This window comes from Carassius gibelio, chromosome A22 (genome assembly GCF_023724105.1).
Source record: "Carassius gibelio isolate Cgi1373 ecotype wild population from Czech Republic chromosome A22, carGib1.2-hapl.c, whole genome shotgun sequence".
NCBI lineage: Eukaryota > Metazoa > Chordata > Actinopteri > Cypriniformes > Cyprinidae > Carassius > Carassius gibelio.
In genome coordinates this window covers 13,877,266-14,021,444 of record NC_068392.1, presented here as the reverse complement: position 1 = coordinate 14,021,444, position 144,179 = coordinate 13,877,266, and the positions used below count along the sequence as shown (strand labels likewise).

At 38.1% G+C, this 144,179-nt stretch overlaps 2 protein-coding genes and 4 long non-coding RNA genes across 20 annotated transcripts in view; 2 read left to right on the top strand and 4 right to left on the bottom strand.

The window, feature by feature from the left end:
- Window positions 1-2,713, bottom strand: part of LOC127943191 (uncharacterized) — a 4,925-nt gene extending 2,212 nt beyond the window's left edge. The window contains exon 1 of the long non-coding RNA XR_008149594.1: window positions 2,453-2,713. This is a non-coding gene — a long non-coding RNA (uncharacterized LOC127943191). The remainder of the gene's footprint in view (window positions 1-2,452) is intronic.
- Window positions 2,714-23,628: 20,915 nt separating this feature from the next.
- On the bottom strand, window positions 23,629-106,972 carry LOC127943188 (uncharacterized). 3 transcript variants are annotated; one of them, XR_008149591.1, is made up of 6 exons: window positions 106,780-106,972; window positions 103,916-104,153; window positions 103,674-103,774; window positions 76,558-76,793; window positions 76,337-76,435; window positions 23,629-23,967 (listed from the first exon to the last, which is right to left on the bottom strand). It is a non-coding gene; the product is annotated as an uncharacterized LOC127943188 (long non-coding RNA). The 3 variants fall into 3 exon arrangements; XR_008149592.1 differs by lacking the exons at window positions 76,558-76,793; window positions 103,674-103,774; XR_008149590.1 differs by lacking the exons at window positions 103,674-103,774; window positions 103,916-104,153.
- Window positions 28,863-104,093, top strand: LOC127943178 (CD276 antigen). Of its 12 annotated transcripts, none has more exons than XM_052539399.1 (6): window positions 29,194-29,215; window positions 90,837-91,052; window positions 91,936-91,976; window positions 92,132-92,464; window positions 93,082-93,136; window positions 103,983-104,093. In XM_052539399.1, the coding sequence occupies exons 2-6, from the start codon at window positions 91,021-91,023 to the stop codon at window positions 104,011-104,013; spliced, it is 492 nt and encodes a 163-aa protein (XP_052395359.1). In that variant the 5' UTR covers window positions 29,194-29,215; window positions 90,837-91,020; the 3' UTR covers window positions 104,014-104,093. The 12 variants fall into 12 exon arrangements, 11 of the variants coding, with proteins under 11 accessions (XP_052395363.1, XP_052395361.1, XP_052395356.1 ...); XM_052539398.1 differs by lacking the exon at window positions 29,194-29,215 and adding an exon at window positions 39,079-39,100; XM_052539397.1 differs by lacking the exon at window positions 29,194-29,215 and adding an exon at window positions 89,527-89,684.
- On the top strand, window positions 61,290-68,083 carry LOC127943195 (uncharacterized). The gene is made up of 3 exons (XR_008149598.1): window positions 61,290-64,618; window positions 64,777-64,889; window positions 65,043-68,083. It is a non-coding gene; the product is annotated as an uncharacterized LOC127943195 (long non-coding RNA).
- Window positions 106,973-114,593: 7,621 nt separating the features above from the next.
- Window positions 114,594-120,086, bottom strand: LOC127943184 (CD276 antigen homolog). 2 transcript variants are annotated; one of them, XM_052539420.1, is made up of 4 exons: window positions 119,717-120,086; window positions 117,300-117,340; window positions 115,621-115,947; window positions 114,594-115,433 (listed from the first exon to the last, which is right to left on the bottom strand). In XM_052539420.1, the coding sequence occupies exons 1-4, from the start codon at window positions 119,722-119,724 to the stop codon at window positions 115,291-115,293; spliced, it is 519 nt and encodes a 172-aa protein (XP_052395380.1). In that variant the 5' UTR covers window positions 119,725-120,086; the 3' UTR covers window positions 114,594-115,290. The 2 variants fall into 2 exon arrangements, with proteins under 2 accessions (XP_052395380.1, XP_052395379.1); XM_052539419.1 differs by having other exon boundaries at window positions 114,594-115,428.
- A 16,371-nt stretch (window positions 120,087-136,457) lies between these two features.
- LOC127943193 (uncharacterized) lies at window positions 136,458-137,857 on the bottom strand. The gene is made up of 3 exons (XR_008149596.1): window positions 137,736-137,857; window positions 137,449-137,660; window positions 136,458-137,373 (listed from the first exon to the last, which is right to left on the bottom strand). It is a non-coding gene; the product is annotated as an uncharacterized LOC127943193 (long non-coding RNA).
- Between the last annotated feature and the right edge of the window lie 6,322 nt (window positions 137,858-144,179).

Below are 144,179 nucleotides of genomic sequence, written 5' to 3'. Positions count from 1 at the left end.
ACTGACTTTAGACTAGGTTTTTTCTGGTCAGTGGCGCAATTGTTTAATGGAACAGCAAAATAGCACCAGGGATTGTTTGCGCCGGAACACGCCTCCTTTTTTGCGCTGAACCGCCCAGGGAGCGCAAGTTCATTCACTAGTTTAGCGACGTGCTTCTGTGGAGGGAAAAGCGCGCTTTGCGCAGGTGCAAAATAGGAATGACACATGCGTCGGTGTACAAAGTCAATTGCGCTGGGTGCAAGATAGGGCCCGAAGTGTTCAAGGTGAATGCATACCTTGACTCTAGGGGTCAAACAACTAAAAATCAAGTCAGGAATATTGGTGTGATTCTGGAGACAGACCTTAGTTTCAGTAGTCATGTCAAAGCAGTAACTAAATCAGCATACTATCATTTAAAAAACATCGCAAGAATTAGATGTTTTGTTTCCAGTCAAGACTTGGAGAAACATGTTCATGCCTTTATCACCAGCAGGGTGGACTATTGTAATGGGCTCCTCACTGACCTTCCCAAAAAGACCATTAGACAGCTGCAGCTCATCCAGAACGCTGCTGCCATGATTCTGACTAGAACCAGAAAATCTGAGCATATCACACCAATCCTCAGGTCCTTACACTGGCTTCCAGTTACATTTAGGATTGATTTTAAAGTACTTTTACTCGTATATAAGTCACTAAATGACCTAGGACCGAAATATATTGCAGATATGTTCACTGAATATAAACCTAACGGAGCACTCAGATCATTAGGATCATGTCAGTTAGAAATACCAAGGGTTCACACAAAACAAGGGGAGTCTGCCTTTAGTTACTATGCTGCCCGCAGTTGGAATCAGCTTCCAGAAGAGATCAGATGTGCTAAAACACTAGTCACATTTAAATCTAGACTCAAAACGCATATTTTTAGCTGTGCATTTGTTGAATGAGCACTGTGCAATGTCCGAACTGATTGCACTATATTTTCACTGTTTTATGTTTTATTATTGTTTTATTATTATTATTTTTATGTAAAATCATTTTCTAACTGTTTTTAAATGTTTTAATCATTTTAAAAAAATTTAAATTACTTGTTTTATTTTTGTTATAATTTTTTTCTTCATGATTATTTTACTTTCTTTTATGTAAAGCACTTTGAATTACCATTGTGTACGAAATGTGCTATATAAATAAACTTGCCTTGCCTTGCCTTTTATATTTAGTTATTAAAATGTGGTGTGTAGCACCTATTCAGATAAACTCATTAACTCAATAATTCAATCTGAACTCATTGATCGTTTGACAAAAATCCATCAGTTTACAAGTAATCATTCAGTATCTATTTATTGCCCTTAATAATATACAGGATGCATCATTAGGGGACCATCTACCTGTTAACTTAACTTTAAATTGTAATATTTCTTGAAAGACAGCATCTTCCCTATCTTACCCTACATGGGTGAAATCTTATAAACACAATTAGATTAAGAACATCAAATTAGCCTACTATCCAATGAAGCTAACTACACATGGGACACAAACGAGGGCAATAAAAATAGCTAATGCTAATAGCTAATGCTAATAGCTAATGACTTAATCAAACTAAGTTATAACAGGTCAACCATGAAGATAGACCTGGTAATAATTAGTTATCCAATTCATGTTTAATGCATCATTGATGCTTAAAAAGTTCCCATTGTCCAGTTTAAATAAAGCATTTGTTAACTAAGCAGGCCGTAACAAATACGAGCAACAAACGTAATCAGATCTTCAACAAGGAAGCATGTGGAGTTTGTCCAAACAGCGTTTCATTCAGAATTCCTAAAACGTACCTGAAAATCATGTTGGCCAAGTATTATCAATATGTTTTGTTTGAATATATAAAATATAAAGAACTCTTAAAGTTGGTTGAAATACTACTTTTCAATGAAGTATCGTAGCTCTTCCGCTTTGATATGCCAAGTTACGTACTACGTCAGACGTAGTGACATCAGCAGTCACATTATCAGACATGTGCACCAGATATTCGTTAAACATTCTGAAATTTACTTCAGTGTATTCAAGACTCCTGAGAGACCAGCTGACTTTCACACGTTTTCACATTATTTTCGGATATTCTCTGATCTTCTAATAAATGTTCACCATTAGTATTCTCGAACATGTTTATGATCTCAGTTGTTGTATCTCCATGATCTGGACTTTAGTTCATCGATAAAAGACATGGCAAAAGCTTAGTTTAATTTCTCTTCTTCATTGTTTAGACTATAAAATATTGTGTTACAGTTTTGCACAAAAAAAAATAAAAAAAATAATAATAATCATCATCATCATAATAAATAAATTATATATATATATATATATATATATATATATATATATATATGATTGTTTTAAATAACAATACAAATAAGCTGGTAGCTATAATTGTCCTAACGTCTTAAGTAAAATGAACAGAAGTTAAGAAAAAGCATGAACTTACAATCGTATGAGAGTGAAGGTTTCTGTCGTGACTTCTCAAAGCCTGATCCTCAAGTGAAACATTTCTCTGAATGATGTCGCATATATTCCTGATACCATCAGATTTTCTTTTCTTCATCTTCTTTATATATATATTTTTTTTTTTTCAAGAATGCAGAATCAACAGAATTGAGGGCACCCGCATTCTGACCTACAGGAAAAAAAATAAATCAATAAAAAATGAAAACAACAAGGTAATACAGCCTAGCTTTTAAAAATTATTTTAAAAAAAAATTTCTAAAACAAGAAATTATATTTTATATCTGCGCTCAATCCAGAAAGATCTTCCTCATAGCTCATTTCTGCTGTTTTAAATATGACAGACTGTTCAAATGCTCTATAGCGACTCAAGGATAATGATCTATGACGGAAGACAGATTATATCCAGACAAACAGACTACTGGGCAAGTTGTGTGTTATCATATCTAGTCATGTCTCTCTATCTCTCTCTCGCTCTCTCTCACTTCCGTTGTGTTTGCTCTTTGCTCACTTTCCATGGCGTCTAAAAAAAGTGTTATTGTCTAATGTCCTGCCGTTCATAAACAATTAAATGTTATTGAAAATCATGTCTAGATATGGGAAACTGGTGTCACCTATCAAGATGATATCAGCTGGCTGCAAGTCCCCTCTCTTGAAACATTATGTTTCATTTAGCCATTTTTTGTCATGATCTTAAAAGAAGATGAAGAACTAGATTTGTCACTTCATCTTAAAATTGATGATTGTGATTGTTATTTATGCCACAACGGGAAAAATGAAATGTTTCAGTTGCAAGGAGGTGGGCCATTTAATTCGCACATGTCCTAGTAAAAATAATGAAAGCAGGTCAGTGGTTGCCGATAGTGTGAGTAATGTTGGCGAGTTGGCTGAGGCCAGACCATCAAATGCTCCGTCTCAGACAGAGTCAGATAAAAGGAAATCCAGAGATGACATGAGTCTGCCTGCGAGTGAGAGTTTAACAGCTCAGGTTACTGACCCCGAGATTGTGGTTGAGAAAAGCAGTTCAGCCAATAAGACTCCGATTTCTAAATCTGTTATGAAGACAGACATGCAAAGAGATGATGGAAGCATTAATGTTTTGCAGTCGGATTTACTTTGGGATGGTATTGAAATGGAGGCAGAAGAAAGCAAATTTAAAGTGACAACAAAAAGGAAAAGGCCTGGTGGTTTTCAAGGTGTTAAATCAAAGAAAGATCGCAGATCACATCTGACCCTGTGTTCACATTCCAGTTTTTGTTCTCTGTTGACATGTCATGACTCAAATTTGTTCAAAATAAAAATTTAACAGGCAAAATATAAAATAAGTCGGGACCAGCCGAGCTGATTTTATGAGCAGCATTTCACTTGGCCTATTAGGTGAAAACTGTTCAAACGTACTGGCTGTAGGAATCAGTGGAAGTCGTGGCCTAGTAGTTAGAGAGTTTGACTCTTAACCCTAAAGATTTCAGTTTGAGTCTCGGGTCGGCAATAATGTGACTGAGGTGCCCTTGAGCAAGGCACTGAACCCCCAACTGATCCCTGGGTGCCGCAGCATAAATGATGTCCAATGCTCCGGGTGTGTGTGTGTGTTCACTGTGTGTGCACTTTGGATGGGTTAAATGCAGAGCATGAATTCTGAGTATGGGTCACCATACTTGTCTGTATGTCACTTCACTTCAGTGGCCGTGGCTCATTATACCATTAGCAAAACACTATAAATGACGCGCCCTCTGTGCAACCAAAACTGTGTTTTTTTTTACACCGTCATATGGCAGTAAGAACGGCATAAAAAACTGCGTTTTCCATGCACACTAAAACACTGTCAGATACAGCGTCACTGACATATTTTTGCTCACGGTGTTTGTAATCACAACGGCATATTTTGTGGCGCTTATACTGTTTAAAACTCTGTATTTGACAGATTTTTTTTAATTTTTTTTTTTACTTTTTTAATTTCGTTATTTAAGCAATTTAACTCATTTTGTTGTCGAGGCTGCATCCTTTTTTGCAGCTTAAGTTAAATCTAATAAATTAAATTTAAATTTTTATTTTAAATTTTATTTTATGTTATTTTAGCCTTTAAAAACGTTTAGCTAACTATAGCAACACTGACATACAAATGTAATTGTATTAAGTCACCCAACATGCACGTCTATCTGCTATTAAAAAAACAGTTTTTACATTTGACTACCAACGAATCGAAATATGAACAAAAAGTTATAAAGATAAATGACAAATGGTTTTATTTTATAATTATTAGCCTATTGTTGTTGTTTTGATTTTGTTAATTTGTTTTTGTTGTTTGAGAAACAGAAAGAGATTTTTGTTTTTAACACAGAATAAAACGAACCTTCAGGACTCCCTTGAAAAAGAGATTCTGAATCTCAATGGGATTATTTCCTGGTAAATAAAAATTAAAAAAATAAATAAAAAGAAAATAAACAACAAACCTAAATCTATTTACAAGATTAATGATAAACATTTTTAAACACTTTACTGTCATTCCTTTAGCTTTATATATATATATATATATATATATATATATATATATATATATATATATATATATATATATATATATATATTAGGGGTGTAACGATACGCGTATTGGTATTGAACCGTTCGGTACGACGCTTTCGGTTCGGTACGCGGTACGCATTATGTATACCGAACGGTTCGTTGGAGTAATTAATTATATTTGAAAAAAAAAAAAAAAGAGAGAGAGAGAAATATAATGATATGCGTTCAACAAGGTAGCCCAATAACCCAAACAACGTAACAGGCAACGCCCCTGACACTCCCGAAGAAGAAAAAAACACCATCTTATATGTTTATGTTAGGCTACTCAGCAGGCGCTCGCTCACTCAGTACGCGCTGAAGGCTCGTTGCAAAATAGCCAATGCGTTTAACAGACTAGAAATGAGAAGATCCTCCAATAACCAACAGGTCTGGTGTTTGGGTGCACTTTGGATTCCCTTTAAGCTATAATGGTGATGGCAAGAGAGTGGTGGATAAAAAAACAACGGTATGTCGCATCTGCAACATGACAGGGTACACCAGCGGGAATAAAAAAAAAAAAAAAAAACACCAGCGGGAATATCTGGGATATATGCGTCAGTACTATCTGGGAAAAGACGAAAAAAAGGAGAAACATGCACGCAGCAAACTATCCCTGCAGCATTTAGAAACTATAGCTTACAGGGAATCCAACCCAAACACCAGACCTGTTGGTTATTTTAGGATCTTATATTTCTGGTCTGTTAAAGGCATTCGACATTTTGCAACGAGCCTTCAGCGCGTGCTGAGTGAGCGAGCGCCTTAGGGGCCATTCACATATCGTGCCTAAAAACGCATGGAAAACGCTAAGCGCGTCTTTCTCCTCCTTTCCAAAGCGCTTGGGCAGAAGCGCTCATGAGGCGTCTGTCTTTGCTAAGCAACAATGACGTGCTCTCTCCATGAGACGCGGAAATTTCAGCGAAGGATAAATGGATTTGCAGCTCTAAAAATCGCTTGCAGTAGCTCTGCTACTAAATTTATTTCAAAATTGCAATCCATATACAACTATGATCAGCTGATCCTTCATCTTGGCTGAGCTCTCAACGTTGTTACGGGAAAGGATGAAGCTGATTGGTTAGTTCTTGTCACATGACCCGCGGTGCGCTTGCGGCATTCTGAAAAGTTGAGATGTTTTTACATTTTGCTGTATCTAAAACGTATCGAACCGAACCGAACCGAACCGTGACATCAGTGTATCGTATCGAACCGAACCGTGAATTTTGTGAACCGTTACACCCCTAATATATATATATATATGTGTGTGTGTGTGTGTGCGCGTGTGCTTGTGTATGTGTGTGTGTATTATTACAGTCTGTGAATGGGTTTATATATGTATCTCTTATCATCTCAAGAAAACAATCACTAATCAGAAGACTTCCTGTTAATCAAGTATCGGGAAAATATCTACTCTATGAATGATGCATTAAATTACATTAAAGTGTTAGTTCGCCCAAAAATGAAAATTATGTCATTAATAACTCACCCTCATGTTGTTCCAAACCCAGAAGACCTCATTTAATTTTCGGGACACAGTTTAAATTTTTTTTATATTTAGTCCGAGAGCTCTCAGTCCCTCCATTGAAGCTGTGTGTACGGTCTACTGTCCATGTCCAGAAAGGTAAGAAAAACATCATCAAAGTAGTCCATGTGACATCAGAGGGTCAGTTAGAATTTGCCGGAGCATCGAAAATACATTTTGGTCCAAAAATTAGGACTTTATACAGCATTGTTTTCTAGGGTCTGTTGTGAGCACGTTCACAAGACTGTAGTAACACTGCTGACGTACAACGCTGCTGACGTGTTATCTTAGTTATTGGGCGCACCAGAAAACACGTCAGCAGCGCCATACGTCAGCAGCGTCGTGAACGCACTCACAACAGACTCTAGAGGTCCCCTGTTTTCTCTTCTGCCTTAGTTCTTCCTCGTTTGGCCTTGTTAGTGTTATCCAGGTAACCTTTGCCTTGTTTTCCCCAGTGTATTTTAGTAAAAAAGATTTTTCCTTTGGTTCCTTACTTGGTTTCTGAGTCTTTACCCTGTGTTTCCTGTCTGGTCTTGCTTAAGATTTCCTAAAGAGTTCCATTCTTTGGTAGTATTTTTTTTACTGGTTTTGTTTTCTCCCCACGAGGAGTTTTTATTTTCTTGGTTCTATTTTAGAATAATTTTTGATGTATTTTTTTCTTGCAAAGATTTTTTTTTTTATATCATTATTATTATTATTAAATATACATTTCCTGGGAAACTGGCTCAAGGTTTTTTTTTTGGTTTCCAAGGTTACTGCTCCCATGGCTCAGTGGTCGCATGGCTATCACCCACCACACGAGAGACCCGAGTTTGAACCTGACCTGTGCCTGAAAAAAACGAGTCAGTCATGGACCCAGAATCACTTGCCTTCACAGACCTGTTGGCAGTGATTGCCCAACATGAGTCATCTTTCAAACACCATGAAGCTGTTCTTAGCCATCAGGAGGAGCTAATAACCAATCACTCTCAACTCCTGGCCGATGTGATGGATTCTATCTACCAGCTCTTTGAACGGCTCCCAGGTGCTTCACCTCCCTCTGTTTCATCCACAAGTGGCAACAGGCCTACTTCAGTTGCAAAGCCTTGATTACCACCTCCCAAGCCCTTTGCTGGAGATCCTTGTTCCTGCCAGAGTTTCCTCAACCAATGCTCCCCGATCTTCGTGATCCAAACCTAGAGTTTTCACACAGACCGCTCCAAGATCACTTACATAATTATCCTTCTCTCAGACATGGCGCCTAAACAATCGCCTGAGAGAGTGGAGGATGGCTTGTCACAAGGCATTTCAGTCCTAAGTTCCTGTGAGCAGCTCTGTGTCCCCAGTTCATATTCCTGCATCTAGGGATCCTCGGCTCCTGAACAGCCCCATGATTTCCCGGAAGACATGCAGTTGGGTCGTTCCAGGCTCTCTCCCAATGAGAGGGAACACTGGATGAGGGTGCGATGTTGCCTCTAATGTGGTGCTTCCCACTACTTCCGCTCCACTTGTTCCGAGCTCTCGAGAAATGGTTATCCCCACCCAGCTACAGGAGGGCTGTGATGGGGAAAATTAGAGCTCTTCCTTCGCCATCCTAGCTGTTCCAGCCACTCTGACCTGGGAAGACTACCAGTATCCAGTGCAGGCCATGATCGATTCCATTGCTGCAGGTCACTTCCTAGATCTATCCTTGACTAAGGAACTTGGTATCCCTACCCAACTTCTTCCTCATCCAATGTGGTCACAACAAAGGACAACACAAAACTAAATATTGAGCATGAGCATCTGAATTCTTACACTGAACTGAAACCAAACCAGACAGGAGCTTTAAGATCCAGATATCACACTTCAACCACACACAACACACCACACGAGCAGAGTGAAGAGAAGATGTGGAGGTTCAACAAACACAACACAACACACCACACGAGCAGCGTGAAGAGAAGATGTGGAGGTTCAACAATACTAAGCTATTAGAAAAACTATCTAACATGATCAAATATAAAGAGTGCTTAACTTAAAGCAGTGATGATGGTGAGGTTTAATAAGCTGTTGTGGTCAGAACAAATTTGATTTGACTTCCTCTACTTGATGAAGGAAGAGCTTCTTTTGTCTTCCTGTCTATGCTTTAGAGCTGCAGGAGATTCATCGTCAGTGTTGTGTGGAAGAAAACACGACAACAAGATGAAGATCATTCAGCTTCAGTTCTGTGAGTTTTTACATGATATCAGGATATTTACATGCTTTGAAACTTTATTACAATTATAAATAGTTTTAGGTCATGCATCACAGGGGGTTTACATGAGTAATGTTTTATTTTATTTATTTATTTATTTATCTTACAGATGTATTAATCTGTTGTCAAGCTACAGTTTCAGATCTACTGACTGATCTGGGATCAAATGTGATCATAAACTGTGATCTTGATGAAAATGAGGTTTATTGGATTTTACTGAAAACAGCAGATCCTCCGACACTGATTCTACGAACATTATACAACATAGAACAAATAACACCAATACCACCTTTTTACTATAAAAATACATTCAGAAACAAATATTCAGTGCAGTTTAAACATCATCTGGTTATTAATAATGTGACTGCTGATGAATTAGGAGTTTATTACTGTATGAACACACGCACTCCTCCAAAACTCAGCAACAGCACCAGAATATACTTCACCGGTGAGTTCATTTAATAATCCAGTGATCAAGACACTGACGAACACTACTTACATACATAGATGCCATTTTCTGCTTAAATCTTTTAAATGTTTATGAAAACACAATTCTATTCGTAAATTATGTAATCATATCAGTATTTTTGGTGCTACAAATCTGCAACCATTTCACTTACAGTACAGTTACAGTGACAGACTGTGAACATTTTCTTTACAGAACAATTTAATCTAACTGAGTGTCACAATCATACAGTTCTGCAGATTATTGATCAGAATCAGACACAGTGGCAGATTATTAGCATCATATCTGCTCTGATGAATGGACTTCTGATCATTGTGGTGATCGGTGAGTTATTTTCAGCCGTCTGTAAAAATATCACTATGATGCTTTCTCCGTATGCTAAAGTTAATAAAAATTTTTATATTCATTTGTTTAAGCTTTCGACTACATATTTTTTTGCAGAAATGTTTGTAAATACTGTACAGAATCTTATAAACTGCTCCATCTCTAGGTTTATTGAAATGTTCTGCAGAACAATCCCGACTCGAAGCTGATCAGAAGCAGACACAAGTTACAGAACAACATCAGGAGCATTTACACTTCAAAACATGTGAATCCAGCCTCATTACTAAAATTAATTTCAGTCTTGATAATTATTGAGGATTTTTGTTGACCTGTAAATTAGTGTTCCAAAATTCTTCATTTTAATTCATTTGTTCAAATACATCTGAATATATTGATCTTTCAGGATGCTACTGTGGATATTTACAAAATGCGTAAAGATATTTGCTCCAACCAAATCAACAGCACTTCTGCTGCTCTAAACCTGCCGAAATAATGAACACATGAGTATGATTGAATTTATAGTTTGTTTGTTTTTTTCAACAGTGAAACTTCTTTCTTCTGCTTTTAAAGAATAGTTGTAAATCATGAGATTAACAGCTATAATTTTATATTTTCATCATGTACCTGCCTTTGTATTTTAGTGAGTCTCACAAGTCAAATTGTCATATTTTTGTCTCGGTAGCATCAACATTTTTTTGTCATTTCTCTTTGTCATTTGGAAGAATTTGTTTTGGAATCGCTCTATTCATCTGTATCTGCTGAAAATTTTTATGAGTGGTATTCGACATGGACATTTTTTGTCCTACCATTATTATTATTGTTGTTGTTTTTTTTTTGTTGTTGTTTTTTTAAGCCTGATTGGTTGAGTTTTTCTTGCTGTTGGACCAAGAAAAGGCTAGATTTTATAGGATATAGAGAACTATTTATTTAATTTACATTTTGTTTAGTAATCAGTTAAATGACAATAAGATAATAAAGTCTGATAGTGTGAATGTCATGGTTGTCATTTGTGTGTATATTCTTTGCCTGTGTATGAATAAAATCAAAGTGTGTAGAGTTTGTCTGATGGGAATTTTAAAATGTGTTCAAATAGAAATTCAAATAGAAATCTGAAAACAAGTCCCAAAAATGAATGACAGAACAGCTATTACAGTCCGCTAAAAAAATATTACACTTCATCATGAAAACAGCATTTTTCTTCAATACCAAATTTGAAATAATTTTGATTAATTAGGACTTTATGACTATATAAACACAGACCAACCTTTAGCACCATTTCCATATTCATCACAAATCTAATTAAGACAAAAAATGGAGTAAAAAGTGGTTCTTTGTAAATGGCCTGGCATGAGTCACACCTCAAATATGAATTTGCTACTGTTTTGATGTCATAATTTCTAAATTGATATGTATTAATAAACAAAAAAACTAAGTGTGTGTGTGCTTACCCAACTAAACTGAAGTGCTAAACCAAAACCAGAAACATGTTCCACTGGCCTTGGCACTTGACAACCAACTCTCACCTTTGTCTACAGTGGAGGTTTAACTGTGAAACGAGTGCAGTGTTTTTCTATACCTTTATGATTAAGTTCTCACAGTTGTCTTAACCTCAAATGAAAGAGAAACATTGCAGATGGCTGTCTGAAGGGGACTTTGGCTTGGCTACCACAAACAGAGATGATTGTGCTTGGGCTGATTGGCAAGATTTTCAAGCATAAACTAGAATCCCAATCATGAATCATGTATGCCAAGATGAAAGATTTTGGAAGAAACACGAATGGTCATCTTGGTGAATACTTGCATGGCTCAAGGGCTTGTGTGTTTAGTCCTCATTCATCTTCTAAATGTGGCCTGCTCTGATAAAAGCCTCCTCCAAACAAACAAGCAATGTATCTGGATATAATTATTAGTGAAGAGATGATGGGTCAGGGACACACTGATCATTTCAGTGGATCCAGAGGTCAGGGGAGGCCCGAAAATTTATATCTTCCATTCTTGCGTTTATCTTCTTCCTTAAGGACATTTATCAACATCCACACTTCCTTATTTTTCCAGGGCCCGGTCAATATATCCTGACTACAGCCCAGCAGGCACTATCAGCTGTGCCCCATCATTCATGCTTGATGGGGAACAAAATGTTGCCACATTTGAACACCTATAGATCATACAGAATCTGGTTTGTGTGGAAGCACATTCTGACATGAAGAAAATGTAAAAAAATAAAAATAAAAAAAGGAAAAAACAAAAGGAAAAAAAAAGTTCTTAGTGTAAATCTCACAATTTTTAATTACCTTGAATTGAATTGTGAGACGTAAATTTACAAACGTAAAAGTTTGAATAAACAAATATCTAAACTTAGAAACATGAAAAAATGGTCTGAAAAGAGAGATGTTGGCTAAACTCAAATTGTGAGATACAAACTCGAAACAGATAGAGAAATAAAGTCATACTTTTGCATTATTGTGAGATGCGGATTTAAACTATGAGATATATACTCAAAAAAATGTTATGAACTAATTTCTCCGAAAGAAAGTGTAAATTGCAAAATATGGGAAGTCGTGGCCTAATGGTTAGAGAGTTTGACTCCTAACCCTAGGGTTTTGGGTTCGAGTTTCGGGCAGGCAATACTGTGACTAAGGTTCTCTTGAGCAAGGCACCGAACCCCCAACTGCTCCCCGGCCCCCAGAGCATAAATGGCTGCCCACTGCTCTGTGTGTGTTCACAGTGTGTGTGTGTGTGTGTGCACTTTGGATGGGTTAAATGCAGAGCGCGAATTCTGAGTATGGGTCACCATACTTGGCTGTATGGTGGTTTGGGAAGGTTTATGGGTTGGTTAAAAGGTCAACAGTGTACAGGGGTCGATTTGATCAATGCACTCTCAGAAAAAAAATTGTACAGAGGCTGCTTTTCAAAAGGTACACTTTTATACTTCAGGGTACCAATATGGACTCTTTGGGCACAAAGGAGTGCCTTTTGGAAAGATATTGCCCAATAAAAGCTTTTGTACCTTTTTTTTTCTGAGAGTGTATAAGGGAACACGGTTCAGTCTGTTTATATAATATTGTTTTGATAAATTAACGAGTATTTACTTTTTGTTGAAAAAAAAATGTCTTTAGCAAGCATTAAGGTAAACGTAACCAGTTACATAATATACATACTTCACGAGTTCACCCTTACATCTAATCTGAAAGTGAATAGTAAGCATATTTTGGCGTGCTGTCCTGGGGGATGGGTTCGGGAACGGAGCATAGCCCGAACCCAAAGAACTCCCCAAAAGAAGCTTAAAGGCATAGGACAGCAGCCATAGAGCTAAATTTAGTTGCCCCCAAAATATGCATGTGGCGAAGAGAGAAAACCGCAGAGTGACTGGGAGAGCCCGTGCAGAATTCAACGAGAGCTGCGGCTCGCAACGTCTTACTGGTGAGCCCTCCGTGCCGCTATGAGAGGAGCACGATGCCGGATATAAAAAATGAGGGACTCTTGCTCCATCCGAAGGGAGCTGTGGCTCTGCTGCACCGGAAGGGAGAGTCCTTCTTGTGGCGGAATACGAGGCGCTGTTTGATGCATCTGATGGAGGGCTCTCACTGCGACCGAAGGGAGTCAGCGTCTGTACCCCATTGGGAGGGAGATCCCTGGCCACCGTTGAGCATGCGACATGACTAAGACGGGGAGTTCACACTGCGACTGAAATGAGCCGTGGGTCTATAAGTTTGGCACGTTGGATGAAGGGCTCCTAATGCAACTGAAGGGAGCCAGCGGCTCTACTCCACCAGGAGGGAGAACCCTAACCACCATTGAGCATGCAACATAACTCGGAAGAGGGGGTTCACCCTGCAACTGAAGGGAGCCATGGGTCTGCTGCACCGGAAGAGCAGCCCTAGTCCGATGCTGAGAAGGCAAAGAGATGCGACTGATGGAGGACTCCCGCTGCATCCGAAGGGTTTTACGCCTCCGATGGCTCTCACAGCGTCCGAAGGGAGCCCGTGACTCTGCTACATCGGGAGTGGGAGCCCTGTCTGCTGTAGAGCATGCGGCGTGACTCAAAATGACAGAAGGATGGATCACACTGCCACCGAAGGGATCACACTGCGACCAAAGGGAGCCGTGGCCCTGCTGCACCGGAGGGGAAAGCCCTGATTGACGCTAAATGGAACACGACTGGTGGAGGGTGTGTCAGAAGTGAGCTGTGGCTCTGCTGCACCGGAAGGGTCAGTCCACCTTGCGACTAAATGCGAGGCATGGTTTGATGTGTCTGATGGAGGGCTCTCACTGTGACCAAAGGGAACCAGCGGCTCTATTCCACTGGGAGGGAGATCCCGGTCCACACTTGAGCATGCAACGTAACTCAGATTGAAATATGAAAACAAGCGTATGTGCACAGTACCTATAACTGCGCTTTGCATTTTGCGAGATTGACATGCTAAATGGCCAACTGACCCAGTTTACTCTCATTCATTTTATTGTAACATTTATATGTAACAGTTCATTTCATTCACAAACTACATGTATCCGTTCATTCAACTTGTTCACGAACGACATGTGTACCAGTTCAGCCATTTCATTCACGAACGAGATTACTGTATGAACACACGCACACCTCCAAAACTCAGCAAAAAGATGCTATAGTGAACCTCAAGTTTCGTCTTCTGCCACATCAGCTCAGCTTTATAAAACTCCTGAAAGACCAGTTGGCTTTTCATATATACTCTTGATATTATAATGTCTGTCATGTGTGGAATTTTGTTAATCAATAAAATATTGAAAATTTATCTGTGACTGTATGACTCTATTCTGGATCCTGATCCTCAGTTGAAACGTTTTTTTTTCTGAAATGTGTTATATATTCCTGCTTCCATTCAATCATTGTCATTTCCAGTCATTGTCTTGACTTCAGTTTCATTATCATAAAAAGATAAGAAAATCCCATTGCCACCATAAAATCCTTTTGCCGCTTCCACGATATGGGGCTCTTTCTGGCGGCCGACGCATGAGGACCACTTCCAGCAGTAGCACGGGTGTTTTGAGGATTACAGTGGTGGCAAACCCCGCAGGGAACCAACCGTCTGGGGACCATCACTCCTCTTGCACCTCAGGTCTAGTGGAGCAACTCACAGAACATGCTGGGCTCTCTTAAAAGAGCTTAACAGTGGTATCCAGTGGGCCTCTCCCCATCCAGATGTTGATCTCAGCATTGGCGGGAGAGCTGTCTAATGAAGACTCGACTGCGCTGCCAATCTCCGGGATGGTGGCAAAGCCTGAATCAGATCCGGAGATGACTACTATGCTTTCCCAGGCCACAGAGAGGATAGGGCTCGAGTGGAAATCTCCCCTGCAACCCGAGCCCTCGAGGCAGGATTATTGTTTTCACTAAGCGCCCCACCACGGTACCTTTCTTCGTAGAAGTGCATGACGAGCTCACCAGGTCATGGACAACACCTTCTACTACCAGAATCCAGCCGGTGGACTCCTCCCTCACCACCCTCGACAGCGGTGCAGTGAAGTGGTATTTGGAGATTCCCCCAGTGGAGCAGGCAGTAACGACGCAATTGTGTCCCATGTCTGTCTCCTGCTGGTGGGCAGACCCAATGCTTCTTTCCCGGGCCTATAGGCATTTGTCTGGTCTAACCAGCAGTGCCGATATGGCTTGCAGGGAAGGTGCTTCTGCCTTACACACTATGGCATTACTGCAGGTTTACCATGCCAAGGCAATGAAGGACCTGCATGAGGGTTGTCACGATCCAGCGGTTATGAAGGAACTACGAACCACCACTGACCTCGTGCTCTGAGTGTCAAAGGTCACCGTGAGTTCACTGGGTCGTGTGATGTCCACGCTTATAGTCCAGAAATGCCATCTCTAGCTGAGTCTGGTTGAAATGGGGATTGCCGACAAAAATCGGTTTCTTAATGGTTCTTTCTTACAGTACTAATGCATTAGAGCATCTAACAAGAACGGATCTTTGAAGGGACACTATCCACAAGCAGTGACAGAATCAGAAACTCTGTTAAATTTTGTTAAATTCAAAAACTGAATATGTGAAACGTTTAAACAAACAAACAGTGAATGGAGCTATGAAAAGGAGTCAGTTAACCACCTGATTGAAACCATCAGTGCCGTTTTACAACATGGTCTATTTCGGAGGGAAAGACTCTTTGTCTTTGAACATGGTGTTTTGCGTAAGTTACTGGATTTTGTTGATGGAAAAACTGTTAAAGATTCTTATAATACTAATATGTTGCATAGGTATCAACCGGACCATTCAGAACATCAAAACACAAATTCACAGACACCAAACATGCTATGATGAGTATAGGTGAGGGTACTTTAACTAGTATTTCATTCCACATACGAAAGACAATATACAAGAACAGTTATAATACACACAATGATCTGGGGATATGCATATAAAGGTTTGGCTATGAATTAATGAAAGAAGTCCATTCCTATGGGCATTATATGTGTCTGTTTCAAAGTGACTTCCAGTGGGGTGAGGTGAATACCATTGGGCCATAAAAGCAGTCTTTTCTTGTAATGTGTCCTTGACGCTATGGTCTGCCTCTGGTTGTTAGTTGTGGCTTCACAGTTATGCTAGTCATGCACAGTCACAAATAATAATGTGTCTGATTTGTTCAGGTGTTACATCTCTGTTTTTCACATTAGTTCTTCACATCAACATCACACTTACATGCCACATTTAAAGATTCAGCGACATAAAATATCACTTGATCCTCTAGAAGGGCCTATTATTTTGGGAAGTAAATCTGTAAATAATTTCTTTTTAGCAATTACCTGTCTATTATTTTGATTAATTATAATATAAATAATAATATTATAAATAATGTTAAATAACTTTAAAATATAAACAAACACACAAATAACAATAAAAACAGGACGAGAAATGTTTTCAAAAAGTTTCCTGTTTTTTTTTTTTTTTAAATAAACATTTCCCTTTCTCTTAAGTTACAAAACTTGTGGAATCAAAACTAAATTAGATAGAAATTACTTTTTAAAGCATGCATTTTTGTAATCGGTAGTGAAATAAATTTGAAAGGTAACATTCCCAACCCTTTATTTTGTTTCTGTCAGGTCCATTAAGTCAAGAGAACACAGACAACAAAAATAATTTAGAATTTTTATTGAATAGATTGCAAACAGTTTATGTTCCTGAATTGAAATTTGGCGGTATGGCTCTGTTCAGGGAGTCCTCTGACCTTTCATGAGCACCATGAAATAGCAGAGAGTCAGAGGACAGCAGCAGCAGCAGCATTAGGGAACGCTCACGCAGTTTATGTCACGGTTCATGAATTCACTCTCTCTCTCTCGTCTAGCGTGCTGTTGTGTGTGTGTCTTCCTGTATCGCCGGTGGTTCCTGGATCTTCACCCAGCACTGGATTACCGAGCACCGTCACGAGGATTACACATGCACCGGGATTCAAGGGATCATCACGGGACCAAGCACCATCAGCCTTGTGTCTGCCCACCTGTGTTTTCCCTGTGATTCGTCGTGCATATCTGACTTTTGTGCTGTTTGTCAATAAACACGCCTTGCGATTACATCCTGTCTCTGTGTTACGTAACAGTTTAGGACTGTGGGAGCTAAAATATCCCTCGTGAACAGAGCAGGCAACATAAAGCAAATGCCACGTTATGTATAAGGAGGAGCTGGGGAGGTGGTGGGCAGCAGAAGCGAGCAGCAGCCTGTATGAGCAACTGAATGTGCTTTAAATAGGGCGCCTTGTTTGAGCTTTGGCCATTGAGCAGCAAGGGGAGTTAACCAGCTGGAGCAGATCAGCTGGAGCAGATCAGATGACAGGACAGTGTTATTAATAAATAGCATTAGCAGCGTCTTGACTACATGGCCTGCCAGAACTGACGCTGACGCTCAATTTCATGTCGGTTTAACTGCAGCTGAAATGCTTAGTATTTTTACTCATTGCTCTTTCAGTTTTTTCTAGCCTCCATCAAACCAACAGAACATCAATGTGCAATATGATCACCTTGTCACTTTATTTATCAGGACTTTTATAAATGTACTATAACTGGCATGTCAATGTGCAAAACTATATCTGGTAAATAATCACTATTGCCACGTATTCTATTTACAGTTGTACTTTTTGTATATACTTACTGTTCCATGTCGATGTGCAGTATCACTTTACTCAGATTGCTCAGTGTGCAATATTATGACTCACTTGATGTATATACTTTTATAATTTTGTTCATTTTTAACCACAAATGTTCTGTCGTACATGTTTAATAAAGTGATGAGGCCCTTTGTTAATGAGGTCGTGGATCATTGTGTGTAAAAAAAAAAAAAAAAAAAAAAAAAAAAGTGTGAAGAATGTGGTCAAAGACTTCCTCTTCTTCATTTCTTTTGTGTCTTCTTCACACATGTAGTGTGGAGGGAACCAGATTTTATATTGAAGACAACATGGAGATCATACAGCTTCAGCTCCGTAAGTTACATATCATGAATATTTTTTACATACATTCACCAACTTTGCAAATTAAAAACTATATAATAAGTTGTTTTATTCTTCACACAGTGGTATCGATCTGTTGTCAAGCTGCAGTTTCAGATCTACTGACTGATCTGGGATCAAATGTGATCATAAACTGTGATCTTGATGAAAATGAGGTTTATTGGATTTTACTGAAAACAGCAGATCCTCCGACACTGATTCTACGATCATTCACAGCACCGATATCACATTTTTACTTTAATAAAACATTCAGAAACAAATATTCAGTGCAGTTTAAACATGGTCTGGTTATTAATAATGTGACTGCTGATGAATTAGGATTTTATTACTGTATGAACACACGCACTCCTCCAAAACTCAGCAACAGCACCAGAATATACTTCAACCGTGAGTTCATTTACTCCTGTAGTAATTATAAAACAGTCTGTTCACCAGTGTAATTATTTATGTTTGGTATTTATTAATACAGATTTATATATATAATATATATATATATATATATATATATATATATATATATATATATATATATATATATATATATATATATATATATATATATTTATTTATTTTTTTATTATGTTATATATATATATACGTAAGGCCTCTCATTGGTCGCTCCACACAAAGATGAATAAGTTATCGATATTCACTTCAGTTCTACAAATCTGCATCATCGTCACTGATCTCCAGTAAAAGACTGACAGTAACAGACTGGAAACTTTCATTACAGAAACTCAACGGACTGAGTGTCACAATCACACAGTTCTGGAGTTTATTGATCAGAATCAAACACAATCACAGATTATTATCATCATATCTGCTCTGATGAACGGACTTCTGCTCATTCTGCTGATCGGTGAGTTATTCTTCTTGAAGAAAATTTTAATTAGAAACTTAAACACTAGTGGTGTGTTTGATCTGAAAATATCAATATGATGCTCTTCTGCAGAACGGAGGAGAAAATATTTTTCATTACTTTGTCTTTTGACTATTAGTTTGGCATGTATGTCTCTACATTTATTATTACAGTTTAAAAATATTGAATCTGAATATTAAAATATTGAATCTTGAAGTTTCAGTAATTTTTGCTGCTGAAAAAACAGAACAGATGGAAAAATGTGTTTATGAAGCTGATCTGCAGACAGAAGTTATGTTTCAGCCTCGAGACACAAAACCATTACAAGTGCAATAAGGTAAATATGTTAAAAAATTTAAAATTGTAAAATAGTTAATACAATTCATTACTACTATTTCTATAATTATTTAGGGTTTTATTTCTATACGTTATACAAATAGTAGACTTTTGTTCAGTTTAATTTTGGTTTAACTGCGGCTGAAATGCTAACTGTTTTCCTCATTACTCTTTCAGTACACCGCGGTGGACTTTACTTTAACAAATAGTCATCGAGTCAACAGCATCTGTGTGTGATTGTGTAACATATTCTTATATGATGTAAATTTGCCTAAAGATTTATTCTGTAATATCAAGAGTATTTGGGAGAACTGGGGCTAGTTGTCACACGTCTCCAGTAAAAAAATAAAATAAAACATAATAATAATATTTTGGAAATTTCTGTATAGATGTAAAACTTGGAATTATTATTATTTTTTTAAGCCAAAAAAATAAAAAAATAAAATAAAACTATTATTCTAAATATTCAATATTTTTTAAAAATGTAATATTTCCACCATTAGTGGCTATGGAAAATATACAGTTTAGGAGAAAAAAATGGTTATGATAAACTGAAGTGCTAAACCAAAACTATAAATATGTTCCACTGTTCGCTCACTTTGCTCACACACAGAGTCTGTCACCTTTGTCTAGAGAAGAGGTTTTCTAGAATCTTTTATACATTATTGTAACTCAGTTCTCATACATCACATGGAAACATAAACACTGTTGTACTTCATGACATGATGCTTATTGTTTGTGAATCTAGATATACATATTTAATATCAGACTATTAGACAACATGTAAAGCAAATTTGTACTTGATACTAAAAAAATTGATACTGAAGTTTATATTTTTGTGAATGTGCAACGGCTAATAAACTGTTTAAATAACATTTACATGTTATATATGACATTTTCTTTTATTTATAATTCTGGAAACAAGGAAACAAGGAAAGACCCAGATAATGTTCAGTGCAAAACATTCATGTTAAAAATTTTGAATATAACTTTGAGCAAAGCATTGAACCCCCAACTGCTCCCCGGGCACCGCTGCATAAATATCTGCCCACTGCTGTGTGCGTGCATACACACACACACACTTACACACTTTGGATGGGTTAAATGCAGAGCACAAATTCTGAGTATGGGTCACCATACTTGGCTGTATGTCACATCACTTTTTTCAATTCTTTTTGTCTCCTTATCTTGTCCTGTATATCTTCCCTTCCCAAAGCGCAGCTTTAATTGATGCATTCTTTTCATTTTCAACTGCATCAGTGAAATCTGAAAAGCTAGGCAACTAAATAATTATATGAATTCACAAAATGTGCACTTCCATTTCTTAATGTATATTAAACATGCTTAAAAACGGCTCCCTCAAAGTTTATCTTGTCATACTGTCACTTAGGCCTACAAATTACATGAAACATGTAATTTTTAAACATTTGATTTGATTGGTCACCGTTCACGATCATGTTTTATCTTGGTGTTAAGCAATTTCCCTTTAACAAAAAAAATATATATATATATAAAAAAATAAAATACAGGTAAAAGCATTGGTGTGAGTTCTATATATTAATTCGCATTTATTGCTCTGTCGGTGTTTATTGTTCTGCTACTTTAATATAATCTATATTTGTGTATGTTTATGTTTACCATTTGATTCGTTATGTATGGTTTATGTACTGTGGGTTAAAACACATAGAGGTTTAAAAGAAACATCAACCCTTTTGTGTGAGACATTAGTGTGAACATTATATATATATAAGAAATACAGTATAATCAACACAATTATGTCAGAGCTACAATTTCACTTTCATTTTTGTTTTTATCAATATTGCTTATAGATACTTTAGCTAGTCTTTTCAGATGGTTTTTATGGGTGTAGGCATAAATATCCACTCTTTCACGGTATGACTATGTTACTATTTCACATTTAATTCACCCAAGAAATGTCTTCTGTGCACAAGATGAACTTTTACTGTGTTGTGTAACAGCATGTTGTACTTGTCTTAAGGCTGGTTCTTAGTCACATTGATTCAGTTTGCAGAGGTGGAACCTGATGGCATTATACGTTTTTTATTATTATTATTATTATTATTATTATTATTGTTTGTTTTTGTTTTTTATTACTGTAAGGTAGTGTTGTTGTGGTGAAACTCAGCTGAGGATGCTGAAGGTGGAAGAGAGTGCAGCTCATTCACTCATCCTCCTCTTTCTCGGCTCTGGCCTCCAGGGGGCAGTGAGTGAAAAAGTAAGTCAAGATACGAGAATGCAGAAGTGGAATTAAAAAGAAGTGTTGTTTACAATCAAGCAGAAAAGACTTAATCATCTTGATATTATCTGATCTGTTTCATTTACTAGTAATGAGTGGTGCTTCAGGAAAACTCTCAACACCAGGATGTGAGAAGAGCCCAATCAAGTGTTCGTGATTTTCAGGTGCCAAAATACGACTCAGGCCCTATTCCAAATGTGCACACCATTTAAAACAGATTTTATGTTTCCAGGTCATGTGACCTGCAGAGACACTAAAACGACTGAAATGAGTAAACACAATCTAACATTTTTTAACATTCATTAGACATTAAACAATTCAAGTGAATATGTTATTTACATTTCTGTACAAGTAAATAACATAAGACAGCTGTGTATTTGTCTTCAGCTCTACACATTTCTGTCCAAGAAATAACATCAAAAGCAGAGCATTATGTATTATGTCACTGTTATAATCTGTTTTGTATATTAAAGTCCTGGTCAGCCTGGTTCTTAAGTACACATGTTCAGTCTCTCTCTTAGTTTGCAGAGGTGTATCATCTGATCTCATTGTTTGATGTTTCATTTTCACTACAGGATTGTGCTGCTGTGTCACCAGGATGTTGGAGTTAAAACACTGACACAAATAAGAAGAGCCCGATCCCATTTCTCTATAGATTTCTGCTGATACAGTTGAGGTCTCATGATCAAAAGCCTCATTGGACCCTCAAAGAGCCCCAGTGCATGTAAAGAGCCCATTATCATTTCTGTGGGACATTCTGAGCAGTTTTGCAAAGTTCTGTTCAGTCTGTTCTTCTTCTCATTAAGCGGCGGTCACTGTGTGTAAACAGTCATGTGCCAAAATTCAGCAGTTTCTACACACAAGGAAGAAGTAGACTAGGTTGAGTGCAGTGTCAGCAACAACTTTATTGTGGGAGATAAAGATACTGTCTCAAACTGTGCAACTCGATTATTCAAAAACCCATGCAATACAACAGTTAGACAAACACAAGATACAAACATTCAGAAAGATGCTGCGGTAAATGAGAGCAATGAGAAAATTCACTACATTTTATGTATGTTTAATGTGTATATTGAATATTAGAATCCCTCTCTACTTTTGTGAATAAATACTTGAATATTTTGCATACTGATGCATAAAACTACAAGAACAATTCGCTGATGACTTAAATTCAAGTATATTCTCTCAAAACAAGTCTTATCTTTCTCAAATAAATTGATCTTATTTTAAGGATGTTTGATATTTTTTTAGAACTTTTTTTTAGAACATAAAAATACTGTTTGGGTGGCAAAGAGAAGAGTTCGGGACAGTGCATACAGGAGTATATTTGTGACTTCACAGGTAAGATCTGTTCGGATTGTTTTCATAAAACCCAGAAGAGGATTTGCATTTGAGACAGAATCTCAGAAAATGTAAATAAGTCATGTAGAGGATGCAAATCTGTTAAAGGTTAAAGACACATCTCATTATAGTTATTGTAGTGAATAATAATAGAGCTGAACTCACAGCAATTTGATGTATTTATTAACTTGTGTACTAAATAAAAGTATATACAATAAAAGAATATAACTACAAAGAATATGCTGCTGGTTTTCATTCAACATATAGATCATCTGTCAACAGCATTTGTGATGTGATATTTTAGACACTTTCTGGTTAAATCTTTTCTGTGTCTATTACTATTGCTAATAACATTAAATTCAGTCATACTGAACCTCTCTCACCTTGTCACAGTGTTGGACTAGATATCAAAATTCACACAAGTCAACTGCTTCAAAACATCATTCAGTAAAATCTGAAATTGAAGATACATGCCAATAAATATTATTTTCAATGAAGATGTGTGCATGTTTTTATTCAGAAAGGCTCTTAATTAATACTTATAATTACACTGATTTAATTTGATTGATAGTTAACATGATTGGTGGTAAACGTGTTCTGAAGAAGCACAGAAGAAACAGACTAAATGAAAACTCAAAGTAATGCAAAATATTATTTATTTTATCTCCATTTTACTTTTAATCACAGACCTAATCACAAGGAGTAAATGAGACTTATAGAAGATGCTGAAAAAATAATCACACTGAAAAATAAAGATCATTTGATAAGCTTTTAACACTTCAGATTTACCAGTGAACAATGAACATTAGCTGTTAACAAAATTATTTATTTCTTATTCAGTTGATGTAAATATACAGTACTATGCATGTGACAATTATCATAAAATAAGAAAAACTGTGAAACAAAACTGTTTAAGTTAATTTGATTTAGTTAATAGAAATAATTTTCCTTTTCACAAGTGTATAAAACTTTTAATAGTATATACATAACATCTTATCACAATTCTAATAGAGTCACATATTTAACAGCATCATTTTCTGAACTCACATCCCTGCTCTCATTGTGTCTCAGTACATTGTATAGTTTATCATCATTGTCAAGTACATCAATAATTCAGATCTTCCAGTGACGTCCTCATGCTGACCTGAAAGAGAGAAACAAAAGTCAAACATACAGCCTCACATTTATTTGCCATTCAAATTTCATTCATATTCATAACTTATAGTCATATTGGCATATAGGTTTGGCTTTGTGTGTTTCCATTGTGGTTATATTAATCAGATTGAACTCTTTGGCCCACATTAGTTGTAAATCTATTATTTATCATTGTTATCAATCCAACAAATACCTGGCACATAAATAAGAGCATTTTGTATTGTATGGATTATATTATTGTTGTATTGTGTTTCTGTATTAAATGGACGTAATGAATTTGAAGCCTGTTCTAATAGAGATCAGACTGGTTCTCAAATACATAGATATGTGTCATCTAATAGACCACATGCCTAACAATATATAATTTAATTAACATTCTGTCCTCCAAAACGTTTTTAAGCCAGCTGTTCTTCTGAAAGTCATTGTACAAGTAGGATGGTTGGTCAGTGTTGTTTGTCCCGCCCCTCGTCCATAGATTACACAGCTGGGTAAAAAGTAACAGTGATGAGCGCTTCATTTCTTTGGTTTTACCCAAAGTTGAACAGTTTTCAACTCTTAGCAAAAAAACTATATATTTTTTTTTTTTTTTTTTTTTGCATTTTTATTTTAAATGTCATTACAATTCAGTGCCATCAGTTTGTCAAAAAGAACACTGAACATCTTACCCACAATTTACACGTGGTAGGAAGCAGGTGTAAATTTATTTCGTACCAACTAAGATTTTGAAAATACAAACATTTTCATGAATTCTAACGTTTACATCAGAACGGCTTCATGAATGATTTACACTAAAACTCATTTAGCTTGTTTCATTAATGAGGTCCTTTGTCTGTATGTCCTCCTTTCCTACTATTTTCTCTAACCTCCTGACCTCTTCTTCTAGTGAAATTTTCCACTAGATCCCTGGTTTCAATCATTAAGTCAGCCATCTTATACAATATTGTTGAACACTTCCATCTCAGTAGAGTCACAACGGTTTAAGATGAATGCTGAGCAACAGAATTAGCTGGATTTCACCCTCCACGCACAGACAATACAAGTGAGGAAAGTTTCAAGTTCAAGATCTAGTAAAGCTAGAAGACTAACTAAATGCCATACAAATGTCTTGAATAGACACTCCATGTGCAAGTCCAAGAGGAGGCCATGGCTCTGGTGGAGTAGGCTCCACCTGCAATAGGGCATTCCTAGCCATGAGAGCTGTATAACAAAGAGATCAAATCTGTGTTCCAATGGGACAGTCTTTGCTAGATACTGGTAGTCCTTTTGAGTGGCTATTGAAGGACAAAAAGCTGCTCATCTGATCTGAATTGGGCAGATCGCTCAAAAGCATAGTTCATGCATGAGGCAGAGCATCTGATAAACTTCGGAATTCCCCATATTCAATCCTTCAGGGGGAAAATCTTCAGTGTGAGTTAGAGTGCTGTATATGAAATAAGTCAATGGGGTGGACAGTGAATGAACTGCTGCGTGTCGGCTTGCCACTTGGACGAGAACCTTGCTGCTTCAGAAAGGGTTACACTTTGGCCACAATGTCTTGGGTGTCACAGCTGCTCAGGTTTTCTGTGAGAGGAGGTGGATCTACAGTTTTGCCTGTTGGAACGTTGAGTGGAACATTGAGTTGAAGAGGTGAGTGATGAAGTTTTGTGTGAAGACAGCAGCTGACTTTAAGGAGGAAATACCATTCAATACACCTATAGCAGTTCAGAATGCATCTATTTTACATGCTTGAACATCATTGGCCATATTTACTTCACGTTTGATTATTTCGCAAAGAAAGTAGTGTCCCCATAGTGTCAGTTACTGAATCTTGAGAGACTTAGCAACTGTGTGAGCCTTATTTTTTACTTTAAAAATTAAATTAAAACTGTTTTTCAAAATAATAAAAAATAGATCTAATTAAAGAATGTCCTTATGTTATAACATTTACTTTCCATAACATTACCTTGTCGTGAAAATACAAAAAATGATAAATAAATAGTTAACACTCCTGCGATATTTCTGACAAAGAGCTCTTAATGACTTTTTATTTAATCAGAAAACAGCCAACTTCTGTGTTTGTTTGTTTTTTGTTTTAGTTTTTCCTTCAGTCGGGTGGTGCAGTTCCAGCATCTAAAAGGAATCTGGTAACCACCTAGACCCCCTGGTTTCTTATACTATTAAATTTGACATCTTTCTTATCCATCTCTTTCGCTATTTTTTGGAAACTCATGAAAACACAATCGTGATTTTGTTGTTGTTGAAGCAAACAGTTGGAACAAATGATAATTGTCATAGTTTCCTTTTTTTTCTGCAACAGTTCTCTATTTTTAACCCGTGGTTCTATGACGACTTCTGGCTACAGAAAACCCAGAAACGTGTTAAGGTTCAGAGTCTCACAATTTCATTGTTTTTGGACAAAGTTTTACTTTTTTACTTATATCGGGGTACAATGATCTTTGGGTAGGTTCATGATTCCTTAAAGAAAATTGTGTTTTCACAAAACGAGCTGTGCTTCCCACCGATTTGACTTCAGATCTGCCGCTATACAAACAAAAAGTGATCAGGTTCGCGCTCATATTTGCATTTGGCCTGGTTTGTTTTAGTTACTTACACTTAAGAAAAAGTAATATACTTCAAGTTTATTTTACTAAGTATACTTAAGTAAAGTTCAATATATATCAATATATATATATATATCAATATATATATATCAATATATATATATATATATATATATATATATATATATATATATATATATATATATATATATATCTCAAGTAAATATATATATATATATATATATGTTTTTTTTTTCCTTATCTTGACATATTTTAAGACTGATGCGACTTAAACTCAGGTGCGACTTATAGTCCGAAAAATACGGTACTTGCATTAACTGTCGTGTCTGTAACAGCCTATTTAGGAACCGTGGCAAACTGAAGGTTTAAAAAGTTTTAACAGACTCACTTTCTCTCATTTTTATGACTATATTGCAAGTTAAATGTTACCTTTAGCGGAATTTGTAGCACAGCTTTCAATGTTTCTTTCTTGTGCAGAATATTGGTAAGGCCTGTTGCCTCTCCAGTGTCAGCCTCTGAGAAGCATGTTTTTTCTGGCACCCAGAGTAACAAATAAGATTTCATTTTGAAAGCATGAAAGGCACGTTATGATTAATCATTTTCTCTTCCGCAGCTCATGCCACACTCACAGGTGCAGTGTGAATCAAGTATTACACTGTCTGTATTGTTATATTCTCATTGACAGAAATCAGTGTGCACTGTTTGTTCTTAATGCATAAAAATGAGATTTAGTTTTTCAGTTTCCACAAACATGTGAACAACGCACTTTTTTTTTGTTGGCTAAAATTTGATTAAGCAGCCATGTAAAGTTACTACATATCTCAGACGATAAACCATATTTGAGGTCGATGAATGTAAGGTGAGCATATGGATGTCCTGCCCAATGTACTATATTACCACATAAATCAGCCGTAAATGATTTATCCATCACGGACAGTGATTTTGCCACTTTGTCTGTATTTTCATGTGTATTTTTTTTTCTTACTGCAACTAAGCGTTTTGGTAATATGCAAATAAACAGCTTTTTAATTAGCAGAAAAATCATGGCTGATAGTAAGACATGCAAAGATAAAAGAAAATCAAACTGGAAGTGTGAACATATATTTATCAAAATTTGGATTTGGGATAACCTCCAAACCAAAATATTAGAAAAAAAAAACAAAAAAAAAACAATATATATATATATATATATATATATATATATATATATATATATATATATATATTTTTTTTTTTTTTTTTTTTTTTTTTTTTAGTGCTTTGTGAAATACTTAGAGCAAAAATGTAGGAGTCCTAAATTTAGGTCTTACATGCCCACTATTTTTAAGATTTTCTCCTAAATCTGCAAGTTATACAGTCTATGGTTGAGATACTTTTAGCCTTAATATGTTTTGTGAATACAGGCCCTGGGGTCTCTTTTATAAACGTTGCACAAAATGGCCATCTAAAATGCGTACACAATTTTCCACTCACATATTGGGATCTATAAAAAAATTAACTTGCCGTAAATATGAACACAACCAGAGACAATTTATAAGAGACATGCCACTTCCTCAATCCTCAATACAACTATATTAGGAAAACCCGTAGCGGCAAAGATGGCGGTTGTATGCACATGTCCCGCCCCTCCTGCTGGAAAGCCAATCATCTGCTTTTAACAGTCAAACCGAGAAATATTTAAGCCTATCGTCTGGTTCCACTGATGCATTCGCACAGTTGAGGTTTTGCGTCAGCCGAGAAGATTTGGCGACAGCGAGTTGTGGTGTGTGCAAGATCACATGGAATCCACATAGAAGAGGGTGATAACAACGCAAATTCAAAAAAGATTGTTCTGTACACTGATAAAACAAATGACATTGAGCATTTGTTTAAGTGCTTGGCACAACACAGGCCTTCTGCATAGAGACGTAAATGAAGTTGGTGTCGTGTTGGTGTTGTGGTACGCACTCTTTTACCTGGAGTGAGAAAAGTTTTTAATTTTTTGACATTTACATTAAATATTCGACTCTCTTTAATGGAGATGAAATTATATAAAGTCATTACGCAGATGTAAAAAATGTAGGACAATTTAAGAATTTAGGCATGTTTATAGGATGCGCTTGATCACGTTTCCTGTGGTGTGCTGCTTTAATAACAGCAAGAAGTGCTTTAGGTGCACAATAATTAATCTTCAAACTAAACTGCAGATCTCATGTTGAGAGAAAATATTTTTGTGAGAACAGTGATCAAGGATGCACACTTCGATATTGTACGTAGCCATTGGTTTAAAAAAAAAAAAAAAAAAAAAAAAAACTTTTGTGCGTACGCAAAATCTACCATTTGTGCATACGTACACTTTTAGGATGAAATCTTTGGAGAGTTTGATAAATGAGACCACCGGCCTTTACGCAAGGATTTAAATGTTAAGCGGAGTATCCAGATGACCGGAGGAGGGCAGTAATAAGACAGTGATGCGTCTAGCCTGCCACAAATTATATAAGAAGAAGAGGATTTGCGTACCAAACAACCGCGAGAGCTAACCGCACTGTATGCTTTCGACTCACTCTCGCGATAGTTTGATTTTTATAAACCGAAATCTATCTGCGTAATAGCTTACTTTCAGTTTTCCTACAAATATCATTTTAGAAATAGTATGTAAAATATCCATTATTAATATCGGGACACCATGATCATCGGGTATGTTTATATTTTTTTAGTGACATTCTGTTTCATCGAAACGATTTGTAGGCTACTTCCCACACGTTTCACTTCAGATCTGCTGCGATAGGTGAAAAAGTGATAGTTTGCTCGCATGTGCATTTGGCCTGGTTTGTTTTGGCTCTCACTTAAACTAGCATTAGTAAAAAAGTATTTGTATTATCATTAATTCATTATTCGTGGTCTGATTAGTTAACGATGGATAAATACTCAAAGAAATAGCTTTAACTATTGTTTTGATCTAACCATTAGCATTAGCATAGAGGATGGGTGATAATACTTCCTTAGCCTCTTAAGACCCTGCGGCCTCATATGAGGACATTATATTTTAGTGAATTTCTCAGAGACAGTTTTAAGTCTGGATGTCTTGTACAGAGCACATTCAAGGATTTTCAGAGATACCAAATGATTGAATGTTTACCATGACCATTCCCTCTCTTTGGTCATCAAAAATGTCTGAAACTGTGTATCATAAATCAACATCTCAGGAAAATGTTATGGGGTTCAAATCAAAATATGAAACAGGACGTTGATTTCATACATTTCCTCATATAAGTACACTGGTACATGCTTATTACACATTTTGGGAACAAATGAACAAGGCAAAATAATAATATTTCAATATTCTATGATATACTGTATTATTATGAAAATCTTAAAAATTACACTTATTTTATGTTGCCCCAAAAACACATAAATATGCAAATTATATTTAGTTTATAGATACATTATATACAATAAGAACCTGTTTATGGCCATTTTACACATAATGGTTGAGAATCATATTTAAACAAAGTCTGGCAAAAAAAAAAAAATGAAACTAAAAATCTATTCATGATTTAAAAAAAAAAATCTAATGTTTTTGCCTATGCATGGTCATTCATGTCTTTCTTTTCTTTTCTTTTTTTTTTAAGAGAATGAGTCTGAATGTTTTCTAACGAGGACATAGCATAAGAGTTTGACTCCGAACCCTAAGGTTGTGGTTTCGAGTCTCGGCAATACCACGACTTCGGTGCCCTTGAGCAAGGCACTGAACCCCAACTGCTCCCTGCTTAAATGGCTGTCCACTGCTCCCATTGCTGTGTGTTCACTGCTCTGTGTATGCACTTTGGATGGGTTACATGCAGAGCTATAGTAAGCGATAAAAACAGCAGCAACACCTTGCCACAGTTGTGAGGGAGGCATTTTACCCTAAGCAAGGGCTATTTAATTGGTGGCCCGTCAATCATCTTCAGATATTTGAGATATCCGCAAATTTAATCGAGTATAATGACCTAGCTACGGTCATATCTTCACGCGAGAAATAGCACAGAGACTGGATAAAGTTGATTTTCAAATGGAGTTTGAAAGGCTGCACGTTCGATTTTCCACATACTATGGTGAGCCGCTTCAGCAGAAAAGAACGCACACAATTATGTTAAAATGTGAAGTTATGGCGAGTTACCTCGTAAACACGGTCTTAAACGAGCCCTAAATGACCATAACATGTTGAGAGAGAAGCGAATGTTTGTGTCAGATCCGCCGCATGTGCATCAGGTTTTAAAGAGATAGTAGGGCTGGGAATCAATTCCAAAAAGAATCGATTCCTTGATTCCGAGGCATTGGGAATTCAGAGTCGATTCCAAAGGTTGCATTTTAGAATTTTAGGATGTAGCCTTCCGTTTCAGAAGCACAATTCACCAAATCCATAATTACAAAAGTTGTGAAATAAAAGATTATTTTCCATTTTAAATAATAATAATATATATATATATATATATATATATAAAAAACGATTCAAAGATTATTTTATGGTGGAACTGGCTTGTCCACAATTTTGAGCGCTGCATGACAGAATAGATCATGACGTCATTGGGGGTCTTGATTGTATTACCATCTAAAATACTATTTTTTTTTTTAAACATTTCTATCAGCCAATGATAATTATAAATAATATGTCACGAGCTTAGATCAGTGGCCGAGAGCGCATCTGATTGACAGATAAACCATGAGCTCTATCAGTCATTAATGTTCTGGTTATTTTGTTTCAGTGTACAGTTTGTTAATATTGTGCAAAGTATACCAAATAAATTTAATCATTCAGGTGAACTGTGCACATTTATTCTAGACACTTCATGTCTTATATTCTTATTAGATTCATGCGATAAATGCATGTCCCTGCTGATCTGGGCTATGAATAATTTTACGTGCAAAGCTGAAAAAAATAAAATAAATTCAGCTTCATATTATAGATACATTATACGACCTATCCTGCAGTTATCATGGTGAGATTAGGTTCCTTTAATCTAAAAAAAAAAAAAAAAAGATTTGTAAAATACTCGAAAACAACAATGAGGAATCGACTCTCAGGACCAGTGATTGGAATCAGAATCGATTCCAAAACAGCCCTAAGAGATAGCAATGCTTTTAAAAGCAGGCAAATGTTTTAAACATCATAAACCCATATTTTTAACCAACAACCAGGCATGGATGTCATGTAGGCTAATAAAATTTGTTTAATGGGGCTAAATTTGTATTTAAAGTGATTTCAATTCAATAAAAACATTAGAAATTGATAATGTTATATAACCTTTTCTTTCCATGGATATTCGCACAGCAAATACATTATAAACATTATCACTAAAAAACTATTGTTATAGTCACTGAAGCTGTATACACTGTGAATCTAATCTCACGTACATTGTAAGTGCATCTGCGCTTTGTTGTTTATGATGAGAGAACTCTTGGAATTCAGTCAGAAAACGTGCGTGCACTCAAAACTGATGACTTACAGCGACGACTCATCTGAACACCTGTGATCGGCCATTGCATTCCTAAGCTCAACAGAATTGCGTCTGATTGGTTAAAGTGTGCACCACTGTATAAACGCCTAAAATGAAATGCGGTGCAACACGAGCAGATCTTAATTTGATGCCACAATCGACAATGTCTGTTCATTTTCACTTTGTTAGCAACAGATTTAACTGACTTAATTTGTTTGTTCAGGGGCATTTTTGTCCAATTTAGTGGCTTTTTTGCCCCAAGTCTCCATGCCCAGGAAAAGGCTAAGCCTTCCCCAGCCTTACTGTGCATTCACACTGCCGGTGTTGAGAGTGTCAAAGTGGCCCAAAGTAATTCATTTTCAATGTAAGCCGGTGTCGAGCAGCGGCAGGGAGCGGCGCGGTGCGACTTGGCCGTTGAGAGCATCGAGGAGAGTTGAAATCAAGGCAACTTTATTGATAATGAGCTTTGACGCGTTTGGGCGGCAACCAATCAGAACATAGAAGTCCACAGCTTGAGAGGATTCCAGAGTTTTTTTTTCCAAATAATGATTCCAAATAAATAGTTAACACTCCTGCGATATTTCAGACAAAGAGCTCTTAATTACTTTTTATTTAATCAGAAAACAGCCTACTTCTGTGTTTGTTTGTTTTTTATTTTAGTTTTTCCTTCAGTCGGGTGGTGCAGTTCCAGCATCTACCAGCAGGGTCTAAAAGGAAACTGGGGCATGTTCAAGTTCAAAACGGTGCGCAACGTTTTGCTACGGTTTCCGTGTTGAACGTCATGTTTCCTGGAAACGGCGTGCACACGAGCTTTGAGGGGTTTGAGATGCGTTTTCTCATTATGCAGGCCTTTGTCTTCTCAGGTGTAAATATTCATGATAGTTGACGCCTACTCGCATATGACTTTTACCAACAAAAAGTTTACCAAAAATTTTTTAATCAATATATTGTTTTCTGTGAGTGAGTAAACAAGATGATTTTCACATAATTTAGAAAGAAAAATTCTAGGCTACAAGCTCCAGTTCTCAACAATCCCGGGAACCAATGTTATGTAACATTTTTAGTTTTTTCACTAACCATGCATAACATTTTTTTTTTTTCAAAAATACAATCATGTACATGCATGCATTTCACATATTATTATAGCCCAGTTTGTGCTGATTACAGTGATATTAGACTTTACCCATTTAGATATTTATAAGAAACTGAAAAAAAGCACAAATATCAGGGCATGACAAAACTTCTCCAGGCCCCAAAAATACCCTTAGACTCCAGAGGGTTGAGCACCACACTTAAGTAGAAGTACTAAAGTATTCAACATTTGTTGTACTTAAGTATTGCAAGTAGTCTATTTTAAAATTTACTACTCAAGTACTGAAAGTAAAAGAACAAGTATTGTGTTATGTAGTTATTAAAGAAAGTAGTCAAAAGTTTGAACTTTGTTTATTTCAAATGATTAACCTAAAGGACAAACACAATTCCTTTGACTGTAACTTTTTGTAAACAAAAAACAGATTAAAGGGTTAGTTCGCCCGATTTGCTAAATTATGTTATTAATAACTTACCCACACGTTGTTTCAAACCCATAATACCTTTTTTGGAACACAGTTTAAGATATTTTAGATTTAGTCCGAGAGCTCTCAGTCCCTCCATTGAACCTATGTGTACGGTATACTGTCCATACTGTCCAAAACATCATCAAAGTAGTCCATGTGACATCAGAGGGTCAGTTAGAATTTTTTGAAGTATATGTAATGGCGTCATTGGCGTTGACTGCAAGCCTTCGGTTTACCTGCGCTCATAACACTAGCACAGAATCAGTTCAGAATCAATCACCAAAAGAATCAGTTCAGTCCAGCGCTCTGTGTGTCGGTTTGCTTCACACTGAATCACACATGCGCAGTATCATCAGCTCCTCGGTTCTCGAATCGGACACGTCAGACAGAAACGGTTCTTGACTCGTGAATGAGTCAATCTTTCGTTCGTTATCAGGCTCGGCTCAGTGTTCATCTTCAGTTCTCTCTTCACAGCAGTTCAGTCAGTGTACTGTTTGAGTCAATGAATTACTCCAGGATATTGGTTTGTTTGAACTCAGAGGGAGTGTCAGCCACATTAAAAAAAGTTAACAGTTTAAGTCATTTGTGGATTAATGCATATTAGAGACCCGAACCGTTTCAAACGATTCAGATCGATTTGGTGAACTGGTTCAAGAAGATCCGGTTACATCGAATGATTTCGAAATCTCACAACAGACACGGAAGAGAAGACAATGCTGAATAAAGTCGTAGTTTTTGCTATTTTTGGACCAAAATGTATTTTCGATGTTTCAAGAAATTCTAACCGACCCTCTGATGTCACATGGACTACTTTGATGATGTTTTTCTTACCTTTCTGGACACGGACAGTATACCGTACACACAGCTTCAATGGAGGGACTGAGAGCTCTCGGACTAAATCTAAAATATCTTAAACTGTGTTCCGAAGATAAATTTACTTGTTAGGAAAAACATGAGGGCGAGTTATTAATGACAAAATTTTCATTACTGGGTGATTTAACCCTTTAAGCTGATGTGTGTTATTATTTGAAGTCACTTCCCATCATGCTTTTGCAAGAGTATTGATCACTAATCACTAGTGATCCGTTCTGCTCATCTCAAACAAGTCTGTTGCCAATGTCATGATCTACTAGTTAACAAGGAAGTTTTCTTCTTCTGTTTCTGCAGTTGGTGCTTCATCTGTGCATTTGTAGTGCTGATTAACAAAGGTGAGCACCTAAATTAAAATTTTATTATAAATTCTTGTATCGTGTATTGATGGCTGATTCCTACGGAAGTTATAAGCGGCCATGCATTATAATTTTTTTCCTTTTTGTTTTATCGTTATAACGACTTAATTTTCTCGTTATCTCGACATAACGAAGTTCGTTTTATCGTTATAACGATTTATTTTTCTCGTTATCTCGACATAACGAAAGTTTGTTTTCTCGTTATAACCACATGACAGTTTTACTGTTGCCATAGTAACGAACTCAACTTTGACAAGTATCTGATGGACCATGCAGGCGCTCTTACTGTAGTCTATATTTCAGCAAATGTTGCTTCGCCTAGGTAATAACGTCTACAATACTGTATATAAATAAAGGCTGATCAATCACTGTTGATTTTTCCAGAGACAGTACAACACACGTTTTGTTTTTGTAATTAACATGTTTAAATGGCAACACCGCGAAATTAGAGCTGCTTGGATTAAACTCACTTTTCATTTTCCCTTTATTTGAAATAAAATTATATATAATTTGTAATTTTTAGTAGTCATTATATGATGTATCAGATATCATGTGTGTTACAAGCTTCTGTTTGAAAAGAGCATCCATGTGTACGTGTAGTGTGTGTGTGTGTGTGTGTGTTTGTGTGTGTAGAAAAAAACGATTACATTATAGAACAAAACTGAATTAAATTAGACTACGGATTTTACATATACATCACATTTCTCATCAATATGGTTAACAATAAAGATTAGTAATATGGAAAAGAAGCACATCAGCCTACATACTTAAATCCCGTCCTACTGTAGATAAACAGAATACAGTGACGTCAACCTTGGCTTTGATAAGCAGTTATTTTATGACACAGAACGCGTTGGTGAAACTCATGCATCTAGCAGGAAGTTAATACACAAAATATTCATATTGATTCAAGCATTTAACATTTATGAATTAAATGTCAGTAATGAACAAGACTGCACAAATTGTAGTGATCACGAGGAAGGTCCACGTACAGTAAAGTGGACCGTGTACAACACCCCATCAGTTATATTCAGGTCTATAGTGCCACCTGCTGGCACAGTTTTGTAACTTCTTAGAGAAAACTAAGTCGTTAAAACGAGAAAACGAACTTTGTTATGTCGAGAAAACGAGAAAATTAATTCGTTATAACGAGAAAACGAACTTCGTTATGTCGAGATAACGAGAAAATTAAGTCGTTATAACGAGAAAACGAACTTCGTTATGTCGAGATAACGAGAAAATTAAGTCATTATAACGAGAAAACAAAAAGAAAAAAAATATATAATGCATGGCCGCTTAGAACTTCCGTAGATTTCCTGATTGTGCATTCACAATTAAAGTTTCTGTGATTTCAGTTTGTCTGCAGGACACAGTCGAGGGGTTTATCGGTGGTTCTGTTGTCCTACCGTGTTCTTCAGATGAACATGATCTTAAACTTCAAGATATTAATGTGTTTTGGAGAGACAAAGACAGTGAGATTGTTTATGATATAATTAGCGGTAAAGATTCAGTAGAGCGACAGAACTCAAGGTACAAGAACAGAGCTGAAACCTTCCCTGAGGAGTATGAGAGAGGAAACTTCTCCATCAAACTCATCAATCTTAATCACACTGATACAGGAGAGTTCAGCTGCTTCATCACACACACAGATGAACTCCGTACTATACACCTGATCCTTAAGGGTACAAAAAAGTGAAAAAAAAAAAGCTTTAAATTAAAAACAACCCGTTTTTTATTGCAGTGCAATAATAGTTTTTTTTTTGTTTGTTTGTTTTTTTGCAGAATCAACAGCAGAAAAAGGAAACAAAACAACTGAACAAGAAAATGAAGGACCACAAACACAGTCAGATTGGATGAAGATATTGATCTGTGTGGTTGTTTTTTTATTACTTGCATTAACTGTCGTGTCTGTAACAGCCTATTTAGGAACCGTGGCAAACTGAAGGTTTAAAAAGTTTTAACAGACTCACTTTCTCTCATTTTTATGACTATATTGCAAGTTAAATGTTACCTTTAGCGGAATTTGTAGCACAGCTTTCAATGTTTCTTTCTTGTGCAGAATATTGGTAAGGCCTGTTGCCTCTTCAGTGTCAGCCTCTGAGAAGCATGTTTTTTCTGGCACCCAGAGTAACAAATAAGATTTCATTTTGAAAGCATGAAAGGCACGTTATGATTAATCATTTTCTCTTCCGCAGCTCATGCCACACTCACAGGTGCAGTGTGAATCAAGTATTACACTGTTCTGTATTGTTATATTCTCATTGACAGAAATCAGTGTGCACTGTTTGTTCTTAATGCATAACAATGAGATTTAGTTGTTCAGTTTCCACAAACATGTGAACAACGCACTTTTTTTTGTAGGCTAAAATTTGATTAAGCAGCCATGTAAAGTTACTACATATCTCAGACGATAAACCATATTTGAGGTCGATGAATGTAAGGTGAGCATACGGATGTCCTGCCCAATGTACTATATTACCACATAAATCAGCCATAAATGATTTATCCATCACGGACAGTGATTTTGCCACTTTATCTGTATTTTCATGTGTATTTTTTTTTCTTACTGTGACTAAGCGTTTTGGTAATATGCAAATAAACAGCCTTTTAATTAGCAGAAAAAGCATGGCTGATAGTAAGACATGCAAAGATAAAAGAAAATCAAACTGGAAGTGTGAACATATATTTATGAAAATTTGGATTTGGGATAACCTCCAAACCAAAATATTAGAAAAAATATATATATAAATACTTAGAGCAAAAATGTGGGAGTCCTGAATTTAGGTCTTACATGCCCACTATTTTTAAGATTTTCTCCTAAATCTGCAAGTTATACAGTCTACGGTTGAGATACTTTTAGCCTTAATATGTTTTGTGAATACAGGCCCTGGGGTCTCTTTTATAAACGTTGCACAAAATGGCCATCTAAAATGCGTACACAATTTTCCACTCACATATTGGGAGTTATAAAAAAATTAACTTGCCCTAAATATGAACACAACCAGAGACAATTTATAAGAGACATGCCACTTCCTCAATCCTCAATACAACTATATTAGGAAAACCCGTAACGGCAAAGATGGCGGTTGTATGCACATGTCCCGCCCCTCCAATCATCTGCTTTTAACAATGAAACCGGGAAATATTTAAGCCTATCGTCTGGTTCCACTGATGCATTCGCACAGTTGAAGTTTTGCGACAGCCGAGAAGATTTGGCGACAGCGAGTTGTGGTGTGTGCAAGATCAGATGGAATCCACATAGAAGAGGGTGATAACAACGCAAATTCAAAAAAGATTGTTCTTTACACTGATAAAATCCACATAGAAGAGGGTGATAACAACGCAAATTCAAAAAAAGATTGTTCTTTACACTGATAAAATCTACATAGAAGAGGGTGATAACAACGCAAATTCAAAAAAGATTGTTCTGTACACTGATAAAATCCACATAGAAGAGGGTGATAACAACGCAAATTCAAAAAAGATTGTTCTGCATTTGTTTAAGTGCTTGGCACAACACAGGCCTTCTGCATAGAGACGTAAATGAAGTTGGTGTAGTGTTGGTGTTGTGGTACACACTCTTTTACCTGGAGTGATAAAAGTTTTTCATTTTTTGACATTTACATTAAATATTCGACTCTCTTTAATGAAGATAATCACTGAAATTACATAAAGTCATTAACGCAGATGTAAAAAATGTAGGACAATTTAAGAATTTAGGCATGTTTATTGGATGCGCTTGATCACGTTTCCTGTGGTGTGCTGCTTTAATAACAGCAAGAAGTGCTTTAGGTGCACAATAATTAATCTTCAAACTAAACTGCAGATCTCATGTTGAGACAAAATATTTTTGTGAGAAAAATGATCAAGGATGGACACTTCGATATTGTACGTAGCCATTGGTTTAAAAAAAAAAAAAAAAAAAAAAAAAAACTTTTGTGCGTACACAAAATCTACCATTTGTGCATACGTACACTTTTAGGATGAAGTCTTTGGAGAGTTTGATAAATGAGACCACCGGCCTTTACGCAAGGATTTAAATGTTAAGCGGAGTATCCAGATGACCGGAGGAGGGCAGTAATTAGACATTGATGCGTCTAGCCTGCCACAAATTATATAAGAAGAAGAGGATTTGCGTACCAAACAACCGCGAGAGCTAACTGCACTGTATGCTTTCGACTCACTCTCGCGATAGTTAGATTTTTATAAACCGAAATCTATCTGCGTAATAGCTTACTTTCAGTTTTCCTACAAATTTCATTTTAGAAATAGTATGTAAAATATCCATTATTAATATCGGGACACCATGATCATCGGGTATGTTTATATTTTTTCAGTGTCATTCTGTTTCATCGAAACTATTTGTAGGCTACTTCCCACACGTTTCACTTCAGATCTGCTGCGATAGGTGAAAAAGTGATAGTTTGCTCGCATGTGCATTTGGCCTGGTTTGTTTTGGCTCTCACTTAAACTAGCATTAGTTAAAAAAAAAAGTATTTGTATCATCATTAATGCATTATTCGTTGTCTGATTAGTTAACGATGGATAAATACTCAAAGAAATAGCTTTAACTATTGTTTGATCTAACCATTAGCATTAGCATAGAGGATGGGTGATAATACTTCCTTAGCCTCATAAGACCCCGCGGCCTCATATGAGGACATTTTATTTTAGTGAATTTCTCAGAGACTGTACATACCACAGTTTTAAGTCTGGATGTCTTGTACAGAGCACATTCAAGGATTTTCAGAGATACCAAATGATTGAATGTTTACCATGACCATTCCCTCTCTTTGGTCATCAAAAATGTCTGAAACTGTGTATCATAAATCAACATCTCAGGAAAATGTTATGGGGTTCAAATCAAAATATGAAACAGGACGTTGATTTCATACATTTCCTCATATAAGTACACTGGTACATGTTTATTACACATTTTGGGAACAAATGAACTGGCAAAATAATTATATTTCAATATTCTATGATATACTGTATCATTACGAAAATCTTGTCAGTTATTACTCCAATTATTACACTTATTTTATGTTGCCCCAAAAACACATTAATATGCAAATTATATTTAGTTTATAGATACATTATATACAGTGAGAACCTGTTTATGGCCATTTTACACATAACAGTTGAGAATCATCTTTAAACAAAGTCTGGTAAAAAAAAAAAAAAAAAATGAAACTAAAAATCTATTCATGATTTTAAAAAAAATCTAATGTTTTTGCCTATGCATGGCCATTCATGTCTTTTCTTTTCTTTTTTTTTTTAAGAGAATGAGTCCGAATGTTTTCTGACATGGCATAAGAGTTTGGCTCCGAACCCTAAGGTTGTGGGTTCGAGTCTCGGGCCGGCAATACCACGACTTAGGTGCCCTTGAGCAAGGCACTGAACCCCAACTGCTCCCTGCTTAAATGGCTGTCCACTGCTCCCATTGCTGTGTGTTCACTGCTGTGTGTATGACCTTTGGATGGGTTAAATGCAGAGCTATAGTAAGCAATAAAAACAGCAGCAACACCTTGCCACAGTTGTGAGGGAGGCATTTTACCCTAAGCAAGGGCTATTTAATTGGTGGCCCGTCCATCATCTTCAGATATTTGAGATATCCGCAAATTTAATCGAGTATAATGACCTAGCTACGGTCATATCTTCACGCAAGAAATAGCACAGAGACTGGATAAAGTTGATTTTCAAATGGAGTTTGAAAGGCTGCACGTTCGATTTTCCACATACTATGGTGAGCCGCTTCAGCAGAAAAAAACGCACACAATTATGTTAAAATGTGCAGTTATGGCGAGTTACCTCGTAAACACGGTCTTAAACGAGTCCTAAATGACCATAACATGTTGAGAGAGAAGCGAATGTTTGTGTCAGATCCGCCGCATGTGCATCAGGTTTTAAAGAGATAGTAGGGCTGGGAATCAATTCCAAAAAGAATCGATTCCTTGATTCCGAGGCATTGGGAATTGAGAGTCGATTCCAAAGGTTGCATTTTAGAATTTTAGGATGTAGCCTTCCGTTTCAGAAGCACAATTCACCAAATCCATAATTACAAAAGTTGTGAAATAAAAGATTATTTTCAATTCTAAATAAAAAATATATATACCAATTTTGAGCCCTGCATGACAAAATAGATCATGACGTCATTGGGGGTCTTGATCGTATTACCATCTAAAATACTATTTTTTCCTTAACATTTCTATCAGCCAATGATAATTATAAATAATATGTCACGAGCTTAGATCAGTGGCCGAGAGCGCATCTGATTGACAGATAAACCATGAGCTCTATCAGTCATTAAAGGGGGGGGGGGGGGGGGGGGGTGAAATGCTATTTCATGCATACTGAGTTTTTTACACTGTTAAAGAGTTGGATTCCGATGCTAAACATGGACAAAGTTTCAAAAATTAAGTTGTACGTTTGAAGGAGTATTTTTGTTCCCAAAATACTCCTTCCGGTTTGTCACAAGTTTCGGAAAGATTTTTCGAGTATGGCTCTGTGTGACGTTAGATGGAGCGGAATTTCCTTATATGGGTCCTAAGGGCGCGTCTGCCGGAAGAGTGTGCGCTCCCGTATAGCACAGCACTGAGAGCACATCAGGCATTCGCTGATCAGAGCGAGAGCGTCGCGAAATGTCACAAAAGAAGTGTGTTTTTGGTTGCCAGGGCAAGACAACCCTGCAGAGATTACCAAAAAAAAAAAAAAACTGCATTAAGGGACCAGTGGATGGAGTTTATTTTTACAGAGCATCAACTGAGTTGTGCAAGTTTTTTTGTTTGTTCCCTGCATTTTTCGAAGATGCTTGTTTTACAAACAAGGCCCAGTTTGACGACGGATTTGCGTATCGTTTATTTCTTAAGGATGATGCAATCCCAACGAAAAAGGGTCACGATCGTGTGTTGGAACCGCAGGCGGTGAGTAAAACTGCTTAAAATACCTCTGCCTCCTTGTTAGTGCGTCCCCTCCCATGCCGGAGACACAGGTTCGAGCCCCGCTCGGAGCGAGTCGTTGCTGCTGCTGCTCTCGTTCAGTTTCAGCCTCGGGATCTGATTCTGGATCATAAATAAATGGCTGAATCTGACTGTAAGCCATGGTTTGTTTTGGATGATGGTTTTTCCCTCACGGTAATGTCACAGCTTCCACATGCTCTCAACGCAAAAGCCTATTCGCGCTCGTGATTCTTTAGCTCCGCCCACACGTCACGCCTCCAGCCGGTCGTGTTTTTCCGGGAAAAATTTGTACAGACTATCTTTCTCTTATGAATATAATAAAACTAAAGACTTTTTGTAGTTATGAAGGATGCAGTACTACTCTATAGGTACACAAGATTAACAGGATATTGAGTGAAAACGAGCATTTCACCCCCCCCCCCCCCCCCCCCTTTAATGTTCTGGTTATTTTGTTTCAGTGTACAGTTTGTTAATATTGTGCAAAGTATACCAAATAAATGTAATCATTCAGGTGAACTGTGCACATGAGCAGATCTTAATTTGATGCCACAATCGACAATGTCTGTTCATTTTCACTTTGTTAGCAACAGAATTAACTGACTTAATTTGTTTGTGCAGGGGCATTTTTGTCCAATTTAGTGGCATTCTTGGCCATTGAGAGCGTTGAGGAGAGTTGAAATCAAGGCAACTTTATGGTAAATGAGCTATAACGTGATTGGGCAGCAACCAATCAGAACGTAGAAGTCCACCGCTTGAGAGGATTCCAGAGAACGCAGCTGCGACCACATTAGTTCCCAAGCACAATGGAGGACAGGTTGATTATTGCAGTTTCGCGTTTGCAATAATCTATGATGTGTCCCTGTTTGCGTACAGGGACTTAAAAATAAATTAAAAATGATACGTGGACCAAGGTGTCTGAGATTGATCATTTTAAGTAAAGGATCTTAATATTTCATCCACAATGATATTTAATGAGGTTAACTTAGAAAGTCATCCTCCTTGTGGTTAGTCTGCACGAGATCAACAAGCTTGTTTGCTTTGCGGCCACTTTAAATACAAAATAAACATTCGGTCTACGTCAGAGCATCTGAGATCTCACAAATCTTTCAGCAGCGTCGTGAGCGGCAAGAGCGATTTTTGACGCTCGACGCCGGCGGTGTGAATGCACAGTTACACATGCTCTGTCTATGAATGAAACCTGATGAAGTCTGTCATTGATGTAAATCAAATAACAAAAGTTAAGTTCACGTTTAGTTTGAGCAAACTGTGAGTTTTCGGGATCAAGAAGGTCGGTTGATTTTGCACGGGCTTCGTCGCCATGGTAACTTAGACTACACTGCTATTGAGCAGGTTTTATTCTGGGTTCAATATGGAATGGAATTAATAAACTGAACAAAGTGACAGGAATATAACACAATAAGCCACTCCCCCTCATCTCTCACTTCAAATTAATGCTGTTTGCCTTCTCAAAATTTTGCTGCAGCAGCAGTGTTCATTTCTGCCTTGTAAATGCATTTAAATACATATTTTAATAACGATAACGTCTATTAATCTTCAACAGAGCAGTGAATTGGACCGACTTATGAGAAGTGAAATAAGCCATGTTCTGTGTGATTGGTTGTTTGTTGCACTTCTCACACTTTCAGCAGCACGTGTTCTAGAGTTAATCACAAACTTGAGTTGACAGAAGGTTTATATCGGGCTTTTGGAGACTGCTGAACCTGATCTAAACCAGGTTGGATTTGTTTGGTTTTGTCAACTCTAAACCTACTCTAATACTCCTTGTTCAGCTGGCTTCATGCTACAAGGAGAGTAACATGACACAATCAAAGTTTCATCTAAGATTTAGAAGGGTATTAAAATTATCTTCATAAACATGTAGAAAATGTCTGTGGTCAAGAGAAATATTAAAAAGTGGGTGGGGCATCTTGATTATGTGTGTAACGTGAGAATCATTTCTGCTTTCACAGGTTTCCTTGTCGGAAATTGTACATGCGTGCCCCAACTTTGAATATGGTGTATTTGTTTTTCCCACAACATCTACATTGCTTTCTACTGCTATTACAGTCTTGAATATTTACTTATTAATAACCATTTGATGCATATTGTATGTATTTAACACAATGAAAATGGCATTAATGTGACCTAGATTCAGGAATCATCAGCCAGCTGAAAACCGGCTTAAATAAGATTTCACTAAGAAACAGACAAAAGTAAACTCATGAATGGACTGTACCCATGATTCCTGTTCTTTCCAACAATAAAGCACTTTAACATAACAAACTTTATTTATTTATTTTTTTCTGCAGATACTGCTTCATCTGTGCATTTTTAGTGCTGATAAACAAAGGTGAGCACAAAACAAACTACATTAAAAAAAAAAAAATTTTACCATGTAATGCCAGATTGTTCACAGTTAAAGTGTTTGTGATTTCAGTCTGTCCGCAGGTCCCAGTCGAGGGGTTTATCGGTGGTTCTGTTGTCCTGCCGTGTTCTTCAACTAAACGTGATCTTAAACTTCAAGATATTAATGTGCTTTGGAGAGACAAAGGCAGCGAGACTGTTTATGATATAATTAGCGGTAAAGATTCAGTAGAGCGACAGAACCCACGGTACAAGAACAGAGCTGAAACCTTCCCTGATGAGTATGAGAGAGGAAACTTCTCCATCAGACTTATCAATCTTAATCACACTGATACAGGAGAGTTCAGCTGCTTCATCACACACTCATCTTATTCTAAACAGGAGATTGTATGGCTGTTCATTAATGGTACGTAAACATAGTTAATTTATGTTTGAAGTTTTAAAGGTGCAGTATTTAACATTGACATTGAAATGGGTACTTTAGTCCAAATTAAAAAAATATTGGACTGGAGAGAGCTGTTTCTCCTGTTCCCTCCTCCTAAGACTCAATACTCATGTGGGTTTGCAGATTGAGGAAATGCAACAGGAACAAGTGCAACTGCCAATGAAAGATGATGTATGTTGATGAGTTGATTTGCCTCTGGTCAGAGCAGTTTTTAGATGGATGCCAAGGCTTTTTAGGTTGGGCAGAATCTGTAATCTTTGATCCAGTTCATTTCCCTGGCTGTCAAAATACTTATTGGATTTTATTCTGTCAGAAGGCAGAATTACAAAGCCCAAAACAGAAAGAGACATTTAGATACGGAACGCACATTTCAACACAGAATAACTCACTGTAGCATGTTTTCTAAATAACTGCAAACATATTGTTATTGTTATGCATTAGTACAGTAAATAAAAAAAAAAAAAATAAAAAAACATTCTGAATGCTGTATGATTAATATCCAATATGAATTATTGACAAATCTGTTGTCTTATCACAGTACAGTAATGTTCTCTCTCTCTCTTTCTCTCTCTCCCTCTCTCTCTGAACATTTGTTTTGTTGCAGATTCAACAGCAGTTCCTAATAAAGAATCTCCTAAAGAAGAAAACCAAGAACCAGGGACAATATCAATACTGATCTGTGTTTGCATTATCATTCCATTAATTTTCGTATTTATAGCCGTTTTCATTATTTGGAGGATAAGAACTCAAACTCCATGTTTAGAAGGAACTGTGGCAAACTTAATGCCCTGTTGCACACCGTATGTGTCAGCAGCATCTGAGCAGCCTGTATTTTCCAGGACATGATAACAAATTATTGTTCACATCAGAAGTAGAGTGTCATGCCATGCTCAATCACATTTTCTCTCTCTTGATATACTCTTGCTGAAAACAATGTGCTCTGTTTGTTTTTATTGTATAACATAATATGATATTGAAACTCATTTTGCTGTCAATCCTGTCAAATATGTATATAAAGTAAAAAATATGTATTTCTTGCAAGTAAACAGTAAAACTACACATTTACCAAACTTCATTCATTATTTCCAGATCATCCAATTAAATTATTTCTGTTTACACACAAGATAAAACATGGTGCTCATGGTTGAGACAATAATAATTATAATATTGAAAAGTTTTTAGTGTCTTAAGAAATGAACAAGATTATATAATAGATTGCAGTTATACACTGCTGGTCAAGCATTTGAGGTGTTTAATGTTTTTTTTTTTTTTTTTTTTTTTTTTTTAATGCTCATCAAGCCTGCATTTATTTGATCAAAAAGAAAATAAAAAAATAATCAACTATTGCTATTTAAATAATGTTTTTTCTGCTTAATATACTTTAAAATATAATTTATTCCCATGATGTAATGCTGAATTTTCAGCATCATTCCTCCAGTCTTCAGTGTCGCATGATCCTTCAGAAATCATTCATTCAACACTCAATGTTGGAAACAGTTGTGCTGGTTTTTTAATTTATATATATTTATATTTATATTTAATATATATATATAAATCGGCACAACTGTTTCCAACATTGAGGGTTGAATGAATGATTTCTGAAGGATCATTCGTATTGCGCATATATATACTTTTTCCAGCATTATTTGATGAATAAAATGTTAAAAAGAACAATATTTAATCAAACAAATTTAATACAAATATTTTGTACTAGTGTGTGTGCGTTTGTGTGTGTACTTCTGAAGGATCATGTGACAATGAAAACTGGAGTAATGGCTCATGAACTTTGCATTACATGAATACATTATATTTATATTTCAAAGTACTTTGAAATATAAAACTTATTTAAAGTTGTAGTAATTTTTCACAATTACAGTTTTTTCCTCCTATATTTTTAATTCAAATAAATGCAGCATTGATAATATAATAAAAACATAAAATGAAAAAGAATACGGATCACAAACTTATGAATTGATGGATGGATGAATGAAATAATAAATTAATAAAATTCCAAATGAAGGTTAAAGTTACTTATCTAGATGTTGTCATTTCTAAGAAGATAAAGAGTAGATGTTTTGAAACCTAAAAGAACAGGAACTAAATCTGTGGGTAAATAGAAACTTCTATAAAGGGCAGTATTTGCTTTCTAAACCTGAGATTCTACTTCTATCTATGTTAGTTTTCTAATAAGACACATTATTACATTCAGTCGTCATTCTTCCAGATTTCTTCTATTAATTATACATTTCAATGAATTGTAGCAAACAATGCAGTTACACAATTTGACACAAAGATACAGTATGCTGTATAGAATTCATTATCATTATTGAGAGAATTTAATAAGAATTTTTGGTTAGTCAATTATTTTATGATGCATTATAAAATGATCTAATAATAATTAATAACATAATTTATTGCTACAAGAAAGTTCTTACATAAGTTTATTTTTAATGAAGACTCTTGTGACCTCCAAACTGAACATTTGCTTAACCACAGTACGATCCATTGTTGTAGAAACAGACTAGCTAGTCACAACCTGTGTTGCAGATCCATTGTTCTAACCATAGACAGTAAAAGAAATGGACACAGCGACCCCATTGGATTCAACGGAGACAAGTGAAGTCAATTAGAAGCACGCACTTCCTGGGGGTCGAGCGTACTGCGCAGACTCAAACTGAGCTTCATGACGTAGATGTCACGTGAGCAACCTGTCTGACAATTGTAAGTCTTCTAATCGATGTGCCAAGAGAAATCTGAATCACCGAATCTTGCAGAGAAGGCGAGCGTGAACAGGAGCAAATTTTGGTAAGTATTCTGATTAATTATCTCCCTTGACTTTATGCCTCCGCATCCCCCCATTTGCCTCATATGCCGCGTTTCCACCGAAATTACCCGGAACATTTGTACCAGGAACTTTTTTTCCCAGGAACTTTTTTTCCCAGGAACTTTTTTCCCCCCAGACCTGTTGCTTTCTGCGTTTCCACCGGGGAGTAAAGTACCGGGAAGATTAGGCAAATAGACTGGTGACGTAGGTCTGTGCGCGTTTCTCAATACAAAGTACCGCTGATTAAAAAAAAAAGTACGCTGATTTTGGACCTGCATCATAGTTAGTTCAGACTTTGTGCATTCGTCTCGGGAGTGTGATGTCCGCGACGACGCAAATCCTGTAATTTTCATCTTTACAATAAAACGAAATAGGATATCAAATAGCCTACCACTGCCTCCTTTGGTTTTCATTTAAGCATAATAACAGCTGCAGAAATGTACTTAGTTCAGGGACATGTGTAACGTTATATACAGCCATTACAATGAAACGAAATACTATATAGACTTGCCTTTTTTATTTTCATTTTAACATATAGATAAATTGAATATAGACCAAAGAAAACCTGTTAGATTTACCCCGCAGCTGAATTATATTTTATGTTTAACTACTAAAGAGACATCAGAGCCAGCGGCACATATCAGAAGGTCTATCCAAGGTGAGGCTTCTTCTCGGCGGATAGATGATCACTGACCTCCCGCTGATTGCGTGGAGCTCACCATCTCTGAGATCGGCGAAACACATTTTTAAATAGGCGCTGTCTTTATAAATAAACAACAGATTTGAGTTTTAAACAACTACATTCTCACCTGAAATACTTTTAAAATTACATTTCATGACACATTAACAGTAATATTTTGAAAATGTTGATCCGAATAAATGGTGGTTAAACTCAACCAGTGCTGCGTGAACTCAACCAATCAATCAATTTTTACAAAAACTGCTTCTACTGGACCATAACGTAAGATACAAGGTAATGGAGCCTTTAATACATTTTCATGTTTCTTTAGAAATAAATAATGGACAAATGTAGTCTTTAAACGCCTCAGATATAAAGTTCCCTTTCAATACTTCACTCGTACTGCGTCGAAGACGCATATGGGAAAAACCCCTTTTTTCTCCTGAACTGAAGCCTTATTCAATCACGCAGTGAAACTGCACAGCCATTGGATCGTGCAGTGCTATTTAAACAAACCAATGGCTTGGCAGCGGTGCTGCACGAACCTATGGCAGCGAAGCCCGCCAAAGCCCGCCAATATGGGCGGGGCATCTGGCTATATATTGCCCGCTTCGCCACAGGAATTCAGATTATTTCTCCTTCAGCGACGACGTCACATCGCTTCGCTGATCTCCGCTGAACTGCTCGCCGTTGACACGCCTCGCACTGGAACGCGACTGCCGGTCCCCACCGCAGATTCATCGCTTCCCTGCGGCCATCCGGTGAGATATATTGAAAGAGCAAATTTCTCTAAAAGAGCCTTTTTCTACGGCGTTGTTGCAAATGCCGTCTCGTCATTGCAGCTCGTGCAGAGCCCCTCTGCACGCTGATGACGGGCACAGCGAGTGTGTCGCGTGCTTGGGGAAACCCCACGCTGACACAGCACTCGCGGGGAATTCATGTTCTCATTGCGAGAACATGAATATCGCCTCTCTGCACTCGCGAATCGCTTTCTTTTCAGAGAGCGATCTCGCTCCTCGCGCCCTCCCTTTTTCTTCATCCCGCGAGCCGGCGAGGAAGAAAAGGCGGGGCAGAGGATTAAAGCAGCAGGATGAAAGCGAGCTCACGCCGGCTCAGCCCCCGCGTGCCTCGTTTTCTCCGCCCAGAGGGGATTCCCCAGTCCTCTTTGTACAGCCAGACCAGTGTCCCTCTGCTGCCGCGAGTGATCTGGTTTTGTTTGGAGGGACTGAGGAGGAACTGCTAGAGGACAGCATGTCTCTAGCCGCTTCAGATGCTGAGGAGCTGTCGGGCTCGCCGGACCCCGCCCCCTCGATGTCATCTGAACCAAACCGCTCGAAACTCGGGATGGACGCCGAGCTTATCCGCGTTCTCTCCAGGGCAGTGGATGAGCTGGGTCTGGATTGGCCTCCTCCAGAGGAACCAGCCCGTAGCCGTCTGGATGAATGGTTTCTGCCGGGGCGCCAGCAAGCCCCTCGTCAGCGAACTGCTCCGTTCTTCCCGGAGGTCCACGACGAGCTCATTAAATCGTGGCGCGCCCCCTACTCAGCGCGCCTGCGTACTTCATCTTCATCCGCCCTCACCTCAATTGACGGCGCTGATGAAAGAGGATACGAACGGCTGCCGCCGCTGGACGAGTCTGTGGCCGTGCATCTCTGCCCGCCAGCAGCTATTGGATGGAAAGCCAAGGCCAACCATCCATCCAAACCCTGCCGTACGACGTCGGCGCTCGCCGGGCGTGCCTACTCATCGGCAGGGCAAGCAGCCGCGGCGCTCCACTCTATGGCGGTGCTTCAAGTCTTCCAGGCCAAACTTCTCGCCGCCACCGACGAGTCTGGCCCAGATGTCGCCACGCTCAGGGAGCTGAGAAGTGCAACAGACTTGGCGCTGCGTGCTACCAAGAGCACCGCCCAGGCCATTGGGCGCTCGATGGCTAACCTGGTCGTCTTGGAGCGCCACTTGTGGCTCAACCTTACGGAGATCAAGGATGCTGACAGAGCCCAGTTCCTAGACGCACCGATCTCCCCCAGCGGCCTCTTTGGCCCGGCGATAGAGGGATTCGCCGAGCGTTTCACAGAGGCGCAGAAGTCGTCCCAGGCAATGCGACACTTCCTGCCGAAGCGCGCTTCATCTGCTGCCAGTCGCCTCAAACAGGTGCCGATTCGTCAGCCTCCTAAGCAAGCGCCAGCTGCTACCACCGCAGCCCAGCCGGTGAAACCCGAGCCTCGACACCGTTCTCGCTCGGCCACCAGACGGTATCAGTATCCGTCAGTATCCGCCGCCGTCATCCTGATCAACAGGAAAGAAAAAGGAGGGGGCTAAGTCTCGCCACAGCCGGACCACCCCCCAAACTGCCCCGTGTGTTCTGCCGTCCAGATGTCGACGAAGTTGTTCCTGCTGCAAACAATGGGCCCTTGTTAGCGCCCAGACAGCAAAGCGCTGTTATAGTGCAAAAAATAAAAAACACACTCCTTCACAAAAAGAGCAGTTTTCCTCACACAACACTCACGAGTGCTATGTCCCCCCACGGCGGTCAATCACTCGAGTTAATACAACCTCTGTCCATCCGGGCCTCACAATGGCAAGCCATTCCCGGGGTATCAGATTGGGTCATGGGAGTAATAAAACACGGCTATTCCCTTCAGTTCGCACGACGGCCACCACGCTTTCACGGGGCGGTCACCACTTCAGTGCACAACGAGAACGCTCACGTTCTTCGTGCCGAAGTGAAAAATCTGCTGGTGAAGGGAGCTATAGAAATCGTTCCCCCAGCACACCGCGACTCAGGGTTTTACAGCCGTTACTTCCTGGTTCCCAAGAAGGATGGTGGGCTGCGCCCCATCCTCGATTTAAGACATCTGAACCGTGCCCTCATGAGACGGCGCTTCAGAATGATCACATTGAAACAAATCCTCTCGCAAATACGCTCAGGGGATTGGTTCTTTTCGCTGGATCTGAAAGACGCTTACTTTCACATCCAGATAGCCCCCCGTCACAGGCCGTTTTTGAGATTTGCCTTCGAGGGCGTGGCTTACCAATACAAGGTCCTCCCCTTTGGGCTGTCTCTGGCGCCTCGCACGTTCACAAAGTGCATGGATGCGGCTCTCTCCCCTCTCAGGCAGAAGGGCATCCGCATTCAATTACCTTGACGACTGGCTAGTTCTAGCTCAGTCAGAGGGGGAGGCATTGGGTTACAGAACTGTGCTCCTCAGCCATCTGTAATGCCTGGGGCTCAGGGTGAACTTTGTCAAGAGCTCACTGTCCCCCAGCCGACAGATATCGTTTCTGGGAACAGTGTTAGACTCAGTGACGATGAGGGCAACAATGGTGAAGGAGCGCGCTGCGGCTCTACAGCGACTTGCGGCCTCTTTCAAAATAGGTGCTTCTCGACCCCTAAAGACATTCCAGAAGCTGCTGGGTCTTATGGCGGCGGCATCGCCGGTGCTGGAGCTCGGGCTGCTTCGTATGCGCCCCCTCCAATATTGGCTGAGACCACGTGTTCCACCTCATGCATGGCGTCACGGACGCTTGAATATCAAGGTGAGTCAGGACTGTATTTCGGCCCTGACCCCTTGGAGGGACATGCAATGGATGGAACGGGGTGCTCCACTTGGTATGGTTTGCAGAAGGAAAGTGATCTCCACAGACGCGTCCAACAAGGGTTGGGGCGCGCTGTGCGAAGGGAAACCCGCTTTCGGCCAATGGTCGAAAGAGGAGAGCAGGCTTCACATCAACTGCCTCGAGATGATTGCAGTTCAACGAGCCTGCCAGAGCTTCCTGTCAGACCTACAGAGTCACCACGTGCTGGTCAGATCGGACAGCATGACGGTGGTCTCTTATATAAATCACCAAGGTGGGCTGTCATCGACGCGTCTCTTCAGACTGACGTCGCGACTGCTGGAATGGGCCCAAAGCAATTTGGGGTCCCTGAGAGCAGTGCATCTTCCGGGCAAGCTGAACAAGGGCGCGGATATGCTGTCAAGAAGCGGAGTCTCCTCAGAAGAGTGGAGACTCCACCCGCAGACGGTTCAGAAGATATGGGAGGTCTTTGGCAGAGCGGAAATAGACCTCTTTGCCTCAAAAGACAACTCTCATTGCCCAATATATTTTTCCAAGATCAAGGACGCGTTGTCCCAGGACTGGCCCAACCGTCTTCTTTATGCTTTTCCTCCGGTCCCTCTGATTCCCCAAGTAATCAGGCGGGTCAGGGACCAGAGATGCAGGGTTCTGCTTGTAGCCCCATTCTGGGAAAATCAGCACTGGATAGCCGACCTGTCGCAGATGCTGACTGCAGCCCCATGGCCCGTTCCCCTGAGACGGGACCTCCTTTCTCAGGCGGACGGGACGATTTGGCATCCATACCCAGAGAAGTGGTCTCTGCACCTTTGGTCGCTCGACGGGAGTCCGCGGGACTCCCTGAGCGTGTGCTAGACACAATTTCACAGGCTAGAGCTCCGTCTACACGACGCCTCTATGCCTCCAAATGGTCTGTGTTCTCCACATGGTGTTCAGACCATGGTGAAAGCCCGACCTCTTGTGACGTATCAGTGATACTGTCATTTTTGCAAGAGCTCTTGGAGAAGGGACGATCCCCCTCCACGCTCAAGGTCTATGTAGCAACTATAGCGGCGTCACACGCCCTTATAGCAGGCCAGTCGGTGGGCAGAAACGACTTAGTCGTCCGATTTATGAGAGGTGCCAGACGGCTTCATCCGCCTTGCCCTCCCACCGTCCCTTCTTGGGACCTGCCCACGGTGCTGAGAGCCCTGAAGGGGGCCCCCTTTTGAACCGCTACAGTCCATAGGCCTTAAAGCCCTGTCGCTAAAGACCGCTCTGCTATTGGCACTAGCGTCTGTTAAGCGTGTGGGTGATTTGCTACTTTGCCCAGTGAGGGCTCTAAAAGTCTACATAGAGCGTTCTGCGCCAATAAGACGATCAGAACAGCTCTTCATATGCTTTGGAAACCGCACCAGAGGGTTACCGGTCTCTAAGCAAAGACTTTCAAGGTGGATTGTTGATGCAATCCAGCTAGCCTACTCTTCTTTGGGCCTGCAGAGCCCAATTGGAGTAAGAGCCCATTCGACGAGAGCAGTATCCTCGTCTTGGGCATGGTCTAATGGTGTGACTATCGCAGAAATTTGTGAGGCGGCTGGCTGGAGCTCGCCGTCCACATTTGCTAGATTTTACAATCTAGACGTCCCGGCGCTTCATGCTAGGGTACTTTCTGTGTGAAGGTCACCTTCTTGTTCCTCATTTGCATGCTCTTGGCCATTCTTGCCCAAGGCTCAAACTCTACTCGTATGCACTCGGTCCCTTGGCTACTGAGGCGATACGAACACGGGATGATCAGGCTAGGCCAGACGTAACCTCGTTGAGCTTATTCTGCCCCTAGTTGCTATTATCATATCTTGGTTTAACAAATCAAGTTTGATTGCGTTGGTCGTCCTCCCTTCTTAGCATGGCGTGATTGAACTGGGTTCCCATATGCGTCTTCGACGCAGTACGAGTGAAGTATTGAAAGGGAACGTACTCGGTTACTAACGTAACCTCGGTTCCCTGAAATACGGGAACGAGTACTGCGTTCCTTGCCATGCTAAAAAGGCTGCACAACTCAGTCGTCGCTTCAGTCGAAGTAACCTGAATTCCTGTGGCGAAGCGGGCAATATATAGCCAGATGCCCCGCCCATATTGGCGGGCTTTGGCGGGCTTCGCTGCCATAGGTTCGTGCAGCACCGCTGCCAAGCCATTGGTTTGTTTTAATAGCACTGCACGATCCAATGGCTGTGCAGTTTCACTGCGTGATTGAATAAGGCTTCAGTTCAGGAGAAAAAAGGGGTTTTTCCCATATGCGTCTTCGACGCAGTACTCGTTCCCGTATTTCAGGGAACCGAGGTTACGTTAGTAACCGAGTACGTTATTCGCTGTCAAAGTGATGCCAAAATGAATGGGAGTCAATGGAATGCTAACAGCAGGTGGGGGTCCGCTAGCCAATGGCGGTGCCCAGGGCTGCTTCTATAAAACATGAAACCCTGCCCCCCTGGTTCTAATTACTGTGGTTTGAGCTGTCATCATTCTTCTTCTTTTTCACTCTAATGGTTGACTGCAGTGAGCACATACCGCCACCTACAGTAATTTGGTTTTATTTTCTCTTTTCTTTGACTTGAATTCCTACAATGATGTTACTTAGGAGTCAAGCATCATTCCTTGTGCAGTAAATTATAAAACATACACAGTTAAAAATTTGCTCTTTTCTGATCACAATGTCTATAATTTCACATTTTCATATAAATGCCATTTCTTATTTAATGATGATAGACCTACATAAGCACAGTTGAAAAAATATGGGGTTTAAAAACTGTAAAGTACTGTTGTGAACACCTGTTCTTTATTTTGCTCAATAATTTTTCCTATTTAAGTTTCCTTGCCATTCAGCCAGGTGTTAATGAAATGACATGAAAACTCAAATTCGCAAAGCATGAAATTGCAATCGATGCTGCAGTGACGTCACGATATGGGAATACCCCTTGGTGTGACGAATGTCTGAAGTCCTGTACCACAAATAGCACTTAGCACCACCCTACGCATGTGTACGCATAGTATACCTGCATGGTACATGCTATTTCACTCAGATTTCAATTCCTTCAGAAGAGCACATTTCTTGTGCCCTAGGAAAGCATCTAGGGCAAAAGTCTTTTCTAAGGTCGCCCCAGCATCTGGGGCACCAGTAAATCTGGTTCCGTGATTACCGCTAAATCGCCATCACCTGTTTTTGAATTGAGCAGCATTTAATAGACAGAGCCGTAGATCGCTGACAAGCTAAGCAATATTGCATTACTTATCGAAGGCGATTCATCTGGTCAGATTGATGATTGATCATCAGCAATCTACGGCTCTGTTTATTAAATGCTTCTCCAATTATTAGCAGGTGATGGCAATTTTAGCGGTAATCACGGAAGCAGCTTTACTGATTAGATGCGCATGATCATATCGTTAGATATATCGCCCAGCCCTACCCTGGGGGCTTTGAAAGAGCTATGACAGGTAATGTGGAAGATTTTTATTAGTAAGATTTTAATCAATCCAGAATAATCAATGTGAATCTAGCCATTTTTGTTGCTAGTTGTTTTTCCATTATAATCCTATAGGTAATGGAGAGAAAGGAATATGGTTACGTGCAGGAATGTACAGGGCTAATGAATAACATATGGTTAGACATACATTAAGGACCTCCCCTCCCTAGGGACTTAGGTAAAGTGTAATCTAAAGGAAAAGTTTTACCATGTGGAACCGCCCTGTATAGGGTATATCATGAGATGCAACCTAGCATTCGACAGAACTTCTTGCAACAAGCTCTCGACTTTGTTTTGCTTAAAATAAAGTCTTTTCTTCTGAGAGAAAAATCCCTGACTGAGTTTGATCCTTGGGAGAACCGGCAATATACACCACAGATTTGGCACCCCAGATGGGACTGGAAAGGAGCAGAGTGGACGACTGCTCTTGAGCTGACTGATGAGCAACACACACACAGTGGTGGCCACCATAGAATAAGGTAAGCATTTTTGCTTATATAATTAGTGTGTGTTGTTGACTGGTCAGCTCTGAGTGGTAAGGACACTTAAAATCTGCTCTTCCAAATTTAGAAAAATAATATGATATCTAAATTGAAAAAGGGGTTTTACTCCAGAAGAAATAACTGCATGCACATATTTGGGTTATTAATGGGAAGGCCTTGAAAGGCAACCTCGATTTAAGACAAATATGGTGTAGGCAGAAAGACATGGCATGCTGTGGTCTGTGTTTATTGGATAGCTGTGCCAGGTAGGACAGTGATAAACAGATAAGCAGATTAGTTAAGGAATCGCGAGGAAAAGTCCCATGGATACCGCTTTGAGAATGTATAAGTGAAATTCTCGAAGGACTGAATAGATGGGCCCTTAAGGACGCTCTAGGTAGAGCGAGCTCTAGGAAGAGCTGTGTTTTGTTGTGTGAATGTATCTGTGTCCGGACTGAATGAATGTGTGAACAAAGAAATTCCGTGTTGGGTGGGTAAAAGTTGCGCACCATTCTTGGACCGTCACTTCAGGGTGGCTGGGTGGAGTTGGACGCAACTAGTATCCACTTGAGAGGGATGAATGTATTATGAGCCTTGATAATAAAAGGACAATTAATGTGTGATTATCCCTTAGATAAAGGGAAAAAGTATGCAAGAATAAGCACTCTGGCTCAATAAAGAGTGTAGCAAGTGTGAATGGGTTTAGGAAAATAGCATCAATAAAGTTTGAACCAAGATCTATAATAGATTTTTGCATTTAGGATGTCTGGGTGAAATGGGAGAAAATTTTCTGAGCCCAGTGTAGTGGAAGTGAGAACAAAGGAGGACGTTTCCACAGTAAAGTTGTATTACATGGGGGGAGCAAGAGGTGCTCTCCCCTCCTGGACCATCACATGGGAGTGATCAGGTTACAGAGACTGGTGTTGAGAAAGGAATGCAGGAGCCCTAAAACAATAAAGTTAACTGAAGGAAGGTTGTTTTAGAGAAAAATAAATACAAATGTTCCAAGAAATGGACTAATATAGAAATGGCAGATATGGTGGAATATAGAAATAATAATAAATTAATTAAAATAAGATATGCATTTATTATTGAATAACTTTTATTAATAGATGAATTTAAAAGATGCACGTGCTTAAAACTTTATATCTAATACGTGAAGACATCTAAAATTTGTTTCTTGTTATCCCTGGGACAGTATGAAAGTTAATCCATTACAGAGTTTCAGAGATTGGGCTTGTGTAAATGTAAAAAAATAAAAGAAATAACTTGTGCAATGTGGAATGAAAGCAAGATTGGGTGACCAAGTTAAAAGACATTTGGATTCAAAAGCTATAGGCATTTTACAATAGGAAGGGAACTAGTTGCTTAGAGAATTAAATTTAATTATTTTATTTACAACAATAGGAATTATTTTATGTTGGTTAGGAAACATTAATTCACAAATACCAGATTATTCTGAATCATGTATGCAAATATCGAAGAAAAAATATGATTGAAGTCTTTATTTTACCATATGCATGTCATGCTGATATAAAAGGAAGGTTTATTTTATTTTATTGCAGTATATTTAGATAATAAAGGTAGCTGATTTCTGCATTTTGCAAAGAAGAAAAAATGCTTGCTATTTTCCTGCAATGAAGAACTTGCTTAACTAACAAAGAATAAGAGAACTGCTGTTTTCAACCAGATGATTTTGTTTTTAATAAGGGACCACTGAAAGAAGAGGTTGAAAAGTGAAAATTAGAAAAAGAGCTGACTGCTCAGAAACAATTTGGTCAGAAGTTACATAGGTACATTTGATTAATGCAGTCTCTGAGTGTTAAACTTTCAGATGATTTCTGGAACAGTGCCTCGACAAAGGAAAGCAATGAAATGGAGTCTGTCGAGGAATGGCAAAGCAGCAAACACAGCTGAAGAGAGAAGAAGAGGGAGGGGCTGATGGATGTTCCCCTCCCCTCTTGAAAGAGAAGAACACACTTCAGCAAGGGGAAAGACTGAAATCAAAGCAGGAAAAGGTGAATCTTTCACTTGAGACTTTTCCTGAGGTTGAAAAGAACATTACGAAATGCAAAACTCTGACAGAAAGCAACCAGAAGCCAGACTGAGAAGAAGCAGAAAAACAACGGAGACCGTACACCACAACATCAGGTCTTTAAGTGCCATCACAGACTGACGACCCAGTACAACAGCCCAGGCTGATGATCTAACCAGAAGGACTTCCATCCCTTCAGTGCACAGGTCCTGCAGATTCAATGAACACATAGAGACTGCTTCAAATGTTAATTATTTTATTTCATTATTTTATTTATTATGTTTTAATCTTGATTAGTCACTGGTCTCACAGCACTTCCTTAAATTCTGTGTTTTAACTAACTTTCTCAATCTGCTTTTCAATAGGTACCAGTCCAGCCTCATGTCTTAAAGAAAAAATAATTTTGACAGACAGAAGTGAGTACTTGACTCACCAATCAGATAAACATGGAGCTGGATTTGGCATAGTAAGACAGTTTCATTAAACAACTAGGGGAAAATGCACAACTGAATACTTGACAACAATGCTGAGCTCTTTGAGAAAGAAGAAAATAAATTAATAAATAAAAAAGGGTATCCTGATGAACAATAGGAAAAATATATATATGGTTGAAAAAATAGAAATATTGGTCACTCCATTTTGTTTTAAGGTAATTTTCTAAGGTAAAACTGAATAAAATAATAATGAATAAAAGATTATTCCAAAGATCCAAAATCATGAAATCACATATACTGTCATCACTGGGGATAACCAGATGGAAATGTTGATGGCCATGGATCCAAGATTTACAGAGATCTCCAATCCTCTTCTCAGAGTCGCTCATGAGCAATAACAAAAAAGTATTTGACTAAACTTTAAATTAGACAAACACATGACATTTGAGAAATGATAATTGGCTCTCTCAAATGCTCAATGCCTAGGCCTAATATTCTAAACAAATTCATCTATGAGATTTTGGAAAAAAAAAAAAAAAAAAAAAAAGGGGGAGTGAAAGTGTGTGAAAAAGTATGAATGATGGTGTTGTATGGCATGAAAGAGAGTGTCTGACGAGACACTGAGGCAATTCAATCAATTTGCCCAAACAGCTGTATACAAATATGAATGTGGGCCCACAGGGCAAATTTATGCCCAGAAAAATAATGACCATGGATGAATTTGGTTAAGTTTCCTGGTCAGTACCTAGGTCTTTGTTGTGGCAGAAAGAAAAACAGTGCCACACATGCGCAGCGTATAACATGGGAAGGCAGAGCAAAGCAAGCTTGCTCTGTCTACCCAACATTTAACTTTCTTTTCAGCATATCATGATGGAGCTGATTGTGTCAAAAGGATGAAATATTATCTTTCTGACTGTTAAAATAAATACAGTGGGTTGAGTGTTTTCCAGGTCAAAAGGCCTATGCTACTGAGCAAGATAGGCCTAGATAAATTATCCAGTGATATAGTGGAACTCAGTTTACAAAATAAAAAGATAACTAAATAAGCAAATTGTTGAGAATAAAATTAAAAGGAATTAAAAAATAGTAAAGACAGCACTGAAATTGTGAAAACTCAAAAAGGGGCCAAGACAGCCCTCAACCCACATTACAATTCCACAGGTCACACCAAGAAGGACGACTGGCAAGATGAACAAATTAGCATGCTTGATAACACTAACAAAAAATTCTGAAGTTTTCCATTTACAGGTGACAGCAGTTCCAGTAAGACCAAGGAATGCTTCGCCCCATCAAAGAGAACCAGTGAGGGTGCAGAAATGATCTCAAGAGAGCCTTGCATTAATCAGCAAAATGGTTACAGAGTGACACCTGAGTTCACATCTCTAACCTTAAAATACCCCAACCAGCTTCAACCACTACACACAGCATGAAGTGAGGGATGAAGGGCGTGCTAGTAACGACCCACCCTTGCCAACGAGGGAAAGACCATTGCAACGACTCGCAAAGAGTCTCCCTGGTGAAGATGGAATGAGAGAGTGATGGGACTGCTACTGAGATCAAAATACTTGGGTGCAGATATGAGCCAACAAATAGAAAAGAAAAGGTGGAAAGAGAATTTTAAGTAATGGTAAAAGAAGAATTTGAAGGTTATGAGAAGGGAAATATGGATGTAGGAAGATTTGAAGGGAGAATAGAGCAATTTGATGCAACAAATAGAATGAAAGGAGCAAAATAGAAAAGCTCAAGATTTGTGAATTGAAGAAGGAAAAGTATGTGTTATGTTAGGGGAAAATGCTGTATTTATAGAAGGGAGCATTTAATGAAGAACTGATCAAATTGAAAAGGCTAAGAATGATAGATAAAGAAAATGTTGGAAAAGATAATAAAATGTAAGACTGGTTTGATTTACAGTTAGGAGCATGTGGAGCATAGTTTATAATTAAATAGGGAGAGTTTTTAGGAATGGCATTAATGACAGGATATTTACTATTTTACTGTATACTTCCTATATTGAGGTCACTAGTCAAAGCCACAGTTAAGCAAATTAAATTCAAAGATGTCAAGATAATGGGAAATTGATACATAAGGTATCTAAGCTGAAGATCAACTCTTATAATCTTGTGATATTCAATGTGTGATGTGATTTGTATTTGTATCTGTATGTATTTTTACGCCTTTTATACAAAACTGTGATAACCAGGCAAATGCTGAACCAATTGCACATTCATGCTTTTAACAATGTTTACTATTAAAAGAGGGGTTAGGGAGACTGGATCTTTTACTCACTCCTTGTCAAAGTAGGAGAGAGATGTTTGGTCCAGTAGTCCCTCAGAGTGGAATTTCATAATCTAGTCACTGGTGAGAATACAATGTGACTTATTTAGTCACTAGGTAGTGTAAATAATATGACTGGATTATGGAGTAGCACTCTGGATAAGAATAATCAAATGTGAGACTTATTAAGTCTCAAAGGGGAGAATATGTGGAAGATTTTTATTAGTAAGATTTTAATCAATCCAGAATAATCAATGTGAATCTAGCCATTTTTGTTGCTAGTTGTTTTTTCCATTATAATCCTATAGGTAATGGAGAGAAAGGAATATGGTTACGTGCAGGAATGTACAGGGCTAATGAATAACATATGGTTAGACATACATTAAGGACCTCCCCTCCCTAGGGACTTAGGTAAAGTGTAATCTAAAAGAAAAGTTTTACCATGTGGAACCGCCCTGTATAGGGTATATCATGAGATGCAACCTAGCATTCGACAGAACTTCTTGCAACAAGCTCTCGACTTTGTTTTGCTTAAAATAAAGTCTTTTCTTCTGAGAGAAAAATCCCTGACTGAGTTTGATCCTTGGGAGAACCGGCAATATACACCACAGTAACGGATTTGGTGCAGAGTGCTACCAAACACATTACCTGAGTAGTAGGCCATTCTATGGTGGGGATTGGCTTTTAAGCCACCTTTGGCTTAATCTCACCAATATCAAAAAAATATATATAAATCTTTTCTTATGGATGCCCGATTTCCAAGGATGGGCTGTTTGGAGAGGTGGTCACCTTGGTGGTGGATAAATTTAGGGCAGCGAAGAGGCAATCAGCCAATTTCCGAAAGATGATTCCTTGCAGTCCCAGAGAAGCGAACACGTTCAACATCCTCACACTGCCAACGGGTCGCTTCACAGGAAGAGCCTTCACCTATGGCACCCACTCGTAAGGATTGGCGTCACAGCGCTTATTCACTGGTTTGCAAGTGACAATGAAAAAAGCTAGATCTGAGTATGACTGCAAAGACCTCTCGTCCTCAGGCCCCTAACTTTGTCTGGTTCGGATCTGGTATGCTACACATGCGACCATAGTTAGTTAATTATGGGTTAGGGAATTCAAGTTAGGGAATCAATTTGATCAATGTATCTTGCTATTGCTGTGATCTCATGTGAGTGACACATTTAGAAGATATAAACATTAAAAGCTTGCAGTTGGTCACTTCCACCAAAGCGGCTCAACGATTTTTCTTTTATTCAAATGTGGCGTCACCACATAGAATAATGCTGCTGTTAACTAAACTACTATTAGTTACATGATGCATTTCTGGTCTCAAATTCTAGCTTTTTACCTCTTACAGTTTATAAATGTGGGACTTTTTTCATGATAGTTCTTTTCCATACACTGAATGTTGTAACAAATGTTGTAACAACAGTTGGTCACTTCCACCAAAGCGGCTCAACAATTTTTCTTTTATTCAAATCTTCTGACCAATCAAATGCTCTCTAGAATCCAAAGTGCATACCCACTGCACTATAAATAGATGATGAAACACCAGCTGAAATCAGTCACTTCACTTGTTCACAGTGTAGTATTTCCTGCACAGTGAATGATGTGAGTGCACAATGTAGGTGATAGGGAATGATTCAGACAGTGTTAATATGCTTTCGACTGGTGCAAATGATGTCTGGTTTCATGTTCATGTTTCACACAGTCTGGACTCAACTTTGGCTGTGGTCAAGAGACGCGATTGCAAAGAGCGGATCATATATGTGAGTCAGCATATATTAAAAACTTTTACTACTACACAGCCTTAGCATAATTATGACCACTATTTTGTTTTATTAATTGAATCTAGGGGGTAATCTACTGTGGCTGTCAAATTCAGATTTACCAAGCTCAGTGTCTCTGACCTGAGCAGATATGAACAAAATGCTATTGGCTATTTTAAAAAGGGGGCGGGGCTGTTTGATATGTTCCACCCTCTCTTCATGTTTCAGTTGAAATTGCGTCACCACATAGAATAATGCTGCTGCTAACTAAACTACTATTAGTTACATGATGCATTTCTGGTCTAAAATTCTAGCTTTTTACCTCTTACAGTTTATAAATGTGGGACTTTTTTCATGATAGTTCTTTTCCATACACTGAATGTTGTAACAATGGTAATAAAGAGTTGGTTATTATGTCTCTTTCTGCTCAGACACCATAGGTTAAGCTGATGGGTCTGTCACGTGATGAATGAACGACTCAAACCCGAAGACACAATTGATGAACTATTCAAATTTCTTTCTGGCTCAGACTGCATTGGTTACGTTTATGGGTCTGTCACGTGATGAACGAATCACTCCCGGAGATGTATGAACGAATATTTAAAGAATGACCCAAAACTATTCCAGACTGAGGACACACAATCTCCCATAGTAAGCACAATCATAAGCCATGTTCTCAACAAAAACACACAAGACTTAATAGACCACTTTGAAGGAAACAACACCTACACCATGTGCTCACAATGAACAAGACTAGACGAGCAGTCACCCAATGAACAAGACCAAATACCATCAAAACAAAATATGCGTTTGTGAAAAAAAAAAAAAAAAAAAAACCTTGGAGCATGAATATCTGGATTCCAAACTAAAAACCATAACAAAACCGAAAAGGAGCATAAGGATCCAGATACTAGCCTTCAAAGACAAACAGCATGCTACACAGTTGTCCTAAATAAAATATTCGAGGTTGACTAATAATTGTAAAACTTTCAGTGATCTGAGAAATTTGCAAACGTTACTTTAACATGATTAAATATCAAACGTGTTAAACTTAATAAAGTAATGATGATGGTGATGAGAAATTGGGTTTTGTGGTCAGAGCAAATTTGACTTTGACTTCCTTTGCTTGATGTGGGAAGGTTCTTTTTTTCTTCCTGTCTTTGCTTCAAAGCTGCAGTAGATTTATCTTAAATGTTGTGTGGAAGGAACCAAGTTTTAACCACGACAGCAGCATGAAGATCATTCACCTTCAGCTCTGTGAGTTTATTTCATGATATCAATGTATTTACATGCTTTGTAAACATATTAACATTTTAAATAGTTTTATGTTATGTGTCAAATGTTCTCTTTGGTTAATCTTATTTATTTTCTTATAGATGTATTGATCTGTTGTCAAGCTGCAGTTTCAGATCTACTGACTGATTTGGGATCAAATGTGATCATAAACTGTGATCTTGATGAAAATGAGGTTTATTGGATTTTACTGAAAACAGCAGATCCTCCGACACTGATTCTACGAACATTTCCGACACCAATACCTCCTCATTACTATAATGATACGTTCAGAAACAAATATTCAGTGCAGTTTAAACATCGTCTGGTTATTAATAATGTGACTGCTGATGAATTAGGAGTTTATTACTGTATGAACACACGCACTCCTCCAAAACTCAGTAACAGCACAAGAATATACTTCACCGGTGAGTTCATTTATTACTTCATTATTCAGGACATACTGATGATCACAGCGTACATACATACTAGTTATTTAACCTAAATTGAAAAAAAAAAATAGGAATAGATCATTTTTACAGCAATTAATATGTTATTTGTGGCATTGTTTCAACAATGGTATGCAACATCGCAGCATTTATTTTTATCATGAGTTGAAATATTTTTTGTCAGAGATCTTGTATATGTGATGGCAGAGTCTATCCATTAGTAAAATCGACTTCAGCACATCTAAAAGACTTTCAAAAGACTTGGCCAATTCATTTATTTATTTATTTATTTTTTATGCTCATTAATTCACTATTTCACAATTTGAGTCTGATAGTGTTATCTTTCTATTCTTATTCTGGAACGTGAACATGGGTCTTCCGAAAGTTTTGTTAGAGAAATAAAAAGCTACACACTGCATCAGTTAGAATTAAAATAATTGTTGTCAAACACTCGGCATAACTGAAAACATTAATCACTGCAACAATGATCCAATCCTAAAATCTATTTGGCTTAATATTTGGCTTTTTTTTTTTTTTGCCAGGCAGTGTAAACTATTAATATTATAATTGTTCAGTGCTACAAATATGTAGCCATTGCTCTAACAGTAAAATCTTTTACAGTAACAGACTGGACACTTTTATTACAGAACCAGATCAACTAACGGTGTTAACTGAGTGTCATAACCGTACAGTGACTGAGTATACACAGGAGATTCAGACCCAATGGAAGATTATTATTATCATATTTGGACTGATGAATGGGCTTCTGGTTATTGTGGTGATTGGTAAGATATTTTTAAGCCATCTATAAAAAAAAAAAATTATATCATGATTAATATTTAATTAAATATGTAAATATTCTAAATTCGGGCTTTTTGACTTTTTTTATCGTTGTGTCATTTATGTGACAAATATGAATGCTGAATCTGAAACACTTTTTTAGGACTGGTAAAGGTTTTTGTTGTTGGAAACAGAAGGTCTGAAGAACAATCAGAACAACTCGACACTGATCAACAGATGATGCAAGTTATAGAACCACATCAGGACCAATTACATGTAAGAATATGTGAAACCATCATAACTAAAATGTATTTCTGTCTTGTTATTTGTTGAGGATTCTTGCTGACCTGTACAATAGGGTTCTGTAACACTTCATTTTAGTAATTTTTTGTTCAACTGTAGCTGAAAATACTAATATTTATCTTTCAGTACGCCATGGTGGACTTTTCCAAACAGCGTAGAAATATTCGGTCCAGCCAAATCAACAGCACGTATGCTGCTCTAAACCTGCCGAAGTCATGAACACATGAGTATGACTGATTTTACACTGGTTTTATTCACTTGTTCTTGATGTTCAACCATGAAACTCTGAGGAAAGTTCTTAAAAATACTGTATAAAATGTAAACAAAATAAAGTAAAAAAGAAAATATTTGATATTATTGATATTTCATTCTAGATTCTAAAGATTGATTATAGTCATGAAAATAATGACAATTATTTTACTGAATTGACAGTTAAAGTTTTATATTTCTCTCTGTGTGCACATCTGAAAGTATTCCAATAATAAATTGGTAAATTTATTATTAGAAAAATAATCTTTTTTGTATAATTATGTTATATATTTTTTATACATAAATTATGTGCCTGCTTTTGTATTTGGCACATCTGTGAGTATATTTTGGTGTTCAAATAGGAATCAGAAATAAAAAAGGTGTTTGCAAAATGAATGGCAGGAATACTTTGATATGACTGCCTTTAAAACCTACCTACCTACCTATATAAATACCTACATATATATTATTATATGTACAATTTTACAATTAGTTCCACAATACTTAAATGGTATAATCAATAAATATTTAAATAAAAATATTTAAAACACACGACAACATTTTTACATTCCCTGAGTAATGAATTATACTTTATAATGTAATTATAAATTAACTTCAATAACAAAAGCAAGAAGTCAATTAAATTTAAATGTCATATTAAATATTGTCCATATTGGTGAATTAGAAGCGTGTGACTATATGAGCGCAGACATACATTTAGCAGCATTTCCAGATTAATCATAAATCAGTAAAAAAGAAAGAAAAGTAAAGTCTAAAGTGATTCTCATATATATTCACATGTATCTGTAACAAAATATGTATTAATCATATATAGAAGTAGTTTTGTATACATGAATGCATACTATGCCATTTGTTAAGTAAAAAAATAAAATTACAAAAAATATGTAGTCTTTTCAACTAAACTAAACTGAAGTGTTAAACCCAAACCAGAAACATGTTCCACTGGCTTTGGCACTTGACGACCAGCGACTCTCACCTTTGTCTACAGTGGAGGTTTAACTGTGAAACGAGTGCAGTGTTTTTCCAACACTTTTATGTTTCAGAAGTTCTCACGGTTGTCTTAACCTCAAATGGAAAGTACATCTGCTTTGTTTGTTTACTAGACCCCCACAGTGTCAGATTAGCACTTGCAAAGTGTAAACGCATGTAAACCACATTCACAACACTTAAGCTGAAGTTTGTATTGCTGTGATTGTCCAGCAAAGTCCTATTCTCTTATTCAAACTCATTTGACTCTTAGTCATTTCACATGAATCTGGGGTTAATCTTGGAATGATTAAATAAATGAAATAATTTTACACAAATGTCATACTAGAAGTGCTGAGAGAGATAGAGAGAGAGAGAGAGAGAGAAACTTATGAGGAAAAACAAGTGAACTTAATATGAACTATTGATGGCCTATTGCTGAAACCACAGACAACAGGGTGTTTCGAACAGAGAAATGTCCCAGTGCTACCTAACAGTTATTTAATATTTATACTGTACACTATTTCAGGATAACATTTTCTTTAATGAACTTAAATTTCGGTAAATCTTAAACCCCGTTGCAATGGTTAATTTTAGTTAAATCAGCACCTGTGCTTCTTAAAATGTAATGTTTTTGCAAATACCCCATCTAACTTTTAGAAAAATGAATGAATAATAATTTAGTCATCACTAAAATGATCCACATGATGATGACCTTTCACCATACGATCTCATCCGGGACGATCCCTCAGGTTCAGACACTTTTAATTCAGCGCACTACCAGGATGCTTTCTTACGTCGCGGCTGCAGGTAAGTGGAGTTCATAGCGGAGCATAGTGCTTGTATACTTATATCATTACATTATTATTATTTTACAAGACCAGCGTGAAGAGAGCATGAACAGCTGTTGTTTATATTGCTGATTGTAGCTTTTGAAAGTAATGTTAGCTGCAGCAAGGAACTATAATATTTTCATTATATATTTTCCTAATGACAATTTTATGATCGGTTTATAAAGACTAGTACAAACACCTTTCCACCATTTTTATCATAGAATAAGGCAGGGAATATATATTAATAATTTATATAGGCTACTAAATGATATGTTAATCAGTACTACATTATTCTTATAGTTTGTTTATTACCTGGAGACTTGAAAAACACATAAATCATATATTTTATTAATTTTGTGTGTTAATTCTCTTTTTGGATTTTTGTTCAACTCAGCTACAGTGATAGCCAGATGATGTTTGTCCATATTAGGGACTTCCTGCACGTCACAAGTCATTTCTTCTATTAGTGTGTTTTGGACACTGGTTTTGAGTAGGAATGAAACACACACTGCCTGAGAGGGTTCAGCGTTCCTGCTATTCACTTCTCATTTTAGAACGGAATAAAACATTAGGTCATGCAAAGACTATCAATACTGTCTCTTTGAATTTAAATCTAGATTTAAATCTAGAAACTTCTACATAAATACACGCCTGAATGAAGTGTTGGGGATGAATTTACATTTCATAAAAATTGAATATAAAAAATGCAGACATTGTTCTACACACAGCAAGATAATCAAAGGTGTCTGTTCTCTTTCAATCTTGCAATTTGATTGGGAACATTTTAAAGGATGTCTAGGGATCCTGCCTTTATGATGTCTTCTTAAAAAGATTACTTTGAACTTTTATTTTTACAGTATTTATTTGAAAATCGTAGAGTAACTTAAAAATATTGATCTCAACACTGATAACAAAGGCTTATACTGATTTTCTCATCCTCTGATTTATAGGCTACTTATCAATCCTGTTTTTTTTTTCAATATCATTCAAAAAATGAATTAATTCAGAAAAGGATTAGAATAGAATTCTATTTTAAATATTTTTTTTTCTAACAGTAATGTTACAACAGCAGACCCACCATACCCTGTAAACACAACAACAACAACAATAATAATAATAATAATAATAATAATAATAATAATAATAATAATAATAATAATAATGGGCCTAATATAATTCCGTTTCTAATTCCAGAGTGTGTAAGTTGCGCAAAGAATAATTTCTTAAACTTTTAAACTTTTTTTTTTTCTGTTGTTTCTTTTTGAAAACTGTGTCACAGCATCAATACAGAAGCATCCATTTCGATGCACGTGTCAGAAAGGAGCACAGACCTATTAAAAGCTGTGTTCCATGTGTCCCCCTTTTACACTTTGAGCACCTGCCCCTCCAAAGGTCTCTTAAAGGCCCTGGCGCAGAGCCATATGTCACAGTAGCACCAGACAGCAGTCTCAGACCAGTGTTACGGTGGAGATTATAGCGTCATTAAAGTGATTGTTTACCTAAAATGAAAATTTGCTGTTAATTTACTCAGTCTCTGGCCATTCAAGATGTAGGTGACTCTTTTTTTCTTGAGTAGAACAGTTGTAGCTAGAACCATGGTGCATGGTGATCCATAAAATGGAAGTAGCTACCATTTATCTTATTTTTTATTTTTTTTCAGAATAAAAAATGCATTTCAAGGAAGACAAAATGAATACCTGTTATGAGTGGCGAAGCTACAGGCAATGGCCAGCCCACTTTCAGCTGTGGCCCACCCAGTGAAAAGCTGGTAATAAATGTTATTTATCAAAAGATAATAATTAATGTATAGTTTCACGATAACATCATATATGTGCTTTAAAATGTATTTAACGTTAAATTTTCATGGTCAATTACAGGCAGTTTATTAATTTCCCCTCTTCCTATAGGTGCATTCTATATGCTTGTCAAAATAGTGATTGGTCTGTTTATGTTAGTCCCACCCACTATTATGTTAATGACGTGAGGACACGGGTGTTTGAAAATAGTGTTACATTTGAAAGTTGAATTTGAAAAAAGTGAAACAAACTTAATTCAGTTTTAAAAAGTATATATTGGATTTCCCTAATTAAATATAAGTCTTAGCTCTGAATCCTGACCACCTACAAATGAAACCAGACCAGCGGGTGATGGATTTATAGATTAGAAACTTCTGAGCCAAACCTCTTTAAATCATCTTAGGTAATGCTACATACAGTAAACTTTAGTTAATGTTTGGCAATGCTTAACTAACATTAACAATGAGAAATACATTTGGTACATTATTAATCTTTGTTGACTTGAGTTAATAAAATTTCAACACTTCATTGGCTCAGGTAAGGTTAACAGATACAACTCTGAATTTAAATAATGTATAAGTAAATGTTGAAATTAAAATTAATGTATTCAATATTTTAGTAGTATTGTGTTTCAATCTTTGTGCTGTATTTTCTATTGGCATTTTGATATGCAGTTTTCATATGCTACACTTCGCCCACCCAGTTTCATGTAGGCCCACCACTTAAACATTTCTGGCCTCACCACTGAAGTCACGCCAATTCTTTCACCACTCAATTACAGACTGTCTCCTCATGCACACTTACTTGCTCTAAGGCAGGGATAGGCAACTTCGGCATCGGGAGTGTCGCTGTCCTGCAGAGTTATCTCTACCCCTAATCAAATACACCTAAACTCTGCAGGACATCAGCACTCCAGGACCGCCGTTGCCTACCCCTGCTCTAAGGTCTTGTCAATTTCAAGCCTCTTCTCGGCTCTACTTGCCTTCATCCAGTTCCTGGACTCCTTCTCTTAACTATATCTGTGTCTCTGAGTCTGGTACAGTACCCATGGCTTTTAGCGGTACACTGATTTCTTATTAAGCTGGCAGAGCTGTCAAATGAATTTAATAAAGGTATTTCCTTTTCTAATTCCCCTGTGGTCCTGAGTGAACTGCTTGGATATGGATGCACTCTCTTTCTCAACATCTCCCAGCCCTCCTTCCCCACATATAAGACCTACCGTGGAAGAGCAAGCAGCAGCAAATCGCTTATGGTAGATTGGATGAGTGATTTATGTCTGATCAAAACCATACTGTGATGAGTGGGTTTGGGCCGAAAGCCATTGGAATGAAGCAAGGCCGGTGGAGTGATTGGAAATGAACGACACCTGCGACACTCACCGGTCTCAAGTCCCACGGAGGAGATTGGAAGGATACAAAAGAGGAGTGACAACAGTGAAGGACAAGAGAGGACCAGGCGTGGGATTATTTTTGTGTTTGGTTTTAATTTGTTTTGTGGTTATTAGATTATCAAAGACTTTGTTTGATTGTCCGCCGGTTCCTGCCTCCTTCTTCCCGATGATTATTAAGGTTTTATATTATTTCACTGGTGCTGAAATCCGGGAGAAGGAGGGATGCACTACCAAAGATCCCTCGCCACTGTGGTGAACCCGAGGTGCCATCGTGCATGGTGTAGAAGTCAGGCACCATGAATACTTGAGGCGGTGGTCTGGAGTGAGTTGCCATGGAAGGACAAGGTCGCTGCCAGCCGCCCGCGATGTGGAGGGGCACTGCCATCCGTGAGGGAGCGGAGGAGTTGGCGCCGTTTACCAGGGAGCCGGAGCCTGCTGTCGTCCGTGATGGAATTGGGAGGAGTAGGGAACGGGGGACTCCTGCCGGCTGCCTGAACGTGGAGTAGCCGTCGCCATCTACCGGGCGGCAGAGGAGTGTCGTGCCGTCCACCGAGGGCCATCCAGTGCCACTGCCAGGCACCGTGGAGGAGTTCACCCTGCTGGTGGAGTGCTGAGCGGCAGTGCGTCTGGGAACCAAGTGTCAGTGCGTCTGGGAACTGGAATATTTTTTCTCCCCTCTCTCGTCTCTGTCGCTCCTTATCCTTCCATCACCTTTTCTCTCACCTCATCTGTCCTACCCCCAGGTTCCCACAGGTCAAAGTGAGCATGTCCCCCGTCAGAGGAGGGGGTGGGGGGTGGTTTTAGAGCTCAGTCTCGTGGATACCCCTCCAGCCTGCAAGGGGCGATGGGGGTATGTGACGAGTGGGGTGAGGCCGAGAGCCATGGGAACGGTGGAGTGATTGGAAATGAATGACACCTGCGACACTCACCGGTCTCGAGTCCCACAGAAGACTGTAACAACGTTCTTAAGTCGGGAAGAAGGAGGCGCTCTCACCCCTCTCGTCACACTCCCTCTTTGCCATCTAAACTGCTGCGTACCACATCATATTTTAATGACGGCATATGTGGCCGCAGGTCAGGCTGTTGGAGAGTTGCACAAATGGCAGTGTTACAAGCTTACCAGGCTGACCTGCTAAAGGATCTGGATGATACCCCCTCCCCCCAACATACATACACCTCTTGTACCATCATAAGGGGATAGTGTCACTAACTAAATAGGTAACCATGATTCTCTGAGAACGGAAATGTGACTCTGCGTATTGGTGCCATATTTTGGGCCTTCTTGCACACCTGTCCTTCACTCAATAATATTCATGACATGTACCACAGACACCTTTTATAACAGTGGTTGCGCTGATAGTTATGTCGGGGACTATTGTCGGCCAACTTCATTGTCACTTTTAATCATAGCTTCAGACACCAGTCTGAGGTGTTCCCCAAATTTTCCACTAGAGGATGCTATGTCTCGTTACCCTTCTCGGGGAGCCATGGTTAACCATTGGTGAACTGGTTAATCTAGTTAATTCAAAAGAACCAGTTCAAAATAATGATTAGTTTGCATACAGGATGTCACTCCAGACCATTCGTTACAGCAATAATGCTGTAAATAATATTTACTTTCTTGCTCATTTCAATTGAAAAGTCCTCAATTTGTCATCAGGAGCCACTGGTATAAATTGTGTGTCCCTTGAAATACTTTTATTATTCTCAAAAACTGGTGGCCACTGAATAGCATTTTATGCATGACAAAGAACCATGGTTTCAGCTAAAAATCTTCTTTACTGTTCCACTTAGGCAAAAAATATTGCACTGGTAGATCATATAGCCTCTGTCTAGAAAGACTGTCTGATCCTGTATGTTTTAAAGCTTCTCTGCAGCCCTCAGTAGGTCATTCATAATAGTTCAGAATGAGTTATGACTAAATAAGTTTAGTATCTACATCTGCTTCCTCTTCCTCAAAAACAAATAAAAAAAAAAACCTCTTTCCCAACATACTTTTTTTTTTCTTTGTAATAACTCAATGTAAGTAGTATAGTAAACATGTTTTAATATCTTAGGGACTTTTACTAGAAATCAAGGCAAAAATACTGTATATTTGACATATACAGTGCATTACAAAGATCATTTGCGACTTTCCCTGAGGAATATTTGCAGTACAGGGGAATGTGTTTTTGCCAGACATGAATGATGGCTCCTGCATCAGCAGCACCACACGCATGAGTCATGATACTCTTGAAAACACACGTCAAAGACTGACACGGAGTAGAAAAAAATTGTTGAATGAAGTCATAATTTCTGTTTTCTTTGCAAACAATTTTTTTTTCTTGTTGCTTTATAAAATTATGGTTGATTCACTGATGTCATATAAACTATTGTCCTTACTACCTTTCTGGGCCTTTTTTAGGTTGGTCTAATATTAATCACTTTTTATTGTATTTGTATCTTTAAACTATTGTATTTATTTGTGATGTTGCTTGTAATTCTTAAGTTCGATTATTCTTTTTTTATTATTTTTTTTATTTGACAGTATAGTTTTTGCCTAAACATAGCACATAATGAACCCTAATGAAACCGTGATTCTTAAACCTTGATACAAACCGAACCGTGACTAAGTTGAACCATTCCACCCCATGTGAGACTCAATCAAACTTACCTGATTATCATGGACACAACCAACTGTGGCTAATTCAAATACATGTAATCCATGAACAAACCCATGTAAAACCCGATTCCAAAAAAGTTGGGACACTGTACAAATTTAAAAAAAGGAATGGAATAATTTACAAATCACATAAACTTATATTTTATTCACAATATAATATAGAAAACACATCAAATTTTGAGAATGAGACATTTTGAAATGTCATGCCAAATATTGGCTCATTTTGGATTTCATGAGAGCTACACATTCCACAAAAGTTGGGACAGGTAGCAATAAGAGGCTGAAAAAGTTCAATGTAAATATAAGGAAGAGTTGAAGGACCAACTTGCAACTTATTAGGTCAACTGGCTACATGATTGTGTATAAAAAGAGCCTCTCAGAGTGGCAGTGTCTCTCAGAAGTCAAGATGGGCAGAGGATCACCAATTTCCCCAATGCTGCGATGAAAAATAGTGGAGCAATATCAGAAAGGAGTTTCTCAGAAAAAAAACTGCAAAGAGTTTGAAGTTATCATCATCTACAGTGCATAATATCTTCCAAAGATTCAGAGAATCTGAAACAATCTCTGTGCGTAAGGGTCAAGGCCGGAAACCGATACTGGATTCCTGTGATCTTCGGGCCCTTAGACGGCACTGCATCATATACAGAAATGCTACTGTAATGAAAGTCACAACATGGGCTCAGGAATACTTCTACTTTCTCTGGGCCTAGGCTCATTTAAAACGGACTGTGGCAAAGTGGAAAACTGTTCTGTGGTCAGACGAATCAAAATTTGAAGTTCATTAAGGAAAACTGGGACGCCATGTCATCTGGACTAAAGAGGATAAGGACAACCCAAGTTGTTATCAGCGCTCAGTTCAGAAGCCTGCATCTCTGATGGTATGGGGCTGCATGAGTGCATGTGGCATGGGCAGCTTACACATCTGGAAAGGCACCATCAATGCTGAAAGGTTTATCCAAGTTCTAGAACAACATATGCTCCCATCCAGACGTCGTCTCTTTCAGGGAAGACCTTGCATTTTCCAACATGAAAATGCCAGACCACATACTGCATCAATTACAACATCATGTCTGTGTAGAAGAAGGATCCGGGTACTGAAATGACCAGCCTGCAGTCCAGATCTTTCACCCATAGAAACATTTGGTGCATCTTAAAGAGGAAGATGTGACAAAGAAGACCTAAGACAATTGAGCGTTTAGAAGCCTGTATTAGACAAGAATGGGACAACATTCCTATTCCTAAACAAGAGCAACTTGTCTCCTCAGTCCCCAGATGTTTGCAGACTGTTATAAAAAGAAGAGGGGATGCCGCACAGTGGTAAACATGGCCTTGTCCCAACTTTTTTTTGATGTTTTGATGCCATGAAATTTAAAATTAACTTATTTTCCCTTAAAATTATACATTTTCTCAGTTTAAACATTTGATATGTCATCTATGTTGTATTCTGAATAAAATAAAATATTGAAATTTGAAACTTCCACATCATTGCATTCTGTTGTTATTCACAATTTGTACAGTGTCCCAACTTTTTTGGAATCGGGTTCGTATATTAGGGTGCATCTCATGACTGAGGCTGGCCATCGTATCGGGGAGAAGAGCCTTGTTGAGAGAGGTAAAGAAGAACCCAAAGATCACTGTGGCTGAGCTCCACCAGTTGGCTCTTTATGGCAGAGTGGCCAGACAGAAGCCTCTGCTCAGTGCAAGACACATGAAAGCCCCCATGGAGATTTCTAAAAAAACATCTGAAAAACTCTGGTCTGATAAGACCAAGATATAACTTTTTGGCCTTAATTTGAAGCGGTATGCATGGAGAAAACCAGGCACTGCTCATCACCTATCCAATACACTCCCAACAGTGAAGCATGGTGGTGGCAGCATCATGCTGTTGGGTGGATGTTTTTCAGCTGCAGGGACAGGACGACTGGTTGCAATCAAGGGAAAGATGAATTCACAACAACTCTGTGACTGTTCTTGAATGGCCCAGCCTGAGCCCTGACTTAAACCCAATCTAGCATCTCTGGAGAGACCTGAAAATGGCTGTCCACCAACGTTTACCATCCAGCCTTACAGAACTGGAGAGGATCTGCAAGGAGGAATGGCATATATATATGCATGTGTGTGTGTGTGTGTGTGTATACAGACACACTGGAGTATATCAAACAAGTAGCCCTTGAGACTATTTTATCCCTTCATGGGGCCCTCAGTCACAAAAAGGTTGGAGAACCCTGTTCTAGATCTTCTCTGCTGCCCTCTGCAGGTCATTCTTCATAGTTCGTAATGAGCTATCAGTGAAAAAAAGTTTACTGTCTACATCATCCTCTTCCTCAATAAATAATAAAAAATAATAATTCTCTTTCTCACAGACTAGATAAAAAAAAATGTATTAGCTAATTACTTAATTCAAGTAGTTAGTAGTATATTCTCTAAAAACACATCTTAGTGTCATTACCTTAGGTATTTCACCGGAAAACAAGGCAAAAATACTGTATATGTGTCATACAAGGTGGCAAAGAGCATTTGCGACTTTTTTACCTGAAGGTTATTAACAGAACATTTATTTACAGTACAAACAGCACATTTCCTCAGTCAACATCCTTGTTGGTCCTGGATCAACACCCCTGTCGACCAATCACATTTTATGCTCTGGTTTACTGATATAGGTTATGATTGGGTTAGAGCTACAGGCTTGCATTTGCATTTTTTAGCGGCATCTAGCGGTGAGGTTGTAAATTGCAACCAACGGCTCAGTCCCACGCTCACCCCTTCCCCTTTACGGTGGCTGATGCAGGTAAAGACAGCAGAGAGCAATGAGATTTCTTTACAAAGGTAAATCAAGGAATCATATTTACTTAATTATACAATACATCGATGGTATTGTAAATGCATTGGTACAGTTGTGAGACTCTTTCAGACTTACCTGATTATCATGGACACAACCAGCTGGGGATAATTCAAATAGCCAACATGGAACCCAATCAAGCCCACATCATGCCTACATTGACCTCACAGTGCAATGTGTTCTGTGGTCGCCAAATGTTATCAATATATGGTAGGTTTTAGATGACTATATTGACTATTTGACTTATTTTTTTCAACAGAGTATCAAACTCCTAGGCTTAACCACAAAATAGTCATTTATCTTTCTCAGATTTACTTATACTTTTTTATTTACTTACAATATATTCAAGACCTCTGACCTTCTACTGAATTTTCACCTTTATTAATATTAAACATGATTCTGACTAACTGTATCTGAAAACCCTCTGTCATGTCTAGACTTTAATTTATCAATAACAGACATGGCAACAGCTTAGTTTTCTTTCTCAATTCTTTCGTTAGACCAAAAAGTATTGAGCTAGTTCACTGAATAATTAAGTCTGATATCTAATAATAAAAATAAGATGCTCTTTTCAGCAGGCATGCTTGTAAAATTTGATCCAATAATGAAATGATGAAATGAACAGCAGTAAATTTAATAAATGAGTAAATGTACTCAGACTTACATGATTATGTGATTCAAGCTTCCTGCCGTAAAACTCTTTGGGAAAACACATCGTGTTCTTCAAGTCAAATGTTCTCTTATACTGTACAGTATGTCCCTGCTGGGAGAGAGAGAGAGATTTCAATACAACAAGGAAACACAGCCTGGCTTTTGCACAAATTTGCCTTTCAAATAGATTTAAATAATTCATAATTAAAAACTTGTTCTACAACAAGAAATTACCTGTATTCTTTTTCTTATAGCTGAGCTCAATCCCTAAAGGTGTTCTCTCTTGTTTTGATCCTGACAGATTGTTCAGTTCTTGTGAGACTCAAAGATAATATTGACTGACGTTCTCTTGGGAGGAGGAACTCATAGAGACTGAGGGAATCTGTCAGATGATGAGAAGTCAAGTGGACAATTACAGTCTGTTTTGTGGTCATCAGATCACCAAGACATCCTCATTCTCTGCAAAGGAACTAAAAGAAACAGAAAGCAACAGTTTCACACGCACAGTCTTGTCTTGAAACTGCCCTTCAAGCGTTTGTTTATAGGATACAATATCAGCATGAAGGTTTGGTTGCTAGTTTTAAAGCAGATGAACTTTCTGAATTCAAATATCCAGTTTTTTAAAACATTTTAAAACACTTTTTCTTGTTTATTTGATAATTAGGAAACATTCTAGTTCACTATTCTTCAAAGATGAGAATTTTACTTCTGAATCAAGTAAAATTTCAACATCCAACTAAATGTTTCAGGTATAAACATTTCATGGACAATGCTAACATTTTGTGAAACGGAAACGTTTTGAAGACCAGGTGACTTTGAACAAATGTTTTTATAATGTTACTGGGAGAATGATTGTTTTTAACCTTTTTCATTGTACAGCTATGTACAGTCAATCTGACATACTTTGTGTTGATTTACACTCATTTTTATGTTTTTTATTAACAGATCTGAATGTAACAGTTACTCTTATCATGACATCAGAACTTTGACCTGAAAAAACTAAAACCATGAACTTGTTGAAATATGAAAACAAGCTATTGTTGTGTCTGGATGTTTTTCTGATCTCACTGTCTCACTGTCTCATCTCACTGTCCTTCCAGCTTCAGAATGAAGAGATCAGATGAGATGTGATCATGATCGGGCTGAAAAATGTCAAAGGCAAAGATGACATCTACAGTAGAGTTGTGGGATTTGAGCAATGTGGAGCTGCTTGTTTGCAAATGTCTCATGACATCATGGAACACGAAGATATCAGTATCACAAAAATAAATAAATGAGAGGTCTAAAGAATTTTCAACTGGGGTTTGTGTTTTTTCTTGATGTGAAATAATATAATAGTTCAAAACTTTTTTCTGTATAGAACACATTTTAAAAAGTATTTCATTCCTGATTGGTGCAACACTACTGGCTTTCATGCTGCAGTATTATGGGGTTGGTTAACCTAAATTAATGGAGCAACACACTTATGATCAGTATTTAGGATTCAGATGAGATCAGTGAATTAGAACACTGCATCATATATTAGAATCACCTGATCACATTCTGTCTTGGATTGTATTTTTTTTTTTTTTTTTTTTTTTTTTGCTACTGCAAACGTGTTTTATAAACAGATTCAGCAGCCAGAGAAAACTAAAATATACAAGTCAAGGTCAGATGAAGACTGATCACTAAAAGCAGAAGAGCATCCAAGTGCCATCATTCAGTATGTGGTCCAGATCTGGAACTAAACAATGTTGCTGTCAGGGATTATTTCTATTCTTTCCGACAACAAAGCATGTGAACGTGACGAGCTGGTAATCACGGCTTCAGAAATGGGAAGTAGGACATTTCTGATAGCATGTACAAGACAGTTTTTTTATTATTCCATTCATTCACCTGACACCTAAGATCAAATATTTGAAGTGATATTAGGTATGAACATTATTGGCTTTCTCTCTACACTGGCATCAGGTAAAACTAGAAGTGTATATACATACACCTGTTAGACTGGAAATCTAACATGGACAACATATGCATCTACTCCATTAGAGATGTGTGTACCTTTAAAAAAAAATGGTATCTATTATAGCATCTTAATTGCGCAAGGCTTAAATGTTGTAATTGTTGTTAAGACATATTGCCTTTTTTACTTAATGCCTTGAGTAAGTGTAGAGGAAGTGAACCTTTAATATTACTTTCTGTGACAAGAGTAAATTTTTAGCATACTATCTGTGGAATTCAGAAGACAAATCTTCAGTCCATTCTTGGAAATGTGTTGAGTTTAAGATGACTGATGGCATCAGTAATGTTCTCCAAACAGAGACAAATCACACATTCAAGTCTGTCCCACTAATTGCAGAACTACTGTATCAAAAAAAAAGTGTTGTTCAAAAGAGAAACCAGTGACTATGGCTTGCAGAAAGTAGAGCACAAAATTGCAACACTTTATTGTAGAAGAGATGATAGTTACTTCAAGACTTTAGTTTGAGGTATTAAGATGCACTTTAAAGTGACGTGACATTCAGCCAAGTATGGTAATCCATACTCAGAATTCATGCTCTGCATTTAACCCATCCAAAGTGCACACACACAGCAGTGAACACACACACCTGAAACACACCCGGAGCAGTGGGCATCATTTATGCTGCAGCTTGGGCAACATTTGTGGATAAGTGCCTTTCTCACCTAAGTCGTAGTATTGCCGGCCCAAGACTCAAACCCACAACCCTAGGGTTAGGAATCAAACTCTCTAACCATTAGGCCACGACTTTTTGACTTTTTACAATTCACAGCCTGACTTCAAAATGATCTTTTAAACTGTATATGTGGCATCTCCAAGAAGGATGTTAGTCGTATTAAGACTTTTAAACAGGTTGAGTTTAGAAAGATTAACATTTTAACCCAACAGACATTAAGATTTCATCTTAATTTATTTGCTATAGTGATCTAATTGTATGCTGCTTGACTGTATACTGCGCCATTTTATTTAGTACTTCAAAAATATACAGTAGATTCATCCATTAAGAGTAACCTGTTTGTCACAGCCTTTCGTTACTTTGTATTAGTTTCTCTGTTCATGGACTTGTTCTATCTTCGCGCCACATATTAGTTGTCATTGTTATTCATTTAATTTTCACAAATGTTTGTCTTTAATTCTATCATTTGCCCTATATTTAAGTTGTTCTAGTTCATCCTTTTGTATGGCTAGTTCACACTCTTTAATGAATCTGAGTTGTATTTTTAATCAGCTTTCATTATCTTCATCTTCTGACCTTTTAGAAAACCGTGTCATTAACCTGTGACAATATAGCAGTTAGCTTCCATACTACCTTAATATAAGCATGTGTTTTTGATGATCTGATATTTGCCTCAAAATGCACTAAAGCATACCTGTGTGCTATTGTACAATTTAGTTTTTTAAAGTGACCACTCAAATTAAAATGTAAAAGTTTAACAACGTGAAATTGAAAATGACTAGCTTAACAAAAATGGTTCATGTGGCCTCCGCATTAATGATGGTATTTAATGTGACATTTTCTCTAAAAGACAGAAATATCAGCTAATTTTGACTGGCTAGAAATAAATTTGAATGACCAATTATGGTTTATATTTTGTGTGTTCTGTTTTTATATTGTTGTTGTTTTTGTATATTATTTACATTTTTATATTATACTGTATCTTTTGCATGCCAATTAATTATGTATGTTTTATATTAAAAAGCAAAATTACTTATCATTATCACTACATAATCCACACACCAGCCTATAGTTTTTTTTTTTTTTTTTTTTTTTTTTTTTTTTTTTTTAATATAGGACAGCTCCTATATTACTGAGCAAATGGAATATAACTAGAAGTTTGAATCTTTTACACACCTTTGATGAAGAACTGTTCTTGATTGGTGATGCTGGAATACATCCTTCTTGATTCTTCAATAGGAAAATGTTTTTGTTTTGTAAAAAGGAATTTTATTTTTGTTTAGCCACAGTCTAAAAAGTTTAGCCTCAGAAAGACCTTTCTTTCTCATCTTCTCTGTTAGACTGAATCAAGTATAGAAGATGAAGAAATCGTTGATGGAACCAATTTTGAAATAAAGTCTAACAGCAGTAAAACTTGAAAACAGAGGAGGTCTAATAGCTCAGATGAAGTCTATGCAGATGCAATTGTCTGAAATTTTTTCTCGATTTAACAGGAAAAATATATTTAAGAAAATCATTGCACTGCTCTGTGGTTAGGTAATTAAGCCTAGTGATTGGTTGGGTTAGATTATTTATTGTATATTAAACAATAGTCTTGGATTAGAAACCCCACTATTAATGATTGTAGAATAAAACTTTTGCAATTTTAAAGAATTCTGGTGCTCACTCAGATGCTGGTCATACATAAATTTGTAAACTATTGGACAGATTTCCTATATTGTTGCTCCAGCTGCCTACGAGCAGCCTTAAGCTCACGTAGTACAGATGTTGTCACGATCATTAGCTGGAGTGCCCATGAACTTCAGTAGAGGGAACTCTACTCAGGACTATTCCACTCATCAACCACCATATGTCACCATATCACTTGGACACTAGCACCTCTCATACTGTTGCACCACACCCGAACTGCATCTCCCATGAGTCACTGCAGCACTATCACCTTGCCACACCTGCACCTCATTCATCAGCTAATCTCCTTTGCACACCTGCAACTCATTTACAAACACATATAAGCAGCACTCACACACAGACACTTGGTGAGAAGAGAGGAAAAGATGGTTGAGAGTGGAAAAAAAAAATTCAGAGGAGAGTGGGAGAAATGAGATGTGCAAGAAGGAAAAGGAGAGAAGAGACTATTATATCTAGACTTAGATTTGGGCACACAGTGTTAAACTGCACTTTATTTAAAATAGGTAAGCATAACACTGGAAGATGTGAATACTGTGGGCAACAAGAGACAATAGAACACATCATGGTGCACTGTAAGAAATATGAGGGAAAAAGATGGCAAATGATCCGAAACATTAGAATGGAAAGAATAAATTTTGATTTGGTAGAAATTCTTAGAAAAAAACTCAAGAGATAAGTGCTATGGAATCGTTTTTCATTATCTTAGATGAATCAATATGACTGAAAAGATTTGAGTCTTAATTTGTTTTGTTGATTCAATTTAGTTTTATTTTGTTTTGAATAAAATTAGTAGTCATTCAGATCCACACTCCATACCAGTTGGTGGCGGTAATGCACCTTTTCATTTTGTGCCAACCACCAAGAAAAACTCCAGAAAAGAAAAAAGACACTTGGCGAAGTCTTGTTTAGCCCCGTCTAGCATTTCTGAGCATTTTCCCTGTGTTTTTCCCGTGTCTGACCTTTTGGATTGTGTATTTTGACTCTGATTCTCTGCTGCCTGCCACAACTTCTGCTTGTTTCTGTTTTCAATTCTGGATATCCCTGACATACCTGATGCTATTCCTGAATTCTGCCTGTCTGACCATTCATAAATGAAGCACTGCAATTGGATCCGAACCACTCTGACTCCCTTCATAACAGAAGACTTCACCAAACCAGGATCCAGAAGTGTATCCAGGTCAGTCATGCATCCAGCAGCACAGATTGTGTCTACGTCAAGGAGATTGCTCCATTGAGGACTATGTGATGGACTTTGTGTAACTGGCTCATTCAACATCTATGGACGAGATGTACCACATGATATTTTTCAGAGGAGGCCTAGCTGAACCGCTGCAATCAATTATGCCACTGCACGATCCAAACTGGAAACTGAGTTTTACATAGATCTGGCAGTTCAACTAAGTGGCTCTGCCTTTACTGTGGGTGTTGTGGACGAGGAACACCACAGTCCTGCAGTATCTCCCACTCCAGAGTGTCTTTCCAAGATGGCTTCCAGTCCAGAAACTTGTGACGTCTTGTTTAGCCCTGTCTAGCATTTCTGAGCGTTTTCCCTGTGTTTGTTTTTCCCGTGTCTGACCTTTTGGGCTGTGTATTTCGACTCTGATTCTCTGCTGCCTGCCCCGACTTCTGGTTGTTTCTCTTTTCGATTCTGGATATCCCTGACATACCTGACTCCATTCCTGAATTCTGCCTGTCTGACCATTCTTAAAGCACTGCAATTGGGTCCGAACGACTCTGACTGTCTTCATAACCGATGTATACCATTTAGAAGACCTCTTAAAAGAAACAACACATTTCTTCATGGGGGGCAAACTCATCCAAAATAGATGTAAAGGCAGCATTATATTAGTCAATTGAGGTCACAAATGGTAGTTCACTGATAGTGTATATACAAAAGTGTCTAGGTCAATATCTTGCTTTTTCTAAAACAAATGACATGCTCCTTGGTTGTCTATGCCAGTCAATAGTACGGTGGCCGAGACAGCTCAACATGCTGTAAATTAAACGCATGCAAATTGCAAAAACATCAGCAAGTGAAGAAAACATCTCCATCAGTTTGACAACACAAGTGTTGCAAATCATCACAACACATACATATACGAAACGCGCTACAAGAAAATAATCACAACACTTGCATATAACGAAACATGTTGCAAATACTTCACAACACATGCATACAACGAAACGTGCTGCAAGTACTTCAACACATATAAATTAAGAAACGCTGCAAATCCTCACAGCACATACACATTTAGAAACAATTAAAGAAGCATTGCAAATTTATTTTGATTAACATTGAAATTATATTTAGTTGAGGAAATTAAAGTTAGCCATCTAAAGTAACAATTTACATTTATTAATGTAATTATTCAGCTTATTTAAGCTAATAATATCCAAAAGATAAAGGAATCATGCTGTTTTTTTAACTATATGACTATAAAACTATATAAACTATAAAAGAAAAAAAATTCTCCAGGTTACAAATGTAACCTTTGTTCCCTGAGAACAGGGAACGAGACAATACGTCATCGACGTTATTGGGAACGCCTCAGGCGTGACAGGTGTCTGAAATCAAATATCAACTCACAGCAATCATGCTGACCGGCGACAGCCGTGAATCATCAGCTTGAATGATGAGCGTGCGACCTGGATATATAAAAAGGGCGCCTTGAAACCATGACAATATCCTTTTGTCTGAAGGGACTGTTTGGCAGGCAGGCCCCGAGGCATGGCTGGGAGACGTATTGTCTCGTTCCCTGTTCTCAAGGAACAAAGGTTACATTTGTAACCTGAGACGTTTCCTTTCGAAGGGAACTTCGACAATACGTCTTAACAGGCCTCCTCTGAGGTGGGTCGCAACATTGTGGAACATACACTTGGACAAAACTATAGGGAAAGTTTTTAATAGTATGGTTCCAGCAGTATTCGTTAAAGTAGCAGAATAGACTCGCTATCAGCTAGTAGGCTCGACCAGGCCTCCCTGTTAGGCGAGCCCCCAGCAGCAGTCACATCCAGCTGATTAGACTGTTTCAGGTAGTAGGCCTCTTCAGGCCTCCCTGAAGGTGGGCTCCCACATTTTGTGGTAATCAGGTAGTAGGCTTTACAAGGCCTCCCTGAGGGTTAAATCCTACATACTGTGGTAACTAGGTGGCAGGCCCCGCAGGCCTCCTTGAAGTTGAGTTCCCGCTTTTTTGAACTATCAGGTAGTAGGCCTCACAAGGCCTCCCTGAAAGTAAGCTTTCCACTTAGGGTGGTTTTCTGGTAACAGGTAGTAGGCCTCTCTAGGCCTCTCTGTAAGTGAACTCCCACATACTGTGGTTGTCAGCTAGTAGGCCTCACCAGGCCTCCCTGGAGGTTTAGCTCCCACATACTGTGCATTTCCACTAAATAGCATGTTTTTTTTCAGGTAGTAGGCCCCTCCAGGCCTCTCTGTAAGCGAGCTCCCGTGTTTTGTGGTTGTCAGGTAGTAGGCCTCACCAGGCCTCCCTGGAGTTGAGTTCCAAATGACTTTCAGTTTCCACTTAAGGTGGTTATCTGGTAACAGGTAGTAGGCCTCTTTAGGCCTCTCTGTAGGTGAACTCCCATATATTGTGGTTATCAGGTAGTAGGCTTCACCTGTCGAGCGATAAGCTCAACGGGCAGAGTGGAGCCAGCTTTAGAGGCCCAAATTTCTCTGTTCGGCACGGTCTGATGAACTGTCACTTCGCAGAGGCGAAAGATGGCCTAACCCTGCCAGACTGATCCTACCTCATCTACCACCCTGCATTACTATATCACCCCTGAATGGAGAGAAAGGGGCGGGCCTTGGCCAACAACTCCCATTTAAGGGAGGAGGCTGAAATCTAGGGGAGGAAGCCTAACACATAATGAATGCGGCAGCTATACTAAGCAACACGCCTCCAATATCCCTAGCATAGCCTAGGCCAGCTACAGAAGCGGCTCGGGTGAGTCGGGTGACCTACAAGCATAGATCTACCTGAGGGCTCGGAGTCGCCACAGCCTACTTGATTGAGAGGCTGTGAAACACTCAGCCTACTGAAACCTTACAGAGCTCAGGGAGCGAGTACTCAGGATACTAGTGTCACAAACCGATAGGCAGGACATCTATCTGAAGATCTATCTGAAGCACCAACGTCAGTCTAAACCTAAAGCAAAAAAGGTCTCCTTTTTTCTTTTTTTTTTTTAGGAAGACGAACTAATCTACCCCTGGGTGGCTAATAGCCCTGAGGCTAAATAGAAATGAGCGGTGGCCCACCACGCAAATAAAATGTTATCACATACTCAGCACGGAAGCCAAATCTTCTTTGAGCTTCTCCCTAATTCATTCTAGCCACCAACTGGGGGAGGCTTCAGGGCCCTAAAGTCCAATACTTTAATTGCTCCTCTAAGAATCACCCCCTAGGTCTATATATGTAACAAGGTCTGTAGAGAAATACAAATCAGTGTTAGTTATACACACAGAATTTTTAAAAACCAAAAAGTTCACCTGCGGCGTGCGGAGTGAAAACTCGCCAGAGAGTTCTCAATGAATATGGAGTCCACCACTTTTACATGCCTAAAAGAGGCGCTCACATCAACCAGTTGCTACAGCGGGCCATCAGAACATAGTTCTCATTATAAGGCCCATCCCCAGGGCTGGTGTAACGTAAACGCCTGGGGAGTCAAGAAGAAGGAGAGGGCTGGTAGAAAAGGCCCTCCAGGGAGATCAAGCCCTACTTCCGCTGAGTGTTGCTGCGCTTGTGCTGAATGACCTCCCTTAAGTCCCACTTCTTGCGGGAGGCTTGCCTCCTCTGTGTCCTACTCCTCCATGAAGGGGGTGCAAGAGAGGCGACACTAGCCCTCTGGTCCTGTCTACGGTCCTCAGACCAAGACGGACCAGGTCCTCCCGCCTGCCTGGGCTGGGGCCCGGATCTCATCTGTATACAGGTCTTAAATGCGGCTGAGCGAGCCTTCGCCTCCCTAAACTTTCCAACCACCGCCTCAGCGGAGGTGCCAAAAAGTTTAGCATGTGAAACTGGTGAATCAAGGAGAAGGGATTTTTCTTTCTCCCCGATATCAGCCAAGTTGAGCCACAGATGCCTCTGTGTCTGTGCAGTCTGTTTAGTGGCCCGGAGAGACAAATCTATGGTCCGGCGCAACTCAGCGACTGCCTCAGGGGACAGCCCTGCCCCCTGGTCAAGATCCTGCAGCAGGTCAGCTTGGTAGGCTTGGAGCACTGCCATGGTATGAAGGGCAGCACCAGCCTGACCTGCTGCCATGTACGCTCTGCCATTCAAGCAAGCCGTGGTTTTAAGGGGCTTGGATGGCAGAGTCGGAGCTTTTAGTGTTGACACCCGCCCACATACGAGATAGTTCGCAAACGTCTCGTCAATGGGCGGCATCGACACATAACCATACTAATATCAAACAGGTTTAAAAAGATCACAGCATCTGACTGTTCAGATCACGTTGTTGAAATGCTCATACTTAAAAAAAAAAAAAAAAAAAAACACTTCCAAACCTTCCAAACCATAAGATCTCAATTCTGGCTGCCAGATACTGTATATCCAGAGATATTGTTGCAGACTTCGTAAATCTGTCTGCAACAACAAAGTCCCACCAAATGTCATGTAGTGTGAACTTTCCTTAAGAGGATAGAATGTTTTTATTATTATTACTATTATTTAATTATTTTAAATTACAGTATTTATCCTATACTGCAACATGTTTCTAACACATCACTGAGGAAGTGACTGCAAATTTGACATTTATTTTCTTCTCTGACCAACAGTACCGCCGTGTATGCAGTCTGCATAGGGCACCAACTCCCAGAGGGGGCGCCATCCCAGTTGCTTAAAAATAAAAATAATAAATAAATAAAAATAAAATAAACATGCGCCATCCTCCCATCCACGCTTGCGACCGCTCGCACATGTTTGTGGCTGAATGTTCATAATTGATAGATGGACGTCTATGCCCGGATAAAGGACATCAGCAGTCTGGCAAAGAGAAAAGAAAACTAAAGAAAGTAAAAAATAAATAAATAAATAAGTAAATAAATAAATAAAAGCGTTAAGTTGGCTTGACGTTGGACGTTCGAGAGTCTCAAATTTAGGGACCGTCTCTAAAGTTACATGCGATGTTGTACTATATTATACACTTTTCTAACGTCAGTAGAATTTGAGGAGAATGAATTGCAGTCATAAAACAACTGTAATTGTTAATCTAGGTGTCAGCTATAATGCAAAATTGAACTGAATGTTTGATAATTATTAAAATAAACTGTAAATCATATGTAAATTATGCTACTTTTTCACATGGACTCAAACGCAAATTTGAAGCTCAATAGCATTTGGGGAGAAAGACTTGCAGTCATAAAACAATTGTAATGTGTTCATTTAGGTGTCAGCTACAATGCACACCTTACACATTTTTAATATATATTAAAATAAATTATAAATCTTTTAGTTAATAACAAGGCCCATTTATCACTTTTAGGCACATTCCTGTGAAAGTTTTTTTAATTTTTTAATTTTTATTTTTCTTTCAGGTTCCCTTAAGAAAATTACCCATGGTTTTAACAATAACACCATTATTCTTGTAGCCACAGTAACTGCAAAGTAACCATGTTTTTGTTACTTCAAATAATAATTTACAAAGAAGTATTAATATACTGTAATATAAATTATAATAAGAATTTATTAAAACAGAAAGACTTAAAATGCATTATATCAATTATATTGATTCAGATTTCTCTTGGCACAGCGATTAGAAGACGTAAAATTGTCAGGCAGTTTGCTCACATCACATGACATCTACGTCATCAAGCTCAGTTTGAGTCTGCGCAGTACGCTCGACCCACAGGAAGTGCGTGCTTCCAAATAACTTCACTTGTCTCTGTTCAATCAAGGCGGCAAGGATGTCGACCGGAAGTTGAAGTCGGCCGGGTGCCGACATCTTGTAGCAGAACTTCACTTGCGTTAGCATTGCCATTGACTCCTATTCATTTTGGCGTCACTTTGACAGCCAATAACTTTACACCTGAGGTGTTTAAAGACTCCATTTGTCCATTATTTATTTCTAAAGATACACGACAATGTATAAAGGGCTCCATTACCTTCTATGTTACATTATGGCCCCGTAGAAACAGTTTTTTGTAAAAATAGGCTAACGATTGCGTCATAACCACTCAACTCTCTGTCACATTACCGTACAGACAGGAGGAGAAGCTCGCAGGCAATTAACTTAATATGGCGTACTGGCGTTACATTTTAAAATACAATACAAAATAATTAATCAGAATACTTACTCCTGCTCACTCACGCCAAAGAACTCCCCGCTCAAGCTCGCCGTCTCTGCAAGATTAACGATGGCAGTTTGCACGCACAGCTACTAGAAGATTTACATCTATCAGACAGGTTGCTGACATCATCAAGCTTAGTTTGAGCCTGCGCGTCAGAAATGGAAGTGCTAAAAAATGCTAAAAATGGGCTTCACTTGTCTCAATTGAGTTCCAATGGGGTCGCTGTGTCCATTTCTTTTACTGTCTATGGTTGAATTCAATGGGGTCGCTGTGTCCATTTCTTGCAGGTCTCAGGTTCACAGCCCACCCACTCAGCCCCGCCCTCGGTTCGTCCCCTCTATCTGCACTGTGCTCTGCCCAATTTTCAGCATTTTCAAATATTGCCAGTGGGTGAAGTCATGCTCTGACCAGGGGTTTAGTTACCCTTTAATGGAGATAATCACAGAAATTACATAAAGTCATTACTCAGATGTTAAAGTGGGGGTGAAATGCTCGTTTTCACTCAATATCCTGTTAATCTTGAGTACCTATAGAGTAGTACTGCATCCTTCATAACTCCAAAAAGTCTTTAGTTTTATTATATTCATAAGAGAAAGATAGTCTGTACCGATTTTTCCCGGAAAAACATGACCGGCTGGAGGCGTGACGTGTGGGCGGAGCTAAAGAATCACGAGCGCCAGTAGGCTTTTGCGTTCGAAATGCAGGGAACAAACAAAAAAACTTGCACAACTCCGTTGATGCTCTGTAAAAATAAACTCCATCCACTGGTCCCTTAATGCTGTTTTTTTTTTTTTGGTAATCTGTGCAGGGTTGTCTTGCCCTGGCAACCAAAAACACACTCCTTTTGTGACATTTCGCGACGCTCTCGCTCTGATCAGTGAATGTCTGTTGTGCTCTCAGTGCTCTGCTATACGGGAGCGCGCACTCTTCCGGCAGAAGTGCCTTAGGACTCATATAAGGAAATTCCGCTCCATCTAACGTCACACAGACCCATACTCGAAAAAAAACTTTCCGAAACTTGTGACAAACCGGAAGGAGTATTCAAACGTACAACTTAATTTTTGAAACTTTGTCCATGTTTAGCGTGGGAATCCAACTCTTTAACAGTGTAAAAAACTCAGTATGCATTAAATAGCATTTCACCCCCCCCCCTTTAAAAATGATAACAATTTAGACATGTTTATTGGATGCGCTTGATTACTTTTCCTGTGGTATGCTGTTTTAATAACAGCGAGAAGTGCTTTATGTGCACAATAATTAATCAGATCTCATGTTGAGAGAATATATTTTTGTGAGAACAATGTTCAATGATGCACACCCTGTATTGTAATTACGCATGGTTTTAAAAACTTTTGCATACGTACACTTTTAGGATGAAATCTTTGGAGAGTTTGATAAATGAGACCCCTGACCTTGGCTTTACGCAAGGATTTAAATGTTAAGCGGAGTATCCAGATGACCGGAGGAGGGCAGTAATAAGACAGTGATGCGTCTAGCCTGCCGCAAATTATATAAGAAGAAGAGGATTCGCGTACCAAAGTACCGCGAGAGCAAATCGCAGTCGCACTGTATGGTTGCGACTCACTCTCGCGATAGTTTGATGTCATTAACAGATCTGTTTGCGTATACGCATACTTTCAGTTTTCCTACAAATATAATTTTAGGAATATTACGTAAAATATTCATTATTTATATCGGGACACCATGATCATCGGGTATGTTTATATTTTTTCAGTGACATTCTGTTTCATCGAAACGATTTGTAGGCTACTTCCCACACGTTTCACTTCAGATCTGCTGCGATAGGTGAAAAAGTGATAGTTTGCTCGCATGTGCATTTGGCCTGGTTTGTTTTGGCACTCACTTAAACTACCATTAGTAAACAAGTATTTGTATCGCCATTAATGCAGTATTTGTGGTCTGATTAGTTAACAAGGGATAAATACTCAAAGAAATAGCTATAACTATTGTTTGATCTAACCATTAGCATTAACATGGAGGATGGGTGATAATACTTCCTTAGCCTCTTTTAAGACCCTGCGACCTTATATGAGGACATTATATTTTTGTTAATTTGTCAGAGACTGTACATACCCCAGTTTTAAGTCTGGATGTCTTGTACAGAGCAAATTCAGGGCTTTTCAGAGATACCAAATGATTTGGATGTTTCATGACCACTCCCTCTCCTTGGTCATAAAAAAATGTCTGAAATTAAGTTACACTCTTAAATATGATCATATTTTGTAATTATTTGAATAATGTTGTAGTTATTAATCATTTGAATCGGTCTCATTTTTAAACTGTGTATCATAAATCAACATCTCAGGAAAATGTTATGGGATTCAAATCAAAATATGACTTTCTGTTATTTCCTCATATGGACACTGGGACATGTTTATTACACATTTTGGGAACAAATGAACAATTTCAATATTCTATTATATATTATTATGACAATCTTGTCAGTTATAACTCCCATTATTACACTTATTTTATGCTGCCCCAAATACACATTAATATGCAAATTAAATTTAGTTTATAGATACATTATATACAATGAGAAAACCTGTTTATGGCCATTTAACACACATTTTGCAGAAAGAAAAATGAAATCATTCTTTTATAACATCGTTGAGAATCATCTTTAAACAAAGTCTGGTAAAACAAAACAAAAATAACAATAAGCATTAATGATTTAAAAAATATTTTTTTTTTTAGTGATTGAGTCCGAAGGTCCCCTAACGAGGACAGAGCATAACTTAATGCCTTAATTTTTACCTAAAAAAAATTCTATGATCTTAAGAGGTTAAGTACAACATCTCCATGTTCTGTGTGATTGACTGTTGCTGCACTTCTCACACTTTCAGCTGCATGTGTTCTAGAGTTAATCACAAACTCTGGATTCAACCCTGGAGTTGACAGAAGGTTTATATCGGGCTTTAGGAGACTGCTGAACCTGATCTAAACCAGGTTGGATTTGTTGGTTTTGTCAACTCTAAACCTACTCTGAAACTGCTTGTTCAGCTGGCTTCATGCTACAAGGAGAGAACTATGAAACGATCAAAGTTTCATCTTAGACGTAGGTATTCAAATTATCTTCATAAACCTGTAGAGAAATCATGTCTGATTGTCATGAACCTGTGTGAAATCTTGATTATGTGTGTTACGTGTGAATCAATGTTGCTTTCACAGGTTTCCTTGTTGGAAATAGGACATGAATGTCATTTCAAGTTGTATTTACAACTGGGAAACTGAGGTTATTTTGATAGCCAAGTTTCTGAGAATGGTGTGGAAAGAGAAACATAGCTGTATATGTTTTTCCCACAACATCTACATTGCTTTCTCCTGCTATTACAGTATTGTATATTCACATATATAAATAAATATATGATGTATATGTATTTAACACAAATTGCATTAATTTGACCTAGATTCAGGAATCATCAGCATGTTGAAAAATGGCTTAAATAAGATTTCACCAGGAAACAGACAAAAGTGAACTCATGAATGGACTGTACTCATGATTCCTGTTCTTTCTTACAATAAAGCACTTTAAAGCGACAAACTTGGAAGTATAATTTCAGAAGTGGGAAGTAGGACGTTTCAGATAGCACGTGAAGGAAGCACAAACACATGACCTTGACATTCATCTCATGTGAAATTCAAATCAGTTCGTTTTGAATGTAGACCAGCAGGCAAATTTTATATTTTTAGTTAATTGTATAAAACGTAAACATTATTGTTCTAAGCTAATGTGCATTATTATCAGCAGTCACTTCCCATAATGTTTTTAGTGTTGTAAGTGTGTTGATGTCATTGCAAATTAGAGAGCATTTCTAACTGTTGTGATCACTGCTGATCAGTTCTGTTCATCTCAAACAATGAGATTAAACTGATTCTAATGGTTGAGATTAACAAAGTTAAAGGAACTTGAATTATTATTATTATTATTTTTTCTTTCTGCAGATACTGCTTCATCTGTGCATTTTTAGTGCTGATAAACAAAGGTGAGCACAAAACAAATATATATATATATATATATATATATATATATATATATATATATATATATATATATATATATATATATATATATATATATATATACACACCACATGTATAAATGCCAAACTGTTTACAATTAATGTTTGTGTGATTTCAGTCTTTCTGCAGGACACAGTCGAGGGGTTTATTGGTGGTTCTGTTGTCTTGCCGTGTTCTTCAGATGAACATGATCTTAAACTTCAAGATATTAATGTGCTTTGGAGAGACAAAGGCAGCGAGACTGTTTATGATATAATTAGCGGTAAAGATTCAGTAGAGCGACAGAACTCACGGTACAAGAACAGAGCTGAAACTTTCCCAGAGGAGTATGAGAGAAGAAACTTCTCCATCAAACTCATCAATCTCACTCACGCTGATGAAGGAGAGTTTAGCTGCTTCATCACTCACTCATCTTATTCTAAACAGGAGATTGTATGGCTGTTCATTAACGGTGTGGAAAAATTGTTAATTTATGTTTGAGGTTTTAAAGGTGCAGTATGTAACAGTGACATTGAAAGGGGTACTTTAGTCCAAATTAAAAATACTGAAGAGCTGTTTCTCCTGTCAATGTACATTGATGAGTTGATTTGTCTCTGGTCAGAGCAGTTTTTAGATGGATGCCAAGGCTTTTTAAGTTGGGCAGAATCTGTGATCTTTGATCCAGTTAATTTGCTCCCGTGGCTGAATTATGCTGTGTTTTCCACCAATTGGCAACTGTGGCTGTCAAAATATTAATGGATAAACTGTCGGTAGGCAGAATTACAAAGCCCAAAACAAAAACAGACATTCAGATACAGAACGCACATTTCAAAGCAGAATAACTCAGCATTGTTTTTCAGAGAAGCATATGTGTGAACTTAACATGTTTCCTAAATATCTGCAAACATATTGTTATTTTTATGCATTAGTACAGTTAAAACAAATTACATACAGCACCTTTAAAAACAGTCTGACTGCTGTATGATCCATATCCAATATGAATTATAAACAAATATGTTGTTTTATCACAGTACAGTAATGTTATCTCTCTTTCTCTCTCTCTCTCTCTAAACATTTGTTTTGTTGCAGATTCAGCTGCAGTCGCTAGTACAGAATCTCCTCAACAAGAAAACCATGAACTACAGTAGGAACAATATCAATAGTGATCTGTGTTTGCATTATCATTCTATTAATTTCCATGTCTGTAGTCTATTTCATTAATCACAGGAAAAGAACTCAAACCCAATATAGAGAAGCACCTGTGGTAAACTGAAGGGCCTGTTGCACACTGTATACGTCAGCAGCCTGTATTTTCCAGGACATGATAACAAATGAGTGATCACATCAGAAGCAGAGTGGCATGCCATGCTCAATCACATTTTCTGCTGCAGATCCTCTCTCTTGATATACTTTTGCTGAAAACAATTTGCTCTGTTTGTTCTTATCGTATAACAGAATGAGATCTTGAAACTCTGAAACAGGAACATTTTGCTGTCAAATATGTTTCTGCCTTAACAGTTCATATGTTTTTTGGAAGGAATAAATGTATTTTGTATTCTTTATGTATTTCTTGCAAGTAAACAGTAAAAATACACATATACCAAACTTCATTCCATTATTATTAATATTATTATTATTATTATTATTGCAGTTATACACTGCTGGTAAAACATTTGAGGTGTTTGTTAATGTTTTACAAAAAAGTTTTTTATGCTCACCAAGCCTGCATTTATTTAAAGCAAAAAGAAAAGAAAAAATAGACAACTATTGCTACTGTATTTAAATAATGTTTTTCTACTTAATGTACTTTATAATATAATTTATTCCTGTGATGCAAAGCCAACTTTCAGCATCATTCCTCCAGTCTTCAGTGTCACATGATCCTTCAGAAATCATTCTGATTTGTTCATCGGTGTTCCTGTAATTCAAATGGTAGAGCATTGCGCTATGAAGCGTAAGGTTGGGAGTTCGTTTCCCCGGGAACACATAAGTAAAAATTGATAGCTTGAATGCACTGTAAGTCACTTTTGATAAAAGCGTCTGCTAAATGCATACATTTAATTTAATATGCTGATTATCAATGTTGTAAACAGTTGTGCTACTTATTGTTTTATTCATTTATTTTTGAAACCTGTGATACTTTTTTCAGCATTTTTGATAAATAAAATATTAAAAAGAACAATATTTAATCAAACTACAAATATATTGTAACAATGTACACTAGTGTGTGTGTGTGTGTGTGTGTGTGTGTACTTCTGAAGGATCATGTGACAATGAAACCTGGAGTAATGGCTACTGAAATTTAAGCTTTGCATTACAGGAATACATTATATTTATATTTTAAAGTACAATAAAATAAAAAACTTATTTAAAATTGTAGTATTTTTTCACTACAGTTTCCCCCCTGTATTTTTAATTCAAATAAATATAGCATTGATAAAGTAAAAAACAAAAGAAAAAAATACAGATCACAAACTTATGAATTGATGGATGAATGAAGTAATAATAATAAATAAATAAATAATCAAAATGAAGGCTAAAATGACAAAAGTCATTTCTAAGAAGATAAAGATTATATGTTTTGAAACCTAAAAGAACGGAACTAAATCTGTGGGTAAATAGAAACTTCTCTCAAGGGCAGTATTTGCTTTCTGAACCCGAGATTCTCGTCTGGTTTATTCTACTTCTCTTTATGTTGGTTTTCTAATCTATTGACACGTGTTATGTTTTATTGAAAATAAGAGACATTTTTACAGGCAGTCGTCATTCTTCCAAATTTCTTCTAGTATACATTTAAATGAATTGGAGCAAACAATGCAGTTGCACAATTTGACACAGAAATACAGTGTGCTGTATAAAATGGATCATCATCATAATTGAGTTAAGCGTAATTTTTGGTTATTCAATTAATTTATGATGCATCATATAATGATCTAATTTTAATTGATAGCATAATTTATTGCTCCAAGAAAGTCATTAACTTTATTTTTAAAGAAGACTCTTGTGATCTCCAAACTGAACATTTGCTTCAATTGGTTTAATAATGTGAATAAACTAAGTGTTGGAAAACAGTTTAGATTTGTAATAAGATTCCCGACATATCTACATTCTGAGTATGATTTTACCTAATCTCATTTTATTGGAAAGAGCAGCAGTGAATCAAATAATGAGTAAATAAACTCAAACTTACATGAGCATCAGAGGGAAGATTTCTTAGCTTGTTTGGAAATACATATGGACCTGATCCTCAAGTGAATATTTTCTTTGAATGATGTTTTATATATTGTTGCTGTTGTACCTCTACACTGTCATAACTTGACTTCAGTTTATCGTTACAGTAGCAGCAAAAAAATGCAAATATTTCAAAGGCATTCTCAGCAGAGAAACCGAAAGTGAGAGAGCTGAGAAAAAAAAGAAAAGAAAAAACAGCAATATAATTTGGATTTTCCTGTACATTTTCCTTTTAAACATTGTTTAGTATATAGTGGGACAGGAAAGGCTGTTATGAAAAAAAAAAAATACAGTATATTAATTAGATTTTTTTTTTTTTTTTACAGGCTTAAATAAAGAACAGACTTATAATCGCATTTATTTGCTTTGTGTTGATCAAGAATATGGAAACTAGTTTATTAGATATTAAAAATATATTTTGTTACACAAGGTGTAGTCGCGGGGGTGCATTTCCCGTACAACGACATAACCCGCTGATTAACCACCACAGTTTGATGCATTGTTGTGGAAACGAATTAGCTAATCACAACTGTATCCCGACAATATGGTACCTGTGTCATAGATCTATCGTTCAAACTCATAGACAGTAAAAGAAATGGACACAGCGACCCCATTGGATTCAATGGAGACCAGTGAAGTCAATTAGAAGCACGCACTACCCCGGCTTCGGAGGCAGAGGACATTCTGGACACATGTGGTTCTGTCCCTCCGAGTGGACAGGAGAAAAGCATTTCCCCTTCCTACAGTGAGCTGTTGGATGTGGTTACTCATGAGGTGGATAAACTGGGGCTAGATTGGGAAGTGGAGGCAGCCGAGATCCAATCTTCATCTAAGCTGGATGACTGTTTTCTAACTAGTCGTACACCTACCTGCACAGCCCCATAGGCTGTTGCCCTTCTTCCTGGTACACCACCAAGAGGTTTTGAGGTCATGGAAACAGCCTTACTCAGTGTGCATTACAAATGCTGCGGCTGCGAATTTCGCCACCATTCCTGACATGGCGGACCGTGGCTCTTCCACTATACGTAGTGGAAGAGACTCTTGCCAAACATGTCATGCCAAATTCGCCCACGGCCTGAAAGTCTTGCTCCTCTGTTCCTTCGAAGGCATGTCAAGTCATGTCCAACCTCATCGGTAAGTCTTACCTGGCTGCAGGTCAAGCAGCAGCCACTCTCCATTCGATGGTGGTGCTTCAAGCCTACAAAGTAGAGCTCTTGAAATAACTTGATGAGGGAGAAGGTATCACCCCGGAGGCTGTGAAAGAGCTATGACGGGTAACATATTTGGCACTACGTGCTACCAAACACACTGTCCAAGCAGTAAGCCGTTCTATGGCAGGGATGCTAACAGTTAAGCTCCACCTGAGGCTTAATCACCGATATCAAAGAAAAAGATGAATAATTTCTAATGAATGCCCCAATTTCCAAGGATGGGTTGTTTGGAGAGGCAGTCACCTCAGTGGTGGAGAAATTTAGGGCAGCGAAGCAGCAAGCAGCCGCTTTCCGCTGGCTGATTCCTCACAGGTCCAAAGAAACAGAGCAACACCAGCCATCGACGCAATTGTGTTCAATATTCTCAAACCACCAACGGGTCACTTCACAGGAAGAGCCTTCACCCATGGCACTCCTTCGTAATGATTGGGGTCCTAGAACTTATCCACCGGCTTGCCAGCGACAATGAAAAAGACTAGACCTGAGTTCGACAGCAAAGACCTCTCGTCCTCAGGCCCCTAACAGCAGTTCCTGATACGTCTGCTGTTCGTAAGGGACTGTAGCGCTGTTGGACTGCTAATTTGCATCCAACCCTCTCACCGCAAATGCCGCCTCGAGCAGCATCGGATCAAGCTACAACTTTGAGCGCCCCCTCAGACACTCTGCACAATTCAGGCTTCAGAGTTTGAGGGACAGCCCAAGGGTCTGGCACATGTGTCCATTTCAGTGGTGGATGAAAAGCCAAAGGATTTCACCCTGTTGTTTTGGTGACACAGAGGTGTGTTATGACGATAAAGGATGTCGACCAAATTTCTTTTTTTGCTCCGAGACTGTCATGACGGATGCGAAATTGACAGGTTGGGGGCTGTTTGTCAAGGCTGCTGATTGGCCGTCGTGTGTTAATCAGGTCGGACAACATAGTGGTTGTATCGTGTTTGAAACACCAAGGAGGATACGTTCTCGCCCACTATGAAGGCTGGTGAGGAACATCCTTCTATGGTCTAAGAACAGATTTCTGTCGATCCGATTGGTTCATGTCCCCAGACACTTGAACTTCAGAGCGCATTTGCTCTTGAGACACAGCCTAGAGGAGGGGGAATGGAGGTTGCACCCCCAAATGGTGAGCCATATGGGAGATGGGAGATTCCCCTCATACAGGACTTGCTGTCACACACACTGGGAATGATTTGGCACCCAAGGCCAGATATATGGAAGCTGTGGGTGTGGCCTGTGTGCGGGGTGTATAATTAATAAGAGTTAATATGTATTAATAAAATTAATAACAGGTAATATGTCCCGGACTCTCAGTAAAGACCACTGAGACTATAATTAATTCTAGGGCTGTTTTTACGAGACCTTTATATGCCTTCAAATGGAAAATATTTACTGCTTACTGCACTTTTGCTTCAGTACTAGAGACTCTTCAAGACCGTTTTTCAAAAGGAGTAACACCAACCACTCTTAAAGTGTATGTGGCAGCCATATCAGCTAACCACGCATATATAGACTCCATTTCAGTGGGCCGTCATTCTCTGGTCTCTCGCTTTATGCAGGGTTCACGACGGATGAGACCTTTCTGCCCTGCACGAGTTCCATTGTGGGATCTATCTATTGTATTGCGAGAATTATCTGGACATCCGTTTGAGCCCTTGGAAACTTTGTCTGAAAAAATCCTGACTCTAAAGACAGTCCTTCTTTTAGCTTTATCCTCCCTCAAGAGAGTTGGGGATTTAAAAGCTCTTTCTGTTTCACCTTTTTGCATGGATTTTGCACCAGGATTTATGAAAGTTTTGCTGCAACCAAGGCCTGATTATGTTCTTAAAGGTCCTATGACATGAACATTTCACTTTCTGAGGTTTTTTAACATTAATATGAGTTCCCCTAGCCTGTATATGGTCCCCAAGTTTCGAGAAATTTTAATCGGTGTAAATCGAGATTTTGCTATCTTTCTCTGCCTTTGAGAAAATGGAAGCTCAAACGGGCTGATCTGGAATCTCCTCCATGTGACATTGTAAGGAGAAATGTTACCTCCCCTTTCTCTGCTTTGTCCACCCAAATATTTACATATAATTCAGTCGCAATGTCAGCACAGGCGTTACAGACTTTTATGATATGGATTCGACAGCACCGGCACAAACAGTGAGTAACAGTGTTCATTAATGCCTGATCTGTGATCAGCGATTTCTGATTAGTAGCTAATTATTCAAGTTCACACAGACTTTCTTTCTAAATAATTTAATACTGTTTATGCATCATTGAATCAAGCCAGTGACTAAACGATAAACTTCACATTGTTTCTCTTATTAGAATGAAACAAATCTGTTATTTAAATTGTGGTTTAACTACAGAGAGCGATCAAAGAACGCTCACTTTTTTTTCCGGAGCTGTCACACATCGCGAGTATATCTGCACTCTTGCCTAAACTGCCGTTACAATGAATGACGCTGTTATGCTGCACAACAAAGCTCTTACTGTATTCATGTTACGGGAACTAAACAACCGAAGCAATATGTGTCTTCCTTAGATGTAATGTTAGTTCTGTACTTCAGCGTTGGGTAAAACACCACTATAATCTCCTTTGTGGTAACAGCGAAGATGTTGAATTAAACATACACACAATCAGCTTTTCTGCATGCCCCTATAATCAAAACTTCTACTTAGCACTTGATCCATTTCTGCAGATCAGTTTTTGTAACTGAACCTGTTGCTTTGGTCTTAAAGGTCCTGTTTTTCGTGCTTTTTTGAAGCTTTGATTGTGTTTACAGTGTGCAATATAACAAGATAAAACATTACCGTCTACAGCCGCTAGAGGGCTGATTTCAGTGAGAGTCTACAGGACTGATGCAACTTATACTCAGGTGAGACTTATAGTCCGAAAAATACGGTACTTATATTCACAGGAGCGTTTTTACTGACGAGATCCGCATGAAAATTGCATTCGATTTTTTTGCATAGCCCTAATATCTAGTTAACAAAGCTAAACAGCGTTGCCCTTTGTGTAATAATTTACAGAAACTGTTAAACGCACCAACTTAATAAAATACACTTACCGGTTGTGGTCCATAAACAACGCCTTCTCCAGACAAATTGCTCGTAACTGCTCCATCTTTCAAGAATAATCTTTGTGCGAATCCGGCATTAAACTGATTGAGATTGAGGAAGCTGTCCTCAGCAAAATTTGCTGCACATAGTTTTACATGTGGATTATAATTTTCGGGAACCGATTTAAACATAAATTGTAACCATTAATCTCCAAGTACAGCATCCCTGGGAAGCCCAAACAAAGGTGATTGGACTCTGAGATTAAAATAACAGCGTTTCAATAACATGGCGACAAACACAAAAGCAACTCTTCCTCTTCTCCGTTGGAGCGCAACAAGACCAAGCCCCCTTTTTTGTGTATTCATATGGGCGGATGTTAGTCAAAAACTGTTTTAGTGATGTCATTACTGCAGGAACTAGAGGAATGTAGTCCAAACGGGTCGTTTTTTGTTGGCGAATTCTGTTAAATAAAATATCTCGCTTGGCATTGAACTTTGAGCTTTAGAATTTTACAGATATTATTTATACTATTACAACAACATTACACACTAACTAAAGTTCAAAACATGGGATCACGAAGAACGGGACCTTTAATCAACAGCCGCTTGCACCACCTGCTGGTGAGCGACTGACAGTGGATGGAGATCATGCATCTGTGCTCTACTGCTATTCCTGCAGCTCCCGGAAGTGAAATGGTGAATTATCTGGCGAATTTTAATCAATGAATTTGGAAAGTTAAATAAAATGGAACGAAATTTGCCTGTCGAACATTATACATCGTATTTTTAAACCGATTGAATATTTTGGAAGTGAATTCTGGAACGTGAATATTAATTATTGATTTTTTAATCATGAAAAGGTGTGTGAAATATTTTGAAATTAAATACTCACAGCTTAACAATTATGTTAAATTTCAGGACCTAAAAATGCAAGCCCTGGAAATACAAGGCATTAAAATACAAGTACTGTTAATGCAATGCATTATTTTTTTCAGTTTGTGCTATTCAGCATGCATTTTTGTTTCAAAGACATATGTCATTATTTTGCTTCCATAATACATGAACTACAGACATTTTTGATAACACTGGTCGCGCTGATAGTGATGTCACGGACTGTCATCTGCCAACTTCACTGTCACTTTTGAATCATGACTTCAGACATCAGTCTGAGGTGTTTGCCAAATTGTCCACTAGAGAATGCAATGTCTCATTACCCTTCTCAGTGAGCCATGGTTAACCATTGGGGAACTGGTTCATCTAGTTCATTAAAAAGAACCAGTTCAAAAGAATGATTAGTTTGCATACAGGATATCACTCCAGACCATTTGTCTGAGGCTGTGGAATACAGGTAATAATGTTGTAAATAATATTTAGTTTCTTGCTCATTTCAATTGAAAAGACCTCAATATATCATCAGGATCCACTGCTATAATTTTTGTGTCCCTTGAAATGATTTTATTATTCTCAAAAACTGGTGCACTGGTAGATCCATATGGCCTCTGTAAAGAAAGATTGTCTGATCCTGTATGTTTTAAAGCTTCTCTGCAGCCCTCAGTAGGTCATTCATAATAGTTCAGAATGAGTTATGACTAAATAAGTTTAGTATCTACATCCTCTTCATCCAAAACAAAAAATCCTCTTCCTCAACATACTTTTTTTTTCTTTCTAATAACTCAGTTCAAGTAGTATATTTTTTAAAAACTTGTCTTAATATATTAGGGAGTTTTACTATAAAACAGGGCAAAAATACTGTATATTTGACATATACAGTGCATTGCAAAGAGCATTTATGACTTTCCCAATATCTGTTAGGGGCCCCCAAGAGTACATGAAATGAAAGCTTGATTTTTATTTATTCATACATATTGATAACCCATGGCATTTTTTTTTTCTGACAGCTGAATTTCCTTAAAATGGTTAACAACTGGTGTTGACAGTAAATGCATTGTCTGCTTATTTAGGTACTTTTCAGTACACCATATATGCCACTCAGTACTGTAAGACTTTGAACGTAATTAAATATTGTAGAAAGGTAAAAACATGGCAGGCAGCCAGTGGTATGATGTAAGCAACACAGCTGCAACAAATAAAATTGAAAATGTGTTAGATTTATAGTGTGTGAATAATCAAGCATTCACAAAAGTCAATTGTATTGGCAGCAACGAGGGCCCCCCAAATAAATGTCTGCTTAGTGCCCCATAAAGGTATGAGCTGGCCCTGGGTTAGTGTGTAACTAAGTTTGTACTCATCCAACTGTAGCAGAACTGAACCCTGACCACAATGATGTTTACACATTTTTTATCTACTTTATGTTTTTGCACAATGTGCACATAGCCATGCTATCAGTATGTATTTTAACATAAGCATGTGATGTTACATAATACAAAATCGATTTAATACTGGCAAACATGATGTGAGAAAGAACATTTGTGGTAGAGACAGCAACATAATGAAAAACTCATTTTCTTTAGCAACAGCAAAAACATGTTCCTTATTCAGTGTCTCAAGATCTTGTGTTCATGTGGCAATTGAAAAACAGCACAAAACGGTGTCTTTTCCACCAGAGAACCAAGGAAAGATGATCTCTCTTAGCTCATTGTCTGTGTTTGTGGTTCAAATAAGTAAGGCTGGGCAAAAACGTGCAAGTCATTCTTTCTGTCGAAATCTTTAGACTTGTTTACAAAGACTGTTTTATGTACAGTGAGCATCTTGTTCTGCCCGTAAAAAAGGCACAGTGCATCCTGGTTCTACATCAGAACAACGGCTCCTGTGTCAGCAGCACCACACACAAATAAATTACACAAACAAATACGTTTTTGGGGTGAACTAACCATTTAAAATATTTTTTTTAATGCAAGGTTTGGCCAATTTGTAATCTTTTTTGAGATTAGATCTGGCTCACCAGTCAGTGTTCTACAGGTTTTACTAAAAAAGAAAAAAAAGGGTAAGAACCAAACAAGTATAATTCAGGCATCCAGTTAGGTGGTTGGAGAGGAATGTTAGGAAAAACGGTTGCGGCTCCCTCCAATCAGGGCATTCATAGATTATTTGACTAGCATCACGATGACTAAAGCATGCACTAAGCAGCAGCTGGATAAGCTCCAAGAAAACATCAGATTGGCACGAATAGAGATAAAACCCATAAAACCTCACATCATCTCCATTGCCAAAGGCTGACTAAATAATGACAGGTTTTGTATAGCGGAAGAGCCCATACCAACGGTCATGGAAAATCACAACAAAAGTCTTGGACAATAGTAAACTCAAGAAATATAGACTAGAGAAAAGGCAAGAGACTGGACTCAAGAACATCAATGGTAAAGCTCTTCCGGGAAAGTTGAAACTGTGATGCTACCAAATTTGGTTTGTTGCCAAGGCTTATGTGGGTAATTTCCATATACAAGCTCATGCCAACCACCTGGAGGTACTGATGAGTACACAATTGAGTAAAAGGATTAGGCTACAAAGATACCTTAGCAGCATAGGACAGTATGACACTGCGATCGCTTCCCGTTTCAAGCCTTGTGGAGGAGTACACATTTTATAGCCTACTAGAAACACTTTTTTTTAATCACATGACAAGGCAGAAGTAGCACTGCTTTGTTCACATGCTTTATTTATTACCTGGAGATGACTTGAAAAAAAAAAAAAAAACATATCTTGTTGCAATATGCTTAATGTCTTCGTGTTTCCAAACGTTTCTGTTTTTCATACAGTGATAGCTGGACGCTTTTGTCCAGTTTCCTGGTTCAACATTCTGCACGAGAGCGCCCTCTGGCTTCGAGTATAAATAAAACACACTCATGAGAGTTTAGCGCTCGTGATGTACATCTCGCCTTATTCTGGGTGACTGGGTCCGAATAAAATATCAGGTCATGTGCAGACTATCCTGTCTCTTTGAGTTTAAATCTATATTTATTCAGACCAGCTCTTGAAAACCTCTATGTGAACACACTTCGCTGAGAAAGTGCGGTGGATGAAATTACGTGATACTAAAAAGTGTTTCCCAAGTTATATACGCCCCTGCTCTGAAGTATTGTATTTAAATAAAATAGTCACTAAATAATGAAGTCTGATATCTAATAATACAAATAAGATGGTCTTTTCAGCAGGAATGCATGTAATTTTTGATCCAATAATGAAATGATGAAATGAACAGCAGTAAATTTAATAAATTAGTAAATGTACTCAGACTTACATGATAATGTGATTGAAGCTTCCTGCCATTAAACTCTTTGGGAAAACACATCGTGTTCTTCAAGTCAAACATTTCTCTTATATGTTCCTGCTCATTCTGACCTACAGATCAAAATGAAAGAGAGAGAGAGAGAGAGAGATTTGAATAAAGCAAAGAAACACATCCTGGCTTATCACAAATTTGCCTTTCAAATAGATTTCAATAATTAACTATTAAAAACTTGTTCTACAACAAGAAATTACCTGTATTCTTTTTCTTCTAGCTGAGTTCAATCCCTAAAGTTGCTCTCTCTTGTTTTGATCCTGACAGATTGTTCAGCTCTTGTGAGACTCAAAGATAATATTGACTGACGTTCTCTTGGGAGGAGGAACTCATAGAGACTGAGGGCATCTGTCAGAGATGAGAAGGCGAGTGGACAATTACAGTCTGTTTTGTGGTCATCAGATCACCAAGACATCCTCATTCTGATCTACAAAGGAACTAAAAGAAACAGAAAGCAACAGTTTCACACGCACATCATGTCTTGAATCTGCCCTTCATGCCTTGTTTGTTTATAGGATACAGTATCAGCATGAAGGTTTGATTGCTAGTTTTAAATCAGATGAACTTTCTGAATTCAAATATCCAGTTTTAAAATGTTTTAAAAGCACTTTTTCTTGTTTATTTGATCATTAGGAAACATTCTAGTTCACTATTCTTCAAACATAATGAGAATTTTACTTCTGAATCAAGTAACATTTCAACAACTAAATGTTTCAGGTATAAACACTTCATGGACAATGCTAACATTTTGTGAAACTGAAACGTTTTAAAGACCAGGTGACTTTGAACAAATGATTTAACAATGCTAATGGAAGAATTATTGTTTTTAACCTTTTTCATTGCACAGCTAATTAAAAAAAAGGGTTTATTGTGAAACATTTCTATTTTTATTTAGAATATCAGCCAATCTGACACACTTTGTGCTGATTTACACTAATTTTTATGGTTTTATTAACAGATCTGAATGTAACAGTTACTCTTTGCACAGTAAATATCATGACGAGAACTTTGACCTGACAAAAACTAAAAACATGAACTCACTGAAATATGAAAACAAGCTGTTGTTGTGTCTGGATGTTTTTCTGATTTACATCTCATTGTCCTTCCAGCTTCAGAATGAAGAGATCAGATGAGAAAAATATCTTTATTTAGCATCAGTTTCTTAAACCCTCAGGACATTTACTGTAACAGCACAGGAATGCTGTTATCTTGAAGATCCCTTTACATTCCACTAGATGGCCAAGACGACTAGCAGAGATATAGGGTTTGAGGCATGTGGAGCTGCTTGTTTGCAAATGACTCATGACGTCATAGAACACTAAGATATCATTATCACACACACACACATTCAAAAAAAAGTCTAAAGAATTTTCAACTGGGCTTCGTGTTTTTTTCTTGACATGACCAATGTTGAGATTGATGTGCTGCTGCTTGATGTCTGTGTGTGCATAAATAATAGAATAGTTCAAAACTTTCTTGTACAGAACATAAAAAAAAAAAAAAAAAATCCTTCATTCCTGATTGGTGCAACACTACTGGCGTTCTTGCCGCAGTATCAGAGTATCAGACACTGTATATAGTATCAAAGCCATCATTCAGTATGTGGTCCAGATCTGGAACTAAACATTGTTGCTGTCAGGGATTATTTCTATTCTTTCCGACAACAAAGCATGTGAACGTGACGAGCTGGTAATCACGGCTTCAGAAATGGGAAGTAGGACATTTCTGATAGCATGTACATCATGAGTCCAAGACAGTTTCTGATTATTCCATTAGTTCACCTGACACAAACATAGTATTTGAAGTGATATTATGTGTGAACATTTTGGCTTTCTCTCTACACTGGCATCAGGTAAAACTAGAAACTAGAAGTGTCTATGCACACACTTGTTAGACTATAAATCTAACATGGACAACATATGCATCTACCCCATTAGAGATGTCTGTAACTTTTTTTTTAAAGAAAAAAAAAAATGTTGGTATCTAATATAGCATCTTGCACAAAGCTTAAATGATGAAATTGTTATTAAGACATTTTGCCTTTGTTACTTAATGCCTCGAGTAAGGAAGTGACCCTTTAATATTTCTTTCTGTGAAAAGATATTTTATTTTTTTTTTAGCAAACAATCTGTGAAATTTAGAAGAGAAGTCTTCAGTCCATTCTTGGAAATGTGTTGAATTTTAGATGACTGATAGCATCAGTAACATTCTCCAAACAGAGACAGATCACACATGCATGTCTGTCCCACTAATTTCACAACTACTGTATGTAGCAAAAATTGTGTTGCTCAAAAGAGTTACTAGTAACTATGGCTTGCGGAAAGTAGAGCACCAAATTGCAACACTGTATTGTAGAAGAGATTCAAAAGAAATTCAAGACTTTAGTTTGAGGCATTAAGATGCACTTTACAATTCACAGCCTGACTTCAAAAGAATCTAAAGTTTTATTCAAAATGAACTTTTAAACTGTATATTTAAGTATCTTTAAGGATGCTTTTCCAAGCCCCAAGCTACCAAGCTTCCATGCTACCTTAATATTAGCATGTGTTTTTGATGATCTGATATTTGCTCTCAAAATTGATTAAAGCATACCTGTACATATTGTACAATTTAGTTTTTCAAAGTGACCACTCAAATTAAAAATGAAAACGGTGAGCTCATTTAACAAAAAATAGTCCATGTTGCAGAGTCATTAATGGTGGGATTTAATGTGAAATTTTCTACAGAAAAACACAAAAAACAAAAACAGATATATTAGCTATTTTTGACTGGCTAGGAATAAATTTGAATGACCAATTATGGTCTATATTTTGTGTGTTCTGCAGCCCAATTATTATTATTTTTTTATATTAAAATCTTATTTGTTTGTTTAATGGTACAATGTTGTTCTAAACAAAGCATATCAATATCACTACGCACATAATCCAGACACATTAGGTTTTATGCCTATAGTATTTTATTATTATTATTATTTTTTTTATTTTATTTTTTTTATGTAGGACAGCTCCTATATTACTGAACAAATGGAATACAACTACTGTAGAAGTTTGAATGCTTTACACACCTTTGATGAAGAACTGTTCTTGATTGGTGAAGCTGGAATACATCCATCTTCATTCTTCAAGAAGAAAAAATTTTGTTTTGTTCAGGGAAATGTATTTTTGTTTTGCCACAGCCTAAAAAGATCAGCCTCAAAAAAACCTTTCTTTCTCATCTTCTCTGTGTTAAAGATGTGTGTACTCCAGAAGTTTGAGAGACTGTGTAGATGAGGAGGAAACACAGAGCATAGTTGTGATGGGAGGAGCAGAATCCACATGACTACAGCTAATGTAAACTATTACAGGTATTGCAAGGCATTGCCACTTATACAGAAGAACATTCTTGTTTTGAAAATATTCATATATTGTAAGGGCATTGTGTGATCTGCTGTTGGTGTTGCTTTTAAAAATATCCAAATAAGAACAGGTCTGGATGAAGTACCAAGAAGAATATGAAAGACTGCTGGCCTTTTGACGCCCCCGCACAACCTGAAGCTCCATTTTCCTATTGAAGGAAAAAGCATCCCAGATCATGATGGAGCCTTCTCCACTGTGCCGCTTAAAAAACATCTAAGGTGGGATCTTCTTGTCATGCCAGTAATGTTGGAAGACATCAGGATCATCCAGGTTAATTTTTTTCTTGTCAGAGAATAAAACTTTCTTCCACCTTTCAGTGTCCCATGTTTGGTGCTCCCTTGCAAATTCCAAACGGGCAAGTTTGTGTCGTGGGAGGAGACGTGGCCTTTGAAGATGTTTTTTGTTCTTGAAGTCCTTCTCTAGCAGATGACATCTTGGTTATTGGTTATTGGTTACCTGTGTCTTCACAGACAACCCGTCGGATCCTGCAGCTCAGTGCAGGTGAAATCTTTTTGGGTCTACCACTTGACTTTTTTGTTCCATAAGTCTCATGATTTTTAAATAAATGTCTTACTACGTCCAACCTCGGGGCAGCGATGGTGCGTTGCGAGAGGCCTTGCTTGTGCAGCTCAACAATCCTGCCATGTTCAAAGAGAGAAAGCCTTTTTGCCTTTGCCATCAGGAGATCTTGACAGTATGACTGCTTGAAGAACAATGACATGAAAGCCATATTTTTGTGCAGATTTGATCTTTTTATGGCTATGGTCTTAAACTTTTGATCAGTTGATGAATAGCCTGTTTGAGTTTAAATGCAGTTGTCAATAAATTGCCTATACTGTATTTTTTTGTCTCTTGCTCCTGTTTCTTCTTTTCTTCTTTCTTCTCTGGGTTGCACTTACAACCCAGTTATAATCCACTAGTGCGAAATGTGTAAAACTTGCAATGCATCCCCTGGTCTTAAGATTTTGTTCAGTAGTGTATGTTTAAAATAGAAGGGCTAAAGCACATTTGGAACTTGCACTGAATCATATTTACTTAGAAGTGAATAGGAGCAGAACATTTTTCCTGGATAAACATCCTAGTGTCGGGTCACTGGTCTAATCATCTGCTCTTTGGATTGAGGGTTGTGTGTGTGTGTTTGTGGGTGTGGATTGTTTGACAGCTCACCACGTGCGAGTGTCTGTGTTATTTGTTTCCCACCCTCCTTGTTCTCCGCTTGTTAACCTATAGTGTTCGCCACCTGGTCCTTGTTACCTCTAATTTCCTCCCTTTATAGTTCCCTGTGTTTTTCTGTCTTTTGTCAGACTGTTGTGATTCATTCCAATTGCTCTGATCATCTTGTTGGTCAGTGTACTCACCATGTCTTGTCTCGTCACCAGGCTCCAGTGCTCGTAGCCGTATTGTTTTCTGCCCCCTCACAGTGTGCTCAGTTGCCAAGAATATCCCTCTGGTTCTCATCCCATCCTGGGTCTCGGCTGTCGATTTTGTAGATGCCCACCTTGCTGGCTTCGCCTCCTCTGCCGTTGTTGCGGCTGATGTCAGCCGCTGCTATTCTTTCGATCAGGAGACAGCAGAATGATCGATTTCATGACTGATTTTTTCTGCATGAATAAAGCTTTGTTTAACCCGCATCTGAATCCAGCCTGCTTTTCTTGACACCTAGTTGGTCTTGGATCAACATCCCTTTCAAAAGGTTGGGTTCATAATGGGCTAATGTTAGGGTTAGGCTTGGGTTAGAGTTAACACATAATAACACATAATAAATGCATACTGGCTGTCCATGTCTGCTCGGTGATGGTAAATAAAATATATCCAACTGTTCAGTAGTGATTTCCATTATGAGTGATTATTAAGATTTAGATTAGTTTGTATAAATATTATGATTAAAAATATATATATTTGCATTTTCTCCTCTCTCTCTGACCACCATAACCAATTAATATTTTTTTTTTCCTGTTTTTATGAAGTCATATAAAATGCTAACATAGTTTTGCTATTGGAACAAACGTCTAGGTTATGTATGTAACCTTTGTTCCCTGAAGGAGGGAATGGAGACATTACATCATAAAAAAGACTGGCAAATGGGGTCTCGCCCGAGAGCCCAATCACCTTCAAGTGGTAACAAAATGAGCCAATGGTACACAGTGTGTCTTGGTCTGTGGGATTTGCATCTCGAGTTCCGCCCTGCTGTGTGGGTATATGAGGAGCAGCGCAAGCAACTCGCATTCAAGTCTTCGCTGAGGAGCCGAGCCCTGTGACCTGGCCGTTCAGCAGACAAGCGATGTGGCAAAGGGACGTAACGTCTCCGTTCCCTCCGTTCTCTCCTTCAGGGAACGAGGGTTACATAAGTGACCTAAATGTTCCCTTTCAGTCGGTCACATTTTACGCCAGATAGAGGACATGGGCTTTACACAGAGATTATATAATCTTGCAAATATGTTAGGTGTCGCCCAGCCCCCAGCTCTACAGATGTCTGTTAGCAAGGCGCCATGCACCAGTGCCCAGGGAGAGGCTACACTCTTAGTTGAGTGAGCTCTCAACCCTAGGGGGCATGGCAAGTCTTGAGCCTGATAAGCCAGGACAACAGCATCCACTATCCAGTGGAATAACCTCTGCTTGGAGACAGCCTTTCCCTTCTGCTGGCCTCCGTAACAAATAAAGAGCTGGTCTGAGTTCTGTCTACATAAGTGCGGAGCATAAGTACTGGACAGAGCAGCATGCAAGTTCACCACCTGATCTCTAAAGTGAGAGGTGGGAACTTTGGGCAAGTATCCAGGCTGGGGACTCAAGATAAAGTGAGATTTGGCAGACACACTTCTTCAATTGAAAATGCCTGCAGGTCCCCGACCCTCTTAACTGAAGTCAAAGCCATCAGGGGTTCAGTTTTCAATGATAAAAACCTTTGCTCTACTGAGAGCAAGGGTTCAAAGGTTGCCCTCTGAAGTGTGCACCCATCAACACAGTGACTGGGTTCAAGGCCTGGTTCAAGGCACACAAGTCCAGGATTGGGCTTAACTCACCTGTTTTCTTGGGTATGAAGTAGGGTCTGTAAAAGCCAGACTTCATGTCGGCTGCAGGGACCAGCTCTATCGTGCCCTTTGCCAGCAGGGTTGAGCCCTCTATGCATGTCAGGAGCATCCTTGCCCACCCTCGTTGTGCGAACCCAGTTGGCAGGTTTAGTGGCAGAGGCAGGCGGCAACGCCCTTCTGTGGCCATCTCCTCGCTGTGGCCGGGGTGAAGGCTGCTGCTGTGGCTGAATGGGAGTGGAGGGGACCACAGGGGGCGCCTTTGGCTGAAGTGACTGTGTCAGCAGCAGTGTGGAGGCAGCAGCGGGGCGCTGGGGCAGGATGTGCTTGATGGCCTCAGTCTGCTTCTGGGCAGCAGAGAACTGCTGGGCAAAATTCTCCACCGTGTTGCCGAAGAGGCCAGGAGTTGAGGAGTTGAGTCCAATCAGACTCCCTCATGTCTGCCAGGTTTAGCCATAGGTGGTGCTGCTGGACCACCAAAGTGGACATCACCTAACCCAAGGAGCGTGCTGTAACATCCGTCGCCCGGAAAGTGAGATTGGTAGCAGTGCGCGCCTCCTGCAAAACCCCTGGGTCAGCACTGCCCCCGTGCAGCTCTTTGAGCACCTTGGCCTGGTAGACCTGAATGGTGATTTCTGTTGGGTGGCCGAGTGAAGGGACCCCAAAATTGAATTTTAAATCATAATTGTGTCATAATTATGAAATAAAAAGCTTTTTTATAAATTCTGAATTTCTTAATTTTTCATAAAATTGATTGTCAGTTGTACTTTTTATGTGGAAATTTCTTTTGTAGTATTTTTTTTCTCATAATTTCAGATTTAGTATTTTTGAATATTTATAATAATAATTATGTTTTACGAAAGCATATTTTTTAATATTCTTATAAAAACTAAAAAAATAAATGAAGTCTGTTTTTGCTCTTGTACCGATAAATACATAAAAAAATATGTGACAATACCCGTCTTGGATAGTATTTTCGAAATAACTGTTGGTTATGTCTTAAGTGAAAGTAAACAGTTGAGAAAAAAAAAATCGTATGTTATATTGGATGTGTTCATTGTCTCTTAAAGTGACTGCGCCTAATTTAGCTACTAGCTGCTGTAATGTTAACCCAATGAAAGAAAAATGTAAACATTTAAATTAAAGAAAATGAGAGAGGCAGCTGTGGCCTAATGGTTAGAGAGTTGGACTTGTAACCCAAAGGTTGCAGGTTCGAGTCTTGTGCTAGCAGGAGTTGTAGGTAGGGGGGAGTGAATGAACAGTGCTCTCTTCCACTCTCAATATCCATGACTGGAGTTCTCTTGAGCAAGGCACTGAACCCCCAGTTGCTCCCTGGGTGGTGGATCTATAGCAGCCCACTGCTCCGGGTGTGTGTTCACTTCTCACTGCTGTGTATGTGCACTTGGACGGGTTAAATGCAAAGCACCAATTCCAAGTATGGGTTATCATACTTGGAAAATGTAACGACATAAAGCAAACTGTGACATATTATACCCAAAAAATGTTCAAACAGTTTACTAATAGTGAAATTGATTAAAAAAAAAAAAAAAAAAAAAAAACAAAGATGTATTTGGGACCAAAAGGTATTCAGACACTTTGACCTGATCATGTTTTGCTCACGTTTTTTTTTTTTTTTTTTTTTCGGAATTGCTAATGCAACCTTTTCACACCACAGACTGAACAAAATTAATCAATACTTGGTAATTGGTCAACAAATTATTAACAGATGTCTGAAGTTTTGTTTGATTGTAATCCATTACATATCTTTCCATCAAAGTTACCTGATATTATCAAGATTAATTTGTTTTGACAGTTTAACTCTGAGTTCTTGTAATATTTTATTACCATTTTCTAAACTATAGCAAATTAACTCATATTGTGAGAAATGTTGAAAGGGTCTGAATACATTTTGGTTTGACTGTATATTAAATTTTTACAGTGCTATTTTACATTTAATTATTCGGTTTCTGTACCTGGACACTTACAAACTTGAAAAAGCTTAAAGGTCCCCTTCTTTGTGATCCAATGTTTTAAACTTTAGTTAGTGTGTAATGTTGTTGTTAGAGTATAAATAATATCTGTAAAATTCTAAAACTCAAAGTTCAATGCCAAGAGAGATATTTTATTTAACAGAATTTGCCTACAAAAAACGACCCGTTTGGACTACATCCCTCTAGTTCCTGTAGTAATGACGTCACTAAAACAGTTTTTCGCTCCCTCCGACGGAAAAGAGGAAGAGCTGCCTTTGTGTTTGCCATGTCGTTTGAAACACTGCTATTTTCATCTCTGAGTCCAATCATCTTTGTTTGGGCTTCCCAGGGACGCTGTACTTGGAGATTAATGGTTACAATTGATGTTTAACTCGGTTCCCGAAAATTATAGTCCACATGTAAAACTATGTGCAGCACATTTTGCTGAGGACAGCTTGCTGAGGACAATTTCCTCAATCCAAATCAGTTTAATGCTGGATTCGCAAAAAGATTATTCTTGAAAGATGTAGCAGTTCCTTCTTTGTCTGGGGAAGGCGTTGTTTATGGACCACAACCGGTACGTGTATTTTATTATTTAAGTTGGTGCGTTTAACAGTTTCTGTAACTTACTACACAAAGGGCAACGCTGTTTAGCTTTGTTAACTAAATGTTAGGGCTGTGCAAAAAAACGAATGCTATTTTAATGCGCATCTCGTTAGTAAAAACGCTCCTGTGATTATAATTACATCTCCAGCACATGCTCCTGCCAACTTGATTCTCAAAACTAGTCCAATCATGTTACCAGGAGGTCAGCCTGCTCTAAGCTGGTGTCGAATCACCACACAGGAACTGCTGGCCCAATCAGAACTCGTTACGTATTTCTGAAGGAGGGATTTTATAGAACAAGGAAGTCATCAGCTCATTTTTGTGACAGTGAAAACAGCGTTATAAAGATAGGTGAATTGTGTGAAAAATACGGTTTCTTTACACGCGAAACATGAACACATGTTATATTGCACACTGTAAACACAATCAAAGCTTTAAAAAAAATTGAGAATAACGGGACCTTTAAACACTGTGTAAATAGCACGAACAAATAAACAGAACGAACATACAAAATAAACACTTTCAAACAGGGCCCACTGGTACAACCTGCACCGGGGCCCCACAAACCCCAGCTACGGCCCTGCCTGCCAGAGAAATTATAAGAAGGTTGGCCACCATGAAGATAAGATTTTCAGATCATGTTAAAAATTTGGTTGATGAGACCACCATTTATGATGAATTCAGCCTTATTTTTAGATAAGCAGGGTTCCATTACTAGTGTTGTGAGGGCTGCCTATTATCAACTAAGAATTATTTATAAACTGAAAACATTTCTCTTTTAAGGATCTGGAGACTTTTATTCATGCCTTTGTGTCATCACTCATCGATTACTGTAATTCAGTTTATATATGTCACAGTGTCTGGGTTCTGTTCCCTGGGTTTCCACTAGATGTCCTCCTTTCCCACGGTGTCTGTCATTTTATGAACTGTCTGTTCCTTTATTTGGTCACCTTCCTCCTTGTTTGGGTTAATTGATTATTCCCCACCTGTCTCCAGTTCCCTCATTAACTTCTGTGTATTTATACCAGGTCTGTCTGAGTATGTGTCACGGAGTCCTTGTCTAATGTTTAGTTATCCTGACGTATCTGTAGTCTTGATCTTGCCTTGTGTTCTTGTCTGTTTTCGTGTTGGATTTATACTCTGCTTTTGACCCCTGCCTGGAATGTTTAGCCTTTTGATTACCCCTAACAAACAACATACCTGCACTTGGATCTCTCTGTGTATTCCTGCATCCCGGTCATGACAATATAGGTATTCCAAAGTTCAATTAAATTGTCTTCAATAAGTACAAAATACTGCTGCTAGACTTTTGACTTACACAAAGAAGAGAGAGAATTACTCCAGTTTTGTTTTCTTTAAACTGGTTGCTTGTAGAATTGAGAATTTAATTCAAGGTTTTGCTGATGGTTTTTAAAGTGTTTCATGGCATTACTCCAAATTATATTGTTGACCTATCGATTCCTTATCAAAGTTCAAGAAACTTAAGATCTCCCAGTCAGATTATTCTTCATGTTCCCAAAATGAGATTAAAATCAAATGGGGATAGGCCTTTTGTAGTGGCTGCCAATGCACATTAAATCTTCTCCATCTGTGAATACTAAATTGAAATTGTACCTTTTTGGTAGAGCGTTTAGAATCAATTAGAGTGACTAGGGGTTTAATTTTTATTTATTTAATTTTTATTTTTTATCATGTTTTTTGTTTCTGTTTGTAATGTTGCTGGGAAGCACTTTAGTCAATGGCAGTTGTTTTAAATGTGCTATAGAAATAAAATTTGCATTGTATTGTATTCTATCTGTTTTCTGTTCTTCAAGCAAATTCTTTGCTTACTCACCTGTGGCAGCAACAATGACAGAACCAAACTCATACTCAATACAGGTTTAAATTGTTTTTATTGAAGAACACAGTATAAATCAAGCGTAGGATCACAGCTAACATAATTTTGTTATAGGAACATTCTCAAAATATTCAGTGTTTGTTCTAGAAACATAAAATATGTCCTGACGTTCGATGAAATTTTTTAAAACTGTATGATATTTCTCAAACATTCAACTTAATTTTGATTTAAAATGTGACATTCTAGGAACCGAGAACTGAGAAGGAAACAGTATTCCCAACTTCAGTTATTACTAACCAGAACGACTTTATTTCTGTCACACAAGAAAATAATTACAGAAATAATTACTGAGAATTAACAGAGATTTGGATGTTGACGTCTTGTTGAAAATTGTATGTTTCATGTCATCATCATGGTGATCAGTGTTTTGACAGTGAGATCTGTGAATGGATTAATTACACAAAACATGTTTTAAACAAGAACTTCTGTAGATGTGGGACATAAAGTAAATCTGGTTAGTAACAATTGAAGCTGGAAATGCTTTTGTGGAGTTGTTTATAATCACAGAACTTGTGTGCATATGTCTTAACAATATTTAAATTACAAGATGAAAAAAGAGAGAAGGCAGATACTTTATGCTTCCATGTTTAATACAAATGCTCCTGCCATTGCTGCAAGAAAGTAATGGTATTTAGCAACTTTTTCATCATGATCTTCTTCATCAGCCTGATTCATACTGATTCAAGATTGGCCATTTCCAGTTTCCCTCTGGCTGCTTGAGCACCTTTTTATAAAGAAAACTGCAATGAAAATAATAACCAATAACACAGGTGATATAATACAAGCCAAGAGCAAAGACAGTCGCGGCCCCTTTCCCTCCTGTTCTGAAAAAAAAAGAAAAAAGAAAGCATTTACAGAAAACATTACTTCACTGTGATACACAGTAGCAGTCATATTGGATAATTGGTGAATTTCAGATATTGGATCAAAAACTTGCAGAATTTAGATTTTAAAACAATTGACTTTGTTTATATTAAAAACATATTGCACTAATCGAATATTTTCACATACCACTGATGATCAGCTTTAGAGTCTGATATTTATTTGAGTTTTTCATATAACAAATGTATTGTCCTGCATCAGTATGTTGAAGATTGATGAGTTTGATGGAGAAATTTCCTCTCAGATACTCTTGAGGGAAAGTTTCAATTCGGTTCTTGTACTCTGGATCCTGTGTCATTGGTGAATTTCTGAGTGGAATTATATCAAATACAATTTTGCTCCCATTGTGTCTCCAGCTCACATCAATGTCTTGAGGTTTATAATCATGTTCAGCTGAGGAACACTGCAGGACAACAGAACCACCAATAACAGCCTCTACTGTGACCTGCAGACACACTGAAATATATATAATTATTATTATTATTTTATTTTTTTCTGTAAGCACACAGTCTGGTATTTATACGTGGTAAATGAATTTAACACTTAAATATAGTTAGCGATACTTCACTGCATCTGCTAAAGCACTTTGGGGAAAACCCCTTTTCCTCCGATGACTGAATCCTTTCAATAATGCAGTGTAATTGCACTGCCATTGGTTTGTGCTGTGAATAAAAAACGAACCAATGGAATGGGCGGAGCCATTTGGCTATATAATCGGACATTTTTGCCAGAAAGCGACACCACAACTCATTCCCTCCTGCTTCCTCACTCTCTCCACTCTCTCCACTCTCTCCTCACTCTCACCTGTCCACATCTCCCTTCCAGACCAGCATCCCTCTGCGGCCGTGAGTGATCTGGTTTTGTTTGGTGGGAGTAAGTGAGATGCCATGGTTGACAGCATATAATTGAACAACTCTGTTGTGCCTTCGAGCACCTTGTTCATGTCTGGGTACCGACAGTTTGTCCACGCAACTGGGCCGAGGCCTTCCTTGTCCCCAAGAAGGATTGTCCCCAAGAAGGATGGCGGCCTAAAGCCCATTCTCAATCTCAGCCACTTGAATCGTAACCATCATGAGATGGTCGTTCAAGATGATTACATTGAAACAGATCCTCTTAGTTTCAGTTGGGCCTGCTCCACATGCGTCCCCTCCAGTACTGGCTGAAACCACGAGTTCCATCCCACGGCTGTGTAACAGCCCTGGCCTCTTATAAAGATCATTAGTGGATGGAATGGGGCATGCCCCTGAGAATGGTTTGCAGAAGGAAGGTGGTCTCGACAGAGACCTCCAACACAGGTTGGGGAGCACTGTGTGAACCGGGTCCAATCCAGAGCTGGGCCTCGCTGTCCACATTTACTTGGTTTTGTAATCTGAACCTTTCGACATAAACAGGGCACTCTGTTATATGACAAAACCAGTGCTTGGTGTTTGCCTTCTTCATGTACACTCTTGGCCCTCACTGAGTTCCTAGACTGTTCTGAATTATCTTGAGACGATTATACAAGGCTGGGCTGACCTCTCTGGGTTCCCCAAAGCATCTTATCAGACTTCGTACAAGTGAAGTATCGACAGGGAACGTACTCGGTTACTTGATTGGTACTTGATTGGTACCTTGATTCCCTGAGATACAGAATGAGTACTGCATATATTGGTACGATATGTAGCTGCAGTCATCACTTCAGTCAAAGTAACCTGAGGATACTATGGTGAAATTCCAGATTATATAGCCAGTCTTCGCAGATGAAGTACCCATTCCGTATCTCAAGAAGCCGGGGTTACGTTAGAAACAAAGCATGTTTTTGTTCTCACCTTTGTTTATCAGCACAGCGAATATAGTAATGAAGCAGTAACTGCAGAAACAAGAAAAAAGTCTCTTTAACTTAATTTAGCTCAACTTTAACTTCAACTTAACATGCTTCAAGCAACACCAACATAATATGTTTGATTTTCATATAACACACATAAGGTAAGATAGGGTAGAGTGTCTCCCATGTCAATGCATGCTATATTGTTACTTTTTGGCAGTAAATGTTTTTGAAGAGGACAAAATATTGAATTGTTTTATATATATATATATATATATATATATATATATATATATATATATATATATATATATATATATATATATTGTGACGAGTCAGCTGCCTCCTCCCTGATTGTCACCGGCACCCCGTCCTAAATCGCCGCCCTTCACCAGGCTCCCGACTGGAGTGGGTGTGTGAGAGGAGGGGCGCTGGACGAGTCAGGGCTGGCGGCGTGTGATGGGGCACACCTGATGTGAATGGAGCCTCATCCCCGCCGCTGTTTAAAAGCCCAACGCGCCTCTCCTCAGGAGACCGGTCTCTTCCCCGTGCATGCACACTGGTGTCCTCGTGGGTCCAGGAAGGGTGCGTTGAGGGACTCCCGCGCCACCAAGACGTGAGCTGCCGGACCCGCGATCCGGATGGGAACCGCACCCGTATACACGGCCGACGGGCCAGGATGCCGGGCCGTCCATCCCCTACCAGCGCCGCGGCCAACGAGAGAGACGCGGCCGCTAGGAGAAGCCGCCGCCCCTCGCGCCCCGGACCAAGGAGGGGAGCGCGTGCGGCCGCCGGACTCCGCCCCTTGCCTGGACCCTTCCTTGATGAACACTGCCCGACCTACACAAATCCCGCAGCACGACGAGGACACCAGATTCCCTGTTATTTTGGACACTTTCCCCCTTTGGCCACTTTTATTCCCTTTGTTTTATGATGTTAATAAAAGCCTCTCCGAGGCCTGACGCCACGCCCACTGTGTCTGTCTTGTGCTCCTCCCGTGACAATATATATATATATATATATATATATATATATATATATATATATATATATATATATATATATATATATATATATATATATATATATATAAATTCAATATTTTCCTAATGACAATTTTATGATCGCTTGTAGAAAGGGTACTAACAAGCACCTTTTCCCCATTATTTTTATTTATCTATTTGTTTATTTTTTATCACAGAATAAGGCAGGAAATACATTTCATAGTTTCTATAGGTCACTAAATGATATGCCAATCAGTACTGCATTATTCATATAGTTTATTTATTACGCGGAGATAACTTGTAAAACACACATAAATCGTTTATTTTCGCAATCATGTGTTTATTGTCTTCAAGTTTTTTTTCTGCTTTTTATTCAGCTCAGCTACAGGGATAGCTGGATACTCCTGCACATCACAAGTCATTACTTCTATGACTCTGTTTTAGACTTTCTGCACCAGACTGCCCTCCGGCTTCAAATATGAATTAAACATACACTGTGTTGAGCACTTCAGATATTCACTTCTCCTCATTTTAGAGGTCATGCATGGACTATCAATATTGTCTCTTTGAATGTAAATCTAGAAACCTCTATGTGTACACACCTGCGGGGGATGTGCAGGGGATGAATTTTCATTTCATTAAAATTCAATATAGAAAATGCAGCTAACATTCTACACACATCAGTATAAACAAAAGTGCCTGTACTCTTTTATTAGCATATAATTTAATTTTAAATAAGACAGATTTTCTTTCCGACATAACATCAACTGTACTGTTTAACAACAGCAACTCAATAATAATAACAATAATAATAATAATAATAGACCTAATATAATTCTGTTTCTAATTCCAGAGTGATTCAGAAGTGCAAATAAATAATTATTTAACTTTTAAACTTAAAATGGTATTTTCTGTTTTGCGTTTCTTTTTCAAAAACTGTGCCACAGCATTTGCTGCTATCAATACAGAAGCATCTGCCGTGCAGTTCTCCATGTGCCCTTTTTATAATTTGAGGACCTGCCTCTCCAAACGTATCTGTATGACCCTGTTATACTGGTAAAACCTTGATTTAACCATAAGACTAGGCAAATCCAACTACTATCATTAACTACTACTAACAAAAACTACCATGAAACACTAACATGAGCCACAAAAGACGATAATCCAAAATGCTAACTGCTAACAACTAAATCAAAATAATGATAAACCTGATAATCAGGTTAATAATATTTAATGTTTAATGAAATTATGATGCTTAAGAGTTTTCCTGTTTTTAATTCTAGTTTAAAAGAAGCATGTGTCAACCCAAACACAGCAGGCCAAACACAAGCAACGAACTAATGTTACATCAGACATTCATTTCCGAGAAGTACGAGTTTCTCCAAATAGCGCTTCTTTCAGAATTCATCTCACATACCTGATCATGGTTCTGGTTCAATATAATCAATATCCTGTATGATTTATTTGACTATATCACTCATAAATATTTCTGAAAATAGAGTGAAATACTACTTTTTCAACTCTTCCGTAGCAATGCCCCATGTGTCGTTCTACAGATGATGTCAGACGTCAAGTGTACGTAAATACGTAAGTAAGAGGTGAGTGTCATCATCAGTTACCAGATGAAATGATCACACTCAAAAATAAAGATCTACCTTTTAAAGTACTCACTAAATTTACCCATGCAATGTATCGTTATCAAAATATATAAACATTGAGTAAAACTGTGCTTTTTGTACTATAGGAAGAATTGGCTCATTTGATTTACAACAGTAATTTTGGTCTAAAGTTTATTATTATTATTATTATTATTATTATTATTATTATTATTTGCCACAATAAATGTTAGTTATAAGCTGTCTCTAAAAGATCTCATATATTCTTTTACACACAGAAGCAAAATGTATGAGTTTGTTGTGAACTTCTATATTTCTGTATGGTAAATATCACATCCACAAAGAAAAACTGCATAATTAAAAATGATTCTTAATAGAAATGGAGTCACTGAAATGATCTTAAATGTCAATCAAATCAAAAAAGAATGATACGTTGTTAAACTTTATAGAGAAATGCTTGGTAACGTCCTTTCTATACATCACCAAATGTGTTGGATCTTGAATCTGTTGCTAGAAAAAAGGAATAAATTATTGTTTTTACCATTTCTTTTATTTACTTTACTTATTATCGTTGTTGTTTACTGTATGTATTTGTTTGTTTTTCTTCTTCTTCTATCTGGTATATAAATGTGTCTCTTTTAAAGTAATTCCACCCTGTATGTCTTAAGAAACGTATAATAACAATAATAAATAAATCAGTAAATTTAAAAATGAATTTAAAAAAAGAAAAAAGAAAAAAGAAAGAAAGAAAGAGTTGCACTCTAGACATCTGTTCCTTATTCAGTATATTCAGACTACTGAGACACAAGTTGACTTTTGATTTTCTGCTGAATTTCCACCATTCCTAATGATCTCAGCTGTCTTGAATAATCTGTCTGGTCTTTAGTTCATTAATACTACTTTTTTATTTTTATTATTGGTTAGACTACAAAATACTGTGCAAAGTTCAGTGAACAATAATTCATTTAAAAATATATTAATAATAATAAAAAAAAAAAAATCATGACATCTGATGTGTCATTTGATCCCATAAGTGAAATGAACAGCAGTAAATTAAGAGTAAATGTACTCAGACTTACATGAGTGTGCGATTGAAGTCTCCTGCCATAAAACTCTTTGGGGGAAAAACAACAACATTGTGTTCAAGTCAAACACTTCTATTATATGACCCTGCTTGCTCACTCTGACCTACAGAGAGAGAGAGAGAGAGAGAGAGAGAGAGAGAGAGGAACTCATAGAGACTGATGCCATCTGCCAGAGATGAGCAGGCGACAGTTATAGGTGTGTTGTGGTTTTATTTCAGATCACCAAGACATCCTCATTCTGATCTACCAAGAAACTAAAAGAAACAGAAAGCAACAGTTTCAGACGCACAGCCTTGTCTTGATATTACCCTTCAAGACTTGTTTGTTATTAGGATATAGTATCAGCATGCAGGTTTGGTTGCTAGTTTTAAATCAGATGAACTTTCTGCAGCCAATACAATTGACTATTGTCAGTGTCTGATTATTTGCACACTATAAATCTAACACAGTTATCAAATGTATTTGCTGTTGTTGTGTTGCTTATATTGTACCACTCTCAGTGTTTAATTGTAAAAGTAACAAACCCACAAGAGAGGTTAGGTGTTGATTTGCAATTTTACAAGTGACATGTGACAATACATTTACTGTCAACAAGTTCAATGAAATTCAACTGTTTGTCTGTTTTCCATAGAATATATTGATGGAAAAGAATGTTATTTTAACAACATAAATGATTAAACACAGCAGCAAGTAATCTGCAGGGCCAGCTGTAGACATAGGAGGCCATAGGGAAAATTCATGTTTGAGCCCCCCCCCCCCCCCTCCACCCTAATAAAAAAGCACTTGAAACAAATATGATCCATAATCTTTTTGCTTATACAACATTTAATTTAAAATTGTGCATATTTGTGCTTATACAGTACAAAAGTTTGGAACATTGCTATGTTTAATGTTTTTGAATAAAGTATTTTATGCTCATCAAGCCTGGATATATTTGATCAAAAATACAATAAAAAATGAATTAACCAAACAATAATATTGTAAAATATTATTACAGTTTAAAATAATTTATCTATTTTACTATAATTTAAATATTTTACCATAATTAAAAAAAAAAAAAATCTGTGATCAAAGCTGAATTTTCATCACACTAATTTAAAGTTTTCAGTGTCACATGATCCTACCTAAATGTCACGGGATGACAAGCGTTTTCTCAAAATGTTTCTGGGTGGGGGTTATTTTGGTGCGACAACGGGCCAGTTCCGGAGTTTCCTTTCATGGATTTGAGGAGGAGGCAGGACCAAGTGGAAAGGACCAAGTGGGAAAGACAGAGCAGGAAGGACTAGCGCGGTGGGGAGATGAAACTTTAGTCGCAGCATTTGGGGAATTGGAGGAACGAATTCACAGCGTGAACGGGAAGAGGATTGGGAAGTGGCTGAACATCTCTATCATCTATACAGCAGCTAAGTGCCCTTTTGGATATTCTCTTGTGAAGCCCTCTTGTCTTTGATATTTGTGGATACAATTGCCTGTGGATAGTGTCTTTGAATTGGTGGAAGACTTGGATTGAAATCTTGTTGAAATATTCCTCACAGTGTGGGAGAGTCAAGCCTTAGATGGCAGAAGTAACCGGCGGCGACCGTGAGCGGGGGCTGTATTTGCTGTGAGTTTGTTGTGGACTGCAGTGCCTAGTGTGAAGTGAACACGTGTGATTCTCTGAGGTGATTAATTGTGAGTGGATACAATTAATCTGTGAGGTGGATATTCTCCTGGCTGCTCTGAAACGTTGTGGAGGGAGGCGATTTGATCATTGCCTGTTTGAAGTTCCGCTGTGATATTCTGAAATGAAACTGCTGTGAATAGTCTCTTGTTACAAGTGTTCCATAGTCTGCCGCTGCCCTCTTGGAGGGGAAGCTGTTCTTTGTCGTGGTCCGCCCTGAGGAGAAGCCATTTGTCCATTGCTGCCCTGTTGAAAGGAAGGCCACTGGGTGCTGCTCTTCTGCCGCTGAACGTTCCACTATTTGTTGGCATGCCTGGAAAGAAAACTGCTGGGTGACGTATTCTATCATTGTCTGCTCTATATTCCACTGTCATACTCTGGAGATAAGCCGTTGTGTGGAGCCTCTCATTATAGACTATTCCATTACATGCCATCTGCCGCGAGGAGAAGCCGCTGATTGAAACCACCTCACCACTGAACGTTCCACTATCTGCTAGCACACTTGGAAAGGGAACCGCTGGGTGAAGTATTCTACCATTGTCTTTATTCTACTGTTATATTCTGGGGATAAATGATTGTGTGAAAGCTTCACATCACAGCCTGTCATACCATCTGATACCTACCTCGAAGGGAAACCGCTGAGTGAAATCTTCCCCTACTGAATGCCTTACTGTCTGCTGGCACCCTCTGGGAGAGAGATCGCTGGGTGACGTACTCTACCATTGTCTGGCTATATTCTGAAATAAGGTGTTGTGTGGAAGCTCTCCATTATAGACTGTCACCTACCCGTTGTCCGCTTTGAAGGGAAGTTGCTGGGCGAAAATCCCCTTAACACTGCATGTCCCACTATCCGCTGGCAACATGGAAAGGAACCGCTGGGTGGAGTAACTTACCATTGTTCGTTCCATACTGATGTGCTCCGGAGGTAAGCCGCTGTGTGGGAGCTCCTCATTATAGAATGTCACTTCTACGGCCCTCCGCTCTGGTATAAGAGACCGCTGAGTGAAACCATCCTATCCTTAGAGGGCCCACTATCGGCTGGCATATAGCGAGAGGAAACCGCTGGGGGAGGTAATTTACCTTTTGTATGCTTATTTAGTTGACATCCTTTGCAGATACGCTGTTGTGTGAAAATCCCTTGATACAGTTTGTTACCTCACCTGTTGTCCAGTGGGTGTAGAAAGGAACTGCTGTGTGTTTGTGTTCCATTGTCGAGCAGGTATTAGTCGTCGGCTGTCCCGAAAAGGAATCACTACTTACATTGAAAGCTTGGGAGGGACTTTTGGAGTGGAGATCTCTGAGTTTTCTCTGTGCTGTTATCTGCCCCGTGGAAGGATTGAGGGTTCCCCGTTCGGTTAACGGTTGGATAGGGATTGTCGTGCCAAACTCCCCACTGTTGCTGAACTGAAGAAACGGAGTGGGAACTCCGTCAACATGTGTTTTAGTGATTAGGGTCTTAACTAAATAAAATTGTACCTTTTTATACTTACCTGGTCGTCCATCTGTGGTGTCTCTGGATAAATTCCTTGAGGTGGTACATTAGTGGGGATCAGGAACCGGCCCGTGACAAACTTGGCGTAGTCGGCAGGGTTCCGCCTCGAGTTGAGTAGCCAGAGACCCACGATGGCAGATGAATACTTGCTGGCAGTCCGGCCTCCAGTTATGCCTGTTTTTATGGGTGCCCCGTGGGCCCAGAAGTATGGAGGACCAGGATCAGAGTGGAGCTTGACAGAGTGGAAGGCCCAGGTGGAGTACCTGGCGGGACTGCAGGGGTTGAGTGCTTCGCAGAAAACTCAGTTTGTGCTTAATTCACTTGAAGGCGAGGCCAAGAGGGAAGTACAAGCCGCACCTGAAGCAACCCGAGGTACAGCTCAAGCAATCTTCAATTTCCTGGCCGGGCAATATGGTGATGCCTCTCCGGTGGCTTTCCTAAGAGCGCAGTTCTTTAATTGTAAACAAGGACCCCGGCAGACTCTGCGAGCCTATGCCTTGCAACTGCGAGAGCAGTTCGCAAGGTTGAAGGGGCGACGTGACCATGGCCTAGGGGAAGAAGAGACCCTGTTAAGATATCAGTTCCTTCTGGGACTCCGTGAGGGGCCCATCCGGCAGAGTTTACGTGTACAGCTTCGTCCGGGCCCTGGGCTGACGTTTGAAGGACTACGGCAAGAGGCCTTGACCCTGGAATCAGATCCCGTCTTTGCCCCAGGAACATTCCTATTCTGATGGAAGTCGAGAGCTTGGATGACGTCCTGCCTGGCCAACGGGTTTGAGTTTTCAGTGGGACGAACAGGGACGGCCAATATGTAACAGCTGTGGAGAGCCGGGGCACATAAGCTGCCAGTGTGGTCAGTGCCGTGGTTCGCAAGGGGTTTTTTAGAGTCACCGGCCACTGTGGGTCAAGTGTGGGTCAAGTCGACGGACCCTTCTTCGTTGTTCGTTTCTAGAGACGGTTTGGTGGGGCACTGACCTTGGATATCCCCTACGTTGGATACTTGGTAACTGATTTTAAGATTCATGGAATTAATGTACCACAAAGAGGGGTTGTGGTTGTACGAGATCATTGTCTGGGGGTACATCGAGCGCTTCTGGGCATGAATGTTCTTGCAGATTGCTAGAAAGAGGTGTTTCGTGTCAGACCAGCTCGAACCATTCCGATGGCGGAAAGGAGAGGATGGGAGAGGATTGTGGCAGATTGTCGTAGGATCCAGATGGCCGGTTCCCAGGGGGATCGGGAGGACCGGGGGAGTCGTTGCAAGGAGAGGGTCTGGAAGAGGAACAGGCACGACTGCTCCAGGGTTTCTTGGCCAAGTGGCAGCAAATCTTCTCGACTCATGACGACGATTATGGGTGTACGGATATTGTGAGGCATCCGATCCATATCGGCGATGCTGCCCCCAGCCGGGAACGATACCGTCAGGTACCACCAACTTTGTACTCTGAGATCCGTACCTTGTTACGAGGGATGCTGGAGAAGGGGGTTATCCGTGAGAGCAGTAGCCCGTGGGCTGCCCCGATTGTCTTAGTTCGGAAGAAGACTGGGGCTTGGAGGTTCTGTGTGGGCTATCGGAAGCTGAATCAAGTCACCAAGAAAGATGCTTTCCCCTTGCCGAGGATAGAGGACTCTCTCACCAGTTTGACACAGGCTTCCATGGTATTGCACCTTAGATCTCGCCAGCGGGTATTGGCAGGTACGGGTGGAGGAGGGGGACCGGGAGAAGACTGCATTCACTACCCCCTTTGAGCTCTTTGAATGGGACCGGGTGCCGTTCGGACTTTGTAACGCCCCAGCTACATTCCAGCGGTTGATGCAGCGGTGTCTGGGTGGTCAGTTGGTGGATTCTGCATTGGTGTATTTGGATGATGTGATCATTTACTCCCCGGATTTCGCCTCACATTTGCGGCATCTGGAACAGGCGTTCCGAGCGATGGAAAAGTATGGTCTGAAGTTACAACCAGACAAGTGCCAATTGCTCCGAAAGGAGGTGAGATTCCTGGGTCACTGCATGAGCGCTGCTGGAGTTTCTGTGGACCCGGACAAGGTGGCGTGGAGATCTCTGAGTTTTCTCTGTGCTGTTATCTGCCCCGTGGAAGGATTGAGGGTTCCCCGTTCGGTTGACGGTTGGATAGGGATTGTCATGCCAAACTCCCCACTGTTGCTGAACTGAAGAAACGGAGTGGGAACTCCGTCAACATGTGTTTTAGTGATTAGGGTCTTAACTAAATAAAATTGTACCTTTTTATACTTACCTGGACGTCTGTCTGTGGTGTCTCTGGATAAACTCCTTGAGGTGGTACATTAGTGGGGATCGGGAACCGGCCCGTGACATAAATCATTCTAATATGCTGATTTGTTATCAACGTTAGAACCAGTGCTTAATGTTTATTTTATAAACTTTGATACTTTTTTTAAGGATTTGTCTTTTCTTAAGAAGTTGTTAAATACATATGAAACATGTCTTACTGTAAGTGTACATTTTACAAAATTGAGATTCACACTTCATCTGAAAGCTGAATAAATAAGCGTCAGTGAATAGTGTCATTTTGGCAATTTTGAGCAGGGTGCAGATGGCATATGCTCTTCTATATCTGTGGTGCGCCAATGCGTTGTTTGCTTTCAAACCAAAGTGTAAATACATGTAAAAAAAAACGTATCCTTGTGGTGCGGCTGATAAAGAACAGCATATCCTGCCTGCATTATGCTTAGATTTGCCAAAATGACGCTACACGAATTGATGAATAAAGTCATCACTTTTGTTTTCTTTGTGTAGAAAAAGTATTCTCATCACTTCATAACGTTACAGTTGAATCACTGATGGCAGATGGACTATTCAGATGATGCTTTTCATACTTTTTTGGACCTTGACAGTGTTATTTATTTGGCACTCAGTGGCACAGGCACAAAGGTTCCCGGGTTTTCATCCAAACTATCTTGAATTGTGTTCAGAAGACGAATGAAGCATTTACAGGTTTGGAATGGCAGAGGGGAAAGTGACTAATGACAAAAACAAGCAGGAGAGGAGCGCCCAAGTGCTATCATTCAGTATGTGGGTCAGATCTGGGGCTAAACAACGTTGCTATCTGTGATTATTTCTATTATTTTTTCTGACAAAAAAACGAGCTGGTAATCTTCAGAAATGTAAAGTAGGACATTTCTAGTGGCTTTTTATGAGTCCAAGTTTTCTGATTATTTCATTCATTCACCTGACACAAACATACCTGAATTCAAATAGTTTTTGAAGTCATATAATGTGAGACTATTTTTGGCTTTCTCTAACACTCTGCAACGGAATCAGGTAAAACTAGAAGTGTCTAAACACACACTTGTTAGACTGGAAAGTACGTATTAGAGGAAGTGAACCTCCCATATTACTTTCTATGACAAGAGTACATTTTTAGTAAACAGTCTGTAGAATTCAGAAGACAAACCTTCCGCCCATTCTTGGAAATGTGTTGAGTTTAAGATGACTGATAGCATCAGTAATGTTCTCCAAACAGGGACAGATCACACATGCAAATCTACCCTACCAATTTCACAACTACTGTATGTAGCAAAAAAAAATAATAATAATATTAACTGTTGCTAAATAGAGTAACTATGACTTGTGGAAAGTATAGCAGAAAATTGCACCATTGTTTGTAGAAGAGATGATAGTAACTTCAAGACTTTAGTTTGAGGCATTAAGATGCAATTTACAATTCACAGCCTGACTTCAAAAGAATCTCAATTTTTATTAATTTAAATATATTAATAAAAATGCCATTTGGGTAATTTTTAAGTTTGGCCCAGTAGAGGGCAGCACACAACAGAGAGACAAAGACCTATTCAAACAACTCAGAAAGAGACTTTCTATATTCGAGCATTTTTAACTATAAATAACTATTCCTTTAACAGTCTGTTTTTAGCATACACATATATTTTGCTGTTAATGCTTATAGACGACTTGATTTGCTATTGACTTCTACTATTGACTATTCAAGCAGTATATTTTTTTTTCAAATAAGGCTTCATATCTTAAATAATTTTTTTCTTCTCATTTAAACTTATATTGTTTTAGGGAAGTGTAGACACTTTTACTGAAAAGCATTGCAAAACATATACTTCATGTTTGACACAGAAGTGCAAAGAGCACATTTAGGACTTAGAATATTTTCTTAGAAGTGAATGTGATTGTGCCAAGTAGCAAATGTTTGCTGGACAAACATCCTTGTTGGTCCTGGATCAACATCCCTATCAACCAGTCCAAAAGTTTCTGGCTAATGTTAGGATATAAGACTATGTGAATCACATGTTGTTTTCTTGATTTACTGTAGCAGCGCTCATACTATAAGAGTATGTGGTGATAATATCAATCAGGTGTAAAAACATCACAGCATCTGACTGCTCAGATCATGTTGCTGAACTGATCATACAGACCATAAAAGCACCGGTTTGGACACAGTCATTCCACTGGTTTTGTTGACTGTCAATGTAAGCACATGACAAGAATGCAGAAGTCCCACCTAAAACTCTATCCAAACCTAGAAGAGCAATCTTCTTAAAGATATTTAAAACCGGAGTCCTTAACAGCCTATAACATACAATTAAATTATTTAGCACACTTCTTTTATTCTCATTGATATTGCGTTAATTGGTGCATTCATCCAAGAAATATCTTCAATGCAAGCAGAGCTTCTTGTATTGTATGCATTATATGGCATGTGTTTTTGTATTATGTTGACTTATGTTAATTAAATGCTTTTGATGTCTATTCTTATCATACTGCTTCTTGAATACAAAAAACCTGTTTGCTTTTTCAGTTGTCAGAAGCATGACCTGACGTCTTTATCTGCTGTTTTTCATTTACTTTTAAGGAGTGGTGCTTGATTTGGCACCAGGCCGTTTGTCATATATATTGCCACAAGTGAGGAAGAGCCTCATGTGTTTATCATATTCTGGTGCCAAGATGCATTTAGAGGCCTTTAAAGCCCACATTGATCCCTCGAGGAGCCCTATTATTCACTGCCTCAAGAACCCTCATCCAGCTTTGGCTTTCTTGTTTATGCACTTTATGTAAATGTAAATAAAGAGTACAAAATAATATATTTTGGCCCTTTTGGAGATGCAGGTTGTACCAACAAGGATAAAGCTTTAATCTATATGAAATCAAGGTTACACTAATAATTCTGTTACACTAATCTTAATTTAAACCTTGTTTAAAAATAAGCAGGCTTACATTGAATCTGTCGTTTTGATCCTGGATTTAATTTCACAATAAACCTGGATTAACTATAATCTTGGTCCGTTACAGTTAAAGAGCCACACAGATGGGAAATCAAAAATTACCTGTATTAGAGTGTATGATATAGCTGTCCATCAGTGTAAACAATGTGCAAAGTAATTTAACCAAAAAGTACACGATTTATAAAGTTATTGGCTTCTAAAGTAAGGAGTCGACTCTGAATCGTTGAAACGAGTCATTATAGATTTCAAATCTTTTGCCCATCTCTATGTACGTCACTAGGAGCACTTTGCATAATCTCCGCCTACCGTCTTGAGAGAAACGGATCTCTGACCTGCCCCACCCCCCACACAGACGCTCTGGTTGGTGAGAGAGCATCATGTTGAGGAGACAGTGTGTTTTTAATTGTTAAGGCAAGTTTGTTTTATTTTCACTGCCAAAGAATGAAGATCAGAAGAACCAATGGCTAAAATTCATTTTTTACCACAATACGCAGATTCAAACTGAAGCGCGCGGCTTGAATACACCCACACAGAAGAAAAAGCAGCGAGACTGTTCAAGTTTTTAATTTAACTGTTTGCTTCGCGTTGAGAGGAATAAGACATAATTCACCCCAAACAGATGCTAACGCTTTGTTTACCATGAAGTTGTGTGCGGAACAACCAATCAAAACTATTTCAGTTGACCAATCAGAACACAGTATGCTAACGAAAGGTGGGGTTTAAGGAAACTGAATCTTTTGAACAGATTCGCGCGAACCGTTTGGGGATCTCTGAGAATTGGGGTAATTTTAAAATGATATTTTGTCAAAATTACAATGTTTTTTAACCTTGGATGGATTTAAACCTAATGTACAGGACTTATAAACAGTGATAGGAAGCTTAGAATTTTCATCTTACTGGCTCTTTAAGGATTAACTTCTCAAAATGGCTGCACTTATTTTGGATACAGGTCACAATGAGGTGTTCCAATAGCGACCCCTAAAGGATTCAGTGTCTCGTTCCCTACTCTGGGAACCACTTAACTGCATAAAAGTGGTTAAAGTGTAGTTATATCTATATAGCATGTAGTAGTGTATAGTATGTAGTAGGCTAGTACAGTAACGAAGTAAATGCAGTATAGTATGTAGTGTGTGTATATATATATATATATATATATATAATACACCTATTCATTCATTCCTTTTATTACAGTAACATGCATTTATGATATTACAGAAATAACTATTAACATGTTATACTGTATATTTAATCAAACAAACAAATATATAAATAAATAAATGGATAGTTTATATCTTTACAGAAATCATAGCCTATTGTTTACTAGGCGTATATTTAGCACATAAATAAATTGTTTTTTTGTAATGTTTCCTTCATTTTCAATCTATTTCCTACATTGCTACAATTCACTAAAAATATTTGTACTCCCTGTAGTTCTGTAATTTGCATCTGTAATACTTTCATTTGTAAAAGAAGCACCTTTATATGTAACTTGGCATTTTCAAATGGAATTACATTCTTTTCGTTCTCTAATTGTAGTAATTCAAGATGAATTTCGCTTGAAAATACTTTTTTTTTTTGTATTTTGCTCTTTGTGGGCTCTAAGCATTCAGCTTGATCTTGTGCCTGAACTGCTCCATCGAGCAGGAATCGGTCATTTAATCGTCATCATTCGCATCTAGGTTAAATATTGTAAGTTCCGCATTTTTAAACCAACAATGTCCAGAGCACAGAAATATGAAAATGAAATGCAGCTAACATACTTTTGTGGGACGATGTCAGTTACTCCAGCTGGTTAGCAGTGGAATCGTCGTTGAATGGGTTGCGCAATGGGGTGTAATTTCTCTTCTGTGTTGCATCTTGTTTCACTTTCGCTTTGAGGTTTTGCAGCTGGCTTTCAGACTATATCGCGCTTGTCCTCAATCTCCACAGAAGAATTGAAATCAGCATTCAGCTGGACCCAGCGTCTTCATTCTTTTAAACTCACCACTGTCGCAGTGTCTGGTCTGTGTTTCCCTGGGTGTCCACTAGTGGTCTCACTTCCCATAGAGTCACCCCACTGCAGGCAGTACAATTCCCACAAGTCTTTGTCACATTCATCACTGTTAATTGCACTCAGCTGTCCCCACTTTCATCGTTTTCACCTGTCCATATATATCCTGTTTGTTTCTGCATTGTTTGTGTGTGTGTTCGTGACAACCACATTTTCAGGAGTGGACAGTTTTCTTCTGAATATTAAATATTGTTTGCTAAACTAATAATTTCCTTCAGAAATGTTTTTTTTTTCTTTTCTTTTTTGAAGTATTAAGTAAGACTTTGTTCCCCTATAGTTATTCAAAGCCTTATTATGCTGCTTCCAACACCAACATGCCTTCTAAATAAAAATAATTAAAATTGTATTACCTTCAGTACATTCAAAACACAACCAGATTTGATTTCAGATGACAGATTTTGTTTTTAGATATTTATGAAGTATTTTTTTTTTTTTTAATTATTTTTAGCAGCTTGTTGTGGCTTGCCGCCAACAGGATTGACTATTGTCAATTATTGATTATTCATACATTATAAATCTAACAGATTTATTTTCAGTTTTATTTGTTGTAGCTGTGTTGCTTACATCGTCCACTCTCTGTCTGACATGTTGTTACCCTTCATGTGTTAACTGTAACAGTAGCAGACTCACAAGTATGGTGATCGGAGGGGACATGTTCACTTTACTTAGTTTTGCCGTGTTCATGACATATTAACTTCTGGGAAAGTGATAAAGTGTTGTGGCCATGAGATTTTTTTTGTCAAGGTACACATGCACATTGTTACATCATAACAGTACACATATTTAAAACACATGGCCTCACAGATGTAATTTAAAAAATGATTTGTCTGTATTTTAGGTGCTCACAATTACATGCACAGAGGCCCTGTGGGTTCCTGCACGAATACACAGTTAAATACACAGTGGCTTATGATCACTGATTTAAACATCATCTGAGATTTAAACATCATTAAAGTGTTGTTAAAACAAAGGACAACACAAAACTAAATATTGAGCATGAGCATCTGAATTCTAGCACTGAACTAAAACCAAACCAGACAGGAGCCTCAAGATCCAGATATCACACTTCAAACACACACAACACACCACACGAGCAGAGTGAAGAGAAGATGTGGAGGTTCAACAAACACACACAACACACCACACGAGCAGAGTGAAGAGAAGATGTGGAGGTTCAACAAACACACACACAACACACGACACGAGCAGAGTGAAGAGAAGATGTGGAGGTTCATCAAACACACACAACACACCACACGAGCAGAGTGAAGAGAAGATGTGGAGGTTCAACAAACACACACACAACACACGACACGAGCAGAGTGAAGAGAAGATGTGGAGGTTCATCAAACACACACAACACACCACACGAGCAGAGTGAAGAGAAGATGTGGAGGTTCAACAAACACACACACACACAACACACCACACGAGCAGAGTGAAGAGAAGATGTGGAGGTTCATCAAACACACACAACACACCACACGAGCAGAGTGAAGAGAAGATGTGGAGGTTCAACAAACACACACACAACACACCACACGAGCAGAGTGAAGAGAAGATGTGGAGGTTCAACAAACACACACAACACAACACACGAGCAGAGTGAAGAGAAGATGTGGAGGTTCAACAAACACACACAACACACCACACGAGCAGAGTGAAGAGAAGATGTGGAGGTTCAACAATAATTTAGAACATTTCTGTTGTGATCTGAGAAATATACTAAGCTATCATCTAACATGATCAAATATCAAGAGTGCTGAACTTAAAGCAGTGATGATGGTGAGGTTTATAAGCTGTTGTGGTCAGAACAAATTTGATTTGACTTCCTCTACTTGATGAAGGAAGGGCTTCTTTTGTCTTCCTGTCTCTGCTTTAGATTCATCTTCAGTGTTGTGTGGAAGGAAACACGACAACAAGATGAAGATCATTCAGCTTCAGTTCTGTGAGTTTTTACATGATATCAGGATATTTACATGCTTTCTAACTTTATTAAATCATAACTAGTTTTATGTTATGCATCACAGGGGGTTTACATGAGTAATGTTTTATTTTATTTATTTATTTATCTTACAGATGTATTAATCTGTTGTCAAGCAGCAGTTTCAGATCTACTGACTGATCTGGGATCAAATGTGACCATAAACTGTGATCTTGATGAAAATGAGGTTTATTGGATTTTACTGAAAACAGCAGATCCTCCGACACTGATTCTACGAACATTTCCAACACCAATACCACCTTTTTACTATAATAATACATTCAGAAACAAATATTCAGTGCAGTTTAAACATCGTCTGGTTATTAATAATGTGACTGCTGATGAATTAGGAGTTTATTACTGTATGAACACACGCACTCCTCCAAAACTCAGTAACAGCACCAGAATATACTTCACCGGTGAGTTCATTTATTAATTCAGTGATCAAGACACTGATGAACACTACTTACATACATAGATGCCATTTCCTGCTTAATTTTTAAAGATAATTATATAACTTTTTTGTTTTTAAGTATTACATTTTAGTAAAGTATGTCATCAGTATTTTCAGTGCTACAAATCTGCAACCATTGCATTTACAGTACAGTTATAATGACAGACTGTGAACTTTTTCTTTACAGAACCGTTTCATCAAACTGAGTCTCACAATCATACAGTTCTGGAGATTATTGATCAGAATCAGACACAATGGCAGATTATTAGCATCATATCTGCTCTGATGAATGGACTTCTGATCATTGTGGTGATTGGTGAGTTACTTTCAGCCATCTGTAAAAATATCACTATGATGGTTTCTCCGTATGCTAAAGTCAATAAAACATGTAAATATTAATTATTTAAGCTTTCGACTACATTTTTATGGTTTCTAGGTTTATTGAAATGTTCTGCAGAACAATCCCGACTCGAAGCTGATCAGCAGCAGACACAAGATACAGAACAACATCAGGAGCATTTACACTTCAAAACATGTGAATCCATCCTCATTACTAAAATTCATTTCTGTCTTGATAATTATTGAGGATTCTTGCTGATCTGTAAATTAGTGCTCCATAACTCTTCATTTTGATTTATATTTGTTCAAATGCAGCTGAATATATTGCTCTTTCAGGATTTCATGTGGATCTTTAAGAGATAATATTTGCTCCAACCAAATCAACAGCACCTACCTTCAATGATGAAACTTATTTCTTCTGCTTTTAAAGAATAGTTGGAAGTCATGATATTAATGTCTATTAGTTTCTTGAACTAACAGCTATACAGGTAGTTGTATATTTTTCTTCTTGTAAAAGCCTTTGTATTTTAGTGGGTCTCATAAATCTAGGATCATATTTTGCCCTTCCTGCTTCTGATTTAATTTGTGTTCAGGAAATTGATGTTTCTTAGTTGGTCTCTTTGTCATTTGGAAGACTTTGTTTTGGAATCGCTGTATCCATCTTTATCTGCTGAAAAGTGGTCGACATGGACATTTCTTTTTCTACCACTTTGACCTTGAAAGAAAAGTGTGAAAATTATATATATATATATATATATATATATATATATATATATATATATATATATATATATATATATTAGGCCTGATTGGTTGAGTTTTTCATGCTGTTGGACCAGGAAGAGGCTAGATGTTATATATAAAGAACTGTTTAATATTTTGTTAGTTTATGATTTGTTTAGTATTCAGTTAAATGACAATAAGATAATAAAGTCTGAGATTGTGAAATGTCATGGCTTGTCATGTGTGTGTATATTCTTTGCCTGTGTTTTAATAAAATGAAACCGTGAAGAATCTGTCTGCTGGGAATTTTAAAATGTGTTCAAATAGAAATTAAAATAGAAATCTGAAAAATCCCAAAAATGAATGACAGAATATCTATTATAAAACAATATTACACTTAATCATGTAAACAGCATTTTTCTTCATTACCAAAATAATTTCAACATCAGTTTAAATAATGTCACACTGTTGATTAATTAGGACTTTATGACTGTATGAACACAAACAAACAATAAGCACCATTTCCATATTCATCACATCAAAATAAAAATTACAAATTAAAATGGCCAGGCATGAATCACACCTTGAAAATGAATGTGCTACTTTTTTTGATGTCATAATCTTTAAATAATAATAAACAAAACTGTTTTTTTTTTTTTTTTTTTTTTTTTTTTTTAACTCATCTAAACTGAAGTGTTAAACCCAAACCAGAAACATGTTCCACTGGCTTTGACACTTGACAACCATCTCTCACCTCTGTCTACAGTGGAGGTTTAACTGTGAAACGAATGCAGTGTTTTTCTATATCTTTATGATTAAGTTCTCACAGTTGTCTTAACCTCAAATGAAAGAGCAACATTGCAGAATGAATGCTTTCAGTGTTTTACCACATTTAGCACATTTAGTTCATATTTTTGGCTGGTCTAGCCTGAAAAAATAAGCTTTTTATTAAGCATAAGAAACAACAGACATCAGATCTCATTGATGATTTTAAATATGACATTTAATCATAAGCTTGGTAAACAGAATTGTATGCTTCTGTCACTGGGTGACTAATCCGGGCGGAACTGTAGTGTGGGAAATATTTCCGCCCGGACCAATTTAAGTGAAACATAAGTTCTGTTCCGGTTGGCCCAAGGCGGGGAAATTATCCAAAATACATGTCAGGTGTGGGAAGAGGACGTGTTGGATACCGATTGGAGGATCGGGAAGGATGCAGTGATATAAAAGGGGTTGGTTTATGAACAGGAGTAGGGTTTTTGTTCTGCTGTTGTTCCACGGGATACGGAAGTGGCTGGTGTGGCGTGGATGTTGCGATTTACGGGCTGCAACGGAGAATCCAAGGAAAATGGATATTGGAAGTGCGGAGGAAGTTAAGTGATCGACCTTTTGTATGTTGTGTCTACCTCTTATTGTGGATTGAGTTGAAGGAGCGATCCTACGTTTGGAAGGCCCCTGAGTGAAGGAGATCATTGAATTTGTGTTGGGAGAGGACAACACTGTGCACTGGTGGGTGAAGACTTTACGAACATTTCTTGTATATTATGGAGAGTGAATGACGGATGTGGAGGGAGACTAACCGCCTTTAAGAAAGGATTCCGACTGCATATCTCTCCGTAGCAGTGGAAAATCCCCCTCCCTCTTGTGTTGATCTGATAATCCTCAGTGCTTGTGTGTTTACTCAGTGTTGATAGTAGTGCCTTGCGTTGGAGATCGCTGGGAAAGACGGAGAGACTCCGGTGTACGATATATCTGCCTGCTGTGGTCTGCCCTCCTGCCTTTGTCCATCTGACCCGCCCTGTCAGGACTCTGAGCCCGAAACGGGAATACACCACCGATCTTCTTTCACTGAGTGTGTGGAGTGTGGTGAGTGCTGCTATATTGAAGTGTACACACGAGAAGAATTGTAGTGCCTTTGTGGTGTGTGGTGTTTGTCCGTGGTTGTGTCCCTGGTCGTAGGAAGAGGCCTGACGGAGAGGAGTAGTGTATTGGTGGCAACCACAGTCTTTACCTTAAGTAAGCTGGAGCTCGGACGTGTTGGAGGCGCCTCTGGAGGAGGTTGGATGTCGTTGCCCACGCAGCAATCCCTGGAAGCGAAGGACAACAGCCGATCCTCCCCCGTGTGCCCCCTTGTCAAGCTGGGCGGGAAGCCCAGTATTGTTTGCAGTTTCATCTGTAAGGCCCACCAGCCGTCAGTCATCGACTAAACCCGTATCTGCTTGGAATACAGACCTCTGAATATCTTCAGTGGTGAGTAGCGCATTAACAGCCCAGCCCCGTGAATACTCACCTGTGTATGGAACACTGTACTTACATTGAGAGCTAGAACCCCTGCACGCTAACAGCTCAGCCCTGTGAATACTTACCTGTGTATGGAACACTGTACTTACATTGAGAGCTAGAACCCCTGCACGCTAACAGCTCAGCCCTGTGAATACTTACCTGTGTATCGAACTCTGTACTTACCTGAGAGCTAGAACCCCTGCACGCTAACAGCTCAGCCCTGTGAATACCCACCTGTGTATGGAACACTGTACTTACATTGAGAGCTAGAACCCCTGCACGCTAACAGCTCAGCCCTGTGAATACTTACCTGTGTATCGAACACTGTACTTACCTGAGAGCTAGAACCCCTGCACGCTAACAGCCCAGCCCTGTGAATACCCACCTGTGTATCGAACACTGTATTTACCTGAGAGCTAGAACCCCTGTACGCTAACAGCCCAGCCCTGTGAATACCCACCTGTGTATCGAACACTGTATTTACCTGAGAGCTAGAACCCCTGTACGCTAACAGCCCAGACCTGTGAATACTTACCTGTGTATTGAACGCTGTACATACCTGAGAGCTAGAACCTCTGCACATTGACAGCCCAGCCCTGTGAATATCCACCTGTGTATTGAACACTGTACTTCCCTGAGAGCTAGAACCTCTGCACGCCAACAGCCCAGCCCTGTGAATACTTACCTGTGTATTGAACGCTGTACTTACCTAAGAGCAAGAACCTCTTCACATTAACAAGCCCAGCCCTGTGAATACTCACCTGTGTATTGAACACTGTACTTACTTGAGAGCTAGAACCCCTGCACGTCAACTGCCTAGCTCTTGCTTTAAACTTACCTGGAGTGGAGTCGGCGGGAAATTAAGGGCTGAAGTGGAGTGTTGTCGAGGAAGGGCTGAAGAGGAGTGTTCTTGAGACTGGAATCCGTATTTGTGGATAAAGAATAGTTCGAGTCATCATTAGTTTTAAAGTTTCCTTACCCCTTTCCCCAAACTTTTAAACAAATAAAATTGTTACATTTTAATCTTGGTTGTCCGTCCATTCATTGGGGTGTTGTGGGACCTCCTCGAGGTGGAAGTTAGAGGGAGGAGCGAGACCCGTTGAATTGGTGGTCCGCTCCGGCCTGTGACACTTCCCCATTTAAAGAGATAGGAGCTCTACTTGCATGAGTGGGATAGTCGCCCGAGAGACATTTGAAAGATGGCCGCCGAGTGAGATGGCTTGCTTTAAGGGCACTTGTCTTGGCTGTGTTGTCCGTGGGAGTTTGATTCTGCAGCTTCACTTCACGATCACTATTGCACAGACTCTGTCTCCAAATGACATCATCAGCAACTCAGGGGCACCTTAAGATAAGCAGAGACCCCTAAGATACAGCCTTGTACACTCTCAGAAATAAAGGTACAAAAGCTGTCACTGGGGCAGTACCTTTTCAAAAGGTACACTTTTATACCTATTGGGTTCTAATATGTACACTTTAAGTACTAATACGTACCTCAAAGGAACCAATATGTTCCAAAACATATACAAATATGTACCTTTTGAAAAGGTACCACCCCAGTGACAGCTTTTGTACCTTAATTTCTGAGAGTGTAGGCCCCACTACACCACATCAATTGAATAATTTGTTGAATTTAATTTTAGTAACACATTATAATAACTTCAATTGATAAGTCATTAACAAACATAAATATACAACAAATAATATACAGATTATTTCTTAAGATGTGTAGATAGAGGTCTACACAACAAACAAAGACGAACAAATGAAGAACTGAAAGTTTGCTGACATTTGTAATCAATTCAGTTTACTTGAAATAATCATATTTTAATCATTAAGTAATGTTTACTTAGTTCATTAGCTAACACTAATAACAATATTATCTCATAATTCTAGTGATCTATTTAATGATCTGTTGAGCAATATAATGGCTGATAATGATTTATAAATGAAAGTTATTATAAAGTGTTACTTCATTTTTTTCCAGTGGGTTCCAGTCATTTTCTTGCTTTTTTCCTCCTTATGAACATCAACTTTTGGTACATGATAAAAGCTCCTTGTGGTTTCTCAGTTTGATCAATTTAAGCAACCACAAGTGACACAAATCATTTGCATTTTGGGATTGTGATAGTGTTTATATGAAAAAAATCACTTCCTGCCCTTCATCTGCATTTCGCACCACATGTGATGTGATGTCATGTGCAAACAAGTTATACAAAAGACAACAAGATCAGCGCTTAAAAAGGGCAGAACATCATAACTCCTATAGAATGCTGTTGTCTCTGCTGTAAACTCCCAAATATACAGTATATATATAGTTAGAAGGATGAATTAGAGTATAAAAATAAAGGTTAACCCAGTGTTTTTATTTTGGAATGGAGGTTCATGATTTGTAAAAAGGAGGTGACTCCTGGTTTAAAGCAATGAGTGCATTTTGAACACAGATTTTTATGCACTCAGAAACTGATTTTTGTTCATTTTTTGTCGCACATTCAATTAAATTAAATTCAAGTTTATTTGTATAGCGCTTTTTACAATACGAATCGTTACGAAGCAACTTTACAGAAAATTGTGTTTCTACAATATGTAATAGTAGCTTATGGTGGTGACTGTCAGTTTGTGCTCGTTTGACAGGATTTTTAAAAAAAATTAAAAATAATACAAGACATAGTCAGCTAGACGAACATTATTAATATCATTAATTAATAATTGTTATATGATGCAGTCACACTTGTAGCAATATTTGTTAGTTCTGTTGTTGATTCAGGGTTAGCATCCTCTGGGGTCCCATTAGCAGGGACGTGCACAGACATTTTGAGGGGCAGGGGCTCAAGTGAAATAAAAGGCACTTCTCATAATTACATATTTCTTTTTCTTTTTTGAAACAAAAAAGTATATATATTAACGCAACACTGACTTCCTTTTTAAAAAAATAATTTAAAAAAAAAATTAATTCATTTTATCTTCCTCAAACTCTAATTTTCAAAAGATGTCTACAAAACAATCAAGTTCACACAGAAACCATGGTCTCCTTAGTATTCACTAGGTTTATAGAGCAGCAAAGGAAACCAACCCACAATGTGCATGTTTTGAAAACATTTTCTGCTACTAGCTTCAAGTATATATTTAGAATAACCAAAATAACTGCATCAAGCAGAGGGGTGTGTTTTACTAATAATTTGTTTATTTTTTTTGCACAAGGCACTACATCATTTGAATTATTTTGGTGTTATCAGAACACATAACACTTTTAAATCAACACAAATATTCACTCTAAACTGAAAAAGGTTGTTGCTGCTATTTTGTTAACTTTGCATTATGCTGCCTGCCTGGCCCTGCACTGCAAGCAAAATAACTTTTTAGCTTCACACAACTAAGCATCAGAATACTGAATTGCCTTAATGTTTTAATCAAATACATTAATAATATTATTGCTATGCATGTACACATACACAATAACTGATGGTGACTGACAAGGACTTAGTTTCACATTTGAGGGAGGACTGTATCATCACCATCATCAAATAAAACCTTCAAAATCCACATTTAGATGGAGTTTGTTTTAAACCTACTACACTCAAAAAATATTCTGTGGCTTAGTAAATATTTAACTTAATTAACTTTATAAAATCTCTGAAAATCTTACTTCATTGTTTAAATTAAACTTACAAAAATAATTGAGTAAAAATTAAATAAAATTAAATAAAAGCCAATGTATGTATTTGTGGTTGTATGGAATGCTATTTTATAAAGGTTTAGAGGAAATAAAAAAAAAAGTTCATAATTAAAAAGTTAATTTATAAATATTGTTATTTTTAATGTTAACCTATTTCTACTCAGTTTTATTTATTAATGTACAGATGCAGTTACTCAGATTTACTACATTTTTTAGAGTGTAGCCTATCCTCCATCTGTTCTTTTAGATTCACCAATTTAGATTTCTAAATTTCAGGGGGAAAGACTTGATGTAAGTCATTAACTAACTGGGGATGTTCTTATTTTATTAACTTATTTTATTACATGGCTTGGTTGATCTCCAATGTAGAATGCGGTCTGTTATTTCTTGATAACAGACCGCTGTGCAGAGTATAACAGACCGTTGCCATGAAAAACAAAGCGTTGCTATGGACTCACAGGATTCTAACCGTAGAGACGGAGCGTACTATTTTCTTTAGCGGAAGCAATACAATCGGGTTTAAATCAATAAACTCCCTTTTAATATTCTGTGTCAAATTATTTATTTATTTGGTAGGTAGCCAGGTAATAAGCAGGAGGATAATGTATAGCGATTATCCCTTACACAGCTAGTCTAGTAGCTCATGAGGCATGCATGCTAGCAAAACACGGGTTAACTAATTAGTTATATTTGCCTTTGGCTAATCAGCAGTAAATTCGAGCATTATTCGGGGCACTGGTATTTTAATATTTTGTTCATCATCACCAGCTCCACTCACCAGAAAAACACTGCTGGGAGGGGCTGCTGCTGCCTGCAGGTGTGCCGATGTGCGTCGATGTGCGCCGCTGCGCGCAAGGGGGGAAGGGAGTTGGGTTGGGTTGGTGGTCAATGAGCGCTTCAGAACTCCTGACCTGATATTTATACTATTCTTCAATAAATATATTTTTTTGACAGGGAAGCTGTGCGCAAACAGGAATCTATATTATTTTTTCCAAAAAAAAAAAAAAAAAATGCATGCAGTGTTGAAGGAACCAGATTTTATTTTGAAGTGATCAAGACAACATGAAGATCATATACAGCTTCAGCTCTGTAAGTTACATATAATGAAGATTTTTAACATCAACTTTGCAAACTCAAGACTTCAACATAAATTGTTTAATTTTTCGTACAGTGGTATCGATCTGTTGTCAAGCTGCAGTTTCAGATCTACTGACTGATTTGGGATCAAATGTGATCATAAACTGTGATCTTGATGAAAATGAGGTTTATTGGATTTTACTGAAAACAGCAGATCCTCCGACACTGATTCTACGAACATTTCCGACACCAATACCACCTTTTTACTATAATAATACATTCAGAAACAAATATTCAGTGCAGTTTAAACATCGTCTGGTTATTAATAATGTGACTGCTGATGAATTAGGAGTTTATTACTGTATGAACACACGCACTCCTCCAAAACTCAGCAACAGCACCAGAATATACTTCACCGGTGAGTTAATTTACTCCTGTAGTCATTATAAAACAGTCTGTTCACCAGTGTAATTATTTATATTTGGTATTTATTACTACAGTTTTATTAAAACACATAAAGATGAATAAGATATAGATATTTACTTCAGTTCTACAAATCTGCATCATCGTCACTGATCTCCAGTAAAAGACTGACAGTAACAGACTGGAAACTTTCATTACAGAAACTCAACTGACTGAGTGTCACAATCACACAGTTCTGGAGATTATTGATCAGAATCAAACACAATCACAGATTATTATCATCATATCTGAGTTATTCTTCTTAAATCAAATTAGTAAATTAATTAAACACTAGTGGTGCTGTTAATATCAATATGATGCTCTTCTGCAGTACATCATATCTGAGTTATTCTTCTTAAATCAAATTAGTAAATTAATTAAACACTAGTGGTGCTGTTAATATCAATATGATGCTCTTCTGCAGTACAGAGGTGAAAATATTTTTTCATTCTTTTGACTATTATTTATGTATGTCTCTCCATTGTTTAAAAATATTGAATCTGAATATATAAAAATATTGAATCTTGAAGTTTCATTAGTTTTTGCAGCTGGAAAAACAGAACGGATAGAAAAACATGTTTATGATGCTGATCTGCAGACAGAAGTTACGTATCAGCCTCGAGACACAAAACCATCACAAGGGCAATAAGGTAAATATGTTAAACAATTTAAAATCTTAAAATAGTTAATAAAATTCATTACTATTATTTTTATAATTGTTTAACAATACTGAAGGTTTTTACTTCTTTAAGTTCAACAAATAGTAGACTTTTGTTCAGATTAATTTTGGTTTAACTGCGGCTGAAATGCTAACTGTTTTCCTCACTGCTCTTTCAGTACACCGCGGTGGACTTTACTTTAAAAAATAGTCATCGAGTCAGCAGCATCTGTGTGTGATTGTGTGACATGTTCTTATATGATGTGAATTATCCTGAAGATTTATTCGGTAATATCAAGAGTATTTGGGAGAACTGGGGCTAGTTGTCACACTTCTCCAGTAAAAAAAAAATAATATAAAATAAAATAAATGTATGTCTAAATTTCTGTATAGACATAAAATTTGGAGTCTTTTATACAATAAATAAATAAATAAAACTATGAACCTATATATTGAATATTTGAATAAAAATGTAATATTTCCACCATTACTGGTCAGGGAAAAGATACAGTTTAGGAGTTTACACAGATACACATTAAGCTTCTTTGTCAGATTCACTGATGAAAATCGATCTAGTTATCAAGTTTGATGGGAAGTTTTTGAGCTGATTTGCATTTAGCCTTTAAAATGTTTTAGCATGTAACAATAAATTAACTGAAAAGAGGTCAAAGGCTAGACCTCATTATAGTAAATTTTAAGAAAAGTGACTAATTCTTACCATCATATTATGTTTTGAATTAAAAAGGGAACGTTTTCTGTAACCAAGAATGTTCTTATGCATAAGATTTTACCAATATACTTCTCCTTCATTTTGCTTTGTTAACTATTTCTGAAATATATTTTTGCCTTATATAATTTTGTATTCAGCACACACACACAAAAAAAAGTTTAAATACCAGTTATATTTTGCAATTCTAGATTCAAATTTCAATACCATAGCAAAAATGCCTAGCCTAACACATAAAGTTCAAACATTATTAAACACAAGTGAACAATATTTCAAAAGAAGAAACACACAAATTACAAGCAAGTGCAGAAATTAATTAAATAGAACAAATATTAAACAATGCTTTCATTTGTAAGGTTTGTGGATGT

What these genes read in the sequence shown, in the direction of transcription:
- LOC127943178 (XM_052539396.1), top strand. An exon ending in TTTAGTGCTGATAAACAAAG is followed by an intron (nt 44,093 to 44,179) that starts GTGAGCACAAAA and finishes TTGTGATTTCAG; the next exon opens with TCTGTCCGCAGGTCCCAGTC. An exon ending in TGTATGGCTGTTCATTAATG is followed by an intron (nt 44,513 to 45,155) that starts GTACGTAAACAT and finishes GTTTTGTTGCAG; the next exon opens with ATTCAACAGCAGTTCCTAAT.
- LOC127943184 (XM_052539419.1), bottom strand. An exon ending in CGCTGTGCTGATAAACAAAG is followed by an intron (nt 115,948 to 117,299) that starts GTGAGAACAAAA and finishes TATATATTTCAG; the next exon opens with TGTGTCTGCAGGTCACAGTA. An exon ending in TCTAAAGCTGATCATCAGTG is followed by an intron (nt 115,429 to 115,620) that starts GTATGTGAAAAT and finishes TTTTCAGAACAG; the next exon opens with GAGGGAAAGGGGCCGCGACT.